The sequence below is a fragment of the Rutilus rutilus genome (assembly GCF_951802725.1).
Source record: "Rutilus rutilus genome assembly, chromosome: 25".
Classification (NCBI taxonomy): domain Eukaryota; kingdom Metazoa; phylum Chordata; class Actinopteri; order Cypriniformes; family Leuciscidae; genus Rutilus; species Rutilus rutilus.
The window spans coordinates 11,378,521-11,522,699 of record NC_140229.1 but is presented as its reverse complement, the minus strand read 5'-3'; the positions used below and the strand labels follow the sequence as shown (position 1 = coordinate 11,522,699).

At 37.7% G+C, this 144,179-nt stretch overlaps 5 protein-coding genes and 1 long non-coding RNA gene across 9 annotated transcripts; 3 read left to right on the top strand and 3 right to left on the bottom strand.

Annotated features, from left to right (window-relative positions):
- Positions 1–26,284: 26,284 nt before the first annotated feature.
- Positions 26,285–34,015, bottom strand: LOC311285031. Of its 2 annotated transcripts, XR_014626295.1 has the most exons (4): positions 33,844–34,015; positions 33,584–33,729; positions 30,570–30,663; positions 26,285–27,137 (listed from the first exon to the last, which is right to left on the bottom strand). It is a non-coding gene; the product is annotated as an uncharacterized lncRNA (long non-coding RNA). The 2 variants fall into 2 exon arrangements; XR_014626296.1 differs by lacking the exons at positions 26,285–27,137; positions 30,570–30,663 and adding an exon at positions 31,443–31,570 and having other exon boundaries at positions 33,844–33,957.
- Positions 34,016–34,265: 250 nt separating this feature from the next.
- Positions 34,266–38,371, top strand: msantd2 (Myb/SANT DNA binding domain containing 2). The gene is made up of 4 exons (XM_084400969.1): positions 34,266–34,745; positions 36,012–36,267; positions 36,876–36,939; positions 37,029–38,371. Exons 1-4 carry the CDS (start codon positions 34,305–34,307, stop codon positions 37,891–37,893), a joined length of 1,626 nt encoding a protein of 541 aa, XP_084257095.1. The 5' UTR covers positions 34,266–34,304; the 3' UTR covers positions 37,894–38,371.
- Positions 38,372–42,296: 3,925 nt separating this feature from the next.
- Positions 42,297–83,842, top strand: esama (endothelial cell adhesion molecule a). 2 transcript variants are annotated; one of them, XM_084400970.1, is made up of 7 exons: positions 42,297–42,510; positions 76,387–76,529; positions 79,209–79,410; positions 79,661–79,816; positions 80,468–80,590; positions 80,975–81,104; positions 82,115–83,842. In XM_084400970.1, exons 1-7 carry the CDS (start codon positions 42,441–42,443, stop codon positions 82,566–82,568), a joined length of 1,278 nt encoding a protein of 425 aa, XP_084257096.1. In that variant the 5' UTR covers positions 42,297–42,440; the 3' UTR covers positions 82,569–83,842. The 2 variants fall into 2 exon arrangements, with proteins under 2 accessions (XP_084257096.1, XP_084257097.1); XM_084400971.1 differs by lacking the exon at positions 42,297–42,510 and adding an exon at positions 76,166–76,251.
- A 2,780-nt stretch (positions 83,843–86,622) lies between these two features.
- fez1 (fasciculation and elongation protein zeta 1 (zygin I)) lies at positions 86,623–97,428 on the bottom strand (the record flags this gene model as incomplete). Of its 2 annotated transcripts, XM_084400193.1 has the most annotated exons (10): positions 96,893–97,428; positions 94,771–95,140; positions 93,197–93,296; positions 91,436–91,522; positions 90,914–91,079; positions 90,146–90,420; positions 89,099–89,179; positions 88,910–88,985; positions 88,658–88,723; positions 86,623–87,492 (listed from the first exon to the last, which is right to left on the bottom strand). In XM_084400193.1, the coding sequence occupies exons 2-10, from the start codon at positions 95,085–95,087 to the stop codon at positions 87,476–87,478; spliced, it is 1,185 nt and encodes a 394-aa protein (XP_084256319.1). In that variant the 5' UTR covers positions 95,088–95,140; positions 96,893–97,428. The 2 variants fall into 2 exon arrangements, with proteins under 2 accessions (XP_084256319.1, XP_084256320.1); XM_084400194.1 differs by lacking the exons at positions 86,623–87,492; positions 88,658–88,723; positions 88,910–88,985; ... (3 more) ...; positions 91,436–91,522; positions 93,197–93,296 and having other exon boundaries at positions 94,767–95,140; positions 96,893–97,140.
- A 5,239-nt stretch (positions 97,429–102,667) lies between these two features.
- On the bottom strand, positions 102,668–109,838 carry vps26bl (vacuolar protein sorting 26 homolog B, like). The gene is made up of 6 exons (XM_084400916.1): positions 109,365–109,838; positions 107,962–108,118; positions 107,609–107,773; positions 107,275–107,450; positions 105,408–105,550; positions 102,668–105,225 (listed from the first exon to the last, which is right to left on the bottom strand). The coding sequence occupies exons 1-6, from the start codon at positions 109,585–109,587 to the stop codon at positions 105,091–105,093; spliced, it is 999 nt and encodes a 332-aa protein (XP_084257042.1). The 5' UTR covers positions 109,588–109,838; the 3' UTR covers positions 102,668–105,090.
- Positions 109,839–111,128: 1,290 nt separating this feature from the next.
- Positions 111,129–139,548, top strand: foxo1b (forkhead box O1 b). Its single transcript, XM_084400804.1, has 3 exons — positions 111,129–111,884; positions 135,250–135,441; positions 135,989–139,548. Exons 1-3 carry the CDS (start codon positions 111,330–111,332, stop codon positions 137,144–137,146), a joined length of 1,905 nt encoding a protein of 634 aa, XP_084256930.1. The 5' UTR covers positions 111,129–111,329; the 3' UTR covers positions 137,147–139,548.
- The last annotated feature ends 4,631 nt before the right edge of the window (positions 139,549–144,179 follow it).

Genomic DNA, 144,179 nt, shown 5'->3' with positions numbered 1-144,179 from the left:
TTGCCACATCTGCCAATGGCCAGTGACTTAAGAAAATTTACCGGCCATAAATATTTTTTACTAGCCATTTTTGGGTACAGAAATTTAATAATCAAATGTAAAATAACACTGCATAGTCTTCACTGTATACATTTAACATGTATTAATCCTTCATTAAAAGTTACAAAAGTTATTCAGTCAAGAGCAGTGAGTGATTTTTCTGTCTTTTTGGGTATATATATCAAGCTGCTGTCACTTTAAGAGATAATGCACGGATCCAATATACTGATACATATGTGTTTTCCTCTCTCAACTGTTTATGTTCACTTAAGACATAACTGACTATGTTTACGAGGATACTTGCCAATACGGGCATTTTTTAACTGCAAGACAACGTGAAAGAGTTCAATTCAGTATTCGCGCGCTGAATGAGACGCAGATTTCGGATGCGCGCTTCGGATGTTTGCGCACAGAATACTTCCCACAGCGCACGAGTAACGGATTCAGTTCCCTTTCGCGTGTTCTTGGGATATATATCTTCTATATCTTTAGAAAAAGTCCCATAAAATTACATGGAAGGTGGGACCAGAGTCATACCTATGCACCATAGAGACTTGAGTGGACTCATTTGACTTGCGCCGTAAGCAACAACAACACCTAGACACCATAGTAATGCACTGAAAACACTCTGAATGTCTTAGCAACCATTGTGTTGGTGACTTTTGCACAGACAAGGACAACTTTTACAGTTAGAAATTTGTACAGTTTGCATTTTCTCTGTTCTTGAGCTTTGAAAGAACAGATGCCTCTCCTTTGTAAACAAGTATCAGATTGAGAATCAAATGGTGTTTCATCCACACATTTAAAAAAGGACACAAAAAAAATCTATTTCCTCCATCTGTTTTCTTGTGCACATCACCATATGCACAGGACTGAACGGTGTCATTCCTGTGAGAAAAGGCTTTTGTGCATGTCCACACAACACTCAGCAGGAGGGCGCTGGGATTGTTGCGTGTGCATGCATGTATGTATGTGAATGCGTGTGTATGAGGCGTTCTCACTGGACTCATGTGCTTTGGATACGGCGCTTGACAGGATCAGTGTGCTGCCCATTAGTGCGGCCCGTCCCCTGTTCGTCGCGAGACAAAGGGACGCATCCGCGGTACAAAGTTAGCGTGACGACCCCCATCGAGCACTTTCGGAGAGGAAGTTTTCAGCCCAGCCCCCGTTTCTGTCAGTGATGTTTTGTATTCATGGGGTAGATGTGCCAAAGGCTTCAACACAGGGTGCCAATCTTCACAGAGTTAGGGGGATTTCATAGACTGCAAGACTTTTCACAGAAGAGATGTGACGGTACTATTGCATAGTGAGGGTATCAGATGGTAATACCATAGTACTTTGATATAGTCCATGGTGCTGAATGATTATCATAATCATATACTATGGTGTTTACACAATACTTCAATGAATGTAATGGTACTATCATGCTAAATGTTCAGAAAATGTTCATTTTGAAAATACGTTTTCACATTTTTATTGATATGGCCTTCAAAATTATTTAGATATATTGTTACATAAAATTGTATTAAATAAAAATAAAATAAAAAATGTTATTGCTCAAAGGTTGCTCTTTCACAGCCCAGAAGTTCTCAAATTCAATAATGGTAATTTAAATATAAACCTTTTCTCATTTCTATTACATTTGACGGACTTATTCAGTGACTTATAATACATTCATTGTTGATCAAATGTTCATATTGAAATCTCTTACATTTAATTTAAAGAGGCCATATTATACATATTTTATAAAGTCTTGATTTAGTTTTTGGGGTCTACTAGAATTGGTTTTCATGATTGAATGTTCAAAAAATACATAATTTTTCACATATTTTACATTGTTGCAGCACCTCTCTTCCCAGTCTGTCAGTAACGCTCTGTTTAGTTCCTTGGTGTGTTTGACTTGAAGTGGTGCTGCCCAGACCGATTGGTGTATGACATCAAAGTAGCGCGAGAGCGATTCGAAAGCATATGGAGCCGTCTAATTGCTCTCATGATACTTTGATGTCATACACAGATCAGTCTGCACAGCGTCAAAGTCCCTTTAAGACCAGTAATTTCACTCGGCAGCCATCTTTGCAAGTGCAGCTTCTATCTCTTTGAATGGGGAACATCAAATTCTCCAAAACCGTTCGCCAAGCTAATGATAAATTTCCCATTCGAAATAATTGGACTTTAGTATATTTTCTAAAAATATATTTTAGAAAAATATACTTGAAGTGAAAATTCAGTGTATTTTTAAAATAACACTCGTAATGAATTTGTAATGTACTGGTAACACAAATAAAGTACACTTTAATATCACTAATCAAGCATGTAATTAGTCCCTACACAGGCATATACTTAAAGTATACTAAGTATACTTGAAGTTGGTCCAATTTAGTACACAAAAGTACACTAAATACACTTAGGACCCTATCTTGCACCCAGCACAATTGACTTTGTACACCGACGCATGTATCATTCCTATTTTGCACCCAACGCACAGCGGACTTTTCCCTCCACAGACGCATGTCGGTAAATTAGGGAATGAACTTGCGCTCCCGGGGGCGGTTCAGCGAAGAGAGGAGGCATGTTCCGGTGCAAACGTTCCCTGGTGCTATTTTGCAGTTTCAGAAAACAATAGCCACAGACCAGGAAAAACCTAGTCTAAAGTCAGTGGCGCGTTATTCAGATGCTATTTTAAGGGCGCATGCTTGGCCATAATGTAGTGTGTGCACAATGCGCTTACACTTTGCTTCTCTCATCTACACACAGACGCAGTAGTTGCCATTTTTGCAAACCATACATAATTACAAGGAAAAATATTACCACACGAGGGAAATCATTGTGGTGTCCATGAAGATGTGAAAAAATAGGCATAAATCTAGCTTACACATTTACCCAAATTATACCTTTACCCAAAGTTAAACACGCCTGTTTAACCAAAGCTAATTTGGGTGGGTTTCTCCCATCCCCATTCAATGTCACTTCTATGTCTTTTACGGCCCTGACGAGAACGTTGGTCTCCTCGGCTATGAACCGCTCCTGGCGTGCACCTGGCAAATCCGCCATTAAAATAGCAATCCGCCATGGAACAAGCGCACCTGCTTTTAAAGGGAATGTGAGATGAAGCTCTGTTTTTTTTTAACGTTATGCCCAAACCACACCTATGAGTAATGTAGCTACTTCAGACCAACCCATTTTAGATTTGCGTCAAGATTCACCCACAAACTTACTTGCGTTTCGCGTTTGAAACTTGCGTTTCAGATCATTAAAATAGGCCCCTTAAAGTTATGCTTTACTACAATTTAATTACAACTAAAATATACTTAGTGCAAAATTAGTTGTTTCAAAATAGCACACTTCAAGTTAACTAATCATTAATACAATTTAAGTATACTGATAATTAGTCAGGCTGCAAGTATACTTAACTTTTCTTTTTTTTCACCAGGGCAGTGCCACTTTAAGTCAAACATATCTCCTGTCTTCAGTGTTTCAAAAAACAGTGTTTCTTGGACATGGCGACAACACACTACTAACACAACTCAACCAGGCCTCGCCAGACATGGCAACATCACACTACAAACACAACTCAACCAGGCCTTGCCTTTTTTTGCGTACATGTATATATAGGCGGGAATTATTTAAATGAGGAATATTGTGACGTCTATGTTACCGGAAGAAAACTCAATCGAGACGTTTCATGGAGTTCAGAAACATTGCTACAGAGAACAACTCCCTTTAGAGTGGTCTTCATGCTTAGTAACTTTGCAGACCTTTTTTATGCTCATACAAGATTATACACTAAAGATAGTTGAAAATGTAAAAAAGCATAAAAGACTTTGGTATCAAATTTGAGCACAGTTTGAGACATATTTGAAAATTCAATGGAGACATGAGACTAATCAAATCTTTTTCTAAGAAAAAAAAATCTGAAGGCAAAAGTCTCTATTTGTTCTCCATTTGATCTCATTACTGTCTGGGAGAAACAAATGAGACCTCAAAGAGTTCTTATTTGTAGTTATTTCGTATAGGACTACATGTAAAGATGCTATGTGAACAAAACATCACACTCATATTAATGAACTTTGATCCTGCAAACAGCAGTTCACTTATGCAGCAGTTTCCTCTGAATGCACCACAAATAGCTCATCAGCTTGTCAATAGATGTGATATGCACTGAATGTGGCTGCTATGGAAACGCGAGACTAGCTATCCATAACCTAAATTCTCTTAGAAAAATGAAACCAATACAGTAGTCATTATTTTGCTCTGTCAAACTTTAAAGCTCTGTGTGAAGTTAAAAGACATGCATAGCATGATCATCACTGAATGTTTCATTCTCCAACATGCTTCTGATCTGCACACAGTCATTCAACAAACAACCAAACCCAACCCATAATATGTAAAATCGTAACCTGTTAAAGATGCAAAGCAGATGCCTTAATCATTTCTACACCAAACAGTGCTGAACAATTTATATGAAGCATAAAACATGAAAAATAAAAAGTCATCAGAAAATGAAGTGCCTTTGGCTAGGGAGAGCATAATGATCTTGTTATGATCATATTCTCTCCTCTGTGGACCCCAACATGGAGTTATTGCTCTCTCATGTGTACTAAGACATATTATAGTGCCACAAATTCACAATTTTTACTGAGGAAGTTCGTTGTTTCATCAATCCAACTGAAAAACCTCAGACAGAAATGACTTTAAATGTTTCTGAACTCTATAAAGACTCAAAATATAAAGCCAAAACTTTGCAGACACCTTGTATACTAAGTATTTCAGCTATGTTTACCACTAACAGGTGCATAAGATCAAGCATATAGCCATATAAATGGTTTTGAACTCAAATATAATTAGATGCATATACTTTTGGCAATTTACTGTATATCAAAAATAAAAATGCAAAGTTCTGACTAGGGAATACATGGTCCAAAGCATCACAATCCAAAAGAAAAAGTGAGGCAACCTGTTCAGGATCTTTCTCGGGATTTGTATTAACGAATATAACATCTACACTAACACAGGATTAGCACACCATGTAGTTTTAACATCAATGCAGACTACTCTACAACAGAACAACTTTATTTAATGCCATTTTACCAGGCTGTTAGCAGCAGCACCTTGCTGTTTTAAAGATTCAGTTTTCTGCTCTCTCTCTCTCTGGAATTCTATACAATCCTTTAAAAATGGCCCCTAACAGTCACATCACGACTAGAGAGCTCTGTGAGAGAAATCGATACTGCGCTCAAGACAGCAACCATGCCGTTTTCCCTTTACCTGCTCGACACCGGCACAATCGAAGACTCATTAACACAGATTCTTCCACTCTCTCTGTGGACTCCAGAGGAATCAGTCTGACTCAATTAAAAGACACATGAACCGGCACATCATTGATAAAACTTTACACCGCCGGAAGAGCAGTGAGGAAACGCAGGCTTTGTTTTCTTGAAAGACTATTAGACTTGTTCTTTGTAATGCCAGCTGCCATAGATTTTAATTTGTGTTTTTGTGTCACCGATTGATTCCAATGAACTATAAGTCTGCAGCTGTTCGTTGTTATAGTCTCAAATATCGAAGAACTTGGGCTGTCAATTCAATTATGAGATTAAACAGTCAAATTAATCTAACCACAATTTAACAATACAGAGGAATAAACTGTTTTGAACAATTCAGATTTTTTAAGAATTATATTAGTAGCCTTGTTATGAAGACTTTCAAAGAAATGAATAAAATGAGATTACATCAAATCAGTCACAAGTGAATTATAAGAACACATAGAACACAATTTAAGTAGACAGAAATCAGAAAAACTTGTTAGTAGATTGACATTTTTAAGTAATTGCAATTTAACAACATTAAGTTAGTCCAACTTAAACTAAAAAGTTTTCACAACATTTTCTTTTGTTTCAATGACTTTTACTTGTCAGAGTAACTTGGAATTGTCAAGTTCACATAACTTATTTTTTTCAATTACGCATGGTTTATTTACTTCGTTTTTTAAGTCAACTGATCACTTTTTACAGCGTGTGTATATATATATATATATATACAGTGAGGAAAATAAGTATTTGAACACCCTGCTATTTTGCAAGTTCTCCCACTTAGAAATCATGGAGGGGTCTGAAATTGTCATCGTAGGTGCATGTCCACTGTGAGAGACATAATCAAAAAAAAAAAAAATCCAGAAATCACAATGTATGATTTTTTAACTATTTATTTGTATGATACAGCTGCAAATAAGTATTTGAACACCTGAGAAAATCAATGTTAATATTTGGTACAGTAGCCTTTGTTTGCAATTACAGAGGTCAAACGTTTCCTGTAGTTTTTCACCAGGTTTGCACTCACTGCAGGAGGGATTTTGGCCCACTCCTCCACACAGATCTTCTCTAGATCAGTCAGGTTTCTGGGCTGTCGCTGAGAAACACGGAGTTTGAGCTCCCTCCAAAGATTCTCTATTGGGTTTAGGTCTGGAGACTGGCTAGGCCACGCCAGAACCTTGATATGCTTCTTACAGAGCCACTCCTTGGTTATCCTGGCTGTGTGCTTCGGGTCATTGTCATGTTGGAAGACCCAGCCTCGACCCATCTTCAATGCTCTAACTGAGGGAAGGAGGTTGTTCCCCAAAATCTCGCAATACATGGCCCCGGTCATCCTCTCCTTAATACAGTGCAGTCGCCCTGTCCCATGTGCAGAAAAACACCCCCAAAGCATGATGCTACCACCCCCATGCTTCACAGTAGGGATGGTGTTCTTGGGATGGTACTCATCATTCTTCTTCCTCCAAACACGTTTGGTGGAATTATGACCAAAAAGTTCTATTTTGGTCTCATCTGACCACATTACTTTCTCCCATGACTCCTCTGGATCATCCAAATGGTCATTGGCAAACTAAAGACGGGCCTTGACATGTGCTGGTTTAAGCAGGGGAACCTTCCGTGCCATGCATGATTTCAAACCATGACGTCTTAGTGTATTACCAACAGTAACCTTGGAAACGGTGGTCCCAGCTCTTTTCAGGTCATTGACCAGCTCCTCCCGTGTAGTTCTGGGCTGATTTCTCACCTTTCTTAGGATCATTGAGACCCCACGAGGTGAGATCTTGCATGGAGCCCCAGTCCGAGGGAGATTGACAGTCATGTTTAGCTTCTTCCATTTTCTAATGATTGCTCCAACAGTGGACCTTTTTTCACCAAGCTGCTTGGCAATTTCCCCGTAGCCCTTTCCAGCCTTGTGGAGGTGTACAATTTTGTCTCTAGTGTCTCTGGACAGCTCTTTGGTCTTGGCCATGTTAGTAGTTGGATTCTTACTGATTGTATGGGGTGGACAGGTGTCTTTATGCAACTAACGACCTCAAACAGGTGCATCTAATTTAGGATAATAAATGGAGTGGAGGTGGACATTTTAAAGGCAGACTAACAGGTCTTTGAGGGTCAGAATTCTAGCTGATAGACAGGTGTTCAAATACTTATTTGCAGCTGTATCATACAAATAAATAGTTAAAAAATCATATATTGTGATTTCTGGATTTTTTTTTTTAGATTATGTCTCTCACAGTGGACATGCACCTACGATGACAATTTCAGACCCCTCCATGATTTCCAAGTGGGAGAACTTGAAAAATAGCAGGGTGTTCAAATACTTATTTTCCTCACTGTATATATATATATATATATATATATATATATATATATACACACACACTCACCTAAAGGATTATTAGGAACACCATACTAATACTGTGTTTGACCCCCTTTCGCCTTCAGAACTGCCTTAATTCTACGTGGCATTGATTCAACAAGGTGCTGAAAGCATTCTTTAGAAATGTTGGCCCATATTGATAGGATAGCATCTTGCAGTTGATGTAGATTTGTGGGATGCACATCCAGGGCACGAAGCTCCCGTTCCACCACATCCCAAAGATGCTCTATTGGGGTGAGATCTGGTGACTGTGGGGGCCATTTTAGTACAGTGAACTCATTGTCATGTTCAAGAAACCAATGTGAAATGATTCGAGCTTTGTGACACTTTGGTGCATTATCCTGCTGGAAGTAGCCATCAGAGGATGGGTACATGGTGGTCATAAAGGGATGGACACGGTCAGAAACAATGCTCAGGTAGGCCGTGGCATTTAAACGTTGCCCAATTGGCACTAAGGGGCCTAAAGTGTGCCAGGAAAACATCCCCCACACAATTACACCACCACCACCGGCCTGCACAGTGGTAACAAGGCATGATGGATCCATGTTCTCATTCTGTTTACGCCAAATTCTGACTCTACCATCTGAATGTCTCAACAGAAATCGAGACTCATCAGACCAGGCAACATTTTTCCAGTCTTCAACTGTCCAATTTTGGTGAGCTCGTGCAAATTGTAGCCTCTTTTTCCTACTTGTAGTGGAGATGAGTGGTACCCGGTGGGGTCTTCAGCTGTTGTAGGCCATCCGCCTCAAGGTTGTGCGTGTTGTGGCTTCACAAATGCTTTGCTGCATACCTCGGTTGTAACGAGTGGTTATTTCAGTCAAAGTTGCTCTTCTATCAGCTTGAATCAGTCGGCCCATTCTCCTCTGACCTCTGGCATCAACAAGGCATTTTCGCCCACAGGACTGCCGCATACTGGATGTTTTTCCCTTTTCACACCATTCTTTGTAAACCCTAGAAATGGTTGTGCGTGAAAATCCCAGTAACTGAGCAGATTGTGAAATACTCAGACCGGCCCGTCTGGCACCAACAACCATGCCACGCTCAAAATTGCTTAAATCACCTTTCTTTCCCATTCTGACATTCAGTTTGGAGTTCAGGAGATTGTCTTGACCAGGACCACACCCCTAAATACATTGAAGCAACTGCCATGTGATTGGTTGATTAGATAATTGCATTAATGAGAAATTGAACAGGTGTTCCTAATAATCCTTTAGGTGAGTGTATATATATATATATATATATATATATATATACACACAGATGTATGTATGCATGTAAGTATATATGTATGCATGTGTGTGTTTTATATATATATATATATATATATATATATAATAAAACCCATAAATAATACAACCAGCTAATTATATATGCATATTTGGATTTAAAAATGTTTTTAAAAAAATGTATTTGTATGTATTTACTTGCTAATAATAAAATATTTATATACATTTGATTTGATATTTCAGATTTATTATATTATACATTTTTAACTTGTAATGTATTCATTTATTTATTTATTTATAAATAATTAATTTCAATACAAATAAAAATATACAAAATATGCATATATTGTTTGCTGGAAGTATTATTTATGGGTCAGTATTTAACTGCTCTAAATTTGCACGTTAATTTGACAGCCATAATAAGAACATATACAGCCATTTGGAGTGCAAAAACATCAGTTATAGTCGGTTCAACTACCTCACCCAGACAGTGAATATCTGCATTACATTCAGCATATTTTATATCCCTCTTCTAAACGGGAAGATGCTAAATAATTCATGTAGCAAAACAGAAGGTTATACACATGATTTAAGAGCAGAATAATCAGTGGGCATGTTGACATGTGAGCTCGCACACACACACACCAAGCTGACACGTGCCATCCTGCTCATGGTGAAAGATATAGAGATGTGTCTGGTCTGTCTAGGGTATGGACGTGAGGGACAGATTCTCTCAAAAGACCTCCAGCTAAGATAATAAAGATCACCGCCAACATGCCAAGCTGTGCCAGGGCTGTCTGAAGCAGCTGTGCCCGGGTCTCTGCTGGGATACTAATGTTACGGACCTGTCATGAGGTTTGGATGACGCGCTGGACCTGGGTTTGTGTGAAGTGGGACCATCTGACAGATTGGAGATCTTGGGGAGCCCAGAATCCAGGTGCAGCCACCAGGTCCCACAGCTGGATGTAAAAGCTCCAGCAGGGTAAAAACCCTTTTTGTAATTGGGCGTCTTTTGGCTCTGGCACAAACAGGTTCTGACCTTTGATGGCTAAGCATTTGGTCTTCCTCATCATTAGGCTGCTTTGCCCATATGCCAAGAGATATAATTGGTCCTTTCCTTCTCAATTCAGCCTGAGCAGAATGTTCATTTTCTCTTGAGAGGAAATGCCACGCCATGAAAAGGTTCTTCACCAGTTCCTCTGCTTCTACAGACAAAAAAAAATGTTGACAAGTACATATGTGACCTGCTCCATCAGTTTTGTTTTTGTTTTTTTTTGCACTGAATACATTTTTTTTAATGTAATTATTATGCTTCTAATCCAAACCATGGTCGAAATAAAAATAATTTAAATGGTGGCTGTCACAAAAACCTGTTTTTGAGAAAATGTCCTCTAAAGATTTCCAATAATTTCAGACATTTGACAAAATTAGGATATTTATTTTAAAAATACATAAATGATTAAGACATCAATAACAGGTTAAGTAAAAATATAATGCATTAATATTATAGTGTGTAAAGGTGCGGTCAACATCGGTGCAATTTTAGTCCATTGTCAACAGTATATCACTGTATAAAGCACAGCTCATGCAGAACTTTTGGTCAACACGTCAAATTTGCGTGAACCTGTTGCGAAATCTCCATGTGGAACTTTGTCCCTCACACAAAATTCCAGACTACGTGTCTTCCTATTGAAATTACTGGATTTCGCCCTTGAAAATTCGCCAAACAACAGTAAATGTGACCGTACCTTAACAATACATTATGATTTTAGCGATTTGCTCATAGCTAAAGTTACAAGCTATGGGTTTTGAACTTTCTGTTTTACTGACTTCTTTCTACAGTTGAAACACTGCGATTACAAGACAGATTATATGTTTCAGTAAGCTGTACTGTATCTGTTCATTCACGTTTTTTCCATGCTATAACTAGTAGTAAAGAGAAAGAGGTGATCGTTTGATGATCTGTCACAACACATTAAAGAGCACCAAAACAACAATTATTGGACATAACATGAAATTAGAGACCTTGTTTATCAAAAATAACATGAGTCAAAATCTTATTTCTCCACAAATGGCTCATTGCGTCTACAACTCACAGTAGAGCACGTCACATAACCTGATTCCCTCTTTTGTGGACATTAAGTCAGGGAGGCAGGTCAGGGTGACAGAAGCAATATGTTGGGGTGCCAAGGGACTATTGGATGCTAGGTGGCCTGGGGAACACTGGGGGCAAAGGTGTAAAGAACTCAAACAAACCCTGTTCCTCAGTCAACAGAGTTAACTCTCCATAAACGCTAAGCAAACTCAGCATAATCGCACAACAATGGCACAATTAGCCGTAACCCCATGGATATTAGCTTGGAAAGCACGCCCCCTCGATTCATGCCTTTCAGACATTTGCATTATCATCCTTTTTTTTTTTTTGCCTCAATCCCTCATTTTATTTTAATTCCCCCTTTTTTTCTAAAAAGCTCATTTGTGAAAATGCTAAACACTCATTTAAATATGCATAGAGCAGCACCCCTGTCTAAAATGAGGTGCAAAAAAAAAAAAAAAACCTACAGACCATGTCTGGCTCATGTCTGTGTCTGAAGCTTAGAGCTTAAATCAGCAAATAACTAGCTCTGAATTGAGCACAGCATTCTGCTTTAGCATTCACAATTTCGAAAGACCTCACCGGTACTTAGCAAAGCCCCTCGCTCTCCTACAATCAGTGTATCCCATTTTGAACACAGGAGAGTTCATCTCAATCAAGGCTGACGAAACAGAAGAGGGCTCTGTATTGACTGTTGAGGAAAGATGAACTACTTGTTTTTGCTCCAAAGTGAAAGGGAATTGGAGTCCAGTGATTGGCTTGGCTTCTGGAAAAATGCCTTTCGACTGCATGTTGAGAAGGACAGACCTCTGCAGGTGAATTAACCTTGTGGAAAATCAATGCTAGTCTGATCAAGTCCCTCGGAGAAGAATTTCGACTTATTCGCAAGGCAATTTGCCGATGGAACGGCTGTTGTTATTGAGCAAATCCTTACAAAGCACTTCCACACATGTGAGAGATTCCATCTTGTTTGTAAATCTGCGGTGGTGATCAATTGCATTCAGAGTACTGAAAAGTCAGCATAAAAATGAGACTGGTTTTAAAAGAGAGTGAAATGCATGTCCATCAATCTCATTTGAAATACAAGAGTGTTTAACTGTGTGCACTTTTTACACTTTCACTGGTTTCATTTGTCTACTAACAATGTCCTACAGTGAATATACCTCACAGGAGAATTTTGTCATTTTATTCTGAAAGTCTTGAATATTTCCAACACATCACAAATTGATAGAAATTACATTTGAATACATTTGTCTTCCGTTTGTCTTTCATAGCTAATTTCAAAGCTAGCATTTTATGTATCCTAACTACACACAATTAACTCTTATTTTCACACTTTTTGTGTATTTTAACACAAATACAGCTTGACTGGAAATTATACACAATATATATATATTCAAAATTCCACTGCTTATACAAAGACCAATTCCACATACCAAGAATATATGAAACTATGACACCTTTAGATCCATTGCTCCAACATTGTTAATGAAGTCGCCTGTCTATTGTTCACCCTACACACAGACAGAAAACCGCCCATCGGGTCTGTTAGAAAAACAGTGTATGCACAATGTAATATGAACACCATGCATCACCAGTCAGCTCTGGCCAGGGGCCCGTCCCCAACAGCTGAGTCCCCTCCGCAGGGCTGGCGGGAGGGGTAGAGTAACAGGTAGCATCCCCAGGTGCTGGAGCTTCAGCGGGGTCGCTAACCCATCGCGCGCAGCGATAGCAAAGCTGCGCTTAATTAGCCGAGAGGGAGCCCCCATTGGCCTGTAATGGGCCAGTTTGTGAAGCTAGAATGGGGTACACTGAGGGAAAGATGAAGTGATGAGGGGAAAGGAGGGGAGGGGGGGGGGTCTCCTAAACCCTTCTCTGCATTATGGATTTGCCCATCTGGCCAAGTGAAGAAAGTCCCATCGCTGGACGAGTTAAACAAAGACTGAGGTAGAGGGGGGCGTTTCCGAGATCACACGCTAAATTACGGTAGCCGTCACTCAACTATTGTGTATCTGATGAGCTGGCTATTCACAGCTGGGCTGGCCAAATTGTTCTTTTATACTCTTTTATAACCCTTTATTGAAGCCAGAGGGGTGAGTGAATGATTAACGGACGGGACAATGAGGTTTGCTCGTCTTCAGCCTATTTTCTCTTTTTTTTTTCATTCCCTCCTTCCAAGATGCAAATGCAAAAGGGCTCGCTTGGTTAACTGTGTCCACGGTGATCACAAGCTGGAAAATTAAAAGTTGCTCTGCAGACAATGAAAAGCCTTCCAGTTATTTCAGTAAACTGTTTGTGCTCCTCAGGTTTTTGTCCATTTTTCTTTGCTCTTCTTAGTTTAATTTAGTTTCACACATCAAAGAAATAACTAAATAAATATCACTGCCTGATGTACCCAATTTATATTAGCTCAAACAACAAATCTTATTAAATGAAATAACGATTCATTTGAATTACGAAGTATAAAATAGTTATATATATAGAAAATATGGCAGATATAGTCAGGACAACAAAAATATATAAATCTAACATATCTATAAAAGAATATAAAAGAATAAAAAATAAATAAAAAAACTTCTAAAAGCTTTGCCTGGAGTCGTTATAGTGCACAAAATTTTAAATTAAAAATACCTTTGAATGACAAACAAAAGCACATTTTGTACATGTTGTCTAGCCAGGCCTCCCTGTTTTTGTTTCATCCCGCTCTCTGATGTCCATTTTGCTGCCCCTCTTAGTCTCCTGAGGGTAAAGCTGCTTAACAAACCTCTCGAATGAGGCTTATCCTCCTCAAACGCACCTACCCCTCTGGACCCCAGCCTGCTGAAGTTTGGAGGCAATTATAGGGGAAGCAAGAGGCTTTTTATTAGTTAAACAAATAAAAGGACCGACTGGTAGGGCTCCATCACCCGCTGACATCCTCCAGGTAAAGACTGAGACCTGCCATGGCTCTTCCCTCAGATCTCTCACACTGAAGCTATTAGGACCCCGCGCTGAGGCCAAGAGCTAACGACTTTCAGAGGAAATGACAGGCTTATAATGATATTTCTTGCAGATCTGAGGAACTGCTTTATTGAAGACTGCTTTACTGCAAGAGGAAAAGAAAAATCCGGGGTAAAATTTGGTTCGGTGGTCAAAAATCTCTGAATGACTAGACGTGGCAAGCGCCAAAGGCAGGTGAAAATGATTTCAGAACCAATTTACAGGTCAATGACATATAACAGCATCCATGATAAAGAAAAGAAAAAAAATCTTAAAAAAAATCCAACTACACTTTATATTCATAGGTCCATATGGGTTTTAAAAAAACATTTATGAAAAATTTCAGTTAAATGACAAAATCAACAAAATTATCATTTAGAATATTTGTTACATTTTCAATAATGTTTTTGCGTGTATTTTTAAGGGAAAAAGTATTTTTTATTTATAAATATGATTTACAATATTTGAATATTGAAGTTGCACCATTTGAGATTTTACAACATGAACTAACCTTTCCTTGTCATAAAACCTAAAATTACATATCTATTATAACCTTGGCACACAGTCATACAACATTCTGTCATGAAACTCTAGATGGGCGCAGGCTGATAGATACTTAACTCAATCTGCTTGCAATCACATCATTCTCTATAGGGCACAGCTGATTGGTTCTTGCTGTATCAGTAGCCAATGAGCTTGCTGCTCAACCTTGTAGCAGTTACAACTTGCAGCGCGCTTTCAGAAACCCTTCCCCTTCCCCAGCTCCACCTGTATAGATCTGCTCCGGGTAATTCATGTATGTTATATTGTACAGCAGCAGTGTGTCATGTAGCCTATGTATCGGCAGTAGCAAGGTCTGTACTTGCTCTGCAGCAGCAACAGTAACCAACAGCAGCGTAGCAGATCTATTCTGCCAAGACCAAACATTTCAACATTGTCATACCCATTACCATGCCAAACACTCAAACACAAAAGTTGTCATGACAGAAATTAGGTTATGCAAGGATCCTCTATATTACATCATTTCCTGTTTCCTGGACAGTTGTATCACCCTGACTTGGTCTGCATCATTGAAGAAGTGCCTTTTTTTAATGAATTTTTATATACATTACCACATAGGAAAAAATGCTCAAGCTCTTTAAAGTTGGATAGCTTATGATTGGCTGGCAATGTTTTTATCTTTCATCGGCTGGGAAAAAAAACATTCTGAAATTGATTTCAAAAACACTGTTTATTATCGTTATAGCTTAAAAAAAAAAAAAAAAAAAAAGTAATAGCTTTCACACCAAAGACATTAATTATAATGGTAACTATATAAGAGTCCACTTCAATGGATGATAACATTATGTTTGTTATGTAAGCATTCCAGTTATATCATTAGCCACTTTAAACATTTAAGGTCTTTAAAGTCGGTGGATTCTGATGCTGGCAATGTGTTTAATCGTTCATCAGCTGCGGAAAAAATTACCCTGAAAGTTATTCCAACAATGTTGTTATCATTAGGACTTTAGACTGATTATAAAAATTTTACAGTTATCATCCTTGGTGTGAATTTTTTGTTAAATCTTTTGTGAACTTCTCTTTTGTTAGTTTTAATTTAATAAATAGCATCTCATGCCATAAACATTCTGCTTAATGCCATCTATTTACAACAAACAAACGCGCACACACAAAGGCTGACAAACTGATTACAGAATAAGAACACAACCAGGGTGAGTGCTGCATCCCCGAGGACCCCTGTCACCCTCCTAGCACAAAGCTTATTCCCAAACCCACTCTCACACAACGAAGAGAGCCTTGTAATTAGCTTCCCATCTTTTCATTCACATAATCATCCCACTCTTGTCACAATTTGACGCACAATCAACTTTCTGAAGAGGCCTGAAGTGCACAGAGCCGACCTATGTGATCCTGCATACACAAACAAGCTTATTTGCCAAACACAATTAAAAGTTTCCTTGAAACACATATTCTGTTTGCTCCCTCCTCCGGAGTTATCTCACAGTTTTTCGGGGGAACAGTAAAGCCGTACTCGCTGGCCCTTTTCAAACACTTGGAAAAAAGCTACATTGCATTTCAGTCACGACGCTCTGTGTATTTCCTTTGTCCTCTAGTTGTATTAATTTGCTCCTGTCTTACAAACAAAAGCAGTGCTGGAATACCAAATGTAGAGAGGGCTCTACCTTATCCAACTCATTACTGTGATTCTTTTTTCTAATAAGAGACTTTATTGAGGCCTTGCCCTTCATTTGCACTCCTTCCAATTCATATAAAAATATATCTCTCCATTCTTCAGTCAGATCTCCAAAAGGACAAAAAAAAATTGGATTGTCCTTGAAGTGTCAGGTAAATTAGGGCTTCAAAACAGCCAACTGTCCTTCCCTCGCCAGAAAAGAAAATGATGTTTAGTTGGTTAAACTTACAACAGTAGCACGCAATTTGTATGTATGAGCATGTCCACTCTGGAGATGAATGATAGGTGTTCATATATGGCACAAGGCCTTTAATTACCCAGACATTCTCGTGGGACGCATTATTGAGGGGAATCCATGTGGTCTTTATTAGTGCATTTTAATATTTGGGGGGTTGATATGGCACTGCTTCCCTTACCAGAGGCACATTTGTCCTGCTTTAGGGGGCTTGTGGGGTATCGGTTGAATATGCATGGGCTGGTATGGACTGGTCCCCAAGAGCATCAACCAATGACAGTGTGATGGACGAGAATGCCTGGCATCATCCAGTGGGGGGATCAGAGAACAAAGAGCAGCCCAGACCCCCAGACTTTAACAAGGCTAATGAAGGGGGCATGCTAATGAGGGACATGCCAACACTGGGGAAAAGAGTTCCAGAAGCAAGAGATGGAATTCTCGGACCCTTTCTTGAAGACGACACAAGAGAATTCCTGAAGATGAGATGAATACGGAACTAAGTTTGTTAAGTATTTGGAAGACGTGAAGGGTGAAGGGTTATGACAAGACGGTAAAAAGTTTCTTTCAGGAAAGTTGACCATACTATAGAGGTCAGGAGTCAATATTTAAAGTTACACAGTATCTATAGATGTTTCAGAAAGTGCTGTAAGTGGTGCCTTGTAATAAGTCTCTTGGATATTAATCAGCTGATTATGAATTCAATATGAAATAGCCTTGATGCTATAAGACACCTAGGGCCCTAATTTAACGATCTAAGCACATGGTCTAAAGCACACGGCGCAAGTGTCCAAATCCACTTTTGCTAGTTTAACGTCTAGGTCTAAAAGGGTTGTCCCTATTCTCATAATGAGTAATGGCTGTGTTTTGGGATTTACGTGCGTTAAACCAATCAGAGTCTCATCTCCCATTCCCTTTAAATGCCAGTTGCGCTCGCGCCATGGCAGATTCGCTATTTACATGACGGAATTTGATAGTGGAAAAACCGAAGCCATCTCCAGAGCGCAAACGGAACTGCTCGTGCGCGAGGTTAAAGCCCATCTAAAGCCCAGATAAAGCCTATCTACGGGACAAGCCGGATTCCACCATATCTTTATGTACACAATAATAATCTTTTACATTGTAATCCTTTTATTTTAAATATTTGGCATGTTTGTAGGCTGCTGTGCATCCCTGTGTGTTTAATAAGCAGAGTGTACGCGCGTTGTGGACTCGCCACATGAAAAAAAATATTGCGCCATTGACTTTAGACCACCAGGTTTCAGTTGGTCAATAGCGCAGTCTATTTCTGTTGCCTCAAAATAGCAACGCGCCAACAATGCGCCAGAACACACCTCGGTTTCAGACCAGCACTCCCATGGGCGCACAAATGGGCGCAAATGCATTTGCTATACAAACAACGTGGCGCAGGAGGAAGTGAAAATCATAACTGCATCGGACTGAAACTAGCTAAAAACACTTGGCGCTGCATTGCGCCGGGTGTAAGATAGGGCCCCTAGACTCTTTGTGCACTACAGGAGTCAGTAAGAATTTTTTTCTACTTAGATTAGGCTACTACTTAGATTACATAGTATTATAAATTAATACTTTCATTTGGATAAGGATGCATTAAACTGATCAGAAGTGACAGTAAAGACATTTACAATGTTACAAAACATATATAGTTCAAATAAATGCTCTTTCTTCTGAACTTTCTATTCACCAGAATCTAAAAAATTTATCATATTTTCCACAAAAATATTAACCAGCACAACTGTTTTCAACATTGATAATAAGAAATGTTTCTTGAGGCACCAAATCATCATATTAGAATGATTTCTGAAGGATCATGTGATTCTGAATACTGAGTAACAGCTTCTGAATCATCAGCTTTGCCATCATAGGAATAAATTACATTTTAAAATGTATTAAAATAGAAAATGTAATTTAAATAACATTTCACAATATTACTGTTTTTACTGTATGTACTTTTACTGTATGATCAAATAATTGCAGCCTTGGTGAGGATAAGAGACTTCTTTCAAAAACTTTAATAACTGTAAAAAAAAAAATACAAAGTTTTTATATATATATATATATATATATATATATATATATATATATATATATATATATATATATATATATATCTCTTACTTACCAACCCCAAACTTCTGAATGGTAGTATATTAATTAAATTTGTTTAACATATTTTTTTACATTAACCAAATTTGAAATATTAGTGTTCTGCTTTCTAAATATCATTACTTGAGACAGCAAGGAAAAATTAGCCTTAGTATAATGATAAAATGATATAAATAAATATCAAAATAACATTAAATATTGTATTAATGGGTTTATTAATAGATAAATGAATAACCCAGCGCTTCTGGGTTGTACATCAGAACGTAGGCTCAAAGAGTATTCTCGTCGCTTGATAAACTTAAGGTTGAGCCACTGTAGTCACTTGGACTATTTTAACAATGTCTTCTTTACTAACTTTTCTGGGATGGCAGATATCGATTACCTAGCAGCCTATGAAGGAGTGAGACAGCTCTCAGATTTCATCAAAAATATCAGAATTTGTGTTCCGAAGATTGACGAAAATCTTACGGGGTTGGAACAACATGAGGGTGAGTAATTGCTGCCAGAATTTTCATTTTTGGGTGAACTAACCCTTTAAAGTCTCAGATTCTCAGTTCAAATCACACAATAACTAACTAAACAAAAGGCTACCGCTTCATCAACACTTAATAATGAAGTCCCTTAATATTATGTCTAGATATGACTGCTTTGCTTGCTAAATTATTCCAAACCAAACAAACATTGACTTTTCTAATCAACAAAAGCACCATTATATCTGATGAATGCAATTAGATCCTTTTGAAATAGGGCTGGATTAGATTGTAAATGAGGCCACAATGCCACACAAGTTCTCCCTGATCTTTCCTTGCAAATGCAAGCAAGCCCTCTAAAGCAGGTCGGCCGGCATGCCACTTCACACAACAGCAGCCAGATAGTGTGTAGTGTGACTACAGATACAATCGTTGTGACAATAACAACAGGAAATTATCTTTAGAAATAAAGGTTCCACAGAGAAAACAATCTATGTACTGGTTCTTTAAAGAACCCAGAAACCTTAAGAACCTAAAAATTTCATTTCAACTTATTTATCTCCAAAAGAACCATAAAACCAAAATTGGCTAGTCAATGTGAGTGAAATTGCCAACTACCAAGTCAAATATTGCCAAGTGCCTAGTCCATGCGAGTGATGCTTGTCTATGTCTACAACATTCCACCACGATGCTTTGGTGCTCTAGGTGGTTGCTAGGGCATTGATGAGTGGTCACCAGAGTGTTTTGAGTGGTTGTTAGGGTGTTGCTAAGTGGTTACTACTAGAGTGTTCTGGGTGGTTGCTAAGACGTTGCTAGGTGGTTACTAGGATGTTCTGAGTGGCTGCTAGGTAGGGCTGGGCGATATATCGCATGACATTGTTATGTGCATCTCGTCAGCAAAGCCGGTTCCTTGATTAGTAGTAAATCGCCATCACCTGCTTTCAGATGGAGCGGCATTTACAACACAGAGCCGTAGTTAACTGACAAGCTGAGCCATATCGCATTAATTATCGCAGGTGATACGTCCGCGATAATTAATGCGATATTAATGCAGATTTTTCACTAGGGTGTTCTTGGTGGTTGCTAGGGTGTAACTAAGTGGTTACTATGGAGTTCTAGGTGGTTCCTGTGGTGTTGCCAATGGATTACTAGAGTGTTATTGGTGGTTGCTAGGTTATTGCTAAAAGCTTACTAGTGTTTTGAGTGGTTGTTAGGGTGTTGCTAAGTGGTTACTAGAGTGTTACGGGTGGTTTCTAAAACGTTGCTAGGTGGTCACTAGGATGTTCTGAGTGGTTGCTAGGGTTTTTTTACTGCCTAGTCGGAGCCCACCAATAAATCTCTATGTTATCCTGGTCTTATTTCAATGCAAGTCTATTGGATTTTTTACTAGGGTGTTCTTGGTGGTTGCTTGGGCGTTGCTAAGTGGTTACTATGGAGTTCTGGGTGGTTCCTAGGGTGTTGCCAATGGATTACTAGAGTGTTCTTTGTGGTTGCTGTGGCATTGCTAAAATCTTACTAGTGTTTTGAGTGGTTGTTAGGGTGTTGCCAAGTGGATACTAGAATGTTCTGTGTGGTTGCTAGGACGTTCCTAAGTGGTTACTATGATGTTCTGGGTGGTTGCAAGGTGGTTTCTTACTGTCAAAAGTCAAAAGAGCCCACCTACAAGTCTCTATGTTATTCTGGTCCTATTTCAATATAAGCCTATGAGATTTTTTTGAGATTTTCTCACCAAAATTATAAGCCCACCTTTCCTTTAAAAGCTGCAATTCCTGTTCAAAAGAAATAGTGATGCATGACTTATAAAATACAACAAACCACCGCATAACAAAGAAATATTAGGTTGCTATGTAATGTTTACAGTAAATGTTTATAGTCTGAAGGGTCATTAGTGCGTGCCGTTAATCAAAGGCAGAAGGAAAAGAAGAGCCCCGGTGGGCCCCGCTGCAGCCCCTCTGTTTCCAGCCCCTTTTAATTAGACTCACAGCAGGGACACCTTACCCACACACGTGCCTCTCTGTCTCGCTCTCTCCATCACTCTATCATCCGCTCATCCCCTTCACCCAGTATATGAGTTACTGCCTGTGAGCCCCAGTGGGGCCAGGACATAATCATAGTCCTGTGCTCAAAAGACCATTTCCCTGCCCAGTCTGTCAGTAACCAATATTAAATAAGAAAAAGTGTGACGAACAGTCTGAATGCCATCCAATAATAAAATGAACAGGATTATATGAGGATTTAAATAGTTTGTACAGGAACTCAAATGGTCTCCTCTACGTGTTGAAAAACACTACTAGCGAAACTTAAAGAATACCTGTCCGTTTCAGGATAAAGGGATGCTTATTACCAAAGGGAAGGATTGGAAGTGTTGCTGGCCATCTGCCCAGTCCCCTGCGCGCTGACATTTGGCTGTAGACCTTTAACCCTGCTGGAAAATGTCATGCCACAGAGTTTTCACCCCGGGACAAAGACCTCTCAACCCCCGAAGCAGAATGACACCCGCAATACAATAAGATTCATTAATTATGATTTTCAAGAAGATAATGGGACACTTTAGGTATCTTAAGACTTAAGTATCTCAGCTTAACTCCAGAAAACCCCAAATGAGCTAATTTTCTCCTAGACAAAAACACGGCTAAATAGCAACTTTTGCAAATGTCTATGGCTTTTTATCCTGAGGAAAAAAAAACATTACTCTCATAAAAGTAAAAAAAAAAAAAAAAAAGAAGATCTCAAACTGTGCTCACATTTGCCAACAAACTAAAGACTGCGATCAAAAGTCAAACAATTATAACATGAGCTCAAACATTTCTCATCAAATTTGTCCTAGATGTAATTATCAGCACTATGCTGCCCACTAATAAATGATAAAGGGCCAATATTAGATTCATATCCTACCCTATTTTGTATTATACCCTAATGCACAGTTTGAAGAAAATTAATTTCATTTAAAATTGTGCTAAAGATTTTCATTTACCAGTGTTATTATTAAATTATTAGTGCTTTTAAAAATTTACTTTAAGTGGCCATTAAACGGCTGTGAATGACAAGTGAATGTAAAAATGTCCTCCCCACTATCCACATACATTTATACAGCTTACAGAGTGGCAAAAATTTTATAATTTCTATTCATTGTATTTCTCCCAAGGACACATTTGAGACAAAGTTGTTACGAGACACATAACTCAACTAAGTCTGAGTGTTAAAAGAGGAACCCCAATGAACAATAAAATGATCCTCTTTTGGTTAACTTTGGTTCTGGATCACAGGCTTTATTAAGGCTCACCTGAATATCTCAATGTTAAACTTCAGCCACAGTATCCGCCCATGTATCAGGCCTAGTAATAAAGAAATCCTAACTGCCTTAACTGCAGACAGAAACTGAACAACCTCAGCAGAGAGAGATAAGACACATTCACCACGTATCCTCTTGAGCTTCGATTGTGGTTATCAATCAAGAGCGCACAAAGTCAGGGGACAGCAATTGAGCCAATTTCCACATGCAGAGCGTTCTCATTATGAGGCAGCTGAAAGGTGTCGACTGAATGAATCACCGTGCAGAGATTTAGAGGGCCGATGTCTAACACGGCATGCTGTGATGGATTTCATATGCCTCAATCACACGCAACGGCCTCAGTGGAAAATTCAGAGGTTGGAAATCTTATTGAAAACGACAACCTGTGCTTGTGTATTTGGATTTCATGCAAACTTGACTTACTGTTTGTCAAACACATGTGGAAGTGAACTGGATAAGTCCTGTAAAGAGGTAGACTAAGCCAGGGCCATAACCACCATAGACACTGAGGGGGACAAGTCCTCACAATATTGTCCCCCTCAATATTTTATATTCTTGATGTTGCTCTGCTGCACTCCATTACACACCACTTTGATTATTTAGGATGACAAAAAGTTAAAAATTTTAGGCTGGTCTGCCTCAGTGTCTGAAAGCGCTTATCAATGTCAAAATGATTGAAATGGCCAATCAAATCAAAGAAGGCAGGCCTTACTGTTCATAGAAGATGAGTGCAAATTCCAACGCAACGCTTTAGTTTTAATGTTGAAAAAGTGCAAACTGTTTTAGGATAGAAATGTTCAACTAGAGAAAGAAATATAATGCAAACTACTTAACTCTTTTATAATATTTCGCCAAATTTGAATTGAAAATAATTTACATGATTCATGTAATTCATAACTGAATGTGAAGAGACATTGTTTTGCACTTTTGCCATATCAGACATACGAATAAGAGTGAATGTGCATATTTTAAACTAAAATATCATTTGCAAAAAGTTTTACTTCATAACTACAATTAGACCTTGGAAATATTTTACCATTCTCGTTTTAAAAAGACCAATACCAACACCAATACCCCCTCCCCCCATAACAATTATGTGGATCATTATTTATACAATTATTTTATACAATATTTCAATGTGTATGGTTATTGTCCAATATTGATTATGAAATTGCAAAAATTACCTCAAAACTGCCAAATTTCAATGATTAATTAGCCTGACGTATTACAAATAAATGAAGTTATGGCCAAATAAGCTGCAATCTGCTTGCATGCCTTGTCAAAGCTGCCATGTGTTCTGCAGACCCCCTGTTATAATGAGCGGTGACCGAGACATGTGAGTTATCAGCGGTCAGTGCAGCTGCTGGGGGTAATGGTATATTGAACGACGGACAGTGCTGAGGTCAGGGGCCGGACCCCGCAGATGCAGCTGCCCCACACCTGGGCCACAGAGGACCAGAGAACTGGTCATCCTCGGCCGTCCTCCCGCCCACGGCACCATCAGGCCAGTTCATCTCTCACCATCCACATCAATACAAACCAGAGTAGACTACTCAATCAACTCATTTATCAAACTCATCGCTATCTTGATGCCTTTATTGACTCCCTTCACAGTTACTCATTCTGACAGAGTTATCAGCGCTGATTGTGCATCAAAGAGAGGAAAATAAATATTCAGAAAAATGGATATGCTTCACTAAGTGCTCAGTTGGGCTTCAAAACCTTTTAAACAAATTTAAAAATGTTTTTGTTTGCTTTAGAGTCCTTAATTTGCTTTTATGAGACTACTTGTGCATGTGCATGAAAAGCTGCCTTGTAAATTCAAGCTTTTGAAGTGCTGGTCATACAAAAATCAATGGAAATGAATGATGTTTTTGCCCAATCTTATTATATTTGCAAATGAAGAGGTGAGGGGATAAAGGGATAATGAGGGCAGTAGTGACCATCCCTGACCCCTCACACAACACTTGACCACACAAAGCCATTTCGAAAGAAAAACACAATTGTATCTGTTTAAAGTGCAGCTGAGAGTTGATAATAGTCCACTTCTATGTTCTGCTTCTGATTGCAGCACAAACATATAAGATCTGCTTTTACTTACATAAAAGGGGTCCTTTTATGCTTTTTTTACATTTTCAGCTTCAATGTGTAATGTTGCTGTTTGAGCATGAAGAAGGTCTGCAAAGTTAGTCCAATCTAAAGGGAATTATTCTCTATATCAGAAAACACAGTTTCTGAACTCCCTGAAACGTTTTCTTCCGGTATGTATATTCCACAATATTCCTCATTTAAAATAAATACCGCCAAAGGCGTACACAAAATAAAAGGGACAAGTCCTGGTTGAGTTGCCTTAGTAGTGTCTTGTAACTCGCGGTTATGGTAAGGGGCGTGACATTTCCGAAACACGCTCAAAGCGGTTGACCAATCACAAAACACTGCTCCAACTAACTAATCAAAGCACATTGTGCTTTTCAGAAGGAGGGGCTTCATAGAGACAGGAACCAAAGCCCGTCTACGCAAAGCCTGTTCACTCCAACGCCCTATTAAGTCCTATTGGTTGTAGTTCCAATCAGAGTTCCACTGGGGGCGCTCGCCATGAGTGCAAAATGAATGGGAGTCAATGGGGCTAGACGGCTAAATTTGTCTCCCTCACCCGATTGCCGTTGAGAAATCTCAGATTTGATTGTAGGTTTTGCAAGTTCAACATGGGTTATAGATCGAAAGTTGAATGAACGAGTACTTATTTCTTTTCGATTTCTTACAGGTTGAGTTGTTGTTGCCCATAACACGCTAGCATTCTGACGTCATTGACATTTTGAAAGACTTTTTAAAGCAAATAAGTGACTCTACAAAATCTAACACCAAGCAATGTGTAATTTCTTTGCATCCCCTTTCAAAAACAACATTATATCCTAAGAAAAGTGGATTTTAAGCGGTATAGCTCCATAGACCTCCATTCATTCTGCACTCGTCATGTGAGCGCCCTCATATGGAACAAGAGTGGAACTGCAACCGGAAGTTTATTGAGTGGCACTTCTCCCCTCATTAGACGTTCTCTGCAGGAACTAAACAGAGCATTACTGACAGACTGGGAAGAGAGGTGCTGCAACTATGTAAAATGTGTCAAAAATAAGTTTTTTGAATATTCAAGCATTAAAACCTATTCTAGTAGACCCTTAAAAACAAAATCAACAAAACAAAAAAAAGGGCATAACAGGTCCCCTTTAAAATGGCACTATAGCAGTAATCTTCAACCCTTGTCTTGTCGAACACAATATTCAAAACCCCCACCCCCCTTCCTATATGCTAGGCTAATATTTTTACAGTATATCTTCTGTAATTCTGTTTTCTATTCATATATTGAATTAATTAATTAACCACAATTTATTCTATATTCCAGAAGTGTATGCTCTTCAATAAAAAGTACAGTTATTGAGAAAAAAAATACAAAGAAACATTATTTCAGCTTACATCTCGAATGTATGTATTAATTCTAAGCATTTTATTTTAGATTAAAGTTAAATTATTTTAATCTATTAATAATATTTTGTTAATTTAAACTGACTTAGAATGAGACCCAATCCCTAGAGACTTGCTTACACACTTATTGAACAGAACGGAATCAACATTGAATTGACTTCAGCTTTCTTTTTAGAGCTTCTTTACAGCAGAATTGATTTCTGTTTGCATCATGGAATCATTATTTTTCTGTTTATCACTGTAAAGTTGTTCTGAAAAAATCTGTACTGCATTTCCCAAAAACATTGTAAGCCTAAGTAGATCGTAGAACCATTGCCACCAATGGTCTCTATGATAAACTTAGCTCACTGTGCTTTTGAGAAACACAGCCCTGTATTGTAAAAATGCTTTTTTGACCACTCAGAACACCATAGCTGGATTCATTCAGAATCCGGATTGACAAAAATAAGTAAACATACCTTGTGTGAGGTGTGCTCTATTCATTGCTACACTATTGACAGTGAACCTATTTTGCCAGTGAAATTTCGCTAATGTGAAAGCACCTTAAGACCAGACATATTCGCTTTGTTTAGCAAAACGAAGAAGTGCACTGGGTCTCATCTCAACTTTAACAATAGATTAAATGATACAACAAAATGTGACTTTTTACATTACATGTAACATGCGCTTTGATAATTACATTACATGCGCACATAAATTCAATCATCTGGAAAAAAACCTCCACTAACCACTGAAAAACAGCAAGATGAATCTCAGAGGATCTGACCAAATGTGTTTACCAAATGTGTTTAACTCTCTCTATCTGGCACAGTTCAGTACAAGACTCCTTCTTAAACAGCAACTCCCTCGACACGCACATAGAGACGGCCAACATCAATACAATCTTGCTGAGCCTTGAACTTGGATGCCATCTAAGCCAACGTCACAGCACCCTTCCCATTCACCATCATCCAGGCGTGACATGGCTTTGGCCCTGACCGTGATCTGTTATTGCACTTGAATATCAGAGCATGCCGTCATCACAGCCTCTCTCATTAGCCTTGGCCGTGTCCGCTGCGCTCTAATGAGACAAGTCTTTAATGTAAAGTTGCTCTCCAGTGAGGGCCTGCTGATGAGGGTGCACGTGTGTTTTGGAGCCGCCGATGAATTACCTTGGTGTCTGACTGAGGGGAAACACCTGGTCCTCGCCGCCAGAGGGGGGGTTAGCCACGGATCCGGCGCTCCCACGGGACCAGGTCCCATCTGCGAGAGGTGCTGAGGTAAATTCTCATCGGGGCGGTGGGTGGCCACGTAAGAGGCCTCGTCTTTATCTGTCTGATGAGCAAGAGAGGCTTTTGTTTGAAGACATGCAGGAGAATTTGGGATGACGGAATAACATAATGAACTAAAGGATGCTGCCCATATGAATCTCTCTGGCATGTGGTGTCATTTTAATTTGTCTGTTTAGGTATTCATTTGGCACGGTGAGGATGTCAGAGTGGTTTTCCACTCAAAGTAGCAAATGATCACCTATTTACATAAATCATAAGGTTTGTAAACTGCATATTAAGTGAAAAAATTACATTATAACATATAACAATTTTTTTTAAATACTTCTTTCTCAGCTTAATGTGGAAATACAACTATAAGTAAAAAAAAAAAACATGTAAAGAAAGTGGCTTTTTGAATGTAGCAATGTCTGATTTGTCAAGGTTTAACAATATATTGTGTCACAATACATCACCATACAAAAAGAACAATGTCCATATTTGTATTGTGATATATTGTGACATATATGTATATTGTGAGCAACAATATGTACCGTGTGTATAGTTCACCCTCCAAAAAAAGTTTAGACACATTTAATTACTAATAGTACTAATTATTTAATGAATTAATACTTTTTGTTAACAATTTACCATTTTAACTCTATTTTGGCTTTGTTCAAAGTATCGTAAGAGTACTGTATCTTCTTGACAGCAGTATCATGATTCGAACTGAATTGTAACATAAATGAATTGGAACACCCCTACTGATTTGTGAATAAATCATTCTTTTGAGTCAAATATTTTCAATGAATCATTTGAAATGATCCACAAAACTGGTCTGGGGTGCATTTTCCAAAACCATCATTAGCTAAATATGGTTACGAGTAGGGATGTCCCGATCCGATCCACGGCATCGGTATCGTGCCGATACTGGCCCAAAATGCTAGATCGGATATCGGAAGGGAGAAAAAAAATTATCCGATACCTATGATCCGATACCCATTAGGGGTGGAACGGTACGTATTCCTACTGAACGTACGTTCGGTGCATGGATTTTAAAATAAATAAATCTCGCGTGCACATTAATTAATGTAATACGGAACTAACGTTACTGTTAGATACGCGCATATGCGGGTTCTTTAGGGACACCTAATCTGTAGCCCCGCCTTAGCTCTGAACGCGCGTCTATATCGATATCGCTTCAAACGCTCACTTTATCACTATACGCGCGCGGCGCGTCCTATTCGGTTTGGACGCGCGAATGGATTCAAACTGTTCAAGCATCGATAGACGCGATATACGCAAATTTGACGCTCTATTCGCGTTTGATGTGAATGCAGCAAAATGAACAGGCTGCGATGTCAAGATTGCAATGCTGGAGTGTGTGTGTGTGTGTGTGTGTATCAGAGAGAGAGAGGCACGGGCGCGATCGAACAGTGGAAACGAAACAAAAACATACTCCGTCATTTTCATATAGGACATCATTAAAACTGCAAAAAGTGTTTAGCCTACTTATATTTGTGTAAAACACAACATTGTGCTTTTGTCAAACTGTAAACTCTTGTCAAACTGTAACTGTCACCCAACCAAAATCACACACACACACACACACACACACACACACGCGCTGTTTAAAAGCAAAAATGATCTCATCTTTTGGACATTCATCATTGCATTGGTTTTCATTTCTTGTCCTAAAACACAGCACTAATCTGTTTATTTTTAAGTTACACATTCTACATTGAATAAAAAAGAAAATCAAATGTGTTTTTTAAAAAGTAGTATTATTTTATACAGAAATAAATTATTTATAATTCAGATGAGAATAAAGTTAAAGTTACTTAAAATTTTAAGGAAACAAATATATTGATCTGAAATATAGCAAATTAATTTTAAATTCATTCAGGTTACCAAACATATCTCAAGGTCTTGAATAAAGGCTGGCAGTCTTTCATTATCAGCTGTTGTTGTGGACTATATACTGGAGAAGTATTTGTTCTCCATTTGAGTGAGATGTTTTTATGTGGCTAATTGAGCAAAGTGCTTCCATTATATTTTATTATTATTAGTATTAGTTCAAGAATAAAATAAAAATATCGGATTGATATCGGTATCGGCAAATAGCCAAAGCTGCGGCATCGGTATCGGTATCGGAAGTGAAAAAGTGGTATCTATCGGGACATCCCTAGTTACGAGTTCCATCGTTAGCAACTAAACCATAGTTTTCCCTAAAACCATAGCAGCAGGACGAGGCCGAGGGCAGTGAGAGAATGCAACAACAGTGAAGGACGAGAGAGGACCAGGCCTGGACTGAAGGCTGGCGCTTTTACTTTCGTTTTGTGTTTGTTTTATTATACAAGTGTTTAAATGTTCACCGGTTCCCGCCTCCTTCTTCCCATAACAACATACCTTGCTACACGACAAACTTTCGCAAACAACATCGCAAAGTTGTGTGGTCAAAGCTTCAGCTCTCGACATATGGTTAGAAGAATAGTTTCTTGTTAGTATTTGGACTTAAATAGATCATGCTCTTGAGAAAAATAAGCAAGCTAGCATGCATTTCAATCTATATATTTCATTACATATTTTTAAAGAAAATCAATAGAATGAAAGTGTAGTTTTTGAAAAGCTCTAGTTTTTTTTAAAGTCCCCCTGTGGTAAAAATCAAGGTTTTAATATTGTTTATTTGTCTATGTGGTGTTTTTAATAGGCTTTAAGACAAACCATGTGTAAATTCATAAGTCAACACCATTGCTGAGTATTTTCTCCTTAAAAATGCAAACAAAAGACAGTCTCAAAAACGCGGTTTGAAATTGCTGGTGTTTCTAAAGTCACAAACTACCTTGTAACCAATCACGTCAATGTGTGATCATCAACGAGTGGATCTCAAACCTGGTGCGAGTGAGTGGAGGCAGAGCTAATTTGCATATTCATAGAACCGTTTATACTAAATGAGGCAAGGGTGTAGAGTTACATTCAAGCTATTTTAAGGCATTTTTTTCAAGGAGAAAATGCTTAAATATGTCTTTTTGGTGCTCAAAGATGAGTTTTAAAGGATAAAACTTTCCTTTTTTTTTTTTACATTATGCATTCAAATGTAAAACAGAGAAAAAGAGAGGAAGCTACAAAAATTATGAATATTAGTACAACAGAGTATTCAAAAAATATAAAATAAATACTTTGTAAAGCTCACAAACTTTTAAAGTCAGCAAAACCATTAAGTAGGTTTTGCGAATGTGCTCTAGTTCAGATTGAACAACGGATGTGTGACAAAGTTAATAAGGTGGATACAGTTTTTACTAGTTCCAACAATGCATAATACTATGGTGGTTAAGCAGTGAGTAAAATAGTTGTACGGGAAACACAACCCTGAGCGATTTGTTCACGATTGAGAATGAATCCCTCAAACCGATTTCAAGCTAGTCAATGCACTGTGATTGAACGAAGAATGTCTCTTTCAGACATGTCTGACTCGCAGTGATTCAAGTTAACAACTCACCAACACGTTGAACCTGAGAATCGCCTCTCTTTCAGAATTGCCTCCAAAAAAACTTGAAAGCGATTCCACTGCCTGACTGAACTGGTGTCTCAGCCTGTATGAAAAAAAAAAAAAAAAAACAATGAATGTCCTTCATTTTAAAACACATCAGTTTAATCAATTCAGTTAAACATTTCTCTTTCTTTATGATTACAATTACCAAATGTTTGACAAGCTAACCGATTCTATACACATTATTTTTAATTAAACATTAAAGCTTTAACTAAAAACTCAGGGGGGAAACATCAAGCATAGAATCAAGAATCAAATATGGTTTGAAGAATCAAAAATAGGTTCATCTATAATTCCTCAAGGCACAAAAACTATTCAGCTCTCTTTAATGTCACGTATAACACAAAATGTAGGAATGAAAAAATGCACATATTTGAGTATTTCAGTGTGATTTCATGATGCTTTAGGTGAGAAAAGAGAGAAGGCTGCCTCATAATGAAAGCCTCCAAACCAAAAATGTGCTTTTTCTCTGAGCTGGAGTCTGCAGGTGCTGCAATCAGCCGCGCCACTGAGTGAATCTAATGATCGTTCACACCACCGTGATAATGGTCTGATCTAAAGCCAGTCGAGGGAGATGAGATGAAACAGAATTTGAAGATGGGTGTAAAAAGCTCCAATCATTGACGACTCACTCATACAAAAAAGAGTGCAAGAATCCATCAGTATCGCTGGCAGAATTTCTGGATTCTAGAACGAAATGGAGATCCGAATCAACTCTCTTTATGTCAAGTAAAAGCTCTTGGGGTTTTAGGCTTGATATGTCTTATAGGTGAAAGCATGGAATGGCATTGCAGGAGGAATCTTGGCAGAACTCACTTTGTCGGACAAGTAGCACATCTGTGACCCTGTAGGGGGTCAGTCAGCGCGGACACCCTGAAGATCCAAAATTGCTTCCTGGCAACCATCATGCCATGCAGAGGTTGTGTATGAAAACATCCTCACCTCCAAAACTAGAAAAAAAAAATTTAAATCACAATTTGCTCTAATTGACTGTGAATGCATGTGCGAATTTGTGTTCGTAGGGGATAAACGGAAATATCTCTGCCCATTAGACATTATGCAAATAGGCACTTTGGGCTTTATAAAATGCTAAGGAATTTTGCCTGCCAATCCTAAAAGCAATCTCTCCGACACAAATTCACTTAAATGCTTCCAGCATCTTTACTAAAATGCTAAATTATGAAATAATAATCGTAATTATCTTCGCTTTCTCAACGCCCCTTAATGTGTCAGAGGGTCATTACAATTTCTCTCACATTCAGCCATTTAAAGGGCTTTCGTGACTTCACTGATGATAAAAAAAAAGTGCTTGATTTCACGAAGCCGGTGAGTTACTATGTGATCTGACTAAGAAGTGCTCCTCTTAATGTCGGCAAGACGTTTAGAAATGCCTCTAGAGCAAGTCTAATCAGAAGGCCATGCTTCTGATCATGAGCAAACATATCCATTCCCTCATTAAGCTGAAGGTATGGCAATGCATGGGCTGTGAGGTATAATATGCATACGCTAACAGATTCCCATTTTAGATTTGCATTCACAAATATACTGTCCAGTGTTGTAGTACAAAGCCAATTTTTACAATACGAGGTTGCGGCTCTTTATTATTCATATTCATCATGGTTGAGGGATTCTTTATAATGCATCTTGATGAGAAACGAACACCTTAGGCTAAATCCATACACAATTGAATCAGCCGCATAGGTTTGCTCTTAATTTGTAAAATAATAGCAAATATAAGTTTAGGATTCTTTTATAGTTTTGTAATAAAAAGTTGTATGGAAAACAAAATAATAGCTTTATTAGGATGTACTGTATGCAGCTACAGCTTAGTATTCAGGTTCCATCGCCATGTGCTCATGAAAATCTTTGCATTAACATACTGGTACTTTTAGAAACTCAAGAGAAGACACAATCTTGTCATATTTGGGTTTTTTAAAGGTTATACTGTCTCCTGACTCTACATCTAACCTTTAGCAGACATCAAACACAATGAAGTTGTCAGAAAACACTCAAATACAGACAGAAAATGGCGTCAGGACAGTTCACTGTTCTTAAAACGGTTATAACCTTTGACCTTAAATAGACTCTGTTAAATCACGTGATTTATAGCTCAGTTAAAATATAATCCCTATAGGATTATTGTTCAATAATACCCCTTTTTTTTTTCAGCACAAATAAATAACTTGACAGCATCATCATTTGCATTACTTAAGAAGTGATTCATGCAGGCTTCTGTGGGTATAACAAATTTCATCTCCAATGCACATGTGTGGCTGCCAGAATCAAAACTTGTCTATGACAAACTACATTATACTGAATTAAAAAGGACATAAAAAAAAGATACCGGCAAAATAGGGAATCTAAAGCTGTTATTTTATGCGTAGCATTTTATTATAAAAGAAAAAGGCATGATTACATTCATTATTTTAATAAAAACACAAGCAAAATGCATATTTGACATACGTTTACTCATTTAATTATTCAAGTAAAATTTGCAAAGCCTGGTGTTGCCACTTTGACAAACTCTATCAGACGCAGTCTTACAGTCTATGGACGCAAGGCAGAGTGAAACGATGAGCAGCCCCACCTATTGGTCAGCAGTGGTATTGTCGCTTGTAATACACAGGTAGTGGAAATATAATAGACATATTGCAGCAAAGGAAAATGCGCATCCCTAAAATGGGTAATTAATTTGAATATTTAAATAATAATAATAGTAGTTCATGTTTTACATATATAAATTGCAATTTGTATTAAATACAAAAGAGATTTTGCTGCTGCACCAGTTGCACTGATGACATGGTAAATATGAACTGTCATATTTATTTATTTATTTGCGTAATATATAATTATTATATGACATCCGTGCTGTTGTTAAGAAAACAGTTTTCTTGTTCTTATGATAGCACTTATTTAACAGTGTTAAAACCAAGCTATTTATAACATTATATTGGTTAACTTACTTTTTAAGGCCACCGACAGCAAGGCACCGATTGAAAGCCCTGTCTTTCTGGAGTCTGGAACTTTAGAACAGACCGACAGAGTTTACTTTCCTTCTCAGAGCATTATGTAACCCAGTCCAGCTTCAGTCCAGGTTTTCAATTCCCCGCTAATGAAACAAGAGAAACACGACACGAGGCGAATGATTTTGGAAGCAAAACACTTGACTTAAACTTCAAGCCTACATTCTATGCTGCAATTAAAATTCTCACAGCATCGCTACCGTTTGCAAAAGGAAACACCGACGCCTCGACTTTCTTAAAATCTGCTATTTGCAACAGCCAAATCTGCTTTCACTCCGCACCGTTCACAAGGAAGAACGCCGCGAACTTGGTCAAGCGGAGTGATACAAACGGCGATGCGTCCCAATCACAGTCTATGGTCCCAATGCGGGTATATTTTGTATCAGCACTATTTAATATATATCATATTATTATTAATATTATACTTAAAAACAGTGACATTAATTCAAATTATACATATAAACTGTCTATATATAACTATCACTTTTCATAATAATTACTTATAGTAATTTGCATTTAATATTATTAGCTATAATGAAAACATAAAGTATCATGCAAACATGATAACGCTGAACTGTCATTATGAAGCTGTCAATCTCGCTTGGAGTAAGCGCGCGTGCGCGCTTCCTCTCTGCCCCCTCCCCTTAGCAACAGAGGCAAGATGGCGGCCCCCAGTAACGCCGAGCGTTCTCCTGATATATCGGTGCCTCTGAAGATTCCCAAAACCGAGGTTCCTTCCCCAGAATCCGAGGATCTAAGTGACAGCAACCAATACCATTCCAACCCCTCCACCCCTAACAGATTCTCTCCTCTGAACGTCGGGGCTGCGCTGTCCGGGGGCGCAGGCCGGAGTGGATCGGCCTCTGCATCCAACAGCTTCACTGCTTGTCGAGGCATGTCGTGGACACCGTCCGAAACCAACGCGCTGATCGCCGTGTGGGGCAACGAGAGGCTGGCGGAGGCGCGGATGCAGCAGCTGGAGGTGGCCGGGACGGTGTTTTCTGGCAAGGCGCCGGGACCAGCGATGTACGAGCGGGTGTCCAGAGCGCTGTCAGAGCTCGGTTATGAAAGGACCCCATCCCAGTGTCGAGAGAGGATGAAGGTAAATAACACATCGAAACACATGGCTGTCACTCGGATATGCTCAGAGACTTGTTGTCATGTTTGTTTGGCAGTTTGTTTTTGTTACATAGGGCTTTAGTGAAGCTGTCAAAAGCAAAACACTATCTGTCTCACCTCAGGGCAGGCTTATTAGACCGATGGCTGTCAGTTGTGAACATGGAGTTGTTGTCATGTTTATGGAAGATTGTCTCTGCTCCACAGAGCTTTGGTGAAGATGACAAAATGGCTGTGATTAGGGCATTGCACTTTAGATATCACATATTCACATAGAAACACAAAAGCTTCATTGTCCGTCCTGCCTGCTTCAGCATATACCTGTGAAATCACATATATGCTACCCACCACAACATCAAAGTGATTTACGTTTCATCATATAGCCTATATAATTTGACATTTAAATTAATCTAGGTTTGTTTTCTATTTTCTATTTGTATAGAAAATGTATATATATATATATATATATATATATATATATCAGGGGCGTAGAATTTAGTAGGGACGCGTCCCTACCAATATCCAGTGACACTGATATGTCCCTAGCAATAATTTCGATCAAAACTTAAAATATATTTATATATAACCACTGTTTTCCGGTTGTGTCTTGTGGTTTTTATGTATTAGGCTTATTTTATTTAATCAGAAAACATCTTATTTAGATTAAAATCTCTTACAAAAGCGTTCCGAGAAAAATGTACCAATTCATGGTACACAAACGGTTAATATATCTGAGTATATATATATATATATATATATATATATATATATATATATAGGCTATATATATATATATATACACACACACACACACACACACACATAAAGGTTGGTTTGAAATCAGTATGATCAGATTTATTTCTACAGGATTATTGCTACACCACACCAACTGAAAATGTCTGAATATGCATATGTCTCTGCTATATAGTATGCAAAAAGCAGTATGTCAAATTTGTATGATGTCCGAGACTCTGAGTAAGTATCTAGTGTGCACATTTGTATTTCATAAGGCCATGCAAGCTGAGGTGCTATCAGATTAGAGAAGTTAATCAAGGAAATTGAGCGTGTCTTTTTAAGTGTGAGTCAGTGCTTTTTAAGGGCATAAGTACTTAGAAAGTAGTTGTTCACGGTTTATAAGGAGCAAGTGCTTATTTGTGATCTATTCCTCAGAATTGGTTCAAATGCAGTGTTCCATCTTCACGTGTATTACTGCTTTTATAAACATGACTTTGATCCCTGTGGTCCTCTGCAGACACTTAGAAGGTGTTATAGCCGAGTGAAGGAGCACGGCATTGGGAAGAGGAAGAGCAGTTACTCCATCGAGCAGCTGGAGAAGGTGTTTGGGCAGGGCGGCTGGGATTCCCAAAGCTGTCAGCCTGTGCTGATCAACAGCAGCGGCCTCTACCAGGAGATGGAGTCAGACGGCAGTACTATGGAGGACTACTCTCAGGAGGACTGGTGCAATCAGGACCTTTCTGCGGCCTTCAATGAGGGAGACATAGAGACAGGTGAAAGTGTTAATACGTTTAAAGCCACAAATGTAATATCCTCTGTCTTTAAAAAGGAGATGGTTAAAAATCAAGGCAGGCATCCAAAAGAGTCCTACTTGATTTCTGCTTCCACAGAATTCCTCATGAAGCTCTACTGATTTCCAGAAAATGTAATTACATCATTTTACATACAGTGTTGAAAAAGTATTATTTCTTTTAAATAATCAATACTTTTATTCAGCAAGTACACATTAAACTGATCAAAAGTGAATATTAAAATAATATTGAAGACTTTTACATCATTACAAAAAAATCTAATTAATGCCAATCTTTTTGAACTCTCTATTCATCAAAGAATCCTAAAAAATGCATCATGATTTCCACAAAAACATTGATAATAAGAAATGTGTCTTGAGCACCAAATCGACATATTAAAATGCTTTCTGAAGGATCACGTGACACCAAAGACTGGAGTAATGACTGATGAAAATTCAACTCAGCCATCTAAATGTTATAAAAGTGTGCCAGTTGGGCCTAGTTATCAACCTCAATCTGTGAAAAAAAATCTGATGCCACAAAAATGTGTATTTCTAATACGCCATATAATTCAATCTTGTCCTTCACAGAGGAGAACCAGCTTCCAAAAACCAGAGTTCTTCAGATAAGACTGGAGCCATCTGAGCACACCCAGTAAGTTCGAACCAGTGCTCCATTTCCCAATATGTTTAAATATTCCGAGTATTTCTCCTCACGTCCTCCTCTCCTTATGCTTTCTACAGGCGCCAGGAAGTGATGCAGAACGTGATGCGTATCCTCGAGTCAGTAGAGGTCAAATGGGAGCACTTTCAGACATGGACTGACTTCTCCCGCCTCCACCTGTCCAATAAGCTGGCCATCTTCGGAGTGGGCTACAACACGCGGTGGCGAGAGGAGATCCGCTACCACTACGCGGAGATCAGCTCGCAGGTCCCTCTGGGAAAAAGACTACGGGAATACTTCAACCCTGAGAAGGTCGAGGGCAGGGTGATCATGACCAAGGTGCAGAAGATGAACTGGAAAAACGTGTATTATAAATTCCTCGACATCACTATAAGCGAAGCTCGCTGTTTGGAGCTGCACATGGAGGTGGACTGGATCCCGATCGCACAGACGAGAGCGGCGGGGTGCAGCAGCAGCTCCCAGTACCTCCTGCCAGGGGGCATCCCAAAAACATACGGCCTGTACGCCATAGGCTACGAGGAGACCAGCGGGTCCAATTCGTCTAGCACAGAGGACAAGTCCTCATCCTCGCAGGAAGAGGAGGAGACGGACCATTGCGAGAGCGTAGAGAAGGACAAGAGGACATCAGCCAAAGTCACTTACTGTTACCTCGGCATTTCAGAGGAGAGGACGCTACAGCAATGTCTGTTCCAGCACTTTCAGACTTCAGGCAAACACTATGGACGAGGGGAGCCTTCAGCCATAACCAGATTCCTGCAGGACAACTGCACCGGCCAGGCCAGGGAAAGCACCCTCTCTGGATTACACATCTACATTAAGTTTATCGAGGTGGAGCTGGACTTTCTCTCCGCCGGATCTTTATTGGAATGTTTAGAGACTGCGATCGGTTATTCGTTAAAGTTCAACAAGAAGAATGTGCTGTAACATTTGCCAATTAATTGCCAGGAAATTGAAATCTAGACTTGAACTCAAAGTATTTATGTGGTATGTCAGGCACAGTCTGCTCCGAAAGGGGCGGTAGTCTCCTTTGCAGTAATTGTCTTTATCAGGGAGCGTAAACGGGAGCAAACTGCCTTTATTTTAATCTCTCGAGCCAGTGCAACAGAGATCCAAATGCAGGAACTGTCCGGAAAAAAGAATCCTCAACGAGAACTCTTAATTAATCTAAGTATAAAGTCTATCTACATAGAAGTATAAATATATATATTTAAGAGTATATATTGATATTGTCAAGCATTCCAGCATTTTCAACTATAACATTCGAAGAATGTTTTTCATAAACCGTTTATCAATATTTGTTTTTTATTTGTGAGCTCACACGGTGTCTTTATGTATGATTGTTTCCAGGTCACAGTCTTGTTTACATGTTTGGAAGGACAAAAAAATAAATTGATGAAATGAAGTGCTGTTCATTTTTTTTTTTTTTATGTATTTGTATTTATTCAAACCTTTCAAAATAACACAATAATGTTAATTAAATCTTAAATTAGTTTTCTGCACCACATTTCGAGCACTTGAGATGGTCCTTTTTTGTGACCAGCAGGTGGCAGTAAAGATCTGTGAGTGGCTGAAAGAATAAGTGTCCATTAATGTCATTCTAGAATAGTGAATTATGTATTATAAATACTACTTATAGGCCCTAAGTAGTGCATGTCAAAGTACCTGTCAAACATTTGAAGTAAAGTGCTTTTTGTAATTCTTAAAACATGCAATACTTTAGTTCAATTTGACCCTGATGCAGTGAATTATACCCCAAATCAGAAGACAGTATCGTGTTTTATTTAACATAATGTGTACTTGTTCTTTGTAAGTAAAGCTCTTTTATGGTGTTGCAAAGGTAGTTGGAGTGCTGGCTGGTCGAGCATGTGCTAAGAGAATCAATAATTCAAACGCAAAGTCTAATTTCCCTGCTTAGCCTGTCATATGAGATGAGTTTCTCCCTCGGCCAGGAAACAAAAACACTCCCAATGGAGGTTGCTACACTTTATCTAACCCCAAACATTTATTATTTGCTTTACTGATCGATTTCTCTGGTTTAAAAATATTGGATGATGACTAAAATATATTGATTTCAGCTTGTTCACAACACCTTTATGTCATGGGTATTCAATTAATCCTTGTGGTTTTTCCTTCAAATCTTTATAAAATCATTATTTAGCTTTTCATTACAGAACAGCTGATAACAGTTATTACTTGTGTTCTTAAAAATACCAAAGGTACAAAAGTCGTACATGAGAATTACATCTATGAGAACCTACTTAAAAAAATAGTACTGTTAAACTAATTCAATGTAAATCAGACAGAAACTGATTTACAGTTAAGAAAATTGTGTGTGTATGATGTAAATATGTTGTATATATTTTTTCTTAATGGTTATATATAGTATTATATACACTCACCTAAAGGATTATTAGGAACACCTGTTCAATTTCTCATTAATGCAATTATCTAATCAACCAATCACATGGCAGTTGCTTCAATGCATTTAGGGGTGTGGTCCTGGTCAAGACAATCTCCTGAACTCCAAACTGAATGTCAGAATGGGAAAGAAAGGTGATTTAAGCAATTTTGTGCGTGGCATGGTTGTTGGTGCCAGACGGGCCGGTCTGAGTATTTCACAATCTGCTCAGTTACTGGGATTTTCACGCACAACCATTTCTAGGGTTTACAAAGAATGGTGTGAAAAGGGAAAAACATCCAGTATGCGGCAGTCCTGTGGGCGAAAATGCCTTGTTGATGCTAGAGGTCAGAGGAGAATGGGCCGACTGATTCAAGCTGATAGAAGAGCAACTTTGACTGAAATAACCACTCGTTACAACCGAGGTATGCAGCAAAGCATTTGTGAAGCCACAACACGCACAACCTTGAGGCGGATGGGCTACAACAGTAGAAGACCCCACCGGGTACCACTCATCTCCACTACAAATAAGAGGCTACAATTTGCACAAGCTCACCAAAATTGGACAGTTGAAGACTGGAAAAATGTTGCCTGGTCTGATGAGTCTCGATTTCTGTTGAGACATTCACATGGTAGAGTCAGAATTTGGCGTAAACAGAATGAGAACATGGATCCATCATGCCTTGTTACCACTGTGCAGGCTGGTGGTGGTGGTGTAATGGTGTGGGGGATGTTTTCTTGGCACACTTTAGGCCCCTTAGTGCCAATTGGGCATCGTTTAAATGCCACGGCCTACCTGAGCATTGTTTCTGACCATGTCCATCCCTTTATGACCACCATGTACCCATCCTCTGATGGCTACTTCCAGCAGGATAATGCACCATGTCACAAAGCTCGAATCATTTCAAATTGGTTTCTTGAACATGACAATGAGTTCACTGTACTAAAATGGCCCCCACAGTCACCAGATCTCAACCCAATAGAGCATCTTTGGGATGTGGTGGAACGGGAGCTTCGTGCCCTGGATGTGCATCCCACAAATCTCCATCAACTGCAAGATGCTATCCTATCAATATGGGCCAACATTTCTAAAGAATTCTTTCAGCACCTTGTTGAATCAATGCCACGTAGAATTAAGGCAGTTCTGAAGGCGAAAGGGGGTCAAACACAGTATTAGTATGGTGTTCCTAATAATCCTTTAGGTGAGTGTATATTTATATATAAACAAAACCTTTTATGTTAGATGCGATTAATCATGATTAATCGATTTGACAGCAATGATATATGTGTGTCTGTGTGTATACTGTATATGGATAGAGAAAGAGAGAGACATCATAATTTTTCTTAAATGTCCATCAGTTTCATCAGATTTAAACCTTTATTAGATTTTGATGTAGGTTCTATTATATTATATTATAGAATAATAATCAAAATAATAATTATTCACAAATAAAATAAAGTTAAATAAACAAGTCACTATACAAATGATTCATGTTCCCTATATAATTTTAAACAATGACGATAAAAAAAGGAAGCCAATTGCCAATTAAAATCCATAATCCTCATGATTTTTCATGCTTATCTCCTGGTTGTTTATGGGTGAGCTATGTGTGGTCATAAATGATGATGATACACCTTAATCACACTGCAGCTCATGTTCACGTCATTATCTGTTCTGTTTGCTTGTCTGGGAGCTGTGAGATGATTGTGGCTCTTAATGTGTTCTTGTGTGTAAACCGTGTGACTAACAGCACTGACCTTTGGTCTGACTGAGCTTTTACAGCTCTGAATTGGTCAGTTTTGCCTTGGGAATGGCCAATAGGACATGCTTTTGATGTGTTTGAGTCTTTTTTAATAGTCGTTTATAGAATAAAAACGACCCTCTGTGTCAGGGCGTGTTATATTGTAGTTTAAACATCTGTTTATTCTATCCCATACACCCCAGCTCACCCAGTTCTTTGAATTTTGTCTGGATGCAGTTTGCCTGAGGTGCTCGAGCGCGTTTAAGATATTAGCTTTGACTGCAAAACCACATGATCGTGTCCGAGTGGCCCAGGGTGTAATCACAGAACTGAGCTCATCCGCCCCTAATAATCCAGCAGTCCGACTGCATCCTCCTCAGCCCTGTTTCCATGGCAACATGCCATCCTAAAGAAACAGGAGTGAGGAGGTATTCACCTCCGAGGGCTGAGGTCGCTGTACCGCCGTGACAAGCCCCACTCCCTGTCCTGTTGCATTATCATTTCAAGAGATATAAAGGAAATGCACAACATTAGTGCTGCTGTCCCGTCTTACAGAACAACACTAGAGCAGCCTGAGTGTGTTTTTATTGGTCTTCGGTCTTTTAAAGAGTTAAATGAAACTTGGAAAGTCAACCTGGGTAACAGATACCATGTGGCATGAACTGTGACTTCAGTCATAGTCATATATTAACCATAATGAATTACTGATCTGTGAACATTATATAATGTTTTGATAATGACTTGGTAGTGAAAGGGAAACAAAGTGAAAGTAATAAAGTGTTACCCATATTAGTATTTAAAAACACAATAAACATACTTATAATCATACATTAAATGGTCTCATAATTAAATCTATCTATCTATCTATCTATCTATCTGAAAAATTATTTTTGCAGAATTCACCTGTAACAGAAGCGATGACGTGTCTGTGCACGCAGGGGGCGTTGCGCGCGAGTGCAGGTGCATTCATCTCGGACTGAACTATACTCCTAGTGTTCACCGCACTCTCGTTGGCTGTGTAGTGCGTAGAGAAACTCCCGCACTCTCTGAGAGAATTTACTGGGATATTCGCCGCGAAACAAACGGACACTTGTTCGGTCTCATACCATTGAATTCTAAGGAGTCAAATATGATTTCTAGCTAGGATGATGTAGTAGCGTCGGTCTTCTCACGGTGAACATCGCTGGTTCTGAGGAGAACACACAGTTTTAGGACACTTGAAAGAGCCCTAGTTCTTTGATTAGTTTGTAGATAACTGTTATCTACTTCACGCGCAGCAGTGTTAATACGGACGAGCGCGCGCAGAGCGGACACTCTTCACATGCTGAGCCATGGAGACGCTAACTGCAGCGAAACTTCACACCTGCCTGTCAATATTCACATTTCTCTGCTGTATTTCAGGTAGGCTGCTTCTAAACCACTATATTAACCATTTCTGTGTGCGTTGGTTATGTAACGTTAAATACTTAATGTTTTCACGAACTGGGTAACGTTAGTTTGGTTTCATTCAAGCTGTTACCAGAGTCTAACGATTAAAAAACAAAACAACTAACGTTATAAGTCAACACTACAAGTCAACAGTATGACTAATATATTCTGTATATATTTATATTGTTATAAAAAATTCATGTAGCCTATAAAAGCCGATTTCTTGCTTTTGTTGGCTGTCTCCAGTCCATATGTAGGCTAATTTAAGCCATAAACTCGGTTTCACACAGAATCAGAAAATTGATCGGCAATGTATTTTGTTATTTAAGGCACCTGCTAGTTAAACTACATATTTAAACAATGTTTATGTATTATTTCATTTATAATTGTGTGTGTGTGTGTGTGTGTGTGTGTGTGTGTGTGTGTGTGTGTGTGTGTGTGTGTATGTGTGCGTGCCTACTTATTTTGGTGACAAATTTGTACCCAGAAGTCACCAAAATCTCCCAAAACCTCCCTTTAGCGACACCCTCATTTGTAAATCTGCTATAAAAATTAAGTAATTAAAGTTTTTTTAAAAAATGTAAATATGCTGAAAGTTTTGTGTGATGGGTAGGTATAGGGGTATAGGGTTAGTGTAAGGGGATAGAATATAGGCTACATTTAAGTACAGTATAAAAACCATTACGTTTATGGAATGTCCTTATTTAACTTAGATATCTAAGTAAATGTGTGTCTGTGTATTGTAATATTAATATAACATGTAATTAATATAGGCCTAATTTAAAATTTTCTTATTATTTTTCTTATTTTGTTATCCTTGTTTAGTCTTTTTCCTCCTACTTGGTAAACTAGGTTAGTAAATGAACGTAACACATATTACCGGGTGTCGCGCATTAGTAAAGATAAACCCTTGAGTCGCATGCCCTTATAAAACACTGTTATCTAAACATTTCCATGAGTAGGCTAGTTTCATCCTGGGTGTGGTCATCTGCTGCTTACGGAATCATTTGACAAGCTGCTTTTCTGGGCAATAGTGTCATTTTCCTTGAATTATTCTATGTGTGAAGTATAAACAATTGACATTGTTTGGCTCTGAGTGCTGTAGTAATACTGTAGCAGTTTTAAGGAACAGGATCTGACTTATGGGAGTACTGAGATAACTTATTGTTTTCTCATGCAAACATGCACATGAGCAACACATTTTGCAGGTGCGTCCTTTTCTCTCCAGTGCCTGGAAATGAGGGAAGTGGGTGAAAATGAAATGGGTTACCAGCTCTGTATTTCCTTGACTTGATTAGGTACAAAAAAAAATGGACAGACCTTGCAGTGATGATGGTGGCAAGGCGAGTGAGAAATAGTGAAATGACTTGTATACTAATTGTCTGTAATACTGTAACCGCAGGAAAAGTTTGAACCGAATGTGAAATCTAGAGCTGCGGGTCTCACGTTTGTAGTGCAAACCAAGGATTTACTAAACCCGCTGGAATGAAATAGCTCAGAAAAATTCCATCGCCGGTTTCTGTGTTAAGCCCAGGTGGCAGGGATAAAATTAGTTCAGAAGAACATCATAAGTTACTGTAATCCTGCATTGCTTTGGTAGCGTGTACAAGTCAAAGCTTGGCTTTTGGTTAAAGCTCTTGTTGGCCTTTTGGCAACACTGGTAAGAACAAAGTAATTTCAGGGGTAATTCAAAAGGTTTTGTTTGTCCTGTCTTTATATTTAGATATAGAAGAACAAAGCAACAACTCCAAGTTCCAACAGAAACGACTGCTGCTCTAGAACCTAACTGAAAACTTTGATGATTTAAAGTGTCCGAAAAAGTATTTGGCCACACTTAAAATGTCTGAATGTCTTTGCATCAGATTGCAAAATATCATATTAAGTGGTAGGCTATTTCTTTGAAAAAGGAATGCACAAGCAACAACAACAACCAAAAAACTATCTGTTAAATAAATAAAAAAGATTTTCATGTTCAAAATGTTACAAGAATAGATTTATTGTTTAAAATTAAGACAAAACGTATTTGGACACTTTAATGTCCATAATTAATGCGATCATCTACACCTGTATGAAATGTAGAGGGACTGACTTCATAAATCCACTAAAACTCACTTTAAGAAATAATTTTTTATATTTGAAAGTATCAGAAAAGTTGTTTCTGAGAAATGCTTTTGCATCATTTGTTTGCAAATGCCATTTGGTTTGATATTTTTTTCTAATGCAATTTCATTCATACATTAAAGTGTGACTTAAGTGTCCAAACACATTTTTCATTTTTACCATGTTTGTTAGGGTTTGTGTTGTGCATCAGGATGTCCCATATACGGAAGCGAGAGGAGTCCCTCTCTCAGTGCTGTGTCCCCAGAGGAACGTGCTCAGTGCGGTCTGGGGTCATGAGAAAACTAGTGGGCGACTTTCCCAACTCTCTTCTTGGCCTATTGACATTCTTGGAAATACACTTACACACATGCGTAATGGCATCATAAACCCATTTTTAAAAAGACATGCCACATCCTATTGGAGAAGTGGTTTCACTTTATTTTGATGGTCCCTTTAACACATTCTGTTGACTATAAGCAATGTTGCACCTACATGTCTTCTAACTCTCATTAGAGTGTTAGTATTAGTAGACTGGTAGGGTTAGGGTTAGAATAAGCTGACATGTAGTTGCAAAGTTACTTATAGTCAACAGAATGTTCAAAAGGGACCATCAAAATAAAATGTTTTTACATCACATAGCTTGTACAGTGATGATGTTGTAGAACAGTTGTACTTATTTAAAGGTATAGCGGAGGATTTTTTACTTCCGGGTGGATCACCTATACTATTGGTCCTCCTAATTGTCAATCATTCTGGTGAATCAATCAAACTTATTCAAAAAGTGGAGAGGGCGGGTCTTATCTAAAATTCGGAAAGATCCTCCACTATACCTTTAAAGTAACTGCACCCACATAACACAATTTGTCCTTTGATGTGCCATTGTGTTCACAAAGCACGATAAAGTAAGAATAAACATTCCACTATTACACACATAAATCTAGTTCACTATGTTCAGTATAGAACCACTAGCCTAAATCATTATTAAGAAAAATAATTAAATCAATATATTTGAGTGAATTATTATAATTATTGTTATTTATTAAATTTGGATAAGATCATATAGTCCTAGTGCAGCTCAGAACACCAACGTGTGTCTGTCCATTTATCATTCAATTTAGCTTGATGGGGTGTTGTGGCAGGCTGTCGGGCCGATGTATCAGTTTAGCACTGAACTCATGCAGGGTGACGGTGTGTTGATGCTTTTACTCTGCTCTCTGTCTGGTCTAACAGGAATCTGTGTAACAATTCATGACTTGAGACACTGAGGTCATACGCAGAGACTCCTTCCTGTCATCTCTCAGACACAGATTCTCACTCATATAAAAATAATATCTTAGTGAGAGAAACAGAGTGTGATGCATTTTAGAGCCAACACCTAGGCCTATGTCTTATTCACTAGCAACCAGTCCAGTTTAACCAAGCCATGCATATTTAAATTAAGGCAAATTGCAATTTTTTGGAGTATCTTTGCACCATTTCCTAATTTGCATAATTCCTTTAGAGAACGTTGAAACAACACAGACAAGCGCGTGCAAATGAATGTCAGCTAGTGCAATTCATTCTTGAAGTTCCATTGTGTCTTGTAAAGAAGACTTGCAAATCTTTATATGAAACCAATTAATTTAAATATTATTCATATTGGAAATTGCTTTCCTATTACCATCACAATATTGATTGTCCTTACCTTGCATTTAGCATCTTCACCCTTGCTTTTGAAATTTTGAATTTCTTTTGATAACTTAGCATCAAAACTATTGACATGAAACTAAATGAATCCTGAAAATCCAGTTAATGCAACTCAGGCGAAGAGTAATCTTAGTGAGCTAACTGAGCGCCTGTAGAGGAAGTGACAGAGTAATTACCACTGCTGAAATCCAGTGTAATCTCATATGGCCGGTCAGGAATCATCCAGTCCTGAAATGCAGTGACAGCAACTCTTTTTTTGTGTCTGCCAGATCATTCCTTTGTACCTGGAGTTCTCTGTTTGCACTGTCAGTTTTAACTTAAAACATTGACCTAATAGGGTAGCATCTAAAATCGTATTCTAGTGAAAAATATTATTTATATTGTATTATCATACAATATACCTAGGTCAGTGGCTCCCAAACCTGTCCTGGAGTACCCCCAACACTGCACGTTTTCTTTGTCTCCCTACTTAAACACACCTGATTCAGCTCATCAGCTCATTAACCTATGTGATAATGAGCTGATGAGTTGAATCAGGTGTGTTTGATTAGGGAGACAAAGAAAACTTCCCTCCGTCTCGTTCACTCGGATGTACGTCATTGCGAGTGCCCACTACTAGCGTAAACTGCAATGGGCTGAACTGGAACGTCCTAAGCCCTTGATCACTTGGAATCAGCTGTGGAGTTGATTTATTATTTACTTTTTTTTTTTCCTTTAAGAATTTGTTTAATGCAGCATCCAAATGTTTATGTGTGTTTGGGTTGTTTTAAACAAAAAATATATAATATATAATTCATATATCATAGAGTTGTCTGTTGTGGTGGTGATTAGATGAGATATGTGGTGACGTCACAATCGTACTGCATTGTGGGACATATAGGTGCCTAAAGTGTACATTTGAAGCAGACTCGCTCCCTCGGTCAAAATCGAGGGAACGAGGGTCTGTCCATATAAACTTCCCTCGTCCACTTCACGAAGTGGAACGCACTTCAAAATGGCGGCAGGGATTACCCCAAGGGGAAGTGCTTAGGGAAGTTTGCAAGTGCGTGTCTAAAAGTGGACTGGAACGCAGCACAGGACAGGTTTGGGAGCCACTGACCTAGGATACAGTTAATTTTTTTTTTTTTTTTTTTTTTTTTTTATGTTGTGAGAATTGTTCTTTTGGCTGCACAAGCAGAAGCCTTGCCAAAACCTTGTGTGCAGCATCCTAACCGTCACTTGGAACGCTCTACAGCAGCTCCATGCAGTACACAAATAGTGCATACTGAATAGCGCATGAGAGTAGTGCTTTCGGTATTGAGATTTAAAAAAATGCATTTTGAGCGCTGTTGAACGGATTCTTAAACACCTCTGTTTGGTCATTGTGTTCACGCTCTCACCATATATGTCTGTGATATGTCGGCGGCAGCAAGCTTTATGTGAACGCTTAAGTGCATTATTATGGTTTAGGCCTAGTATTTTTCTGTAATGTAAAACAATGTTAGCAATGTTACATTCTTTCTCAGCCCTGAAACTCAAACCAATTTCTGATGCCTAATTAAATGAATATCATTAATGTTTGACTAGTTGACTAATGGCTTAAAGGGATAGTTCGGCCAAAAATGATATTTAACCCATGATTTACTCACCCTCAAGCCGTTCGAGATGTATATGTCAATCTTTTTTCAGACGAACACATTTTCAGTTATTTTAGAAAATGTCTTAGATCTTTCAGTGGTTATAATGTGAAGCTATGGGGTCCACCTCCTTCAAGTCCCAAAATGTGCATGCATCCTTCACAAAAGTAATCCATCCGGCTCCAGGGGGATAAACGAAGGCCTTCTGAGGGTAATCCGTGCGGTTTTGTCGTAAAAATATACATATTTAAAACTTTATAAACTAAAATAACTGGCTTCCGGTAGCGGTCGACGCGCGTTCACGGAGATGGATGCTGGCGTATGGCGTAGGATGTAGCGTAGGAAGCGTCGTGACGTAGAGCGAATGTAGAGTTTTGTTTTGCTCTGCTCTCTGGCTGCGCTGTCACGTTCGTTCTACGTCACGACGCTTCCTACGCTACGTCCTATACGTCATACGCCAGCATCCATCTCCGTGAACGCGCGTCGACCATAGCTTCACATTATAACCACTGAAAGATCTAAGACATTTTCTAAAATAACTGAAGATGTGTTCGTCTGAAAAAAGATTGACATATAGGCTACATCTCGAACGGCTTGAGGGTGAGTAAATCATGGGTTAAATATCATTTTTGGCCGAATTATCCCAAGTTTAAGTGATCGACAACTAGTCGACTAAAAATCTTTAGTTGTGGGAAGCCATAGAGACTGCAGATTGAGTGATCAAATGATTTCAAAAGAGTTTGCTGTTTGCATGTTGTTAGAGTATCACACTTAGGGATACACGATATATCAGCCACCATATCGGTATTGGCCAATATATGTTAATTTTTTAATGTTATCGTTATCGACCCGATAAGAAAATTTGGCCGATGTATTAAAGCCGATAAATAATGTATTATTTCCTTTAGCTGAGCCTCTTCAGATGCACTTTTTTTCACCATGATGTTTCTGAATTGCTTAAAATATGATGAATCACTTCAAAAAGCAAAGCACTGTTAAGTGCAACATGCAAATCTGTCATATAGGCTACATAAAATTATAATGAGAACATAATTATAATTGTGTGCTTGGGACATGGCTTTTAATGTTGAGACTTTTGTTTTTGTTCTCAGGTTCTGTCGGCTTTCAAATATAAAGTATTATCGGTTATCGGTATCGGCCCAAAATGTTCATATCGGTGCATCCCTAATCACACTGTTAGCTTAACAAGTAAAATATTGGGTAAAACAGTCCATATAAAATACACTGAACTGATTTAATTTATACTTCTCGGTAATGAAAAGATAATTATAATTTTTCTTGTTTCATTTACCATCTTGGATTTATTCTTCACAGAGCGTATTGCAATGCACTCTGGGATTGGCTTTACTCTAAATATCTGTCTGTCTAGCCAAGACCATGAGAAAAAAAAAAGATGTTGTTTATTATGGAGAGAGAGAGACAGAGGAAGAAGTTAGAGAAGAAATCAGAAGTAAGCTGTCACTGAGGTTATGCCCACCTGTCATCCCATCAGCCATTAGAGGACAGAAAGCGATACTTTACCGCTCATCAGCACAATTTCAGCTCCTGCGGCAGGGCAAAGCCTCAACCTCATTGCTGTAAGAGAAAAAAAACACCCTGCACACAGTCATTTATAACCCTTGAGAACAGTCATCTTCACATATAATTACACACTCGCTCTTCAGACATGAACTGAAGGGTCCTGAACTGGTGTTTACATTCTGGTGACTATAACAATAATTTTGGCGCAGCTCTCATTATAAGCCGTAATTATAGACTCTCAGAGGGAGTGTTAGAATCACTGGCACACACCAGTGTTTTGGAGTGCTAAGACTTCATTATGTTAATGACAGCTCAGAGGTAAAGACCCTCTGTCTCGCTGGTTTTATCCTCCCATCGGGCTTTCACAGACAAGACGCGTACACTGTCAGAGCTGTTTCACAATCCTAACTAAGATGAACAATGATTTAATTAGCATTTTAATTCTCCATTCCACTTCATGTGGTTTCCATCTCCATTCCATGATTTACAGGAAAGATGTTGCTCTAATTTAATCAAGGGTGCCAGGAGAATGGGTTGTTCCTGAATAACACATTTAGTTTAGTCCAATGTGAGGTCCAAGAATCCAAAGCAAACAAAAAAATTTTTTTTTTGGCCTCTAAAGTTGCAGTGACCGAATGGCCATTGCCCCACACATGTAGTAATAGCTTAAATAGGGGGGATTGATCAAGGGGCCAAGCCTCAGGCACTGACCTCTTGTTTCATGCACTTTCATTAGGGGTGTTAAGGGTTAAATGCTCCAAAATGAGCGTACTATGTTTAGATCTAAACCTTATTGTTTAGCAGCCACACATCTTGTGCCAAGTCTGAGCAAACACAAAGGGAAATGAAGAAAATTTGCTTGGTTGTCGGGCAGCCATCATGAATTTCATCAAAACACTCACTTAATGCATATGCTAACCTGCAGTTTTATGGTGGGAAAATGTCTTCAATAAAGAGACCAACTGTAACATTTCAATTTGTTTATTGGTATTGTGATTAAATTTCAGGCCGTTGCTGCTCGACTCTCTGTGACCCTCATTGACATTTTGCGAGTGTGTTTCTTTCCTCATTAGTGACTGATCATTACTGTCATTGATTTTCTCCCTTAAATCCTTTAGTCATTAAGGTGGATCCTCTTTGACTCATTATGGAGTTATTTTTGGCTGTCATTTGCAGAAGTTGTATTGTTTCGGTTTGAAAATGTTGTTCGTATTCGTTCTATGTGCCTGTTAGGGCTGTAGGGCTGTTTCGAAACTATAGTAATTAATCATTTTTAATAAAAAATAATAATAATAATAAAAAAAAAATATATATATATATATATATATATTTATATTTATAAATAATTAATTAATTAAATAATTAATATGATAATTTAATAGACATAATAATATAACATTATATCTAACAAATAATATATCTAAAATTATTAAGACAGTAATGTATTTATTGTTGTAATGTAACTGCACTGTAAAAAAGGAATATTTTGTAAGTGTATATTAATCATTTTACTTTACTTTAAAATTACAATATTTATGTTTTTCTTATGGAGTGTGTCAGACTTTAGCCTGTTTTTTAAATTAAATTATAGCCTTGTGTGATTTTAGCACACAGTAAGCCATACCATGATTTGGATTTTAGTTTGGTTGCCAAAGCAACTGCGCAAAACACAATGTTACAGATATTTTGTTATTAGTATAAGTGTATGTAATATGTATAATATACATTATACAAATGTGTGTGTGTGTGTTTGTGTGAATGTATACACGTGTACATACATACACATTTCTTATTTACACTGTCTTTGCCTTGATTATAATAGCAGTTCTAGTGTGGTTGCAGCACTTGCATACTGTTAAGTGTTGCACCATCCAAATTGGAAGCGAGTGACACATCATCTAGTGATTCCACAGGTGATGTTCTTTTAGCACTGATTTTTTTTGAGCTACAGAGAAATGTGAAACACGAAACACTCATTTGTGGATCAGACTTCTTAAAACTCAGTTATTAGAAAAAGATGTTGTTACTGAAATGTCTAAAAAATAATTAAAAATCTCTTATTTGCCATTGCATTTATGTGCATTTCATATCTTAATTGTACAGTCTGCTGCCAATGCAAGACATAATACAGATATTTGAATGTGCCCCTGCTTTTATTTCTTGAAATCTAAGCATATAGACTATTTCTATGATCATTTATGATAATTTTATCCTCCTAAGAAAGCCCTGGGGTGATGCTGCATCTCTGCGGTATATATCGAGCTAATATCTCACACACTGCTGCTCCCATCAGCTACATCAAGCATGTAGATTTGAAGCAGGGTATGCATTAGTACATGCAGGGACACGCATGTCGTGTGTGTGTGTGCATTTGAGATGGCGTAGATAAATCTGCGCCCCAACATCATGTCTACGTTCAAAGTTGGATCTCTATTTCACACCTCATCGCAATGTGGAAACATCTTCTATCCCAGAATGCTTTGCCCAATTTTGAAGTCTTGCAGTCTGTGAATTACAGCATGCCTGAGGCCGTCAGTATTCCATGCAGTCCAAATTCTCAGATCTACTCCTGTCGATCCCCGCATTTTCAGTTAAGCCCAGGTTTTCGATTGTCACCCACCCGGCTTTGTATCAAATTGAATCTTTTTATTTCCCCTGTATGTTGTACCGTGGTTCTCTGAGCTCAGGCACAGATCATTTTCTCTCTGTTCTGCCACTGCAATCTCTGGAGTAATTTTTTTTTACACTTTATCTTTCGCCATCCATTTTGTTCCTAATTTATACAGGCAGCACTCCGTGCATCCCTCCATTCCCAGTTTGCTCTTGACATTTGTGGAAACACGTATGAAAATAATAACCCAGGGTCTCCCAACAGAGCGTCGCTTTCAAAAAACACATTAAAGCGAAATGAGAGAGTTGTCCTGTTCTCACTTTGTGCCCAATCCATTTCTGGCAGTCCCTGTCATTAGCCGTTCATTCCCACTCACCACTCAGAAATAATCAGTACAGGAGGTGCACCAAGGGAGTTCATCTTCTCCCCATCAGTGTAAAAATAGCCGGAGCTGTCGAGAGCAGGCCTGCTTTTCCCCTCCACTATCGATAATTCAGGCTCCTAATTACTGTGATACATAATTGAGCACTTGATGAAAACCTGTGAATGTTCATTTAAACAGTTTCACCTTCAAACCTGCTGCCTCTCACAACGACAGCCTTCGAGAGGTTCCGAATACTAATGAGATTGGGAATGATTGAGAGTGAAGCATTTGTCTTTGAAGGTAAAAATACCAATCTACACACATTGTTCAGGAATGGTTTGAGGAACATGATGAAGAGTTCAAGGTGTTGCCCCGTTCTCCAAATTCCCCAGATCTCAATCCAATTGAGCATCTACATGTGGGATGTGCTGGACCAACAAGTTTGGTTCCACCTTGTAAACCTACAGAAGGACTTGAAGGACCTGCTGCTAATGTCTTGGTCCCAGTTGCCACAGGACACATTCAGGGGTCTTTTAGAGTCCATACCTCGGTGGGTCAGAGCTGTTTGGAAGCATGCGGAGGACCAACAGCATATTAGGCAGGTGGTCATAATGTTTTGGATCATCAGTGAAAATGATGTATCAGCTTATCTGGACTGCAGCTATCCATTTTAAGTTACACAATAGCCAGATGCTGATAACTGCAAAATTAATTATGAATTTTGATTATGTTCATTACAGTCAAGAGGTCTAGTATAAAATTAAAACTGAATGCTGGCAGTCTTTTGGGGACAAATATTCTCAGGGGTCAGTGGGCAATTGAAAGAAGACTCTTTCTAGGATAAATGGACGTGTTGTAATACATCGAGCAGAGGATGTGAGGAAACACCAGCAGGCAATGACTGGATCAGAGAGTATTGAAGTGAGGTGCCTATTAAAAACAGAAAGACTCTGAGCGCCAGATTTGACTGTTTAATCGAGCCTGCGAGGATTAGGGTTGGATTATTCAGGCATTGCGAAGAATCAGCAAATTAGCTAGTGGGTTTAATCCGAGAGTAGGACACGCACAGAATAAGCAAAGATACTGTTTGTGTGTGTGTGTGTGTGTGTGTGTGTGTGGAGGGAATATTCAATGAAACGCGTTTGACTAGCTGATATGAGATATTTGAAAAACAGTACTATTTTGTGACTTGTTTTTATATAATGTGAAGCAGCTGTTGTGTCCTTTATTTCACTTGTCATTGATAAGAATATCTTATCTTTTGGTTTGCCTGCATCTCAAGTTACTAATGTAAAGAGAAAATCCGAATGAGAAATTCCTTTATTGGTTAAGTATTAAAGGTCTTTACATTTCAGAAAACGGAGCTTTCTTTAACTTGAGATTAGCGTAAATGCAGGCTCAAGGTATTTACCATCAAAGCCAAGGTATCCTTTGCTTTTCCAAATCACCTTACTCAATATTACATCTTGTGCAGGTTGATAACTTGGAGGTGACATTGAAATCATTCTTCAAAGCTTTATAAAGACATGGTAGATTTGAAATGCACAGTTGCAGAGGATTACTACGCCGCCTGAGGATTGTGTGCACGGTAGTACTTTGCGTCTCACACATTTTAGCTTTACTGGAAATTGATATCATTTTTGGAAACACTGTGCATGGTTTTCCGGGATACACCTTCAGATTCACATTGTTCAGCATTCAGCTATCGCAAATTAACTTGGAGATAAATTTTCACATTTTTCTTTTGAAGCTTGAATGTTTTGGCTGTGAATGATAGTTGCAGCTCTGTGAGTGATACAGCTGTCAAACCTGCACGCAGGCGATAAGTTGCGCGCCCATGAAGGAAGGTTGTCCCTCGAGTGAGGTTTCTATTTCTGGTGACAGAATTAAGGTAAATCTCATGACATTTAATTCTCATGACTGACTGAGCAGAGAACATCTGCAAGAAGTCTTAAAATGGAACATCTTAAGAATTATTTATTAATACAGCAAAGCTGAGTTTGGAACTTTCTTACTGAAGTTATTGGGGCACGGCACGTACGCAAGTTTGTCCTGGGTTGTCTGATCAAATTGTCAGAATCACAGATGAGAGAGAGTGAGCGAAAAGACTGTGGCGATCACCTTACGTTTAGTCACTGTGGTTCAGATAGCAGCACTCTCAGCTCTTTCACACGAGGCAAACCTCCTTAAAATCATAGCTTTAAAATCATAAAATTAACATTTGAAAACAAAAAGGATAGGAAAAGTATTACTATTAAGTCTGGCTGCAGTCTTGTTGCATGAATAGTTGTTTTTGTTTTTTTTGCCTTTTTTGCAATTAAAAAAATTATGCAATTCAACTATTGTTCATTGGCCAGTAATCCTAAAATACCCCAATATTAGTGGATTAATCGACAGGTTGATGTATGTATTTATCAACTGATATTTCATGGTATTTTGTGTTTTGGTATTCCATCTCTGTGTGTGCTGTATAACTCATTTTGTCACAATAGTGTTTAGCTGCTTGGCGTGCTGTTGAAAATTAATTTTAAAGTCTTTTAAAAGACAAGATGAAGGGCTGTTGTTCTCCTGGAACATCTCCCCAGAGAGAGACACACACACACACACACACACACACACACACACTGCACCACAGTACTGTCATAATTACTCTGCTACTGATTAAAGGCATGCACTATATGATTGGTCAAAGTGTTCGCCATGTGGACCCTTTAGCCTGGAAATAATAGTGCTTTTTTCAGCTTAGACTGATAATCCTAATAGGAAGAGGGTTTATGTGAGTGCTGATTGATTGACTAATCATAGTAAGTTCTAAACTCCTCTTTTTTTTTTCTTCTTTTTTTTAAAGTGTACTGCTAGTAATACAAAACAATTGTCTCTTAAGTAGCATTTCTACATTTTAATGTTTTAAATTTGAATGCTATTTGTCACAATAGTGTCGCTTTTTTTTTTCTCAGATGCCCTGATTTATGATTTGTTTCTGCGCTCGCCTCCATAAAAAGTAATTACATGAAGTACTAATTAGCATTTGCATTCGATGTGCATCATTGCAGTCCCATTAGTAGCAAGTTTGTTTACCAAAAGATAATCTGTTATATCATAATGCTTAAATCTCTGTGTAAATGTCTCATATGTAATTAAAAAGCCATATAGGTAGCCAATTTAATACTGGGTGGCTTATGTGGTTCTCTATAGTGAAATTGCATTTTTAATTTTAATTTTGTGGTCGAAGGTGTCTCACAAATAATCCAAAAGAACAAAGATATATAATTGATGTTTTTTTTTTTTTTTACATTTATTAAATGCCCTATACAGTTGTCTGGTGACCCATAGATTTTTGTATCCGCATAGTATAGGTATTTTCGAATACTAATGCCTTGTTGAGAGTTTTAGAGTTTAGTCTACCATATAGACCATTTCAAGGACGTAAGCATTAACAAACATGTTGGAATGCATGTCTGGTCCTGAAGCATTTCCGGTGGCGGCATTTTTTTAAATCACGGATGTGTGCAAACAAAGCGCGTACTTCGAGTCTAACACAAATGGAACTGTTAATGTATTTACAAAAACTGAAAATAAACAATGATGTGGAATTACTTTGAAGTGCAAACTTTTCACACAGAACATTAAACGTTCGTTTACCTGAAGTATCGTATCCAGATGACTATCATTACCTGGTTGATACTGCAAGAGATGCGGTAAAAGCATGTCGCAGTCTGGATGATTAACAATAACGTTCTTGGCGGAAAGGTTGGGAACATTTGATCAAAATATGTGGATGATATTTGTCTTGTTTTTGGTGAAGCTGAAGCAAGTCATTATGGTTTGTCGCTAAGGTGCTCGGTAAGGTTATTAGTTTACATTGCATTTGCATGGCTGGGTCAGTCTGTATCCATGCAAATGGTAAATTACATTTCTAACTGTGTGCTAGTAAACTATTTTCTATGTGCCATTATTACTATACGTTTCAAAATGTGTGTGCTTAGGTTTGTTGCTAGGTTTTGTTAGGTTAATAACCCTGTATTAATCCTTTTAGATAAAAGTAGATACTTGCAGATTAGTAAACATACAAACCGACTTTGTTTTTAGATTGATCCAAAACCAGTGGAAGACATTGACTTTTCCAAGCCAGTCAGACAAAGAGCACTTAAGAATAGAACATATAGATTATAGGTCCTTCAAGGTAAGGGAAACATTTGCAGAAACCTGATTAATGACAATATTTGCAAAATATGCGCACACACACACTGGCAAGAAAAAGTATGTGAACCCTTTGGAATGAACAGGTTTTCCTCTCACATTCGCATCAAGCGCCTCCCACCGATGTTTTGAATGGACTCGACAACTAACCGTAAACGTCCAAGGAACAAACAAAGACGTCACTTTCTTAAACCAATGTTGAAATGGTCTGTAGTGGCTAAAATATCTCTTTTAAAGGCTTGTATTACATTGAAGCCCTTTTATTCTGAGGAAAAGGGGTTTATATCTTGTAATTGTGTGGGAAACGGTTATCTTTAACGTTCTTTGCAAAATAACATTATGTGGTCTTAGTGTTTTCTTTTGAAATACAGGAAGGAAAAATGGAAAAGTAGAAGGAGGGTGGGAGAAAGAGGGAGAGGCGGGGAGAGAGAGCAATAAATTAAGGAAGAGACGGCATTTAGGCCTTTCCTTTTTCTGACTCTCCACTTCCTCTTCAACCGCCTGGCACTCCCTGATAAGCTCCAGCTTTTCCTCACCAGGCAATTCCACTGTTCCCAGATCACCTCGATAACGCCACCAAATAAATAAATACATTTCACTGTCCTCTGAGTAATTCAGAAATCACTGCAGTGACTCAACCTGAGATACGCAAACTTCTCCAACAAGAAAACGCTGTCAGTCTGAACGATTGTGGTTTAAAAGTTGACTTTCCCAGCGGTGGTATGTATAAAATGACTTTTATTTTTGGTTTTATATGAAAATAATTTTCAGTAAGTCATTCTGGAATTCAAACGGTTTTCCAAGCCTGTTTTGCAGAGTAAGATTTCCATCGTGATGGAAGAAGTCACAACAGATTATCACGGTCACTGTTTGGAAGGTCTGCAATCTAATCTGCAAAGTTTAAAGGGAAATGTGACTCTGTTACCCAGGCCTCCACCCATCCTTCCTGAAAATAGACCCCTGCTGAAAAAGAGGCTTGTAAAGGAACGCTTTGTTGGTATTCAGTAGCAGACGCTATTGTTTATTGTCCCTCGGGATGCGCTACAACAGAGTGTCGTTTTGCAGATGCATATTGAATGCGCTCTGTAGGTGAAGACCAGACATTAGTATTGCAGGAAAATATTCTTTGATTGCGTCCTGACAGTTCATCCGTTCATAGAAATAACAACAAGTGAAGCTTTTGCTCTTCATTCAACATGGCTTGAAGATCTTACAACTCTGATCTTCTTAACCTAACTAGCCTAGCTTCTTGAGACACTTGTTCATTGCTAATTCTGTCTGCCTTGTTTCAGATTGCTAATTTGCTTGACCATTTGTCTGGTCATTGCCTGTGTGGTGGTAATCTCAGATATTTGTGAAGGTTTTGCCTAAGGTATCTCACTTCCATTGCTTTGAAAGCTTGGATTGAGTGTAGAGCTGCTCACATCTTAAGACCGCTTTGAGCCGTGAGAAGATTAAAGGAGAGAGACGAGGCTTAGACACTGCTAGAGAAGTCCAGCCCAATCTCAGAAAGTGCAAAAGGAGGGTGTTGTGAGGGAGATGGAGGTGGTAGGACGTTCATAGACTTATCTCACCTCCAGTTAATCATCTTAAACAAAACAAACCTATCGAAGGTACTCACGTTTTATGGTTCTGCAAGATCACAAAGACATTAGCTGTGTCTGAAACCGCTCACTCGTTCACTCGTTCACTAATCCCTACATAGTGAATGGCAGTTGAGTGCACTACATCAGCAAAGAGTGAACGAAAATGAGTGAGCGAATTCGGACGCTGACATAATTATCACGCGCCAGAGAGCTCGGACAATTTCGTCATAAACATTACCTACCCATCTTTAATATTTCCTTTTTTGGCTGTATGAATTGTATGTAACAATTGTATGTACCGGTATGTATTTTTCACGTTTATTGCGTTATTTGATTAAAAAAAAAAAAAGATAATAAAAACACTTGCTTGTCAAATTTATTTACTTTTTACATTTATATGTGAAAATAAAAGAGAACAAAACACTACACAACACATTTGTTTATTCAAATATAGATATAACGGTATATAAATAAATAAATAATAATAAAAAACTGTCAAAAAAAAAAAAACATTTTACTTTTGCGGGGTTTCCAGTCAGTGTCCTTCAGCTTACTCCTGAGGTAAACCAGGCATAAAATGTACTCCATCCTGTTCGTTTTCATTCTGACGAAACTTTTTTGTTTCCGAAGAAAACGTTTTTTTTTTTAAAGTTGCCGCCTCCGTTGTTGCCGTCCGCCATATTTATTTTTCATTCGCGCTCTATCGCCTTATCTTGTTGGATTGTGGGAAATAGTGTCTCAGCAAGTGTACATCGGATGTACACTCGAATTCAGAGAGGATTGTGGGTAAAAGTATTGAACGAATGTAGGGAATGATGTCGTTCACTCAGAATTCGGACACCACTACAAAATGGCCGACACCCTAAATAGTGCACTATATAGTGGATAGGGAGCGATTTCAGACACAGCTATTGTGTCATTTCTTCAAGGTCAGTCTCTTAGGGGTGTCCAGATTTCGGACAGGCGGATTTTGAAGACAGATGGTGGGGCTCAGTGACCCCTGTCTGTCAGAGCAGATCAGAAACCAGCTTCACATTCTGTCGAAAGAGTTGATCTTTAAAAAATGTATTGAGCTGTAGAACTCATGGCTTCCATTCGTTCCAACATTCCATTCCTCAATTTCTCTGGTCATTATTTATAATTATGTTAAAAAATAAGAAGTCATATTGTCATGATTCCTGTCCTGTGTTCCCCTTGTCTTGTGTGGACTTGTGTTATTTCCTGTCCTGTGCCATGTTTTGTAGTCCTTTGTAGTTTTTCTTGTTTATTAGTCTCCCCAGGTGTTTCTGATTAACCACACCCCCTTGTTATCTTGTTTAGCTTGTTTGCCTGTGTATATTAACCTCTGTGCTTCAGTTGTTGTTTGTCGGTCGTTGCAGCTGTTTCCTGTCCTGAGTGCTGTGTTCTGTTTGTGCTATTAAAGTATGCTTGCATATGGATTCTCTCTCCGCTTCATTTCTGCCTCATCATAACACATATAATGTGAGCTAACGAAAAGATGTGAACAAAATGTCCTCTTAAAATTTGCTCAAAATTCATTCAAAATGTGTTTTCCATTTGATAAGACTGGCAGTAAATTTCGGAACTAACGCTTCTGTTAATCAGCTAAGTGATCCTATTTTTTTCTAATAGAATAATGTCAAAATGGCCAAATATCATCTGATTAATTCACCTGCTGCCCATCACTATAAATTATACAGTATCAATCGTTTTTGAAAGCCACATCCTTTTCACTCATACAGGATGGATTTCTAAAATGATTATTAGACTTTTCCATACAAATGTGTGAATTTTGATTTGGAAGGGTATTTTAAAAAGGCACTTACGTTTTTTTTTTTTATTATTATTATTATTATTTGAGAGGCCTTTGTTGATCTGTCTGGGTTTGATATTGGGCTACAGTCGTAATGTGGGCAGCAGAAGAATGTTTGCGTTCCCACTCATTTGTTATTCTGGTAGATAAATAGCAAACTGGTGTGGTGACATAAATGTCACTGATGGCTGTAGAATGTGGCTGGTGTGTGATATAGCATAGCATAGTATATTTTATTAATACAAAATACAGTTTTGACGGTAAAGATTATCTCTATATTTCTATTCACTCTCAATAAGGTGTGTGGTTCATTTTGGACCCTGCTTATCTTTTAGTGCATGTGTTTGGGGTGTGTGAGAGGGATTTCTGGAACGGACTGCCAGTTGGGATTTCTAGATCAGACAGATCATTAACCCTGAACAGTCAGCTGTCAGATCTTTGGCTTATCTTGCCATCTTCTTAATTCACAGATTAATTAGTTTATTTGTCACACCTTCATCTGAAAAGCTTTAGATTCTCTCATCTGTGTCATTATGAGAAACAGCCGTAGTTGATGGCCGATAAGCATTTTATATGCCTATAAACACTGTTAATTTTTTTTATCTTTTCCTCTTATGTTTCATTTTTCCATTTATTAACTATATTGGCATAAACTGAACATGATCCAACCTCACATGTAATTTCTGGGAATGCTTCTCAAATTCTCCCTGCGGCACAAACACCTTATTATATTCAATATTTACACTGGGAATTGAAGGAACAAACACTCATAAATTCAGCAATAATGGTCAAATCCAATAGCCAAGACGAGTCAGAGTTAATCGTCGGTCCAGTGAACAAACACGCAATCTCATGCAGTTACCCCAAATGAGAATTGCAAAGTGACTTGCTGTGTGGAGGCGTGAAGGAGATGACATGCCGAGGTGCAACCGTGAGGCATGTTCTGCTGCGTTTCTGTGCCTGCAGCAGTGTGTACTACACCGGTCCACCCTCTCTTAGCACTCATTCACAGATAAATGCTTAGATGGTCCTGGTGGACCGCTGTGTCTGGCCATTTCTTGTTTTGAACTCATAGCTTCTCAAGGTCAGACTGTGCACTCAAGTGCAAATAGCTTTTCTACTGAATCCATGCACCAGACAGCTCTTGACAAAAATCACACTGAGATGCAACCATCCAGCTTGCTGATGCGTTTGCCTGAAGAGTGGAAGCGGGCTAGTATTTGGAGGGGAGGGGGTTAGCAATGAGGTCTAAAAACTAGGGCTGTGCGATTAATCGTAATTGATTTTTCAATTTCAATTTTGGCTTCCAAAGATTATGAAAACAAGATAATCGACGATTATTGTGCAGCATCCACATTCTGTCCCGTGCACCTTCCTTTCCTTCACAGTGGTGTGCTTTTGTTCCTCCCCAAAAGCCCAAACTTGACAACCAAATCAGCTAAATAAGTGAGGGTTGTAAAATGCAGTCTAATGTTGCCTGCTTGTGGGACTGCGGGACGTGCTTGATATTAAACAGTGTTATTAAAAGCGTATTAAGCCGCGAAAGATATACAATTCCCTAGACGGCCTCCTGTGCGCGCGCTCCGAGACGGGGCGGAACGCACATAAGCGATGTATACTGTGGGCTTCAGATTCTCGCCTAAATGGTCAAAACGCCTACTCACACATCTGTCAAAATGCCGTTTTGGTAAGTATCCTTTATGTAACAGTCGTAATGTCTTAAGTGAATGTAAACACTGAGAAAGAGCGCTATGTAACAGTGATATTGGGTCTGCATTAGCTCTTAAAGTGACAGCAGCCTAATAAATCTGCTGCAGTCATTATTGTTAATCAAACAACAAAAGACAAAGATAAAATCACTCACTGCTCTTGAATGAATAAACTGTAGTTTTAATATAGTGTTATTTTACATTTGATTACTTTATTCAATTTCTGTTGTAGGCTAAATGATCTGAATACTACTTGAAGTAGGCCTACATCTTCCTGAAAAACCTAAAGCACTGTTTATTTAATTTGTAATTTTATTCTGTTGTATTTTTTGTTGGTTTTGTTTATAATTTAGTTTTTTTTTGTTTTAATTGTATTGCTGACTGTTTACTTGTCTTCTGTAACTGTTTTGAGGACTTTTTCCTTAGATTAATTTATCTAGTGTTAGTTTTTACTGAAGTATTGATAATTGTGAAATTTGACTGACATTTAAAATGACTCGTATCATGAAATAATATCTCCCATCATATAAACTCTTTGATCATATCTCCCACCAATAATCATGTTAAATAATCGTGATTATGATTGTTGCCATAATCGAGCAGCTGTACTAAAATCTGTAATTTATCTAATTTTTATTTGTTTTTTAATTTGTTAAAATGTTGTATTATGTATTCATCTTTTTAATTTACATTTATCTTTTTCATATCTTCTTAGATTTTATTATTATTATTATATATAAATAGACCTGTCTGTGAGTCCTTGAAGTCAGTTATTTGAAAATCTGGATTTGTTACGTCTCTGCTGGGGAACACAGATTTCAGTCAATGTCAGGAATTATTTCGAAAAACACTTTGAAGTCAGGGCTGGATTTGGTTTTTGCTTTGAATTTGCTTTTATGAGATCAGCGCTGACTGAGTGTCATATTCAAAACCTGCTGGGTAACTCTTGATGGGCAAAGTCCCCTGATCTAGCGGTGTATTTATCACAATAACAGCTCCCCTCGAGCCCATGGCCTGGATCAAATTTCTCTGGCAACACAACTAAAAGGATTATGACACCAGTAAGATCCCGGTGTCATAATGCAATCACCTGAACTGGTATAAACATCATAAATATGATCCTAGATCAGCAGGCCTCTAATGAGATTTGTTACGCATTATGAACAAGCCCATAGCTGTGGTTAAGCTTTATCTGGGTCGTGGGTGTCTAGATCATGATTAACCCATGAGCAGCTTGATGGAAAATATTACATTTAGTGTCAGACCACCTGTCAGTGGCATTAAAAATTAAGATGACATCACTGCTGTTACACCTCTATGGAACCAGCTGTGAACTAAAGCTTGCTTTTTACGGCATCAGTTACATTAGTGAGGCAATAACTGATATAAAAGATGTGAAATAAGTCTTCCTGCTGTTTCAACTTGAGTCGCTCCTTTCAGTTTGGACATTAAAAGGAATATTGCGGGTTATTTTTAGCCGAATCCCTATATAGCCTACACCACATTTTAATATAATGTGCATTAAAGGGATAGTTTACCCACAAATTTAATTTACCTCATGATTTACTCACCCTCAAGCCGCCCAGGTGTATATGACATTCTTCTTTCAGACGAATACAATCAGAGTTACATAAAACAATGTCCTGGCTCTTCCAAGCTTTATAATGGCAGTGAATGGTCGTTTTCGTTTTGAAGTCCATCAAAGTGCATCCATCCATGATAAAAGATAAAAGTAATCCACATGGCTCTGGGGGGTTAATCAATTAGGTTATCGACTAAAATAACTAGCTTCCGGCAGACGACCGTACGCATACTACACAAGTCGACTTGCGCCACAAGAGTAAGAGTGATGTAGGAGTATCGTAAGTTTAGACGCCTCTCCCGGTTCAAACAAACAGGGCTGGGGAACAAACTCAAGCTCCGACATTTCTCTTTAAAAATGGTCATTTTAGACTTCTAATTCATGACTGTTGTTTTGTTTTGCTCTATCCTCTGCGCTTCCGCGTTCGTCATTATGTTGTGCGTCAAGTGTTTCTCTTCCGCCATAAATCGATGCGTACGGCCGACATTTTTTTTTAAATAACTCCGATTGTATTAGTCTGAAAAAAGAATGTCATAAACACCTGGGTGGCTTGAGGGTGAGTAAATCATGGGGTAATTTTCTTTTTTGGGTGAACTAACCCTTTAATAAACATAAAAAAAGTGTATACGCTAGGGCTGGGGTAAACGATTATTAATTAAACGATTAGTCGGGCGATTATTTTATCGATTAGTCGACTAATCTAACGACTAATTGGAATTATTTATCCTGTCTGTTATTCGCATATCTCTGTCGAGCCGTTAACGTTACTCCGATGGATTTCAAACTCGACAGCTGTCTGGGCACGAGTAAGTGCAGTGCCAAGTTTGACGTTGTTTGGATGAGAAATGCAAAAGATATGTTAAATATATTGGTAAAAGAAGCACTTAGAAGGTTGTGGTTTAAAAATAAACATTCTGACATAAACACACTGTCAGCTACAATGTTTACTTCTGAATAATATAGTATAAATGTGATAAATCCTTTTTTTTTCATGCAATTAATCCATTGAATCAATATAAAAGTTATTTTTCACATTGAAACTGTTGAAAATACACAACAAAGTAAGTTGATCCACATATGACAGCCTCTGAACTCGGTCAATACTAATCTGGACTAAACATAGGCTACATTCAATCAGCCATCGCTAGAAATAGCCTACCTTCTGAACGACGGCGACCTTCTTTTTTGACGGCGATCAGCTGTAAAATGGCTTAGGTCCTGCTCGGTTTTCGTTGACTTTGAGTACAAGAATTGAAAGTTTTTTAAAAGATCCCCTGGGGTTAACGTGTCAGCATTCGACAGAAGTTTGACGCTGTCGTGTGAGAACAAGCATCAGTCGGCATTTCTCTTCCTCCCGCGTGCCTCATCTTCTTAATCTCCTCACGTAAATGATTAGATTTCGATGGCTTACGTTTCTTCCCTACGGCAGAATCCACCACAGGTTCATCAATGTATTATTTTTTTTGTTTGTTTGTTGATCAAAAAGTGCAAAGTAGATAAGGAAAACTAGGATGCCGGGTGTCAGAGCGCCACCGTTACTGTTTACAATGCGTGGAATGGTGCGCTGTGATTGGTTGAGCGGATTTGTGGCATTCTGCAGAGAAAGGAGACTGGCGTTTGTCGCGGTTTGGAAAGAAAGGGAGAAAACATGGCAGAATAACACGGCGGGCGGTGTGTGTGTGGCGAGCTGTACCTCCGGGAATGGTGCAAAAAAATAAATAGATAATAAATAAAGAAGCGTCGACGCAAAAAATATGACGTCGACGTCGACGCCATCGACGCACCGCTACAGCTCTAGTATACGCGTATATACACAAGTGTGTTTGTGATTCACATTTATGCTATTTAACCATAAGTTTATTTGCTGGTTCATGGACATTATCTATTGTGACTGTTTGCTGGGAATTTGGGAGTTTTATCTGTGGCTGAAATTGTCCCTGCATGAGTTTTGTCATGGGTGGTGACACTCTGTAAATTGTTATTTTTTCCATAAACCGCTCGTCACTGTTCTCCCAGGGACTGTGTTTTCATAACTCGTTGTTTTCAAATGAAATAGGTTTGCTCTATTCTCATTGGCTATATTTCTCTCTATTCAAGCGGGAACCACACACACCAGCATTCACGCTGTGGATGTGCTGTTATATACACAGCTTGAGAATTTGATCACAGACCCGACCTCAGCAGAAGGAAACGTGACCGGACCCAGGATGTGCATTCGTGCGTGCGTGCGTGTGTGTGCCGAGACGTGCCACAGGATCCACATCCTTTCCGCTTCTGTTTGTTTCTTTTGATCCTCAGGTTAATCAGAACTCCTCTAATGCAGAAACACTAAACAGATTAATTACGGCCAAACACAACATTGTGACCTGCTGTTCCTGCTCAGTGCTCATGCAAATTTTTTGGGCCTTTTAGCCTCCCATATCATGTGCTTTACCCATCAGTAATGGCCTTGTGTGTTTTTAAGACAGGTTTAACTCTGGGGTTGCAGTGGCGGATCAAGGCTGTATGTATTTTTGCGACAGAATCGCTAAACTGATGTGACACCGTGGGAACGTTAAGTCTTCTGAGACTGAGAGTGTAATGTAATCCATCCCCCATAAATGCTCGGCCGGTCTGGTGGTGCTGCTAAGTTTAGTGCAAATATTTTTTGGCTCAAAACTGACATTTTCAGCTATATATAAAGATAATTTTGAAGTAGCACTGTGGCTACTTTGTTTTGGTGCAATGAAGAAAATGGACAGAAAAGGGGGCATAAAGAAAGCTGTATGTTTTCCTTTCTGATTGTATTTAGACCGAGTGATTCTTTATTCAGCTCAACAAACATTGGTTTTATCGGTTCTCATGTCAAATTAAGATTAATGTCTCACTCAGCCTAACAGAGAACCTTTATCTACTGCTGTGGTCAAGCGTCTGACATTTGAAGAGCCGCCTTGAAATGCAAGTCTTAATCGAAGGGTCCGTAATGCTCCTCAAAATCAGTCCAATAAACTTCATCCGTTCAAGATTGAGCCGTATCTCTTTACTGATAGAAAGAATCACACTAGCTCTGAAGAGCGTAGAGATAAGGCCTTGGTCTCAATGATTTATCTGCACTATTTTCCATATGATTTAGAGGACTGGAACTCTATGGTAATTACGTTGTCTTCACAGTTGGGTAATTAGTTTTTGAACATTCATCCCCAGCATGTGGCTTAATTATCAAATTAGTCATTTTTCCTAGTTTTACTCATGCAAGATGAACATTTTGGCATACTTTGCTTCCAGCTGTATTTCAGGAGACGTACGCACACCCAGGCGTTGCATCGTCACTGATTTATTCATCACTTTGATTTATTAGATTTTTTTATGTATTCCCATTTCCCTGTTTTTACTTTTAGATTACCTTTGCCATCATCTAATGCTATTTATCAGTTGTCAGACGTAACATGAAATGTATATACATTAAATTAAATCTTTTTTTTTTTTTTATAAGTCTCTTATGCTCACATTGGATGCATTTATTTGATCAAAAATATATTGTGAAATATTACAATTCAAAATGGCGGTTTTAAAATGCAGTTTATTTCTTTGATGGCAAAGCTGAATTTCAGTCTTCAGTGTCACATGATCCTTCAGAACTCATTCTAATATGCTGATTTGGTGCTCAAGAAACATTTCTTATTATCAGTGTTGAAAACATTAATATTTTTGTGAAAACTATTATCAATGTTGAAAACAGTTAGGCCTAATATTTTTGTGAAAACTACGGTACATAGATTAATAAAAGATTAAAAAGAACAGCATATATTTTAAATGTACTGTTGATTTTAATCTATTTAAAGTGTCCTGTGGTCATTTCGATCAATGTATCACCTCTGTGCCCCTTTAGGTGTCAATTAATACTGTAAGCTAAATGGGCTTTCTCATTTCACTTGTCATTAATGGGTTCGTGTCACTCATTATGACAGGAGTGGTGTTAGGTTAGATTAATTCAGCATTAAACAGAGCTGATAGATGGCGTCTCTGAATCGGATTAAAGGCATGAGGTTTGTGTGTCACAGATGATCACATTTTGCGATTCCTGTAAAACACAGGGTAATCCCAGCACAATTCATCATGTTAATCCACTGTCTCCTGGACAGATTCCATCACCTGCCATCTCTCGGTATTGTACAGATTTGACTCCCAGCTGTCAGTCAGTATGTTGAACTGATCAGATCTGGGCCAGAGGAGCATCCTGAGCCATTAAAGCAGGAGGGGTCACAAGGGCTCATGTTGAAGTTATTTCAGGATCTTCGATGGAGACGCAGGTGTGTGCACACTTGTATGTGTGTGTGTTGACCTTACATACTTTGTGCTGTTGGAGTGTGTCCCAGTCTTTGTCTTATCTGGCTCAGCTCTCTTTCCTGTATCCCTGTTTTAACACAATGCACAGGAAACAGGAAAGAAGGAAACAGGAATACACTGGATTTAAAACTTATCTTCCAGTGTTGCCCTTATATGTCAGCGTCAGCCCAGTATTTCTCACCCAAGATGCAACAGCCATAGTTTAAAAAACAAGCAAAACTAGTTTCAGATCAGCATATGTACGAATTCTTGGGTGAATCCCATGAAAACATGTCCTGGTCACATTTCACCATGCAGGGGAAATATATATTTCATGAAGACTCTATTTTATTTTTATTTTTTATTTTTTTTTGCACTGTATCATTGTTGTTTTTAAATAACAATGATTACAATGCAATAATTGTTTAAACGTATGATTAAACTACACTTTGTTTTGATTTAAAGCAGCATAAAGGGCGGCAGTACCAAACATTACAATGATGTTTCATACTTAAACAATATGTATTAAACTACATAAATGTATAAATGCATATAAAATATTATAATGATATATTATATAAGTAAATATTATTTAAATATATTTTATTTATTATATTTCCAAATTTATTTGTAAGCACATCCAACCCCAAAAAACAATTAGCCTATATTCTGTATCAGGGATGGAAATTAACTTTTTTGTCCACCGGCCACTGTGGCTGGTGGATTTCAAAATCTACCAGCCACTCAATGTTTTTACCAGCCACTTTCTTGTTTTTAACCGACAATGTGTAACTGCATGTGAAAATTTATACTACAAGATCTACAATACTTAAGCAGTTTATTTAATCTCAAGTCTCAATGAAATACTGACATTTTCTCTCTCTCTTATATATATATTTCTCTTTTTTACCTGGATGTGGCATTTGAATGATTCGTGGTCTTTTATGGCTTCCAGTTTTAGGTTTTTAGTCCCAACAATGAAACTAGGGCTGGGCGATATGGACCAAAAGTCATATCCCGATTATTTAGGCTGAATATCGATATACGATATATATTCGATATTTTTTTCCGCAAAGTGAGAGCAAATGTTCAGTCAAAGTCAAAGCCAAATATGACATGTCACAAGTAGTTTTATTGAAACCAGCTATTTCCACACACACAAGTACTGTCCTCCTTTACTTAACATAAATTGTAAGAATATGACTAGTACTAATAAATAAACATTAGGTCTATGCTAAAGCTATTAAATAGCAGTCCCAAACTAGTTTTTGTTAATACAAAGTTGGTATGAGCCACTAGAGTCATTTAAAAATATAAAAAATAACACAAAGAAAAATAAAGTGGCATTTTGGGGTTAACATGGAAACGACAGTTACCATGGTGAATACACAATATTAACAATAACTGTTAATAAACCATGGAAACTACTCCTGGTGAATAGTATGAAAGTCATCCCTGCATTACTTTTATTTTGTGTAATTTACAACGTAACGGCGTTGCATGCTCGTAGTTTCTTTTGCACTTTATATACAGTGAGGCGATACACAGCGCGCGCCGCCGCATGCGCGTGCAATTGAAGAGTGTTCGCTACGAGAACAGGATAACGGCTGACGTGACAGGACAAGAAAGTCAGTTTTTCTGAGGTGAAAGACTTTATTTCAGCGTACACTTATGTCCTCTAAAAGTGTCCGCCGTCTGTGTGAAACAGTATATTTTTATTTACCCGCCACGGTGGCCGGTAGGTGAAGCGAGTTTACCCGCCACAACACAAAATCACCCGCATTTGGCTGGTGGTGGGTGCTAATTTCCATCCCTGTTCTGTATGTACGTACGTACATATATACATAAATATTATTTAGGGGGAATGTGCTTGTTGCCAAATAAAAATCTGGACTAATTTGGAATTTCTTTTTCTTTTTTTCTTTTTTTGGGCTGAAATATGACCAAGACATGATTCTGGCAGGTTCTTTGCCGCTCCATTTCTCGCCTATTCTGACTTGTAGAAGGCATTTTTTCCAGTTATCTTTATGAAGTCAGACTTATTGTCTCTGCCTGTCCATTTTTCACTATCCGCATGAATCTGATTTCTCTCTGCACCCTCATTACCGCTTCAATTAACCTTGAGCCGCTCAGCTGCACTAAAGTCAATCGCAATCCTTTTCATCGGCACATCCACCCTCACGGCTCTCTCTTACATGCACACACACACACACAGATATTGTGGATAACACGCAATCTTACTTCTGCAATTAAACTAATGGCTTACAAATATTTCTCAAATGAACCAAACAGTGTCACAGTTAGAACTGATAGAACGGATGCTCTCCACTCTCGAGCATCATCTGTAATTACTGAGAGATAGAGAGAGTAGAAGAGATTGGAAAGAGAAATAGCAATAGAGAAAGAGGAAGAGAGTTGAAATGAGCCAAGGGAATACGACTTTTCTTGTAAGATAAGGAGTGTGTCAGAAGACAACCTTGCCTGGTGTCTCTATGAGTCAATGACAAATGAGGATGTTCAAGCTTTTAAAAGAAGAAGTTCTACATGTGTCAGTATCTTAATTGAACTTTTATACAAAAATTTGTGCAACCAAGTAAAAGGTTTAATGGAACGTGACAGCAAAAGGGCTTCATGTCATTGCTTCGTTTCAAGGGCTTTACAGCATTGCTCTGCTTTTTTTAAATGAAACGATAATCAAATATTAGTTTTAAAATGACTTGCAAAACCCCTAGAGAGTTAAACCGCCTACAGCAGATGTTTTCCACTCTGCTGACCATTGATAGCAATAATTATTATATCTTCTGATAGGACAATTTTTCGATATTACTGAAATCATCAAATAGTTTAAACACTTGTCTATGTTCATTCTGACGTTTCAAACTGCTAATAGAGTGTATCCTTTTGTCAGCATTTTAAAATTCTGTCCCTCAGATGGAGATTTTGCCCTGAAGGCTCACAAATAAAATCCTCCCTGCCACATTACGAAACCACTTCATAAAAGTTTTATCAGTAGCATGAAGAAAGCCATCACTCAATCTCTCAGATCTACAGTGTACTTGTATACGTCTCCACCCCAGATATCAGTTCTCTGGTTGATCGTATCAAGGCTTTATAGTTGAGATTAGATTTGTCATTTTCAGTTGACTCATTTTGTCAGAGCAAATCATTTTGGGTGTTAACTTGTCTTGCATGCAAAGGCCTTCGGTCTCAGATCTGACTGAAGACCCAGGGCAGGAATGCTTTAACGTTAACTTTGCAGCGTAGATAGACTTAAGACAGGAAGTTTTGGTCTCCGCCCTATGCTCTGCTTCCACACAAACTGTCAGATGCATCAAAGGCCTTTCCCGGACTCTTTATCAGAGCCTTGTGCCATCCTTTGAAAAATAAATAGGAAAATTTGCGTTCTTCCTGCAATTAAAAGCATCAACCTCTCAGTCATGCACAGAAGCGTACGCATGGGAACAAACTCGTATTCTGTTGTGCTCGAACCGCCGCGTTCATGTCTTTGTGAATCACTTCATCCATGATTCCAAGTCAACATGACTTTTAATAATGTTCATAATGTGACCTTTCAGAGTAAAACATGATGTTCATTCACTCTCAGAAAAAAAGGTACAAAAGCTGTCACTGTGGCGGTATCTTTTCAAAAAGTACACCTTTGTACCTAAAGAGTGCATATTAGTCCCTCAAAGGTACATATTGGTACCAAAAGTGTACATATTAGTTCCAAAAGTGTACATATTAGTACCTAAATGGTACATATTAGAACCCTTTTGAAGGGTACTGTTCCAGTGACAGCTTTTGTACCTTTTTTTCTGAGAGTGTTGATACAATAATGTAGGGAGGACTCACAAAAAAGTGTCCCTACATGACAGATTGTTGGAGAGGAGGGGTTTAAGATTAAGATGGCTTGTTCATGTCAACCAAGAGTTAAAGTCGGTTTGGATTAGTTATGCTTTGACGACGAAGGATATTAAACCCATTGTTTGACTTTGGTTTTGCAAAACACATTACAATTAGTCTTGATTTGTGCCAGCGCAGCACTTTAGAATAATGGGGTTATCTCAGAAATTACGTTTTTATATATTATATATATATTTCAGAATCTCAGAATCAGCTAAATGTTCCACATTGAAACTTTAGGCTCAGCTGATGTTAAACAGGTGCAGTGCATAGAGATAATTATTAATAACCCAGCACTTGCGTTTCACAGAAATATTACAAGCAGTCACATTTGTTTGAGAGTCTCAGGGTACAAGTATGATTGTATTAATATTTCTCTATATAATTTCAATATAACCAAAGTGAGTCGGTAGATTAAATACATATTTTATTTTTATTTATTTGTTCATTTATGCATACTGCTGTACAAAAGTTTGGGACAATTTTTTTTAATGTTTTAAAGAGGTATTTTATGCACACCGAGGCTGCATTTATTTGATCAAAAACTGTACAAACAGTAATATTATTATAATTCAAAATAACTGTTTTCTATAAAAAAAATGAAATGCATATGATTCCTGTGACAAGTCTTTAGTGTCACATGACCCTTCAGAAATCTGCTGATCTATTTCCTACATCCGTAACCCATGTTATTTGGTATTGTCAATGTTGAAAACAGCTGTTCTGCTTAATATTTTCTTTGGAAACTGGGATACTTTTTTTCAGGATTCTTTGATGAATCGGAAGTTCAAAAGAACGCCATTAATTAAAAATGTTTTTGTTTTTGTTTTTTTTTTACCGTGAAGAAGTCTTTACTGTCACTTTTGATCAATTATACGTACGTACTACGTACTTATAAAATTAATTATTTCTTTAAAAAAAATCTTTCTGACCTCAAACTTTTGAATGGGATATAGTGTATGCTCTGCCACTTTAGTTGTATAGTTATTTAATGTCTTAATGTCATTTTGTATGAACATAATCGGTTTTGCTTAAAGGTATAGCGGAGGATTTTTTACTTCTGGGTGGATCACCTATACTATTGGTCCTCCTAATTGTCAATCATTCTGGTGAATCAATCAAACTTATTCAAAAAGTGGAGAGGGCGGGTCTTATCTAAAATTCGGAAAGATCTTCCGCTATACCTTTAATTAAAAAATGCAGGACAAGTGAATATTTATAAAACAGCACTGTTTTATCAGCTACAACGAAGATGCACAATTTTACGTTAATGCTTCGTTTTAATGTACGACTTTGTGTGTTAACACTCTTCCAATGTTTAGTGGGCATTACTGGTGTCTCAGACTTACTGGTTGAGTTTTTTGGTCGCCGACACCTCATTACCTCCCAGCTGTGTGGCAAGAGTGAGATTAATTCAAGGCACATCTAGATCTTTCCATCTCCATTCTGACTTCATGCTATACTCGATAACATATATTATTCAGATCAGACCCGTTGGAATGATTTTAACAGATTTGTAACACTCTTCTTCCCTCCATTATAAAGAGAATTTGCAAAAATGAAAAGTCCACATTCAATATTTGGACTCTCTCTTTCTGCACGTTCTTCTCATTGCACCGTGGATCTTTCCTTCAAACTTTCTGGGGTTCACAATCACAACAGAGCAAACAAAAGCACATTTGCATCAGTAAAACATTTGTATAAACAGATATTGAGGACTAATGCCAGAAATCATTTGCAGGCTCATTAGGCTGATGGGATTGGGACCGTGCTGGAATGTCTTGTCATTAGGAGCTAAATCAGAAGATGCCGAAATGCTCGAAGAGTCAGGAAATAGGCTCTTTGCTTTTGTCCCTCTGTCATTCTCACAAATCCCTCAAAACGTCTCCCAGAGGAGTCATTCATCATTGTTAAATGACTATAAACCACTAGTAGTGGACATTCACTTTGAATTGGTCGTTGGTTTGCGCACACTAAACTCTCCCATGTGACATCACATGCACAGTGCTAATGCTTTCCTTCTGTGGTAAAGGTCTTCATGTTTGTTTGAGGTTGTTCTTCCACTGAGTTTAGCGGGGAAAATTAAACACTGCTAAGATCCTTATGTGGATCTGAGAGACTCTGTGTTCACAAAAGAGAGAAACACTCCCAAAAGTGCTCTGATTAATGAGAGATGTTGATGCGGACACAGGTTCCCTACTGAGCTACTAGTTTAATCTCTTATTGAGGCTTTAGTAGAGAGATCTAGAGATGAAGAGAAGACTTGTGAATGCTGGTTCATGCATCTAATGATTCAGAAGCTCTGCTTTGGTACACACTGAACACATAGATTGACTGTACGAGTCGTTGTATCCGTCATATAATTCTAGAATTAAGGAATTTCAGTAGTGAAGTGCAAGAAACACCATATTATGTTGGTCTTTTATTCTTAGAAAAGAATATAACATATAAACTATTAATATTTAGTAATTATTTATTTATTCTTTGCAAAACAATACAAGTAGTGTTGAATTAAAAGTAGAGTGAATTTATTGAATGGTATTTGCTGCCCTCTATTGGTATCTAGACAGTAATACAGTTTCAGGTCAAATTCTTTCATGGAAAAAAAATAATAGAAAGAAATGATCTCTGTCTTTAAGCATTTCTTCTAAGCTGCTTAGGGCTTAAAATGCTTTGTATGTGTATCCTAGCATTCAGATTATGGAAATTGTACTAGAAATTTGTGCTGTTGTGAATGAACATTGTAAATTGTCAATTCAAAAGTGCTAGTGTTCATGGTGACTTCACTCTAATTGACTTAATTAAATGTGTGTGTTTGAAAGACATGAATACTCATTAAAAAATATTTATTATAGCCTACATTACTGTTGAAATGTCGGGTCGGTGAGATTATTTTTTTAATTAATTTTTTTTGAAAGAAGACTCAAAAAAGTAGGCCCAGCTTTAGAAAGAATTTATTACACATAAACTTTTAGGCTACAACGACCATTATTTTTGCATCTGAATTGGTATTTAGATATATTTATAGACCAAAACAGCATCATATTTAAAATATTTTCTTTTATGTTCCCAAAAGAAAGTCATATTACATATTACACATGAAACGACATGGGGGAGTATATGTAAATAAAAAGATTTTACATTTTTCAGGACAAAAACATCACTCGTGTGATATTGCTTAAGTATATCATATGATATAAATAAGAGATGAAAACTCATACAGGGGAATTTTGCCCTGATATCTTGAATTTTAGGGTCATTCTTGCATTCTAGGCTCACGTATTGCGTCATGTTTGACGTTCGTCTCCAATCAACTGTGTGAAATGCAAGATGAGCAATGCAGGTCTGGGGTGGGGCTGGTGCGTTAAATGCTTGAAATTATTTGAATGCGTTATTTTTCCATAACTAGGCTTATTCATTTAAATTAGCGTGTTAAATCAACAGCCCTAAAATGTAATTTATTCCTTTGTGGGCAAAGCTGAATTTTCAGCATCATTACTTGTCAGAAATCATTCTAATATGTTGATTTGATGCTCAAGAAACATTTCTTATTACTGTCAATGTTGAAAACAGTTGTGCTGTATAATATTTGTATGGAAGCTGTTAAATGTTTTTCAAGATTCTTTGAATATCGAGATCAAAAGAAAAGTGTTTATTTGGAATAGACATCTTTTGAAATATTATAAATGTCTTTTACTGTCACTTTCAATCAGTTTAATTTGTCCTCGCTGAATAAAGTTTTATTTTTATTTTTTTAAAGAATCTTACTGACCCCAAACTTTTGAATGGTTGTGTACATTTTTAATTTGGCAGGAAGGGTAAGAAAATGAGTAATAATAGTCTGTCCATGATGCATTATCCTGTAGCCGATGGATGGATTGATGACACCATGTGTGGTACATTGTCTTGATAATCAGCACACATCTTGTTGTCTGTCCTCTCTGTATGTTTGCTTATAAATATTTTAATTTGAGAAGTGATTCACAGTATAGTTGTAACCAGTTGCATACGGCTACATATCACTGCCCTAAAATGACAGAGAGAGGTGACCTGGCATGGCCAGAAATCTGTTTTCCCCTTTTGACCTATAAAATGAAATGTTGATAAAGATTTTCCATGAAAGCAGATTAATTCCTTTATACATTCATAATGCGATTCAATTTTTTATCCTGTCCCATAGGCTGAATTTCTGAATTGAACGCTAAGCGACGGCTTTATTCGGAGAGGGTCAATGTAAGAAATTACACTATCTATTGTTGCTAGTTTGTAATCGGGCTAAAGACCAGCCCGCAAACATAAAGCAGAAGAAAATGTTAGAGAGACGAGCACAAACAGGATTCTCATTGAGGATTAGTGGTTTTACACTTAAGGGAGGGGAATTCGAGACAGCCTACACATGGCATTGAGGCTCTCCCTCCCTCGTACCTTGCGCTAAGCCTAAAATAAGATGCTCTGCAGTTGCGTCACCCGTTTTTTTTGTGTGGGGTGTGGAGGGAGGGGTTGTTTTCTGTGGACTTTCATCTAAAGTCCTAAATGACAAAGAGGATTTTTAGAAGCAGATTCTCTGTTATGAGTGTCTGTGTGTGGCGAGTATCTGTTTCTGCGGGAGCTGAGCTGAAGAGTCCTGGCCAAGCTGGCGGAACAGACGGACGACCAGGACAGCTGGATTCAGCTGGTTTACCTCCACTTGGGGGAGTGTAAGTCACTCCTGGATGTTTCCGAGCTTCTAAGGAGTGCATCTGACATGTGGTCTGTCAACTAGGTTGAGTGTCAGTGTTTTGTGTTTCGCAGGTTGTTAATCGATTTTTGCTTTCTGGTTTTTTTCTTTCCAGGTGACCTGGCCCAACTTGTGCTGCCTAATAAAAACGTAGAAGTGATCCAAGGGAAGATGGTAGTGCTGCAGGCTTCTTTCACTGGTGCTGAGATCCAGAAAAACATGGTCGTCTGGAACTACGTGTCCAGCAACACAGAAATGGTGACTGTCTTTTGCTATATGTTGCTTTTCTTTGTTCGAGTTGGCAGTGACAGCGGAGTCCTGCAGTGTGATATGCAAAACTTCATCTAAAAATATACTTTTTATGATGATTTAATTTAATGTTCTCATACTTTATGTTAGTTATTAATTGAGAGGCTGAATGTACTATTAGTACGTAATACATATTAATTTGTCACACTGCAGAACCACTGAAGTGAAAAACTAAAACAAGAATAGAAAATTTTAAAAATGATATATACCTAAAAACCCTAAAATCTTCATGTTAAAATTCATGGAAATGTTATTTGTCACTTTTCCTTAAATAAAGGATCATTTCTAGATCACATACACAGTTATAAACAGAATATATCTTGCAGTGAAATGTAAACCTGATCAGCTACTGAGACTGCATTCAATTTCAATAAATGGTAGGTAAAAATGGTCAAATAAGATGAACATAGAAAATAATAATGAAACAATAAGTAATAATAATAAACAAAATAATTAGGCAAGTAGGATTAAAAAACACCTGAGGTAGTGCAAGGACTGAATACAGTAGAATAAGACAACAAGTAGTGAGTTGTACAAAGAAAAGTAGTAGTAATAACATGAATTAAAGCACGAGTTAAAGCTTGTCAAAGTAAAAATGACTATTTTTACCCATATAATGTGCTTTATAGTTACTACAATTAATACTTATTAGGGTAATAATTGTATTTATTACGCTCTTTTTATTAGAATAAATCAGAGACAATGTATTATTATAAAATACTATAATATTCAATGAACTATGAAATATATCAATACTATATCATATATCAGTACTTGCTGGGAAGTCTTTATGATTTTATTATGAAACTGTAGGGAACAAAAGTGATGTTCAGCCTAGGAAAATTGACATCTTCACCCTTTACTCAAATATGATCACAGATTTGTTAGATTTTGTAAGCATATTGTGTAGTTGTGCTAGGAGTCAATTGTTTTGATTTGTGATAACGCAATGAAACGAAATATATGCTAACGTCATTTTTGGGCAGACTGTCACAGAGAAATTATGAACACATGCAAAAACAAGAGATAACTGATTATGTTAGTCAATATATGCTTTTTCCTGTGAGCTTTTTGTTTTTCTATGCATTTTTTTACGATAGTAAAATAAAACTTTTTTTTTTTTTTGCCAAATAATTTTGTCAGATAAATACCTCAACCAAGTTAGTTAGTGTTTAAAAACAAATGTCCCCTCTGGACATCATTTTTGCCCACTACTAGTTGATGAAGTAGGTTGTTTGTGATTGCTGAGCAATGTAATGAGTGCAGTATTTTAGGTCATGTGCACATATCGGCTGTTTTTAATCAGATAATCAGAAAAAAAATTCATAATGGGTTATAGATAGATTATTTTGGAGTAGTTAAGAACGTAACATGACATGCAGCTGGTGCAATATACTGTAATGTCTGTGCCTGGTCACTCAGACTCATGAGTTCTAGAGGTCAAGAGTGCACACAGAATAAATCCTGCTCCTCATTATCAAACACACTCAAGTACTCGTGTGTGCATGTTTCCGGTGCAGTACGGCGAGAGGATTCAGTAAAGATTTATAATGAAATCTGATAATGTTATGTCCGTCCAAATTAGATTTCGAAATGGTATGGTATTATGAGTGGGATCATTCCTTAGTTTTTGTGCAGATGCCAGAAAGTTTAGCACCATCTGTGCATGTTGTGATTTGGATTATGAATGGCAGAGACTTAATGTAAAATTATTGTGGACCGATAAAAAAAAAAAAAAAAAAGTCAGAAGCTCTTAAAAATTATACACTTTTTTTATGTATATAAATATACATATATATATATATATTAATGTAATATTAACAGAATCACTTTGTCCTTTGTGTTAACCATTCTGAAACTACAAGAAGTCATGTGGGTCATCACAGCAGACTACAACTCATACTGCCTTTAGTTCAGACCATCTTACTTTAAGAGCTAGTATAATACTGAGATTGAAATGTCCACTCTTGGCAGCAATTCTCTTTTATTTTGGATTACATGGCATCTCATTACAGAGTAAGAAACCGTATTATCTGCAGATTGTAAAATCCTCTATCCTGCATTTTCTTCAGTTGAGATTAACTCTGCTCACTGAAGGGTTATTCTGATATGAATCTTTTAGAGCTGTCCACTGAGAAATTCTGTCTCTGCCTCTAAAAGATTGATGATCTTATGTCACTCAAATTTTTAATTATACTTTTGCGCAGTGATTTTGAAATTCTACTGCCTTTTGCCCAAGTAGTTTTTGTTTTTGCAACATTTTTAGTTTTTTTGACAGAATTGTCTTTTGTGTGTGTATAATTTATATTATTGTATTGTATTATTTATTTATTTATTTATTTATTAATACCTCCCATATATTTGTTTTATTATACAAAGATAGAAAAGTTATTTTAAATTCTAAAAATATTTCACAATATTGCCGTTACTGTATTTTTTATCAAATAAATGCCTTTGTGTTTCAAAAACATTAAAAAAAAACCCATTAGATTAAATGCATTTCATGTAATTTATATATTAATACATACATATTGTGAAATATTCTCAGAATTGGCAGAATTGTTATCAACTATTCATTCCTCATTTGTAATTATGATCCCTCCCAACCACCTCTTTGTCTTTCTTTAGATCATCTCATACGTCAGTGGAGAGTCAAGTCCTGCCACTGGCCAGTTTGCAGGTCGAGTTGGTTTTGTCCATCAAATGCCCAACACCAACCTATCCATGTTCATTAACAACACCAAAGCATCGGACTCAGGGAAGTACATGTGCCAGGTCGTGATCCCCGGGGCCCCAGGACACACCGGAGAGCTAATCCTTAATGTTAAAGGTGAGTACTTGCTGTCACACTGTGGCGCACACATCATGCAAAGTCATAAAACACACAAGCCTATGCACATGTCAGATGCACAAACATGTGCATCATCCCCTAATCCTCTTTCAAATGTGTTCTGTGACACAGGCCACATATTCTTTTTTTCAAACACTTGATTCTGTAAGTGCAGCTTTTCACAGAATTTGGTGATTTAAAAAAAAAAAGATTTTACTCTACATTTAACATCACATTATGTCTCTTTCAGTTCCTCCCTCAGTGCCGGTGTGTCAAGTTAAAGAAAAGCCTGTTCTTAAAGGAAACATAACTCTGGCCTGTAACTCTAATGATGGTAAACCGGCCCCCAAATACAAGTGGACCAAGACGAGCCCTACCTCAGAAGTCTTTTTCTCTCCCGCACTAAGTGAGTCCATCTATGTAAGACACAAGAATATGTTTACATAATGTGTTCATTTCAGTCTTCTTTCTAATAGCATATTGTGTCTCTCTACTTGGCAGTTTCACATTTCAACATGTTTCCCCAAAAAGGAAAAATCCCTAATGTCTTTCAATCACGTTTGACTGTATGTATTTTGTGGAAAAGAGGTGAATTTTTTAAGAATGTCCCAGTCACTTACAAAGAAAGCACCTTAGATATATACTAAAAGTCATTTACATGACTCGGGATCCATTCGCAACGGTTAACAGCTCACTTGGAGATAAGGTTATTCATGAATATTCACTTTATTTTGGTTGGTTTGTCACATGACTATCGCATGACTTTGTGATACAGCACACGGGTCATTGACTACTTTTATGATACTATGAAGGTGCTTTTGCAGTTTGGGCTGAGATTAAACCTTAAACATGACCATAATTATATAATTCTCGAGGCACTGGGATAAAATCCTTGGATATCTTGGATAAACATTCCTGCCATTCAGCTGGCAGGACTTTATCGGTTACTGTTACGCGATCTCTGTTTCAAATAGGAGATTTTTTTGGGACCTCTGGCTAAGTTATTTTTGTAAACGTGCATGTCTGACTTTAACCTCACACTGTTGTGTTGTTGTAGATGAAACGGCAGGAACTTTAAAACTGAACAATCTGAGCGGTAATATGTCAGGAAAATACGTGTGCACTTCATCCAACTCTGCAGGAGAGGAGACTTGTTACATCAACCTGGAGGTCATCACATGTATGTACTGCTGTTTGGTCATTACATAAACTCTTGAGGATCTTTTATTCAGCATTAAATTGATCAATCAAAAGTGACAGTAAACAATAATTAGAAATGTTTCACCATATCAGCATATTAGAATAATTTCTGAAGGATCATGTGACACAAAGACTGAAAATTCATCTCAGGAATAAATTACATTTTATGTAAAACAGTAAAAATACAATAGAAAACAGTTATTTTAAATTGTAGTAATATTTCATAGTATTACTGTATTTTTGAATAACAATTATTTATTTATTTATTTCAAAAACATAAAAATCTTATTGACCCCAAACTTTTGAATGGTAATGTATTTGTTTATTCTGTCTTTCATTAACTTTACCTGTTCTTTTTGTGCAGCAACTAATGCTGGGATGATCGCTGGTGTTACGGTTGGTTGTATTGTGGCTCTCATTCTGATCATTCTCTTCCTCTTCTTCATGTGGACAAGACGGAAAGACACAGAGGAGGATTTGGCCAATGAAATCAAGTAAGAGAATACAAGTCTTCTGCACCCACAAACACTCACAACAATCAATTGAATGCAGCAAAAAGTAGGAGTTTATTTTAGACAAAAAAAGGAGACAATAACTAAAAAACTACAGGCTAAAATAACAAACAGGAAACCTGTAACTTGGGTTATGGATCTTTCCTAAATCAAAGCAAAAAGCTAAATAAAAAAACTTGTTTTTACCTACCTATTAGCTATTGGTAAACAGGAGAAAATGCATTGTAAAATAGTGGCAGCCCACTCCCTACGAAGTTAGCCCCCTTAAAAGTAGTACTTTTACTTGATTCAATACAATTACCAGTTTACGCTGTTTTAACAATTGAACTCCCCACAAGGAGCGTAGTTACATTTTGTCATTTACTCAGCCTCAAGTTGTTCCAAACCTGTATGAATTTCTTTCTTCTGCTGAACACAAAGGAAGATATTTTGACAAATGTCTGTCACCAAACAGTTGTGGGTCACCGTTGATTTCCATAATATGAAATAAAAAAATAAAAGAAATACTATGGAAGTCAATGGTGCCCCACAACTGTTGGGTTACTGAGATTCTTCAAAATATATTCTATTATCTTCCACATAACAAAGAAATTCATACAGGTTTGGAACAACTTGAGGGTGAGTAAATTATGACAATGTTAATTTTAGGGTGAACTATCCCTTTAAGTAATCTTAGCGCATTGCACAAAGGCTAAAGGCACACAGTTAAATAGGCTTAGCAGGTTTCACAAATGCTAAGAGGACACACACGTAAACATGTCTGAAGCAAGAGATGGGAACTCAAAGAACGGATATCCTCACTCTGCTTATATCCGCCAAGCCACTCCAACCCCCTCGTATAATCAACCAGACCTGTCACACTCTGAGTGTGGAGAACGTGAAGAACACAAACACACGTGTCCACACAACTGGGACATACGAGTAAAAACACCAGTACGTCCAAGAACATGACAGTAACTTATGTAGACACTAAGTGTTTTTGTTTGTTACAGGGAAGATGCTCAGGCTCCCAAACGCGTCTCATGGGCCAAGAGCGGCACTGGATCTGACATCATCTCTAAAAACGGCACCCTGTCCTCCATTCAAACCAGCTCTTACCCGCGAGACCCGCACAATCACCACCATTACCCTCACTCCGACACCGCATCCATCACCACGGCCACGGGCAGCATAGCCGCCTACCGCGCACAGCCTCCGGCAGACGCCAGCCTGGAGCGCTCGTTGCCGGGCTACAACACCAACCCCACCCTGCCCCGTGGGCCACCGGGACCCCCCAGCACCAACGGAGGCTCCCATCACATCTCAGTGCCCCGGACAGCCTCTGCCCAGCCTCAGATTCCACGTCCGCCAGTGCTGCCCACCACTGTAACTGCGGCAAATATATCCCGCATGGGAGGGGTACCCATTATGGTGCCAGCGCAAAACCAGGCCGGCTCTCTGGTGTGAGACCAATCACTTCTGCTGACCTCACGTCTGCAGTCCTACAAACTGAAGCACATTGGAAAAGGATGGACTGGAACCGATAAGCTTTTTGCCTGTGTATTGAAACAGCATGGTGTAATTTTCTTTATTTACATTTTTTATTTTATTTTTTATAAGTAACACAAACAAATACAAAGATGCTCATTGTACTGTTTTATAAATTCTTAGTTTTTTTACTGTCCTAAGTATTATTGAAAAGCCTATCCTTTCTGTAAAGAACTTGGTAAACAAAAAGACACTGAGATGTTTGCATTATTCGCATTTCTTTTCATGAAAAACATTTTATTTTTGTGTTCCTGTTGCTGTTACTGCTTTGCTGATTGTTCTTTTGCAAACTAAAGATGCTAACTTGCCTTGATGAAAACAAATGAAAGGTCTATTCGACATTATTTACAGACACTCCTCGTTAATAATTACGTTTACATACGATCAATAGCATATGTTTCATATCCGTATTGGTTAAAGGAAATGTCGAGGACATCACTTAAAGTGGCGTCATATTGAGTTGCTATATTTGCCTTTAAATGTTTTTTGGCCAAATATATTTCAAAACAGTCCCGTGTTGTTATCTCTTAGAGATATATGGTAGCATTTTTCAATTTAGAAGTGTAAAATTTGGCGGTATCTTAATCAATATTGGTTTTGTACCCCATGATTCTATTTTACAACTTCGATAATGTATTGTATTGATTTATGTAAACAGTAATTAAGAACATTCATTCCTTTACCTTACTGTAAATAAGGTATTTATTTCTCATTCTAGGTCTGTGGTTATTTAATGGCAGCAAATAAGTTCATGATTTATCTGGTGGATTCAAAACCAAAGATTTCCTGTTCAGTGGTTGTAGATGTGTAAGTAAAAGGGATTGTGAACTTTATAGCAGACAACGAATCATAATAGCGTATCTGTAAATATGCCAAAATTCATGTTATATTATTTTTTTATTTACCACATAATTCATAAATGCTATTTAAACACTGCTGTGTTTTTCTTCTTTCTTTTTTTCAAACAAAAACTTGTATGTACTCAACTGTGCAACTGACTGTTTTTCCAAGCACAAATATTTTTTATTTAATTAGAAATGTTTTATTGCCTGTACCCATGTCCATATTTTTGTCATCTGCAGACTGGATAACCTCAAATTGTTCTGTAATATAGGACATATACCGTCTATCTATGGACATGAAAACACTTTGTATTAATATTTTGAATAAAAGAAACTGGCTGTAAAAATTCAGTCTAGCTGTTTATTTACAAGGAAATATACAGCGTAGTAAAGTTACGGTCATATATTTTGTATCTTACAGTTCATTCATATATTTAATTGTTAATTAATTACCTTTTTTAGAACATATCTGTTAATGCTAACTAAGAGGCTGAAAAAAAGATAAAAATCCACGACAAAAACAGTCATGCGCAATAATTTTTCGCGCACTTTTCAACGAAAGCTTTTAAGTGAGTTAAGAAGATTCAGTAGACTCTTCTAAAAAGAAGCCAGCGGAAGGTAAGATACTAGTGTTTTATCATTTCTAGTAATACGTTATTAATAATATGTGGAAAATATCAAACATACGTTATGTATTAATAAATAAGCTGCATTTTAGCTGTGTCAGTATTGCTAAGCTAACGTGACTGGCTAGGCCTAGATCTCCACAAATGAATAGTCAAGATATTTACACGAGCAAAAATTAATTAGTGTTTTTATCTAACATTTGATATATTTCAAATATTGTTTTTAAACATGTTATGATAATTTAAATTAGGCTAAATGGTTCAATTAACGTTAGATAGTTATTCAACAGACAAAAGTACAAATTAACATCACGGTTTGTAATATATTAGAAAAAAAAATCCCTTCATAAAGGTAAAGTGCCCCTGAATATCAGTCCCAAGGGACTAAACACCGCTTAATATATAATGATAATGTATAATGTAATATAAAGCAGATCTAGAAAAGTCACTCGACACACCATGACTCTGGAAACTTTTTTTTTTTTTCAAATAATGAGTTGGCTAATGGTATTATCAACAGTTTTGATGTCACCTGTTTATTAGGGTTAACAAACCAACACTTAGGCTACGTTCACACTGCAGGCTGAAACGACCCAATTCCGATTTTTTTGCCCCTATGCGACCTGTATCTGATCTTTTCATGACAGTCTGAACGACACAGATCCGATCTTTTCAAATGCGACTTCAGTCTGAACGGCCAGGTCGCATGTATCCGACCCGCACGTCATTGATACGCGAAAAACGGCATAATTCTGCATTGAAGTAGTCGTCGGTTTGAAAACGGACTGCATATTCGTCGAGCTGAGGTAAATCTGCCGAACGGGTCGACCTCGACGAGCCCGTTAGCCCTCTATTGCATAGCGTTGCCATATGGCAACAATTACTTTATCTTAATTTTTTTTAAAAGCTGTGATATAAAATCTATGTTTTTACAGTTAGTTGTGAAAAGGGGGCTTTAACTTTTAAGAAAATACAATTTATGAGGTCACATGACCAGGATATCCTGTTTGCCAGTCCTTTTTGCTCATGGACATTGACATGCAAACATCACTGTCTGGGGCTCCTGAAGATAGCCTTTTATTCAGAATTTTGGAAAATTTTCATCAAATAAAAAAATTTAATCAGTATCTGGGGTAAGTAAACTTTAATTTTTTAACATTAAATTCAGTTTTGATTTTATAAGTTTTTTGTAATATGCTAAAATACATTTGTTGCCATATGGCAACTATATGCAAATATGGAAACGTCCTGGTGCATTCAACCTAATGGAGTCCCATTGACTTACATAGCATGAAACTACTCTGAGACTATGTTTACAACTTTTGCTTATATTTTAAAGGTAAAAACATTAGACCTTCACAAGCTGTTGTGGTGGGGAAAAATAAAAGAGGGCCCCAAAGCTTTGTCCCGCCAGATCCTGTCCGCAGAGACCGCACAGACCACTGGCCCTTGCATGCATCTGAGAAGGGCAGATGCAAAATGCCAGGATGCAAGGGCATTGTAAGAAGCAAGTGCTCCAAGTGTTTAGGTTTCCTCTGCTTCACTGACTTTCACAAGTCATGAAGAGAATTAAATGAAATGAAACAGCAAAAAAAATTACTAAATGAAATGAAACGAATGAATAGTGTATTTCAGTGAGACAGGTTCCAGGTTCCTGGTTATTATTACCAGACATTTCAGATAACTGTTGAAATTATATAATGTTTTTACTGTATAAATGTTTGTTTAAACATTTCACTAAGTATGAGATGGATTTGTTGAGTCTTGTTTTAAATAAAATTATTTTTTTGTTGTTTTTTTTTATTTTATGGTACTTTCCACGATTGCATATTGTTGCCATATGGCAACAATTTACCAACGACCCCCCTTTAAACTTTTTTTTAGATTTTTTTTATATATATCTGTTATTTAGCTCATGTTAAGTAATAAAAACATGCAAAACATTTTTTACAATGTCTAATTAATAATGCGTGCAATAGAGGGTTAATTAAAAAAAAAAAAAAAAAAAAAAAAGCCCACGGCCAATATACGTTATGTTAACTTTATTTGTGCTGAATCTGATATTAGATAGGTCAGCGGCTGCTGTCTGACTCTTGTGTAACGGTCGCTGCGTGCGCTTGTGTGTGTGTGTGTGTGAGAGTGAGAGAATCACAGTTAGGTTTAGCTACTTCCGCAAACAACAAGTGACGTCGTTGACCGTTGAGTACTCTTCTGCGCATGCGGGTCACTTCTGGGTCATTTCACGTTCACACAGGAGATCACAAAAGGTCGCATTTAATTGGAAATGTGAACGGCCTTGCAAAAAAATCGATTTTTTTCAAAAAATCGGAATTGAGCATTAAGCCCTGCAGTGTGAACGTAGCCTTACAAGCATAATATCTCACTAAAGGCCACATCAGAAATCCTCCTGTAATGTCAATACGCTTGTGCTTATGATTATCTGCGTATGACTGACCTCTAGTGGAATGTTGCGGTATTACAATGAATCAGTCATTCAGGTTTTTTACAGGGTTTGACATTTATTGGAACTGTAACTCAGCAATACTTCACATTCCTCCATGTCCCTTTAGTAAATAAGAAATATATACATTAAAGAAGCACAAATCATGAAAGAAAGTTAAAGTTAATAATAAAAAAAAAGTTTTATTAGATAAATGGATCATCAAAGAAACCACATTATGTAGAACTATATTTAATTCATACATAGGATGAAAAAAAAAAAATCTTAGGTTACCCAAAATAAGAAAAGTCACAAGGTTTCTCCCTATAACTTGGCATTAATGTAGAACACTAAAACATGCTGTATCTTCAACCAACCTCTGCTGAAATGAAGCCACAATACTAAAACGGCAAAAAGCAGAATGTCTGGATGGATTATTTTCAAATGTGCTCTCGAAATCAATGCATCTGCGCCTTCAGAAGATTGTGAATAATGCCCTTCTCGTCATCACCAGTGTTCAGAACGGATGTGAATTATCAAGTAAAATGCCTAATGTTATGCATATCTTTCAAAATAAAAATAGTACCTGATCGTAGAGTTAAACCGATTATAGGTCACCTGTTTTACGCTTACACGTTCCATATGGCTTTTGGCCTGAAGTAACGTACATAGTAGAAAACATGTAAAGCACCAGGCGCTGTGGTATGAACGTCGTGGATATGTGAATACAGGAAGGGCAGTGAGATGAGCAAGGTCAAAGGTCATTAGATAAGCAAGAGAAGGATGGTTAGATGTTCAGGGTCCCTCGCTGATACTGGGTAAGGGAGCTCATGCAGCTGGGCTGGAGAACTGAGAGAGGAGAAACGAAGACACCTGGCCTCTCCACAGTCTCACCAACAGCAGATCACGCTCAGGACTTTAGGTAGGACACAGAACTGCAGGATGGAGAGATGATAAAGTATTAATGGGCTCAATGCTACTAAAAGTCTAGAATAAAATGTTCTTCATACATATATTTATTTATGAGAATATTTAGAGCTGGAGAACAGTATTACCCTGGGAATCCAGTTTTTGAATTAAATGCATAATCATCTCAAAAGTACAATTTCGATTTCTTTTATCTACACTGCCCGGCCCCCCCAAAAAGTCGCTGTTTGGATTTAAAGGAGCCGTACGTAAGATTGTGGCCAAAACTGGTACTGCAATCACTTTCAAATTACTGTAGAGCGGTGTATCCCCTCCCCCTCCCCCATGACTCGAGGTTGCCAGATAGGCTGCAGGATCCAGCAGGAACGTAGGCTGCTACGTAGCTGTGGTAACTAGAGCAGAGCTGGCAACCCGGATGCCGAAACACTACTGACTTCGTGATTGGTAGATAGGTGGAGGGTGGCGCTTCAGGCCATAACACAAGATGACAACATCAACATCAGTTGAGGGCTGCAACTTCACTTTTTAAATGACAATTTCCTGGCCGGACTACTGTTGTCAGTGATATAAGTATTTGAAATGAACATGATTTCTTAATGTCTAGTGACATATCAGGGCCATTTTATGATTAATTGAAATACATTTCTTACATACAGCTCCTTTAAATAGGCAAATGATTAAAAGTCTATGATTGGATCATTACTGCAGTGATTATTAACATGTTATATGTTTGGCAACAGTTCTTCAAACCATAACTGATGGAGTGTGTAGCTTTTCATTTCTTAAACAATCATGTAGGAAGACACATCGTGGTCATATTCCAAGATTTTTAAGGCTCAAATTGTGAATCATTTTCACATTAATTGGCGTGAATTGCACTTTAAATTCATTGAAAGTCTTTGGGATGTGCTGGAGGAGACTTTACAGAGTGCTGGACTCTTGCATTGAAGATCTTGACCAAAAATCGATGCACCTCTTGATGGAAATAAATGTGATCCATTTTTTGGGGCCGGGCCGTGTATATTTATCTTTTGACCTATTTAAGAGCCACAGTTAGTTTCTCTAAATTCTCTTTAATAGATAATAATACTATATAAATCAATCACAATAAAAATCTCAAATACACCTTACAAAAATCTTACTTCTGGACCAGTGAAAATATTTTAGATTTACCTTTTAATATATAGTCAGTCAGGAGGGTTGGGACCTTCTCACTGTCTTCTTTCATGGCGTACAGAACTGCAAAACAATATTACATTTTATTTATGCAATTGGCAGATACTTTTATTCAATGTGTACACATTTACATTTTTATCAGTTCAAGCTCAAACCCACGAGCTTGGCGTTGTAAGCATCATACTGTTTGAGCTACAGAAGAGCCCTATATTATATCGTTGGATTATTAATGCAGTTCAGTACACTTACTTTTTGTGAGCATTTGCAAGTCATCGACAGATGGAGGAGTCACTTTTTTCTCATATGGGATGACTGTGTTTAGGTACTTTTGACCACACACAAGAAAAACACAGATCAGATTTCATACCTGCATCCAGTATATATGTTTAATCCAGCATAAATTGAATCCAGCACTTTAACTGAAATGCTCCTCCTCACCTGTTTTTCTGTCCCTGAGGTCCCAAAGGTCTGTCTGATCCCTGTCTGCAGGATGTTGGACAGACCCTCCATGCTGAAGCGCTGGAAAACATTCAAATATCAAATATTTAGTACCAGAGGTTTCTGTTCTCATACAGTACAGTGCAAGCTAGAGAAAAGACCTGGTAAGCATTTAAAACTATTCATTTTATTTCTATTGTTTTATTTTAATTATATATATATATATATGAAGAGTTCAGATGCAAAAGCCTCTAAGTGCCATCTGAAATTTTCTTCTAGAATGATCATTTTGATCAAGCTCGTATATTTAAGTTCAGTAATTTCATTTAAATGGCAATGAAAATTACCTATTAATTGTCATTTAAGTGAAATTACTGAACTTAAATATATGAGCTTTATAAAAATGATCATTCTAGAAGAAAATTTCAGATGGCACTTTTGCATCTGAACTCTTCATATATATATATATATATATATATATATAATTCAAAATAAAATATAAATAATTTAATATAAATATTAAAAATATATATTAAAAATTAATAATATCAGACATTTATCACTTATCAGTCATAAAATGAAAATATTTATCAGTTTATAATAATGGCCCAAAAAAAATATTTCTTTACACACTACTTTCTTGTTCTATACCCAGTTTCGCCAAAAACAACAACAACCTTTCACTTTTATTGGATAAAATCCCAGGCTTCCGAGTTTAGGAAAATGGTGCATAGTATATTCAATTTGAGATTCACAATTTGCCACATTTACCACCTCTAGTCTCTGTACAAAATGACTAAAATGATCATCCCATCCCTGTGAGTTACTTCCATGATGTAATGGAATCACAGCGGCATTACAGTAAGAGGAAGCTCGTATTGCCTTCACAGCTCATACTGCAGGGGAATGCTTCCTCTGCTCGTCCAGTAAGTGCTAAGTGCAGCTAAAGAGTGATTGGCTGGGATCCATTAACCGTAGAGAGAGAGATGTCTGCGTCTGGAGACTGAATGGAGGTAAACATCATGCATCTACTTTCAACACACTTACTTTCGCAGGCATGCTCCCAATCTTCTCGGAGCGAGTAGATCCTTGTAGACTCATGGCCTTGTCCTTACGCCTGCGCTTGCTCAGCTCCCTTTGCTCCTTCTGTCTGTTCTGGACCTCCATTAGAGCTGTGATGAAGGTGTTCTTCACCTCTTTCTCGAACTCCAGCTCGTCCCTCCGGGCCAGCTGAGTTACCAGTTCCTCCGAATACTCTCGTATCGCCGCCTCCACCCGACACAAGATGTCAAGCAGCGCCGAGCTCGGCATCAGCCTCAGACCTGCATGACAAACAGCACAACAACATCCAGTTTCAAAAGCGAGCAACACTTGACTTTCACACTGTGAGTGTGACTAATGTTGGGATTTAACGTAATATTTCTTTAGTGTTGCTTTCAGTCGACATGGGCTATTTTTCATTCACTTTTGTTCCACTGCATCTTTTGTTTCAAAAACATGATCTGTTTCATATGTCCGTGGGACGTGGTTTAAAATAGAAACTATTTTCTCAATAGACATCTCTGTTTCTATTCCTGGGGTGATGTAAAGCATATTTACATTGACCTTGATCTAAAGGTACTTCTCATAATAATGACTTTCGCTGATGAACCTCATGCTGTTGCCTGTATTTTAACCATAAAGATAAACATAATCTGTTACCTGTCCATGTAGATACCAACTAAATTTGAAGCAGTATTAGTACTTTTTTTCCCCATCTTAACGTATAGTTTCATCTGAAGAATGTATTTATTAATTGCAGGTTTATCTGTGCACCTTCATAAGAGCAGTTGTTGTTGGAGGCCTGAGACAGCATGCGGATCTCCTCCAGTAGGGAGGGGTTGCTTTGAGAGGAAGAGACCCCGATATCATCGTCCTCCTCTTCCTCTGTCTCTCCAGGATCTGGTGAGTTTTCCATCATCTCCACAATCTCCTCAATCACCTGGTGAGGGAATAAATAACAGATTTCAGTGGATGTTTAAACAATTTTAAGGACACAAGTAGAAGTTTTGAATTTAAGCTTTGTACACAGTGAATAAATGCAATCCCATAAATAGCACACTTGATTTTAAATCTAGCAAAGCTTTAAAACTAGGCAACTGTTCAAGTGTAAACCTGCCCGTAGTTTTTTAATTTATCAACCATAAAATGTTGGCACACTAATTTATTAACCTTTTGAAGCATTAATTATTAAATCACAAAAGTAATTTACTGTAAACAAGCATTCTGGGTTTTTTTTGGGGGGGGGGGGGGGGGGGGGGGTTACCAGTGCAACACATCTGTTTAGGTTAGGCTCACCTGATCAGCTGTGATTAGAGGTTCTTCACGCAGACAATTGGCATTTTCATTCTTCTCGTTCATCTCATCCTCATCTTTTTCATGTATCTTTAAAGCCAAGACAATGAAATATTTCAGAACGTGTTTAGGAGCATCAGCAGTATCAATAGGACAAGATGGTAGAGAGTAATGGCTCCATATAGTTCCATTACACTCATTGGTAATGTGCTGAGGAGAGTGCTTTTAAAGGTAGCTTATAGAATGCTTGAGAGCTCTTCTGGTCCACATTGATGTACAATAAAACCCTGACTACTCATCTACAGTACTTCACTGCTAAAACTAATCAAAAGCTAAAATTATTAGATTACCCAGAGTCATCTGTGTCATCATGATGACTGAATATAAAAGAAAATACGGAAATGTCTGCCAGTGTCAGGCATGGAGACTTCTGTAAGATTTTTTCGTGATATAGAAACTGTTTATTGCAGAGCTTGTGACAGGCTGAATGTCAGAGAAAGTAGATCAAGTTAGGTTTTTGGCAGCCAGTGACTGTATTTGCTGTCCATTTGGCATAAACATACCACACCCTGAATCGAGAGGGCAAAGCTGTACTCTCACATAGTGCTGCAGTCATTTGCTCTGAGGAAATGAATGCTTTTTCAATTAAGGAGAATTATATTATTTCAAGAAGGGTTTTTCATTGTCCAGTGCTTCAATGGTAATTGCTTTGCAACTTAATTCAGTTCCATTAATATAATATAATTAATATTAATATTAAAGTACCCTAACAACAATTAATTTGTACTGATATTATTAACGTAATAATAATAATAATAATAATATCAAAATATAGATAAGTATTAAAGGGGCTATATGTAGAAATTAGAAACCCTTGTTTTTAGCAACACCAGTGGTCGTTAAGTGAACTGCAGCCAGCAACTTATTGCTGGTGCTCGTAACATAAAAGAGACTGAACGTGATTCAATGCCTTGATATACTTACGGCAAAGTTCTTTTTCGTTCTTTACTTAGAAGTAAAAAGATGTTGCTTCGATATACTGTTAACGAACATCCAGACGTCATCCATGCTGCTGAGAGCGACGTTTAGATGAAAATGTACTGTAAATATGTGGTGCGCACTTTCCTCTCAATAACAAAATAAACACACAACAAAAATGACAGACGTGAGAAAGCAGCAGTTAAGAAAGAATTGAATCATATTGATGTGGATATGTTTGCACCAGTTCTGCAATTCATCAGCATCATGTCGACAGATGAGGTAACATAACACTGGTATGATAGTTTGATTAAAAAGTATATATGTAGCTCTTTCGACATTATCCTGAACATTGTATAAGCATTTGTCTCATGTGTCATAGAACGGAAGAGAGGCTCTCGGGACGGGAGCGAGTGTAAAGTTCACATCCTTTTGATTTTCCTGGCAAAAACGTCATGAGTCCTTCACAAAAAAATCAGTCTACAGGCTTTCATAAACAACCTAGGTCAGGGAAGGTCTTGTTTTTTAAGTTTTGTTACTAGCTGTTTACACATTGCCAATAAAAGCTAATTATTAATACATAAAAATACTTACATATAGCCCATTTAAAAGAAAAGGTTGTGCATGCATTAGTAAATAATTTGTTGTCCATAACATTTTATTGTACTATAGATGTAAAGTATAGTCATGTCCTATAGCACTAATCTATACAGTAACCCTGCAGGAAATACAAATCTATTATCATATCAACAGCATGAAAGTTATCAGAGCAGAGCAGATGTTTACCTCCTGATCTGAGAGGTTGCCATTCAGTGTTTCTGAGGCGGGGTCATCCCAGCTGGACACAGAGGAGGGGATGTAGTTGTCAGTCAGAGCATCCCACACACTACAAAGACACATGCATGGACATTTATATACACAATGTTCCAACCGACACACAGTGAATATGAAACAAATGAGACATTCATTCTCAGAATTATTAACAATACATTCTTTAACAATGACTTTAATAGGAAATTCCACTTATATGTATTAATTATGATTTGTTAGCACTGGGAATGTAGAGACAGATCCAATGTACAGCATTCATTTTATATGCATTTGTGCACAGCAGTGATGCTACAACATGTTTAAGTTGCTCTTTAAGTAGATGCTTTCCATGTTTATATAACCAGGCTAGTGACAATGCTTTCTTTCTCCTTTCTTTCTCTTCTCTTTTCTGTCTATTCATCTACATGCCGAAATTACTCTCCACACTTTCTTTGTGCCTCTGTCTAGTCATCCAGGGAACAAGTGGCCATTCAAAGTGTGCTGATCTCTGAGGGCATACAGACACAAGCCTACCAGCCTCCATGCCAGCCCTGCAACAACACCAAACTGGTACAGACTCATCGTCTACCCATATGTCATTGTCTGAAGGAGTTTCTGTTTACTGTCTGAAGATCTCTAAAAGCAACATCTTATCTAGAATATTTTCCAAACGTGGGTTAAAAAAAAGGAACTGCTGCAGGCTTATTTCTGTAATTTGTCAGATGCACAGCCACAGGCTGAATTCTAGCGCAAGGACAGATTTGTGTCTGAATTCAAGCCAAGAACAAAAGCCACGGGCAATGAGAACACATCACAGCGGGAAACGCAGAAAATAACATGCTAACAAATCATAAATCAACAACATATTTACAGCACAAACTAAGAGATGCTCAAATACTGGAAATCCCAAAGACATACTCGGTTTTTATCTCTTAAAATGCTACAGATTGGAAAAAAGCATCCAAAAAAATTACATTTGAAGCAAATGCACAACCATAAAGCTACATTTCTGATGTTGTAATGCCAATATTTGTGTATATTTTTGCCATTAGAGTCCCAATCAGTGATGATGTTTTGGCTGTTTTTTAAATGCATGTGCGCTATATTTAGACCAAAAGATTTTTTTGTCCTGTTTTGCGAGAGGCAGATTTGACGGCAAAGAGAGGATGGTGACAGGCTGCCAGCACAGGCAAGTCAGGACAAACAAAAGCACTGAGGCGTATAAAAATTTGCTGAATAATTCACGGCCAAACCATGGACACATGCACACAGACAGGCGCTGGTGATGGACAAAGGGTGTTTTTTATAAAGTTTGATTGACATGGCAGTTGGCAAAGAGACATGTCCTCACTTTGATTGGCAGAGAGAGCCAACTGGATGGGCATATTTATCAGCACAGTGATAACAATGTCCATACATGTATTTGGTGATACTTAATGGTGCAAAAACGTGAAGCCAATTGCATCAAACTGCACAATTAATTAATAAATCTACCTACATGTATTTACATTATATATTCTGGAAGTGGAACAGAAAAGATCTTGGCTTACTCTTCATCTTGAAGCCTCTCCTCGTCCTCCTCGGCGTGAGATTGGTTGCGAATGGGTGCCAGGCCTTCTGTCTTGGTGTTGTAATTATGGAAGCACACATTCAGCTTCTCGTCAAATTCATTGACCAGGTCCTCCATGGACTTGAAGCTCATCATCTCGGAGAAGTTCTCTAGCTCGGAGAAGTCTTCACGGCACAGCGGGGCCAGAGGAATTGTTTTGTGAGGCCGACATGGAGGATGCTCTGATTCGAGCTCCTCCCTCTTGCAGGGCCGCAGATCCTCGAATTCCTCATCCAGGCACACCAGAGGGGCCTCCATCCTGATGCCCTCTTGATCGCACAGTCACGTGGAGGTCGGCACTGCAACAATCCCTGATTAAAAAAATATAATAAACGTCAAAATGTCATTCAACATCAATCACGTCTAAAACATAAAACGCTGAAAGTGAAATATTTCAAATCGTTTTTCACTTATCTTAAACAGCTAAAACTGTATTTGAATATGAAGTTATATAACAGTAATGGCTTCCTCAGAGTCAAGAACATTTTGTACGGCTTATTTAATTATTGTACTATGAACATTTAGACTTATGCAATTTTTCTCAGATGACATCTCGTTAAATTAATTTCTTTCTCTTCCACTAAGCAAGCATGGGGCACGAATGACTGCATTTCGCTCAAGCAGAGTGAAAGTAATTGTGTTTAATTTGCATGGCGGTAGAACCTCTGGGATTTTTCCCAATGAATTCCTGGTCTGTGAGGCAGCCGAAGTCAAACAGCAATTATAGCTACTGCTCAATCAAATTCACTTTCTCGAACAAATAATAAATGCTAAAGTATGTACAGTAGCTTTTTTTCTGCAGTCATTAGTGCCTTATAATACACTATATCGATTTAAAATATTAACATTTATTTTTAGCAAATTAAATATTACAATATGAGCTCCAAAAGCTAATTTTGCCCAAAACAGATGCTATTGCATTCTCTTCAAGTCAAGATGACTTGAATGAAGATTCACTCTTCATTGGAATGAACAAGTTCAGTCTGAGAGTAATTATAACATTAGTTCATGCGTTCTTTTTCGCCCTGTGATCTGACAGTTCCCATGAATGAGCTTGAAAAGCTTTATCTGGCTTAACGTCAAAGCTAAAAGACTGCAGGATAAAAATCCATTTAAAACAGGGTTGCATAAGCTTTTACCCCAACATCACATTAGTCAGCAATGTGATATTACTTTACCCTAGTGTGTATGTATCTGTCTGTCAGAATTAAGGTCGTGACCTTTTCCACTTCCTAGTTTTTGGCTACCCATTGATTTGTTTTTCCACCACCCATAATTCTGTGCCTATCGGCAAAACCAGTTAAAAAAACAACCTTAACATCCAAATCCAATGACCAAAGCACAGTAAAGCAGGTAATTCAGTGTTACAGTGATAAACTGCTGGCCCTTATTCACAATTCCTGGGGAAGGGGGTGGAATTGAGCAGGAGTGTAAATAGCATATTGACCTCAAATCAATCGATGGAACACAAACTATGGCAATGGAATAAAACACTTTTGCTGTACGACCTCCATTGAGGATGACGTGATCTAAATGTGCATTACATTCATATTTATCATCGTGCTGATAAATGCAAGAGATATTTCTCAAATACACTACTTAGAGGATAAATTTGGATTACAGAATGAATTTGCGAGTGTTAACATTGCTTGCGGCAGGTGTGACCTATGTTGTGAAAAATGGAATATACCATGTCACAAGATAAGATTAATTGACGAGCCATGATGAGAAGAAATATGGCGGACCACATCATAAAGCATGGCAGAGAAAAAAAAATAGAAACATCCCACTGTAACAGTTGTAGATGAAGAATTTCTTTAGGTCACATGGATTTGACAATATTTTTGATTATCCAAATGGAGGAAGAATGTTCAAATTGTGCAATTTTAAAATTTAAATGTAAATTTTCTACAAATATGTACAGAATGAAAATGGAAAAAAAGAAAGGGATGGATGCATAACGGATGGAGATCAAGGTTACCAGATTTCCCAGAGGGAATAACGGGAAAACAATGGCGGGATGAGACGGAGTGATGGAGGAGAGAGAGGGAGGAACAAATTACCTGCAGAAGAATCTCTTCTTGTATATCTGGGTAGAAAGAGCCCCAGCTATTCCAATATAGTCAGAGCGAAAACACCATCAGCAAATCCTGGTTGGGATGAAACAACACCGGACACATTCATTCCCATCACACACACGCAAGCTCTGTGTCGTGATGGCCGCTCAGCACACTGTTCTAGTCCACGGCGTCTTGTCTAAGCCAGCCGAGGCGCCGAGTGTTGTTTTCTGATCATTAAGCAGAAGCCGTCCTCTCCTGTTCCACGGAGCCTGCGCATTGCTACGGCAACTGACGGAATCATCCTCCTCGCCACCCCTCCCCCTTCTGCTCCTCTCCTCATGCACCTCACTCTCTCCGCCCCCTACCCCTCCCGCTCCCTTTCTCTCGATCTGCCATAAGCCAAATCCTTCCATATTCATGAGGAAGGAAAAAAACAGAGGTAATGGAGAGAAGCTGTAGTGGGGCTTTATTCACACCTTGAACTCGCTTGTCATCGGACACATCAGGGGTCTCTTGGCAGGATCCCCCTCTCATTACCCCCCAAAGCACGCTCAAGGGATTTTCAATGAGAAAGCCGTGCTAACAAGATGCACGCCGGCTCCTTGCTGTCAGTCATTCCTATTGAGATTAAAGATAGAAATGTGGCAAGATTACAGTATATTAATAATGTTGCAGGGTCATATAGTGTAGTAGGATAGCATAGTGGGGTCCAAAAGACTGAGAGCACTGCTGAAAATGCTTCTATATTGTATTTTCTTTTTAATCATTTAATAATTGTTATACAAATTATATTATTAGTATAACTTTTAGTGAAAATTTTAAATTAACACACCAGCAAATTTCACAAATTTGATTATTTAATTTCTGTCATGACCATGTTTGGCATGGTAATGGATATGGCACTAGCTGCGTTTCCATTACCCTTCAAATTGCGCAAATTGAAACTGCGAATTGAAAATACGCCCAATGGAAACACGTCAATTTCGCAAAAACTCCCATTTATCGCACAAAAGTTTTTACGCTCGCATGAGGTGGTTTTTCAGGCCATTCGAAAAAGAAATATTTCGCAAAACTGCAATGGAAACATTTGCAGGTCACCTGACGTAGATGACGCGGTATGTTTGGACATAATACGAGACAGAGCTCGTTATTAAATTCATATAAGACAAAAGAATTAAAGGAATAATGGATTCTAAACCTCAAATTAATGCCACAATCAAGACCTCGAAGCAGATATGAGGGAGAAACACCCAGAAACACCTCATATGTGCCGCTCACAAGTATAATAAGGGTCGTTCCTTACCATTAATGCTTGGAAAACACATCTCCTTCGATTAATAATAATGGCTAGTGCAGTGGCTACGATATAGTACATAAACCTACCAACGTCGTTACCATGGTTTTTGGAATGATTTTACTTATCGCGAGAGGGAAAATGAAGTTTTAGTCGCATAACATCAGTTAATGGAAACGCCGTCATTTCGCAATAGGTTTTTGTCGACTTTAGAAAAAATCGTTTCGCGCAAATCTGTAATGGAAACGCGCCTAATGTTGATATGTTTGGTCTTGGCAAAATAGATCTACACTCAGAGCCCGTCTACGGAGAGCCTGTCCACTCCCTATTAAGCCCTATTGTACCGAATTTTGGTTGTAGTACCACCAGAGTTCCACTGGGGGCGATCGCCCATGAGTGCAGAATGAATGGGAGTCTATGGGGCTAGACGGCTAAATTTGTCTCTTTCACCCGATTGCCGTTGAGAAATCTCAGATGTGATTGTAGATTTTGCAAGTTCAACATGGGTTTTAGGTCGAAAGTTGAATGAACGAGTACTTATGTCGTTTTGATTTCTTACAGGTTGAGTTGTTGTTGCCCATAACACGCTAGCATTCTGCTAATGACGTCAGCATTCTGACGTCATTGACATTTTGAAAGACTTTTTTAAAGCAAATAAGTGACTCTAAAAAATCTAACACCCAGCAATGTGTAATTTCTTTGCATCTCCTTTCGAATACAACATTCAAATTACTAGACAAAAAATTATATCCTGAGAAAAGTGGATTTTGAGGGGTATACCGCCATTGACCTCCATTCATTCTGCACTCGTTCTGTGAGCGCCCTCATATGGAATCAGAGTGGAACTGCAACCAGTTCAGAAGCCGGAAGTGTAGTGAGAGTGAAACTTCTCGCCATATTAGACATTCTCTGTCTACACTGCTGCTGCTGCAGAGCAAGTACAGGGTTTGCCACTGCCGATACATAGTAGACACACTGCTGTGAGCAAGTAAGTCACGCTGCTGCTGCTGCTGTACAATATAGGATGAATTACCCATAGCAGATCTATACAGGTGGAGCTGGGGAAGGTGGAGGGTTTCTGAAAGTACGCTGCTACAGCAAATGCTGAACAAGTATTTGAAGGTTGAGAGCAGAGAGGTTGAGCAGAGTTTCATGACAGAACTTTTTATTACTGACAGAATTGTAAAGGTTTTTATTCATTTTAAGGCAACATTTATTTGTTTAAATAAGGATGCGCATTATATCAGTAAAATATTGGTTATTGCCGTTTTGTGCCTTTAATTGTGCACAATTAAAATAATATATTTGAGTTTTTAGCGTTTTATTTGTAATTTATTTAGACAAAATAGAATTATAATAATCTGCAATTTATCAGTTATCAAACATAACATGAAAATAATTATTGACATCTGTATTGGCCAATTTTTGTGTGTGTGCATTTAACGTGCTCATTTCCCTTAATTTTAGATTTAGATTAACTCTTTCATCATCTACACATCTTAATCTTTAAAAACACTAATTGCTTAATAGTACTTTTAAATGTAATATTTTGTAATCTCAAAATGAGTATCCATTTCTTAAATGTACGTTATAAGTTATGATACCCAACTTTGCTTGTAGCAATTAAAATTAAAAAATTATATTTTTAGGTTTTTTATATGTAATTTATATTTTGTAAAATAGTGTAGAATTTTGATAATCTATCAAACATACCATGAAAATAATTGGCATCTGTATTGTCCTCTATTGTATTTTAATTGCATCCTATTTCAACTTTTGAAAATCTTATATTAGATATTCAATCACAGATTGCCAATGTGGTCCCAGACTTTTGGACCCCAAGATTTGTCTGACTCTGTTGGCCATCCAGTGAGTCAGAGAGACAGAAATGCAGCAAAGACAAAGACTGTGATTTAAAGGACCTGATGGGGCATAAAGAGTCAGTTTAGTTTAGTCATCGTATTGCCCATCCGCCCTCTACGTCACACACACACCTCCTATGTGTTATCCCACTCTCCCTGCTGCCCTTAATCCTTCACGGCTCTTAATCGGCATCTCAGCCTTTAAAAAGACCCATACAGTTAGAGACGCTATCCTGCATGCGTGTGTCTGCATGCATACAAGCTGCTCAAAATTGGCTTGCCATATTCCAGGGATTAGCATCTGATTTTGTGGATTACAGACAATGCTTTCACAGTTTTGAGCAGATGACTGTGGGAAACAACAAGAGTGGTGGCACACGCTGCCTTAATAGAGCTTAGACATCACAGGATGTCCAGTCCTTATATAGTAAAGCTTCCTTTCCATGTGGCCAGATTTACTCAGAAATGTGTTTCTGTGCTTGAAGCTGCGTGACTAAAATACAAATGCAAGTGTACTTGCATTATTACTACTGGCTGCTTGAAAATGGTGATACAGTTTGGTTCATTTGTTGGCTGTATGCATGTGGCACTGCTTTGTCTAATAGACTTCAAACCATGTGAGTCCATTAATGGTTAATATGAAGGAGGAGAGAGCAGAAAGTCACAGTAGTGGGTCTTTATGAAGGGGGAGGAATATTCTGCAAAGCTCAAAGACAAATATGACATCATCTCATATGGGAGTGTCAATCATTGTCTAATGTATTCAATAACTACAAAACGCTTAGATCATAAAACAATCTCTTTTTTTTTTTTATCATCAAAGCTGCATGGTTTCGATGCAAAAACCATCATTAAGCCCCTTCCACTTGCCAAACCAAAAACAGGGATGTCTTTCTTTAAAAAAAAACAACTCATAATCATACTTTATTTAAAAAATGAGGTCACAGATGATCCTATTCCTCATGTTAAAAGTTCACTCTCCATCCTTATTACATTAGCTGCAATTAAAAAAGAAAAAGAAACACACACAATGACCTGATTTCCCGTGCAAGACTCCCCCTGCTCACACAGATGCAACTCTCCTCCACAATACAGTCAAAAGATTCGGGATGACGGAGGCCCCATCGCCATGGTAACCGGGTTTGTGCAGCTGAGCATTGCGCTTGAAGCGGTTGCTGTGGTTATTGGTGAAGGATTGGAACTGGCCCGTTAGCTCCACGCCTCCAAACACTGAAGGCCTAAGAGGTCTGAATAATTTGGCCACTTCATTTAACGAGCTAAGATGTTGTTTCAGCTGGCATTTACTATTTATGCTGTGATAGCAACCGTATGCTGCCCAAATTAACCTCCAGTTCTTTAGTAGGGCAAGACTGTACTGTCACTTTTGACAAAAAATCAGAAAACTAAATGAAATTGACATATTTATTCATAAAAATTCAATAATTTATTAAAAGTTTGATGTTAATAATAATTTATCGTTATTATTAGCAATAGCAACAGTAATAGCAATACTAATTATTTATTGATATTATTTAGTGCTGTCAAATCGATTAATCACAATTAATCGCATCTAACATAAAAGTTTGTAAATATATATATATACATTTATTTTTACAAACATTTATGTTTGATGCAATTAATTGCGATTAATCAACTGCACTAGTATTATTTCAACCTAAACCTTTTTATTTATTGTTTAGAAATTAGATTGAATTTTCCTAAACGAAAAGTGATTTTATTGCTCACAAGGAACAAAACAGCCTCCCTGAGGAATACGTCTCCTGCACGGCTACTCTATATATTGTGTGACAGATTCAGTTCAGGATTTGAACACAAAGGCTTGTTATTTCTCCTCAGGCCTCATTAGAGTGTATGGGCTTGAATTCTGCAGATGTAGAGAAAGAGGACTTCAGCTATGATCAATACTCATCCAGGTTTCTCTTCTCTGCTTCAGAATTCACTTGGAAAACACAGCTGTCAGCACCACGGCCAGACGATCAATAACATAATCTCCTCAAAGCCAGAGCACTGTTGAAAACTCGTCGGCTAGAGGATCTTCCTTTATACTTGTCAAGTTACTATAAATTGTAACTTGTTATTACAATTTAAAACAACTGTTTTTGATTTGAATTTATTTTAAAATGTAATATATTCCTGTCCTATGATGGCAAAGCTGAATTTTCAGCATCATCACTCCAGTCTTCAGTGTCACATGATCCTTCAGAGATCATTCTAATATGTTGATTTGGTACTGCAAGAAACATTTCTTATTATTAATAATTTTGAAAACAGTTGTGCTGCTTAACTGTTTTTTTTTTTACAGAAACCATGATACATTGATTAATTAAAAAATGTGGCCAGTCAAATATATACGTTTTAATGCTTTTCTCATCAAAATGGCTATAAAGTGCTGACTAGTCAAATGAGGTGTGAGTCTGCCCTCTAGGGGTTATCAAGTGCCACTGCTGACTGATATTAACCATTTAGATACCCAATTACCCTCAAAACATGTTATTTTCCCCATTTATTTGGGGAATTAGACAGTTTCATTTTACACACCTTATTTTCCCTAACTAAATGCCATTGCTGGTGAAATGAGGACACGTGACACACTGGAAGTTTCTATGAGGGAAAAGTTTTTTCAGAGGAATCAGAGTAAAAACAAATTTCATATACAGCACAAGTACTGAAAGAGCATTTAGATCACATGTGTGCTCTGCACTCCTGTATGACATTAGCACAGATCTAGAATCTTCTAGAATCCCTTTTGTAAACTCTGCTAGTACCTTAGAGTGATTTCTAAATCATATACTTACAATTCTGTAAATATATACTGTACATACATAATATTAATATAGAAATATGGTTATCTAATGCCGTTTTAAGCAGCACTTTTTTTTGCACAATGATAAATGTAAAGAAAGTTAAGAAACAATTAATTCTTGGTTCCTTAGTTTTGAAAGGATACACAGTGCTAATTTTTAAATCATATACATGAAGTCAGTAAACACAGTCTGGCACATAGAGCCATGAGTATTCAGCAAAGAGATGCTTTAGATTTGTGAAACAGACAGCAGAGGTATCACTTACTGTACACATCAAAACGTGAGCTTTAGTCCTCAGTGACAGGCCTTGTCATGTTTTCGTTTGACACCAAAAGCAAGGGTTCTTTTACATGCCATATAAAAAAAAAAGGCATTTTAGCAAACAATATTCAGAGCCTAGTGTGTTCGATCAGTATGTCACAATCATTTTTCAGATCTAGATCTCAGTTTATATTCATTCCCTGACACAAGGATCTTTTATTTTCTTACTTTAGTGAATGGAAGTACTAACAAAAGACCAATATTGTGAAATTGCAGTCTCAAAGAAGGAGATGAGATGATTCATCCTGGTTTTTCGGACGGATAAACGCCCCCAACGGTCCTAACATGACAAGAAATAATCACAACTGTGAGAGCCATCAACAAAGCACTGCTCTGAAAGGCAGCCGTAATAAACCATGGTAAAGTTAGAAGCCATATTAAATTGAACGCAGGTGAAGGCTGTGAGGGATAGATTTACAGTCTTTACAATTGCATGCACTGTCTAAAGGTATTAGATCAAGACATTTTGTCAGCCGAACAATCGTATTGATATTAAACAACAGTACAATTCATTGAACGCACTGTAATTCTATCCCTCACACCCTATTTTCATTGCTGTCAAGAATTTAATATAGCACTACCCTGACTGAGGTCTATGAGCCTGCAATTTCAAAATGGGTGTGCAATCACTTCCAGGACATGCATCCCTTATACTGCGCCTTATACTTCTGCTTCATCCTGATCACTTTATCAGCATTTGCTAAGTTGCACTGGTATGGTCAAAGATTGCAGGTCATATATTGGTTAGTAAAAGGTTAGAGCAATGACATGTAATATGAGAGCTGATCTTCAGTGTTGGAAAAAAATAGAACAAAAATTAATGCCATTAATGGAGACATTAATGCCTCTTGAGTTCTAGAAATTATTCACTGACAGGAATTAAAGAACATTAAACCTCAAAACAGCCTGTGACAACGCAGTGACACTTTAAAATAAGGTTGTTCAATAGTTAACCTTATTGTAAAGTGTTACCCAAGAAATTTCAACCGACAACGTCAAACATTTTGGTTTCCCATAACCAAACCATAACAGCAATAATACTGAATTAAATTCTTCTTTTTTTTTTTTTATCTACATTTTAAAACATGGCAAGGAGCTTGTTAAAGTATTATTATGTCAATACAAACCAACAGACTTTAAAATTAAAATAAAATGCAGGTGCATTTCAGTTCAGCTACATACTTGTAGGGAAATTAATTTGGTTTGTTAGCTGAATCTAAACAGAAATGTGTGATTAATTTGAGGCTGATATGGAGTTTAGGGTTCCTCCTGAGACACTAAAATCACATTGGCAAAAACCCTGAAGTGCTTATAATTTATCTTCGGGAATGGCAACAAAACGTAAAAAGGCATGTATTGGTAAGCATACTGTATATATAAAAAGAAAAATCACTAAAAATATGAATTAGTTAAATACCATTTCATTAGAAAACAGAAACTGAACACTGTATGCAATGTATATGTTATGAAAGAAGAAATCTACAATAACAAAACATTCAATACAGAATTTTAAAAAGGCTGGTAAAGGAAGATAGAGATGGAATGTGTTTGTGTTGTCTAGATGGACAGCTGAAATGCTTCAATTAAATATACGGTCAATAAATCAATTAATTCCAGGGTGGCGGACAAAAAAAGTAAACAATCTCAGAGGAACCGCCAGGAAGAATTTGTAAATATCAAATCGTGTTTTTTGGAGTCAGTGTTTTTGCTTTTCACATTCATCCCTTTTTTAAAAGCTACTTAAGAACTTGTTGATCATAAACTGTAATGTTTAGGAATGCGAAATATCATGTTTACGTTGCTCAATCTATTTTGGGAGCACATGCCTTCTTTAAATCCATACACACACTCTCTCTCTAACACATACACACATGAGATGATTAGCTGACATGGTTAGGTTCAGTTGCTGTCCTCTTTAGCTTGAGAGAGTGCTTTCTCTGAGCTTGCCGAGCCTTCGAAGCGCTGGGAGGCGATGGCAGCCTGATGGGACATGCTCTTCCTCACAATGTCTCCCTTCCTCCATAGTGTAATCTCCTATGAATCCACAAAGGATGATAAATAAATAACAACACACAAAATAGATCATGTTCTGAACAATTAATGATTATTTCACCATTGCTAGGGAAACAAGTATGAATCCTTAAACACAAAATGCATAACTTGTGGACTAATTGTTTCATATTTACTTTCCTATTTTTCATTTATTTAACACCAACCTGTTGTTTGAAGTAACGTCGCTCTTCTTCATCAATTAGTACCAGATTCAGGTAATAACGAACAGAGAATTTCTTATTAATGTCCCTCATGGTGGGCGTCATCTCGTACCCAGCCAGAAAAAGACGGATGGGGATGGATTCACCTAAAGCCATTAAAGATAAAAATTCTAATTCAGTATACTTCATTTCAAGTCAGTTGTAAACATGCTTCACATTAAAGGTGCAGTAAGCGGTTTCTGAGAAACACTTGATATTTGAAATCAAACACACCCCTCCCTTCATTGCGCCGCCCTCAAAATGCAAATACACCCAATGCAAGAGTGGATGTCCTTCATCATAGCTGAAGCGAAGCAAAATAGGAACGAAAAGAACAAACAAATGAACAGGAACAAATTACCTCTATACAAGCAAGAGTTGGTTGCTAGTCGCAGACAAACAATGAAACTCAAAACTGTCCTGTTTCTATAGCTAACATTACAAACAGCATATCTTGGCAAAACCAATGTTACTCACGTATGAAGCAGAAACAACGCAGCCTCTGCATCCGTTTTCAGGTCTTCCCGCTTCCGTCTCTCCAGCGCTGGAAAGCTTTTCTAATTTTAATGTGGGTCCTAAAGCTCTTGCCTAATCATAGCCCCTTCTTTTTCCCATAATATTCCTCTGAACTTTTTTTTTTTGTAATGTCTCTCAGCCATCTCTCTTTCTACAGTCTTTCTTCCAATCTCCCTCTCTCCTCCCCCCCATCATGAGTGTAAATGCCCCCTACTGCTGATTGGCTACAAGTGTGTTGTGGTGCTCGGTCCAATCCACTTTCAACATCGTTTCTCAGAAATTGCTTACTGCACGTTTGATCCAGCAGAAACTTCATCTTTATAAATATAAGTGACCATCAGGAGGTGTCAAAGGAAAGGTTCACCCAAAAATGAAAATTATCCCATAATTTACTCACCCTCAAGCCATCCTAGGTGTATATGACTTCCTTCTTTCAGCCGAACACAGAGTCAAATCGGAGTTATATTAAATAGTATCCTGACTCTTCCCAGTATTGTAATGGCATTGAATAGTGCCCGAGTTTTTGAAGCTTCAAAAAGCGCATCCATCCATCATAAAAGTAATCCATACACTACTCCAGTGGGTTAAAGGGATAGTTCACCCAAAAATGAAAATTCTGTCATCATTTACTCACCCTCAAGTTGTTCCAAACCTGTATATATTTCTTTGTTCTGCTGAACCCAATCTTATTGATATTTTGAAGAATATGGGTAACCAAATTTTGGGTTTATTCTGATTTTTTATATATACCACGGAAGTCAATGGTGCCGCACAATTGTCTGGTTACCCATATTTTTCAAAATACATTCCTTTGTGTTCAGCAGAACAAAAAAATGTCTACAGATTTGGAACAACTTGAGGGTGAGTAAATAATTACAGAATTTTCATTTTTGGGAGAACTATCCCTTTAAAAAATGCCTTCTGAAGCCAAGAGATGGGTTTTTGTAAGAAAAAAAACTCTCTTGTGAACGCGCATACGGCCATTGCTGAAAGCCAGTGATTATAGTTTATAAAGTTTTAAATATGGAGATTTTTCTTACAAAAACCAATCGCTTCGCTTCAGAAGGCATTTATTAACCCCTTGGATTTGTATGGATTACTTTTTTGATGGATGAATGCTCTTTTTGGAGCTTTAAAAGCTCGGGCACTATTCAATGCCATTACAAAACTGTGAAGAGCCAGGATATTATTTATAACTCCAATTGTGTTCGGCTGAAAGAAGAAAGTCATATACACCTAGGATAGCTTGACGATGAGTAAATTATGGGATAAAAAAATGTTTGTGTGATCTATTACTTTAAGAATTGTTTCATACCTCGAACAGGTGCTCCATCCATAATCTCGTATTTTGCAATGGTGTCATTTTCATGGTACACATTTGGCCCTGTCCCTGTTGTCTCCCGTTTAATAATATCAATTTCCATGTGTTTGATCTTAATTCGCACCAATAGGAAATAGATCTTCCCCACAATCACATCTTTCAGATGATACCTGACATTTTCAAGATTTTTAGGAGGGAAAGAAACAGGGGAAAATGCAAAAAAATATATCAATACGTGACAAATTTTAATTTTATTGAACTATTTTAACATTTACAAATCATCTAAGCCATAAAAACCTCCCATCCTCTGGCTGTTTTTCAGACTTACTTCGACTTGTTGTACTCAAACTCAATGTGCAGACAGTCCTCAATTCCCACTTCCATCTTTATGGAGGAGTTGAGTTCTGGATATGTACTGAGTGTGTGCACTACGATGTCCATCTCTTTGCAGATGTCATTCAGTCTCCTGCTGATGGTTGCCCGCAGGAAATAGCTGAGGGAAAAAATTAGAGTTTATAATAAAATAATATAATAATATATTATATATATAATGAGTTTGAGTGTATATGTATATATATATATATATATATATATATAAAGTCTATCAAATAAATGTACAACATATTGTGTAAGCTCAAATACACAATCTTTAATGAACTTCACAATGACAGGAACACATACCGTAGTTTTACATTCTGGCCTGTGTAGGACTCGTACGGTTTCTCCACATGTGTGAACTCAAAATCAAAGGTCTGAGATTGAGCCATTTCTCCAGGTCGAGCTAAATCCTTTACCAGAGAGACAAACTCATGATGGTTTCCTCTGTCATAGTACAATTCTACAAGGAAAGTGAAGATGACACAGGAGAGAAAATGTGATTTCTTAATAAGTTTGCATATTTTGTTCAAATTAGAACAATTCTTTAATGGTTTGAGTTTGTTAGGTTTGGAACAACATGAGGGTGAGCAAATGTTTGGGTGAATTAACCCTTTAAAATACAATAAATATCAGGATGTATAAATATCACATCAGGGAAAACATTTGACATTTTCTATACATCCAAGTTACTTGACATTTCTTTGTGATGCTTCAAGGGTATATACTGTATGGCTTTAAATAGAGCGCTAACTTAGAACAAAGAGTAACAATCATGGTTTAGGGGAACTGTTCATTTCTGAAAATAAAACAGGATCCATTGCTTGTGGCAAGCATCCAGAGGTGTGGTTCTATACCGCCTTATTTTTACTAGAGATAGGAAGTCGACTCACTTCGGAGAATCGGTTCTTTTGAACTATCAGATTCAAAGAACAGGTTGAAAAGCAATTCAACGATTATTTTATAAGTAGCACATATTGCTGCTCATAATGGGGTTTAATTATAAGGGTGTTTCTTTATTTTGTATGTAACGAAAATGTAACGATTTTTTTTGTATTCATGATTCAGCTAATATTGTGCTATTTATTTAGAACTTAAATATAATTTGCAAATACATTAAATAAAACAAAATTTCATTTACTTTTCTTAGCTGAAAACTGTTAATACTATTTCTTTAACTATTTATTTGTAACATTGCTGTTTTTTTGGCTATAAAAAATCTATTCGCCTCAACGGTTCTCGATTAATTATGGAAAATGCCTAAACAGGACGGTGCTCAGATCAACAGGTTGGTGAGCAAAGAGTTGTTGGATGAATGCAGAATAGCATACTAGTAGTGTTTAATCTTTTCCTTTAGAATAAAGATTTCGAAGAGCGATTTCAGAACGATTCGGTCCAAAATCGTGAAGGAATCATTAAGACCTGTTTTGTGAACCGGTTCGTTTGAATCACTGAAAATATTCAACTCGAAAGAACGATTCGATCACGAATCAACCATCGTTAATGTGTCATATGTCACGAGACAAGGTTTTTGTAATTTGACACTTCAGCATTTTTAATGCTTCAGTCTGAGTCCCCTTTATTAAACTTACATGGAAGAAAAAAAACAAGCAAACAAAAGCAACATGTAAATGTTGTATTGAGCGGTAACATTACAGCACATTCGTTACGTCATCAGGCATCGCTCGTTCATATTACGTTGCACTTACCGATTTGCCCGATAAATTCTATTTTGATCCCTTGATGCTCGAGCCTCTTCCCTGGGTTTTTCAGGGTTACATTGACTTTCCCAGAGACTGTCTCCCCGTCGTAAAACAGAAAGTATTTGTCCTTTTTCCCGTCCTCTGTTTTGTGCTCGGCCTTTTTTCTCGTCTCGGCATCATTTAAAACTACGTCAATTTCAGCACTTTGTCCGAAACTGAAGAAGCTCATCCCGACACCTTGTGCTGGACTGGAATCCTTTTGTATTCTAACACCTGGTCCAATTCCACATCAATACAATTGCGTCCTCTTTACAAGCTAGCTGCTTTATATTCTGCAATGCATGTACGTTTATAATAGACTGTTCAAGATTAAATTGTGCTAACTCTTCATATGGCTCCTGTATTACTACCTGCGGAGGATTTTCAGCAATGTACAAACAGACACAAGCTTCAGAAATGATTTTACTTCCGGGATAGTCCACGTAAATATTTTTTTCAAAATAAAAGTCTTATAGAGACTATTGAAATCAAATGTAACATAATGGAATTTAATTTATTAAAGGGCAATTGTACGAATGATTAATTGTATTGAGGATTTAAATGCTTTTAGTTTTTTAATAATTTGGTGCACACAAAATGTTATTTAATAACTTGTGTAATATTTAAAACTTGGTGTCACTGCCATGTAGGCTAGTTAATGTCTCCCTCTAGTGAGTAACTTTGATAGGCTCTGCATGAGCACCGGTTACACACACACACACACACTCACATTTGACTTTGCCACATGTATGCTTCGTTGAAAACAAAGCATCTTAGTACAAATATAGGAAGTCCAACAAGATACAGTAAATAGACTGTTTGACAGGCGAATAAGTGCCAAATGGTTTATAAATCTCACTCCACTCTGCTTTTTAAATCTTGATGAAAGGACTGCTTTCAAAGCCTATTAACAAAATATATTAAACTGGTGATTATTTGATATTATACAACTAAAATGTGAATGGAAAGTTAAACTGTGGTCAAATTATTTCATGGCAGTCATAATCCTCTGTAAACCCTGTTTAACTGAAATTTAGGAAAAGCCATTTTAACATTTATTTAAAACTAATATCTATTTTTGTTACTAGTAGGTAATAATACTAGTATTTTAATAACAAGTAAATAATCCAATTCTAACTTGTATCTTTTTCAATTTCACTAACAACTATATTATTCCCAGATCTATTTGGTTAGTCACTAGTACTTATTTATTTGATTGGCTACTAGTACTTATTCCTTTGCCGATAATGACAAGTATCTATCCCACTGTTACTGGTAACATATTGCTAATTTTTTGCCACTGAATCAAATGGGGATATGTTGCTCAGATATCAACTATTCACTTCTTAACTAGTGAACTAGTGAGATAAGAAATGTTTCTATTAACAACTGGGAGATACTACTATATCTATCTGGAATGGATACATAATGACTAACTAATCACTAGAAATAAGTGCATCTAATGAACATATGCTATAGTTATAGCCTAGTGAAATTGAAAATAGATACTGTCACTATTGAATTATTCTTAATTACAGTAACATAAAATAGATAGTACTTTGTAGAAACAGCCTGCCATAGGGATAAACAGGAGTAGCGTGGGTTATGCAAACGTAATCTCTGTTTACCTTTTGAATACGTGCTTGTGATTGGCTGACACGGCTCTCACTCCCGCTGTGGGCGTGGCCAGGTCACTCTACTCTAAAACGCGCTGCTCCCTGAAAGCGCTTCATAACAGTCATTTCATTTAAAACCGCGCTAGGCATGGTACGATTCACACATCGCTGAGTTATACAGTGCTATCAGACATAGGGCTTAATTGTCAGTCAGATATGATCATGTGCGATTGTTAGTGTTAGCAAACTAGACAAAATCTTCACTGCACTTATCATCTGTTTAAGGACAGTCAGCTGACTTGGGTTTGATTTTGGGATGGCAGAAGCGCAGCAACAGCTGGTTGACATCGACCCGGATTTCGAGCCTCTCTCCCGTCCGCGCTCATGCACCTGGCCGCTGCACCGACCGGAATTCAGCGAGCCGGGGAGCTCGAACACGTCCTCCCCGGCACCGTCCGTCAAGCAGGAGCAAGGTATCGTGGACTTTATTAACAGCCTAAGTTTACTAGAAGAGACCGAGGACTACCAGGAGGAGAAACCCGTCCTTTTGAACGACTTCCACTGCCAGGACACCTGCGTTCATCCCCAGCAACAGCATCCCCAGCAGCCGAATCCCCAGCTGACGCACCCGCAACAGGTGCCGCCGCTCCCCGCCCCTGCCAGCAGCTCCAGCCCTGCAGCGGCCCAGAGGAAGAGCAGCTCGTCTCGTAGGAACGCGTGGGGGAATATGTCATACGCTGATCTCATCACCAAGGCGATCGAGAGCTCCCCCGAGAAGCGGCTCACCCTGTCTCAGATCTACGAGTGGATGGTGAAGAGCGTGCCTTACTTCAAAGATAAGGGCGACAGCAACAGCTCAGCCGGCTGGAAGGTAATGGCTCACCGAGGCCAAGCAGAAACGTGATTAAAAGTAGCATTGGAACCTCAGATGTGCATAAGTCCAGAATACTTCATGAGATTTAAACACACACTCGCATCTATAAAAGTATTTTGTACACTGAAAGCATCCATTTGATGTTAAGTGTCCATTAAATTATTAAATTTTTTAATGATAAGATCGTCAACTCAAAGCATGAATCATTTAAAGCACTTTTGGTGTGTTGCAAAGTAATTGAAGGGATTACATTATAGCCTATGTATTGTTTATCATTTCATGTAAAAATCTAACAATATTTTTTTAAGAATTCTTTATTTTTTTTTGGAAGTGTATTTCAGCCGACTTATGCAATTGTTATTACCTGTCCTGGATGGCCCTGGCCAAAATAACCCATGCAACCACCCACAACTGTCTGGCCCACCTTATATTTTAGAGGCTTTGTTTGGTGAATTTAAATCAGTTAAATCTTTTTGACTTGACTGATGTTTTTTGACTAGCTAATTTAGGTGCTAGCCTACCACATGAAACCCATGTTTAGGTAACTTTTTCTCCAATGTAGGCCCCTAAAAAATGTTTAGTGTAGTATACGACAGTAACAATTAGCCCTCAAATGCATGGTTGTGGATTCCCTCTCAGAGCAAATAAATGACATGCGGTTTGTTATGGAATTTGAGGCTCGAAAGAGCTCACAGTGTTCAGAAGAATGCATAACATCCCAGTATCAGCTGCACATGATGCCAGTTCAGTTTAATCGTTGTTTAATTTCCTGGACCGAAAAGCTTGTGGTGTGTCTTTCTGCCGTCAACCTGACGTACAGAGAGGGTTAAATGATGGATCTTACAAATTTGCACACGCTCATGTAAAAAAAAAAAGAAAGAAAAAAAAATCACCCCCATGTCGTTCAAAACCCCATATGACCTTTTTTGTTGTTTCTGTGAAACACAAATATAGAAAATTAGTTTTTCATGCTGGTACTGAAGCTTACAAGCTTAAAAAAAGATGCAAAACCACCATTAAAAAGCATCATAAACATGAAAAGAGTGACCATTAAAGTATTTAAAGTGTATACTTTTTGTGAGTGTATATAATGACATATTTTGTGCGAACTGTCCCTTTAATTTAGTAATTTATCTAGTAATGTGAGGGACTGTGGTCATTTTCATTGGTTGTAGTCATGTGACCTATTGTACTAGCACTCATTCAGAGGTACGTAGTAAGTTTGGTGATGTGACGACACATTTTTAAAGCTTCTTAGGTGCTTTAAGGTGGCTGATGACTATTTTGAGTCCCAAGAGGGCTGCCATGAGTGAGGTGGAGCAAACAGAGAGTGGTTTCAGTGTTGAAAGAGTCTTTGTCAACCTGTCATTTATCTCTAGAGCACTTGTTCCTGTCTCTGATTCACCCCTCCATACAAGCCACTTTTGTTTCTTTGCTTGTTCTGTGCGTAAATGGAAATACAAATCCTTACCGTCACACGGGCCTCCTCCCATCACTGAGCTAAAAATACCGGCAGGATTACCTGTCATTACAGGGAGACACAATTACCTGAAAGGTGTGGTCCGCCCCCTCCTCACCACCATTGGCTCTGCACGCCACGGCAAAACATTGTCTGGACTCATCATAGTTTCAGCATTCCAGTCACTCATTGGATGTTTGTACTATTTTGACTGATCTTTATCATCATAGTGTGTACATACCTGAGACTGGAAAAGTATTCTGCTTCCTCTCCCAGTAGATTCCCATCTGCGACGGTCCCATTAACGTAGTAAAACCTGAACACCAAAATAAGGGGTTTGCTGTGGTGCTATTTATTTATTTTTGCTGGCCCAGTCAGGACATTAGTTTAGATACGTATGGAAGCTTGTTTCTACCACAGAATAAAATATTTTAAAAGAAAATTGCGACCTTTTTATCTCACAATTGCGAGAAATAAACTTTCAATTTATATCAATTGCGTGATATAAAGTCGCAATTGCGAGATTCTAAACGCGAGAAATAAACGTTCAATTCTGACTTTTCTCAGAATTGCATGTTTATATCTCACAATTCTGACTTTATAACACGCATTATAAAGCTAAGCTAGCTAAGACATTTGGAATTGGGATAAAACCTCATGTGTTTGTCAGTTGGATACATTTACCATGGTGACATATTTAAATCAGAATCATTTGCAACAAGACAAAGTTAAGTTTGAAAGACGTCAAAACTGCATCTGACAATGTAAATGTATATTGACAAATATAAGCTAGAACTGTGTGCAAACTGATCTCTTTTGTTCAGTATTTTTTAGTTCAAGCCATGCATTTGAATGTAAAAGCTAGGTCAAGGAGATTGAAGTGAAAATGCTCCCCTGCAGTGCAAATGTCTCCGGGTTCAAAGGTTAAAGGTTAAAGGTCATGCCACCAAATTTGTGGAGCATGTCATGGGAGTCCATGTTCATACCCTCAAAGTGAAATAATGAGAATAGTGTTTAGACTCATTTTATGAGGTTCTGGCACACAGTACAGTACGCTGTTTCTTAACTCTCTTGTGTCTTTAAATATGCACACCATTGTTTTAAACGCCTTAAGTAATCAAATGCACACGCACATACAGGTAGAATTCAATGTGGGTCAGTTTTGTAACTCCCAAGTGCCCTCATAACCACCATTACTTCAAAAATGGCATGTACTTTTATTTCGCAGCCCTAGCAGTCTGCACCCAGAGCTAGAGATGTATTTATGTGTCTGTGGCTTAGTGATACTATCTTGTGTGCAGACCTACTGTAGCTTGTCTTTTTGTAATTGAAAACATGCTTTACCATTCATGTCATTTTTCTTTCACTTGTCATTTTTACCATTTAATTCCATTCATAATGTCATTACCAGCTCTAAGAGTTACTCGTACGAATTAATAAATTAACTCATGTGGTTTTCATTAAGTTATTATAGAAAAAACATGCTTTCTCACTTCCCCCTCTTTCTCAGGCTTTTAAAAATGTTTAACTCTGAGCCCTATTTACAGCACATGGTGAACCCAGTTACCTCTAACATCCATTGAAGTCTACCATAGGTCTTTCACCTCTCCCACTAACACACACACACACACACACACACACACACACACACACACACACACACGCACGCATGCACAAACATGCAAGCTATACATTTGTACGATAGTGTTTTCAGGCCATTTCAAGGCATACACAATATTTGTTCAAGCTTATCTTGAGCAGATACTAATTTCTATTCCCGTTTGTCGGTCAGTAAGTTTCGACTGTAGGCTTACTAGCCACTGATTCTCCAAAACTAGTCAGTTTTGACCTGTTTGTGGATTCGAAGTGTGCATTAGCTAGTTTTAAAATTAAAATTCAAGAATTTTGCATTTCAGCTCTACAGTTTGTGAAACTCTGGGACAGATTCTTAGAATTGATCTGATAGATAAATGTCAGTACTTACAGGTGAATTGTGCAGAGGTTGAAGTTTGTGGTTTGTAGCTGATACCTGCTCTACATAATACGGGTAGTGCATAATTAGCATTGTGCAAGGTGCAGCAAAATTGAGGGGCATTCTGCTCTTTTTTTTTTTTACACACACTCAAATTGAAAGAGAGAAAGGAAAGGGTGGAAAGGGTTCAAAATGAAATGAAAGCACATGCAGCGCTACTTGTACCACAGACGCATGAAAGACTTCATCGCTGTGGCTTGGTGCAGACTTTGGCTCTGTGGGTATGTGGCTTTTAATCTAGAGCTACACCGGTGTGCATGCATGGGACAGTAGCGTGACAGAAAAGTTACATGTGTAAACCCTCTGAACTCATCAGATATCAGGAAAAAAGTCCCCAAACTGAAATGTCAAATGACGACAACCGGATGTCTGCGCCAAAGGTGTGATGCAGAACGAGTGTGCTATGCAGTCACCTTGAACAATTCATGTGAAAAGTTATTTAATTCTGTACTTTCATTGTTTGCACCAAAAATAATAATGAATAATGGGGGATTTAATTCATTGACAGAATTGTTGCATTGGAGTAGTATTGGACACATTTATTGGTAATGATTTGGATTAAATTAAAGTGACTTTTGAAGCTGATTTATTTGAATGGGTTTCTGTAGGTGAGATCACATTTGTAGTGGAAATCTGAATTTGAATTGAAATGATTTTCATTGAATTGCACTGAGGTGTAGCATTCCTGCAGGTAAGAAAGAAGCATGGAAGCTTAGAGCGTCCTTTGTGATGAAGACACAGAAATAGGTATGAGATAGACAGGAATTTACCCTTTAGCTTGCCAGAGACATTCCTAAAAAAAAAACTTGTTTGCGCTTGCTACGGAAAGACATATGCATTTTAGCTGGAAGCATTCCCTGGACTTATCTGAGCTGAAGTCATGCCAACTTTCGATAATTATTCTAGAAAGCAAGACAATAAGGCATTTGTGTAATGTCAGAGCCATACCACAAGAAATCACACCCAAGACCTCTCACTGTGCTTTTTCTGACCACAAAAGACCAAACATGTCTCTCAACCTCTTTTTTGGTCCATTTAATGAGTTAAAAATATTACATGGATATATATAGATATAGATATAAATAGAGCCTAGGATGAATTATTATATATTTATATATATATATATATATATATATATATATATATATATATATATATATATATATATAATTTTTTTTGGAAAGCAATTCATTCATTCGGAGAATGAGTTCAGAGATAATTTCCATTTTGTCTTGACATATTGCACTTTTCTATTTTATTCTTGTTTTATTTGTTTAACAAAAGTTTAAAATAACAATTTATATTTTTGTGTTTTTGAAAGAAGTCTCTTAAGCTGACCAAGGTTGCATTTATTTGATCAAACATGCAGTAAAATCAGTAATATTGTGAAATATCATTACAATTTAACAGACCTGTTTTCTACTTTAATATATTTAAAAATGTAATTTATTCCTGTTATGACAAAGCTGAATTTTCAGCATCATCCAGTCTTCAGAGTCACATAAATAGATATATTTTGTAACATTATAAATGTCTTTACTGTCACGTTTGATCAGTTTAATTGCTAAATAAAAGTATTATATATATATTTTTTTATCTTACTTGCCCCAAACTTTTGAATTTTAGTGCATCACAGTTTCCATAAAAATATTAAGCAGTAAAAACTGTTTTCAACATTGATAAAAAATAAGGACCATTATTAATAATTGAGGACCAATAATTGAAAATAATTGAGCAGCAAATCAGCATATTAGAATGATTTCTGAAGGATTGTGTGACATTGAAGACTGTAGTAATGATGCTGAAAATTCAGCATTGCCATCACAGGAATACATTACATTTTAATATATATTAAAATTAAAAACTGTTATATTCTTAATATATATACTGTGCATATATGTGTGTGTGTAATGTTATTTTTTAAATATTTTTTTTTATGTATTATAGACAAATATATAAAAACACTGTGCGAAGATAGTGTACCGTGTTTAGATTGTTCAGTACAGCTGTGTAGTCATTCAAAGTGTGTGTCTTCAAAAGGTCAGCAACATCCAGACGGTGGTAATCTCCACATCTTGTTGTCAGCTCCTGTCAGTCATATTGAAGAACGCAACTTATTGGCGCCATGTCTATAGTGTTGGAGGTACCATGGGAGGTCTGAATTGTTGTTAAAGGGATGGTTCGGAGTAATTTCAACCTAGGGTCCTTTGCACCATGACCTTGAGTGCAAAGGTGTGGGGGGGGGGGGGGGGGGGGTGTTTGGCTAGGTTGATTTTACTTCAAACCATCCCTTTAAAGCACAGCTACACCCTCCAGAGCATATATATTCTCTTTGTTCACATTTCTGTCTAAAAATTCTCACACATAGGACTCTCCCTAAATCCAAGAGAGTTCAGAGGCATGTAGGGTCACTAAAGGGCAGCTGAGGGTATTTTGTAGGACCCACTGTACTCCAGCCTTACTGCACAATCACAGGAGGTGACAACAACTCTCCAGCATTGTGGAGAGAGAGAGGAGAGAAGGAGGAGGAATAGAAGGGGAAGTGGGTTACTAGGGAAAAGCGTCAAACATCCTCCATTCCTGAGCACTGCGCTCATTTCCATCTTCGCGTGTTCCTTAAAGCATTTCCTCTGCGTTCCATGTGTTTACAGAGGGACATCAGCGAAGTTGGCTTGAACCTCTTCATTTTCTTGTTTGTTTTTGTAACATCAACATTGTGCCATGTTTCTGATACCAAACATCCATGATGTCATGCTTAACAGTCATTTTTGGAACTTTTCCCCCTCTGTCCCTATGTTTTTCACTTTTAAAAGCACTAAGACAACATCAGAAAGAATGTGAGATCGTTGATTCAACATTGATTGCTGACACTGAAACTAATTCAATGTTAAATCAGTGATTTAGCAGGACTTGATTTTATCCTAAACGATTGGATCATGGGTGTGATTATTCAGAATGTTTCCTATTGTGTTTCATAAAAGAAAATCAAATGGGTTTGAAATTACTTAAAGGGATGGTTCGGAGTAATTTCAACCTAGGGTTGCACCATGACCTCGAGCCAAAGCTTTTTTTCACTTGGTCGAACATTATTAAAGTTAGAGCTTATTTAGAGATATTAGTTAGTGGTTAGTGGTGGTAGCATGAGCCATCAGGCAAGTGTTATTTAAATAAACTCCTGACGTACTCACAAACTTTCCAATGCCTCGTTTTATGAGTACAGAACCTATTTGTACTACTGTAGAAGTTTGGTGCCATTCCGGGCATTATTAGTGGGGTAATTTATCAGATACAACCTTGGATCCATTAGCGCCTGCATCTCTAAATAAGCTCTAACTTTAATAATGTTCGACCAAGGGGGAAAAAAAGCTTCTGGGGGGGTGTTTGGCTCGAGGTCATGGTGCAAAGGACCCTAGGTTGAAATTACTCCGGACCGTCCCTTTAAGGTTGAGTAAATGATGATAATTTTTCAATTTTCTAACCTAAAAATATTTTAAAAGCATTATTTTCTATGACTCGAAACTTTCCTGTCCCTCTGACATCCCGCTCCTCTTAATAAGGGTCACTGACCTAAGAATTTCTCCAGGAGTTGTCCAGTGCTGCTATATCCGTGTCTCTCTGTTACATAGATGCAGAATCTTGAAAAGCCGCTCTCTCTGAGAAAACACTGATGAATGACTTCCCCTGTTTTATTTTCTACCACTAATCATTCTCAGCATTGATTAGACTTCTGAGTCCATGTCCTTCCTGTGTATGTAATTCATGATCAGAGAATGCCTGCACACGCTCTTCTCCTTTTCCTCTTGTTTCCATTTTCAGAAATAGAGAATTATTAGTAGAAATATGTGTTGTGACTTGAGCATCTTGTGGCATTTTTTTTCATCAGAAGTTTGTACCTAAAGTTTGTATTTCTTTTCCTTGTGGAGACATACAGGTATGTTAATATACATTATGCATTTATTATTTGAAATTATTTATATTATATTTTTTAAATAATATTATATTTAAAAAAAATAATGCAAAGTACAATTGTATGGGCAGTAAGAATTGCTAGGGGTGTGTGTATATATATATATATATATGTTTTGGATCCCGCCTACTTTCATATCATATCTGCCCCAAAGGCATCTCATTAAAACCATGGCTAAATCAAACATGACCCTTTTCTCTTCCCTCTGTGAGAGCAGTGAAATCCTTTCCTTTAATGAAAAACTTTTGCCACTACTGAAGCTTTGTCATGTTGAGGCCAGTGGCTCTGTTGGAACCTTTGGCTTGAGGTTATTTTTGCACTTTCCTGTAAAAACAGTGCACACGTCTACCACAATGAGTGATGATGCGTTTCCTGCTGAGTGGCTGGAAAATAGCGACATTCCCTCCCCTGAAAAAGACACACACACACACACACACACACACATACATACAGACACACTCACCCTGGCCAGGGAGACGGGGGGCACCAGAGTTTGACATCAGAACTCGTCGTCAGCCTGTCTGGTTTATTCCAGAATACAGACTTGACTCTGCTGTACAGTATGAAGCAGTTTTACCATCCTCTAAAAGCACATGGAAATGAATGATAATGCTAACTTCCTCTGAATCAAATTTTCTAAAACTCTAAACTCTAAAAAATTAGGTTGAACGTCATGTTTTTAATGGTCAATGCGTAGGCCTGCACAGATTTTTGTGTGCTTTGATTGAGCTGAGAGTCATACACACTTATTGGTTGCTGAACGCATTATCAGATTAACTACAATATTTACTAAATGAAGAGAAGAGATAGAAGATGAGTAGATTTTTTTTTGTGTGTGTGTGAATGATGTGCATGTGATGTTCTGTGGAGATTTTTCTGAGAAACAATATTCTTCTTGAGGTAATGTAGGACCAGACTTGATTTATCCATGGTATTTGATTAAATCATGAATGTTAGGCAGCGATATGATTGGTTATATTTACTTTTCCCCACCCACTCGGCCTTGGTCACATCAGCAGAAAAGGGAAGTTGTTTTAAGTGCCTGGGAAACTAAATAATTGAAAAATTCAGTTATCGAATATGTGAAATCTGGGATATCGCGAAAAATGGGGAATGGATAAACAAAGATTGGTAATCATATCTGTAAAAGTCCTGATCATTCGTAGAAGTTCTTTAAAAACTGGTCACGTTATATTTCAAGTTTTCTTTACATAAAATGTGTTTGGTATTGGGGAGGAGAACGAGAGACAGAGGGACAGGAGGAGTGTTATTCTTTACACCGTCTCACAATAACACACACGCCCCTGCAGGCCTCTGGGGGCCATTTGATGGGGGGGGCTCCGGCTCCGCATCCTGTAACACACACATGTACACGTGCAAACGCGCACTCATAACATAAACACAAACGTGCACACACCCACAAAGGCACTTTTGCTCTCATATACATGCACACATAGGCCAGGTGCTTGTCTTCAGAGGGTGTTCCCTCAGAAGGGGGTCCCTGTGCTCTGTTTCTCTCTTTCTTTCTCTCTCAGGGGAATGGATACCAGTGGGCAGAAAGACCCATAATGCTTGGCGCCTTACTGGAAGTATGTGTTTTTCTCAGTGGCTTGTGACATGAAGCGTTACCACACGTGCACTATACCAACTGGCACCGACAAGGCTTAACGTACGTCTCTCTTTTCTCAAGATTGACATACCATTGAGTGGCAGAAAAAGCCTACATCTGAATTTCTCAAAAGCATTTTTTTCATTCACCGTGAGGGTTAGAGGAAGCAAGTGGACATTTGTTGATGTGGGAAAGCCGTGATAAAGAGATGAATGTGTGTGAGAGAGTGTGTTTGAGCACTCTTTTTCTGTTTGCGGGAAAAAAGCCAGAGATGAAAAGAGTGTAGATAAGGCATGCTCACATGACCTTGGCCTGGCTGTGTATGTCCATTCCTCTTCCTCTACAAAGATGTGATGTCACTTCCTGTAAGTATCCTTGGCTTAAAGATTGTTTTATTGAACTGTTGCCTACACACACACATATTCTACATTTCAAAAGTTTGGAGTTGGTAAGATTCTTTGAAAGACCTTTAGGGACTTCCTCATTTGTAAATCTGGTCTAAAAATAAAGTAATTAAAGGTTGTTTTTTTTCATGTAAATATGCTGAAAGTTTTCTGTGATGGGTAGGTTTAGGGGTATAGGGTTAGTGTAAGGGGATAAAATATAGTTTGTACAGTTTAAAAACCATTACGTATATGGAATGTCTCCATTTAGATAGCTAAGTAAACGCGTGCGTGCATGTGTGTGTGTGTGTGTATGTGTGTGTGTGTGTGTACAGGTTTATGTAACACAAGGAAAACCTGAGATAACCTACATTGTGGGGACCAGCCATCCAGCGGTCCCGAATATATGTGTGTGTGTGTGTGTGTGTGTGTGTGTGTGTGTGTGTGTTCTGACTTGGTGTGGTACAGTGCAGGGGGTCTCTGTGTGTGTGACACTGGTATGTGAAGCATGCTGGCTCATTGTATTACGTTAAGTATGGTTTACTGTAATTACTCCTCCATGGGCCCCAATGTATGCATGCAAACCTGGAAGCTATTTTAAAGTTAGCGAATAAGACATTTAAATGGATTGTTTACCCAAAAATGAAAATTCATATTCTTACCCTTGTTATTTTGAATCTGCATGACTTTCTTTCTTCAGTGGAGCACATAAGGAGTTGTTTTCCAGAATGCCCATGTGCTCTTTTTCCATACAATGAAAGTAAATGGATATTAGGACTGTTGAGCTACAAAAAATGTCAGCAAAGATCCATTAAAGTAGCACAGTTGCTCACTTATCTTAACTGTGCATTCAAGCATATATTCTATAGATTGTATAATTTCAAGATTTAAAGAAAAAACAGAATGGTGTGACTGTAAAATTATGCTACATTAGACACACTAGCAGAAAGCGAAACCAGCAGAAGGACTGAATGAAAATGCAAATGTACTATCTAGCAGTAGGTGGTGCTTACTGAACAACAGCGATTTTGTTTCCTTGTTTATCGCTGTACACAAAGCAGCACTGCGCTTATGAACACTACTCTATTAGACATTATAATGGGTAAGAGGAAAAGAAAATGACATTAAAACTTTTCTGAAGACAGTCAGTTCCCCTCAGAGATACAGTAATATAAACCCTAAATTCAATATGTATATATGTCTTCGAGCATCATAAACAATGAGTTTGTTCAGTATCTGCTAGCGCATCTGCTCTCCTCTTTGCGTCTGTCTTCAGTGTGTTCTGTCTCTAATCTATGTTAATGTCCTGTTTATAGACTTTGTAATATTTCCACACAAATGGCATTTTGGGAAATGATTGCAGTGCAGTTTGTGCGGAGTCCAGAATAGAGATCGGCCAAAATAAAACAAGCAAAACCTGGTCGATATTTATGGCCGGTCGACTGATGCATTTCTGCATGAACATTCTCCAAAATTTCTAAAAAACTAAGAAAGTCACACAGGTTTGGAACAACATGAGGGTTAGTAAAACGATGACAGAATTTTCATTTTAGGATGAACAAGTACTGTAGATCTCAGACCTTTTGTACCTTGACTAGTACAAACCATCTTTGTTTCTGTGCATGTTTTAAGGACAAAATGCCAAACCTCTTTGTAGACTCAGTCTTTCCATTTAACCCAGAGCCGAAGGTGAGAGAAAGTAGAAGAAATTGAAAAGACTTGAAAGGGGCGAAATGAACAGTCAAGCTCATTTAGAGAGTGACAAGAGTTCATGTCAGGTCAGCCTGTTATTAGAGCAGAATGAAAAAAGAAGCCGCAGCAGGTTGCTCTGGTTTCACGGCCCCCAAAACACACACACATTCTTTCAAAGGCACATATAATTCATTTGAAATGTCACAGTGTGATCTATAATAGAAAATGAAAAGGTGGCATTTGTAAACCAATCAGCCAATCATTTCACTCGAGAAGAGCTGAATCACCTAAACGGGCGTGTGTGTGTGTGTGTGTGTGTGAGAGAGAGAGTGTGTTTCATTTCGATCTTTTCTCTTACATGCTTTTCTCTTCTCTGCCTTTCCTGCCCCTCCCTGAAACGACCACATGAAATGATAGAATGACAGATCTGTTCAACCCAGGTGTTTGCGCTTGTGTGTGAGATTTAGTTTGTAAAGGTGGGACTGGATTAGTTGGGTGGGGTGTGGAAAGCAGTTAGAAAAGCATGATAAACCTCAGCGGGTGTCGAGATGACTGTGACCTCCTACCCTCTTTGTCCCTGTATACATGTGTGCAAACATGTTGGTGGGAAATGCATGTGTGTAACCACTCAAAACACCTCACAGGGCAGGAAAAATCACACATGAGATATTTCACTTGTTTCTCCTCTCCTCAGTTGATTCTCCTGGAGAGCGAAGGGAGACTTTTGACAAAAATCTCACGTGCTGCTTCTCAGATTTACCAACATTTGCAATCAAAAGTCAGAGATTCAAACATTGCTAATCAAGTATGCCAAGATTAGCTGGTAAATCTGGTGGTTGACCTATGAAGTATTGCTAGTTACGCTAGATAAGAAGCCTGGTTGGATAACCAGCATCCAAAACAGACTGTCCAAATGAGTTACTATACACTACCATTCAACGGTTTGCTGTCGTTTTATTTTTTTTGTAAGAAATGTATACTTTCAGCAAAGATGCATTAAATTGACAGTAAAGGAATTTATAATGTTACAAAAGATTTCCATTTAAAATAAAAACTTTTCTGTCATGGCAACTCTCGGGAGATTGGTATGGTAATAGAGATTGGCATTGGAATGGATATGGCAATGTTAATGTATTTGGTTTTGGGGAGACAAGAGACTTGCTACTGCAAATACATTCATATTAGACACTGCTATGAGCATGTAAGACATGATGCTGCTGCTGCACATGTAATGTACATGAATTACCTGTAGCAGATCTACACAGGTGGAGCTGGGGAAGGGGGAGGGTTCTGAAAGCATGCTACAGACTGATAACAGCAAACACTTGATTGTTTGAGCAGCAAGCTCATTGGCCGCTGATGCAGCAGCAACCAATCAGCTGTGATATGTAGATCATGACATGATTGCTACCAAATAAGTTAAAAGTCCTACAGTATCAGCCTGCACCATCTAGAGTTTCATGCCAGAACTAGGCTATACTTTTGAACTTTTTGTTCATCAAATGATCCTAAAAAAACCAAAATATTAAGCAGAACAACTGTTTTCAACATTGATAATACAAAATGTTTTTTTAAGCAGCAAATCATCATTAATAAAAGATCATGTGGCACTGAAGACTGGAGTAATTATGTTGAAAATTCAACTTTCCCATCACGTAAATAAATTACATTTTAAAATATATCCAAATAAATCAACAGTTATTTTAAATTGCAATAATATTTCACAATATTACTGTTTTTACCTTATTTTTTTATCAAATAAATACAGCCTTGGTGAGCTTCAGAGACTTCAAAGGCATTCATTAAACACAAAAATTTTAGGAGAAATATCCGAGACAAAGCTGATACTGTCATAAAAGATAACTCCAACAAGTATGTAAAAGAACAACCTTTTAGTAATAAAAAGGTTTCTTTGGGCAAGATTAAAGGGTTCAAAGTGCTAAACGTCTTAGTTTTATTTGAAACTACAGTTAATCAGTCATTTTTCACAATCACTTAGACGACGTAGAATTGTTGCTTAGAGCTGCAAAAACATAATTTACTCATTACACTGACTGATTAATAAAAACTGCAATCAGGGACTCTCTTTACACGTCAGATAACACAAAGAAGCGGTTCCTCTTATCAAAGATAACTTCCTGTTTGGCGCTGAGTCTCATTGGTCCATCGTAGGTCTTTGTATCATTTATAAGGGCATTTTACTCCCCAAAGGTCCCGTTGGCGGCCCCTGTTTGGGTCTGGTCTGTGCCCGTGCGGAGCCCTGTGGTCTGGCAGAGCGAGAGGGCAGACGGGGCTCCTATCAGCTTCACGCAGCTTTTCCTGAACGGATGGGCCAAGGAGGGTGACGGGCCCTCTCTCTAACTGCACATGTGGGACTTCAAGTTTTTCTCTTTGTCCCCTTCTCCCTCTCCGTTTCACTAACTCAAAATAACTCAGTTGCAAGTATGCATACTAATACAAACATTTACACTCACCTTTGCATATGTTTTTTTACCACTAACCAAAAAAGAAAGAAAGAAAAGAAAACAGACTTTGAACAAGCAAGATTAGGGCTCTTTGCTGTTTATGTGTTTATCCCTAACGTTAAGCATGAGCAGTATTGTGCTATTCTTTATAGTATCAGGCAGATTACAGTTCTCTGCACGCAAAGGAACCACGTGTATGTGTGTGTTCACATGTATCTCATTGAGTTCATCATCTCATCTTTTCCTGTCCCTTCTCTCTGCAACCACATGAAATGAAGGTAAAGTGCAGCCCTGCGTGTTTAATGTAGCTGAAGGTTTCTTTAGAAGTGCAGGTGCTTTTGTTATACTCTAGATTACAGTGCTACTGTTTTTCTGTAGTATTGAGAACATACCTAAACATCACTCTCTGAAAGGTCTGAAATCTGTTTGCGGTCTGATATTGGATTCAGTTTATGTGTATAGTTTAATTAATTAATTATAATTAGCATTTTATATTCTTAATTATAATCAATCTGTTGTAGTTTTTCATTCGATATAAATCATTTTAAATATATAAATAGTTACATATTAAATATATAGATATACTATATAGTTTTATATTTATACTTTTATAGTATTTAAATATTTTATTTATAATGAAATTGTATTTTTTTGTGTGTATACTTTAAACTTAACTAAAACTAAAACACAATGTACCTAGATTTTTGCTTGTTTTTGAAGAAAATTTGAGTGGTATTCACCCGTGCAAAACACCACCTAAGGTATGGTGGGTTGTTGCCTAAGGTATGCGGTTGCTTCAGTTGGTTTTTAGTAGTACTGTACGGTTTCTAGGGTGTTCTGGGTGGTTGCTAGGTCCAAATCAAAGAGGTCACCTCCAAGGTCCCTCCTTCAATGTAAGTCACCTCCCCTCAAAAAGCTGCACGATTTGAGGCATCAATTATGTCTGTAGCATAAACCGTACAAGGCATGTTTCACGTCATAGTTTAATACCGAACAGATTTATGAAAAAGCAAATGAAAAGTTCACCGAGACAATTTTATTCCAATTCTACAAACTCTGAGAGCAATGCTGCATGCATGTACAGTAAACTTTTATCTGTGTGTATTTGCGCAAATAGGAGAGTAAAAGAACCAACCTTGAGTTTTTCATTCATAACAGGTTCACTGACACGCAAATGTATTTATTCTCTTCTTTTTCACCTCAGTGCTAAATATTTACAATGAAGGAGAGAGAGAGATAAAGCGGATGTGCGCAGGAGGAAGTGGTTAGCCCATTGAAGTCTCTTGTCAGGGCTTATCTCTGAGGACCTCTCGCCATTCTCTGTTGAACTTGTGCATTCCACTTGTGTTTATTTCCTCCCACTGAAATCTCGCCCACTGACACTCTTGTCCAGATCAGAATTTGGGAAAAGCACTTTAGTCATTTCAGGGGTAAAAAATCTAGATAAACTAGTTGGCCGAATTAGACTATTTTATCTAGATTTGTTTTTGACTAATGCCTAGATACCAGACATAATGAGCCTTGGTGCACACATGGAACCTGCAGGTTTGAGTCCAGGCTTCATCTTGTGCTGATCCCACCTCATCTATTCCCTCAAATAATTTCCTTTCTCAATTGAAAAAGGAAAATGACATTCCTTTCAAACTGTTCGTTTACTGCTTTGTGTGCATATGGCAAGGAGGGAGGTGTAGTATTATGTTTGTTTGTGAACACCAGGCCCTCGTCTGTCAGATCGCACCTGGTCTTTGGAAGCGCTGCTTGTTTACTTGGACTGGCGTTCGTTGTCAAGATGTCATGCCTGACTGGCTGCAGTCAAACAGCTGTGCAGGAGTTGTCCAATCCACTGGCGCCACTGTTTGAATGTGTTCTCAGTAGAGCATTTTACACCACGTCTACACTTCAAGTGCATTGCCCGAGTTAGAGCTTTCCCGTTATTAACATAACAAAGCAAGTGCATAACGTATTGTGAGCGAGTATTGTGTCTCTTCAGACCCAAATACTGATGAAAAACTGTCCATATCTATATCTCAAAATCAATAAATTCTTTAGATCTCACACTGGCAACTGTATCTCTTACAATGGGGGCATTATATTTCTTAATTATGACTTTATATATTATTTTAAGTCTCACAGTGTTATTTAATATCTCACTGTTGCAACTTTATAGCTCACAGTGACTTAATAGCTGCAATTCAGAGGCTGCATGTACAGTGTGTATATATAAAAAGTGGTTAAAAGGTTGAATTACATATTAATAAGATAGTAAATAGTTTGTACTCTTTATTATGCACAGAAATGGACCAAGGTGAACATATTTAGACATGTTGTGAACCCTGTTTTTGTTTTCAGACAGTTGAATATAACTTTCAGGAAAGTCCAGTACAAGCGTTACTGCCGCTCAGTCCGAACTTCACGGCCTTCGAGGGCGTAGCCTCTGAATTGGGACACAGCTAATGTCTCGCACGATGTGACTTAAAATATCACAGTTGTGACTTTGGGCCTGATTTACTAAACGTGGCGCAATGAGAGCGCAATTCCAAAAAAGTGCAGATGGGAGTGGAAAGTTCTTGGGTGCGTTTCCCAAAGCCAACCATGGCCGCAAGTTCCGTCGTTACCAATAGAGTTCAATGGAAATTGTGATCATAGTTGGCCAACGATGCTTTTGGGAAACGCACCCCTGCGTGTGATCTACTGACTGTGTTCTTTAGTACTGCAACTTAAAGAACACAGATGCAGCCGGATCATTTCCATAATGACCAACGCAATCTACCAAAAGCGGCGCAAATAAGCATCTGTTTTAAGACATGCTTATTTTGAGCGGTAAATAATGGAGCAAATACCTCTAAATTGACTAGCACAAACCTTAGTAAATCACTTTGCGTGATTCATTTAAATAATCTCCTCCCTTAAATTTTGTGTCTTAAAGGGAAACTCCAACAAATGCAGAAGGTCATCTGCAAAATTAACTGTGCCCACGCCTTTTCAGTGCAAATTTTTCACTGCGTGTCTTTAGTAAATCCTGACAGTAGTTTTTTAACACCAAAAGAGGGTTTGTGCTGGCGCATTTATCTCATAAAGCTGTGAAAATGAAAGTTGCGACTGTCAAAATTATGACTTAATATCTTACAATATGACTTTGCATCTCACAGTTGCGACTTTACATCTCATAATTGTGAGCAGGTTGACTTTATATTCCTCAATTTGATTTTCTTATTATAAACTTTATTTTACAATTACCCGTTTCATTTTTTTTTCTCCAAGGCAGAAATGAATTAGTTTTACTTAATTAATTACTTCTAATGAAGTGATCAGTTTGAAATCTTTGTTCTCTTTGAACACATGTGAGAGCGAGTTGGTTTGGTTATGTTGTGAAGGTGATGGCTGATTAATAATGCCTGCTTGTTATTGAGTGGCAGTCGGTGTGTGTGCTGTCTGGGGTGTCAGACAGGATGCAGATGGGGTATCTCGGACTTGTTTATAAATCCCTCAGGAGATCTGACGCACACACGTGCACACACACACTTAAACACAGTGACCACTTAAGCACGGCTTATTGACACCTATCACTTCAGAAATAGCTCTGAGGTATAGAATACAAATGTGTTTTTCACACATGCACACGCGCACACACACACACACATTACAGTATGACACACACTTATTTGCTACTGCACCTGCTACTACAAGCTAATTTGCTTCTGTTTACCAATTTGTCATATACTGACCTGCAAAAAATTCCCTCTCTTTGAAATTACATTTACTGAATGTGCCAGAAAACCGTTTAATATTTATTTATTTATTTATTTATTTTTATGTGATGACGGCTAGAAAAAAACTGGATTGAATTCAGATTTATTTTTTATTTTATTTTTTTATAAATAAATAAATTAGAATTCATTTATTAAATATTAATAATTATTATTAATATTTTGTTGCATATGTCATTTTATAGTTTAAATTACTTTAAATAGCTGTAACAATGTAATTTGACGGATGCATTTTCCCCCCTGATGACGGTTTGATTAACATTTAAACTCAATTCATATTTTTATAAATAAATAAATAATAATTATCGGTTTAATTATAATTATTTTTCATCTTAATTATATTTCATTAATGTGTTGCAATTTTTTATTTAATTAATTTGATTTAAAAACATAAATATTTATAGATTAAAATATATTAAAAGTTCAGTGTGTGTATATATATATATATATATATATATATATATATATATATATATTAAAAAAAAATTTTTTAAATAAGAAATAACTTTAACACAATATAATTGGAGTGGCATTTGCCAATGCAAATTTTTCCTGCTGATGGCTGCATTTCATGGCGACGCTTCGATTATTGATTTCATTTATTCATTGTGGAATTCATTCTGCCTGACAAACCTGCAACGGCCTGAAATAAAATGAGTTTCAGTTTGCACAAACCTGAGCACACTTCCCACCCATCTGTGTAGAAATTGGTGCATTGGTCCACGTTTTTTCATCTCGCACGTCAATTGACTCAAATCTTAACTAAAGGGGATTTTAATGCACACTTTTCTTTACGGTCTCAGATTAGTTGGGGCTATCCCAGATCTGAGTCCAAAGGTCATTGTGTAGCCTTCAGATAGCTTGCGTACCTGTGATAAGAGGGGTAGAGAGAGGTGAAGGCCCCACACCACATAAAGAAGTCACATGTGACCAGAGGTAGGCACCACAGAAACTGCTATTTTTTTCACACGGACTGTGGAGGGGAAATTTGATAATATAGAAAAAGGTTTAGTTCACCCTAAAATACAATTCTTTCATTATTCCAACAGTAATCCATATGACTTGTTCGCTATTTTTGTAATATTTGAAGCTATACAGTATCTCTGTGGGGAACAAAATTAAATGAAATACATTTTTGATAATTCTCCTTAGCTCTCAAATGTCATTTTTGTGTGCATTTAAACAACATCTAGGATTCACATCCTTGACACAGCTGAATTGACGCATTAATGTGTCTGTTTTTGAATGTTTGTAGAAATCTTTTTCTGATTTCTGGGGGAGCAGATATCATGCAGATCTGGCTATTACTAGTTTCCTGTACAGTCCGTTATAAAGCTGACCTCAGATCAGTAGTCAAAGACTAACTGCAGGCTTGAGTCTATTGTAAGGGTATTGAGCAAATGAACAATCATAGCTGAACCCATTACTGTTCGGGCATCAGCGTCATTTTGTTCTTTTTGAACAAGTGATCTCTATAGTTTGATTAGAAAACTGTGACACCTTCCTCGTCGCATTCCTGTAGTGACTCACATCCTGCCACCGGGCCTGGTGTGCATGTGCTAAGTGTGTGCACATGTGCTCTGAATGTGATCTGCTAAAATGACTTGATGAATTTATGCATGAGTACACTGGGACACGCACAAAATTCTTTCTTTCTTTCTTTCTTTCTTTCTTTCTTTCTTTCTTTCTTTCTTTCTTTCTTTCTTTCTTTCTTTCTTTCTTTCTTTCTTTCTTTCTTTCTTTCTTTCTTTCTTTCTTTCTTTCTTTCTTTCTTTTGTGTATGGAGTATAGAGTTCAAGAGTTTACATTATTTGAGTACATCAAACTTGGTAATCTGGAAAATGTGTTTAGAGAAAATGTTTTTATGGTTAAGAACAGCTCGTTTTAAATTTGTAAAACATGCATATTTCTCTATCGCCTTATAACCTTTTTTTTTAATTGTTGAATTTTATTCAAATTAGGGGGGGAGGGATCGGGAAAGGTCCGCGAGCCGGGACACAAACTAGGGTCGCCCGAAGCATGATGGCTCTATATGTCTGCGCGCTGTCCACGAGGCTATCGGCGCCAATTTAAAGTTCTTAAAAGCACCTTAAAATCACTAATAATTCAATAACACGGTTTAATGTAATCTTAACAAATCTCAAAAGGAATATTCCTATTTTATACTGTACATTATAGTGTTTGAATGTTTAAATAGCATTTAACATTTATTTTAATTTGTAGTGTTTTATTTTTTTTATTTTTTAAAGTAAAAAGTAATTTAATTTATTCATTTTAATAGACAATATGGTATAGAATTTTAATACTGGCCCTTTTTTAATGATTATCAGCCTGAACATAATTATCAGCTAACAGTATCAAACTAAATTTTAATATCCATACGTCCCTATTTTTCTTGTGTGTTTGTCTGTCTTTCTCTCCCTCACTCTCTCTCAGTCTCCGGGTGGAGCGAGGCTGTGCGGTGGGGGTTCTGTTACAGTGAAGACAGACGCCAGACAGCCCCATACGTTATTACTCTCACTGTGTCTGTATGCAAGGGTCTGTCTGCACTACTGGAGAGCCTGTCCTCCTCTACACACAGGCACAGACACACACAGCGAACTCATCGACCCCATCCCTCTCAGCAGGAAAACATTCCCGCTGACCCGCCTCTACCTCAACAAACTCCTCCTGACTCAGTCCCTGCCTCTGTCTCAACTCCTTTACTTTCCATACTGGTACCTCTCTTTCTCATTTTATCTCCATTCCTCCAGCTCTTCCTTTTCCTCTCACTCAGCATCCTTTCTGCAACTCTTTTTTTTTTCTCCCCCTCTTCCTAGCGGGGCCAGTTGAACGGGTCAGTTGACCTCTAGTAATTACTTGAGTGTTCAAGACCCAGACAGAAGATCCAGACTGTGTGTTTTGCATTCACTCTGTTCAAATCCGTGCAGTCCACTCTCTTCTCAGATTCTGTGATGTGGAAGCTGTGTTTCCCTTAACTTGACCTCTAAGGTCATGACCTTCAGGATCAAAGGTTGGACCTCCTGCTGACCTCCCTCTGTGGCTTGAGCCTCTGCTTTCCCTCTTCCTACCAATCTACTTCCTGCTACACAGGAAACGGGACTGTTGATCCCGCCAGTAAAGTGCCACTTGATTTGGTCACTTCCTGTAGGACATTCTTCAATAAAATATTTTACTTAAAATGTACTAATACATCAGGTATAATAACAATCTTCTTCGCATGGACCAGTACAGTCAAACTGCTTCAGCTGTTAAGTATTGATCTTTCCACAAAGACTTAGTCCATTTTGAATGTTTTAGAGACACATCAATAAGAATATAGCCAGAAACTCTTTCCCTTTGAAAGATCCTAAGTGTTTTTACACGTAGAGCAGTGTAGTCTGTATTTAAGATAGAGGTAGCAGTTACAATTACCTGCTTAGGTGTTCTTATTTCCCTTCTGTTTTGTTTTCCCTTGTGGACATTACTTTAATTATACTTAGGCAGGCCTTGTATTTATTTTCAATTTTTTTCAAATAATGTTGGATTATGATGGATGATAGCACATATTTACTTTTAGATCCGATACCAAGTACCAAGATGCAGATACCTCTATTAAGTGTACTTGTTTTGTTTTTTTCTATTTCGGAGGATAAATTGAGTAATTATAGCCATTTATCATTATATAAATTTTTTATATTTATTCAGCTCATGATTATTGGAAAAATGTGCCTGTGGCGACATTTCTGCTAAATGAGATTATGTTGCACGGTATGGGTATTCACAGACTTCACACTTGGCATGTTTGCTTCGATTAAAACGAACCCTGGTGTGATCGCTCTGTTAGTGCGGTTCATTTGAATAAGTGCGAACGCTGCCACCCGAAACCTGGTGCGCACCAAACAAGCGAACCAAGACCCCTGAAAAGATGGGTTTCGTTCCGCTTCCAAACGAACTCTGGTGCGGTTCAACTGAAATATGAACGTAACATGGACCAAAAACATGTTAAGTAAACAAGAACAGGGAGATGAGACCCTAAAAAGGACAGAATGCTTATGCATACCTGTTTTTTCTCGTCATAGTCGTGATGTTGCCCAGCGGTACAGGCTTCAGAACCACGTCTTCTCGCAGCAGATCTTCATTTGTGTGTGTGATGGAGTGATTCCTGATGCTGTTTTGACTCCTTTACACATTTTATATGCTCTTCACGAGTTCTCAGCTGGTCAAAATACTATCACATGTAGCGCACATACAACGAGCGCATTTTTCCCAGCACACAGCATTGTTTTGGATGTTTGGTAAGTTCCATCGCAATGCGTCATAAAAGCTGACCAATCAGGTTGTGAACATATTCCTTTAGTTTCGGTGATAAAAATGCCAATCTGAACGCTAAGCGGACCAGAACTAAATGTTTTTTGTTCTTTTGGTCCGGACCAAGCGAACCGGACTACAAGTGTGAACACACCCTATGACGGCAGTTCAGAAATGAATTGTCAGATCAGTGCTGCTAATAGGGTTAATGCTCTATTGTGGTAAAAAATAACATACCACCAACTCTAAACCCTACCCTAAACCAAACCAATAGCCTTAACAAAAGCAAATGTGAGATAAAAACACATTTGCTGAATCAACCATACCATTTTAGCTCCGCATCGCAAGTGCAGTGCTGTACCAGGTGAGCTACCAAGCAAGTTTACAACATCAGAATGTATTAGTTTATGAATCTTACACTATGGTCAAAGTATTTTGAGTTTACAAAGTTTTGTGCAAGGAACCGTATGAAAATAATTTTTTTATTGATCGATAATCTTCCTCTGTAATCATAATTTGAAAAGTAATGTTTGAAAAGTTGTTAGTATTTTACTGCCTCTAGCGTTCACATCAGCTGGAAACTGCAGAGAATTGTACGCATAGGTATATTTTTGGAGTTTTGCAAAAATGTAGGTAGAGTAGAGGCAAGTTTTTTTCGAGAAGCCTAGATTGTCTTTATTAGGCCTGAACTGCAAATTATCAGAGTTATTTTTTTTTCCATCATTTATTAATTACAAAACATGATCAATTTGAATCAAACTTTTCATTTTAAAACTTTAATTATTATGATGGCATGGGGTTATCAAAGTACCACACAAAACATGTTATCAATTGCAGTTACAAAATTGAGTTTGTCATACTCAAAACCTGAAGATCTGTCTTGCTAACTCTTTTCTTGTTCATCTCTACTCATCGAGCAGTTCAGGCCCGAAAGATTGCCCTTCCTTTCAAAGGTATCAATGATAAGAGTTAAGCTATCAAAATTATTTGAAGCTTTTAAATAGTACTACGGTAGTCTCTCCTCCCGTCTCTTCCAGTAGGTGTAGGTCTAGTCAGGGTGTGAATGGAAAAACCGAAGACAAAATATCATTAGCGCAGGGTATGTGTGTAAACATAGAGTTCAGTGTTTGTTTCCAAAAAGGACATGACTAATACAAAATGTCCTCTGCCAGCTAAATGGCAATTCCTCTACTTTATCGCAAGGCTCTGAAAAAAATGTTTGTACCTACAGTACAGTTGTGGTAAAAATCATTGGCACCCCTTGTAAATATGATCACAGATGGCTGTAAAAATAAATCTGCTTGGTTTATCCTTTTGGTCTTTCATTTAAAATTATATCTGTGATTGGGTTTGTGTGAATTGTAACCGATAACAAGGTTGATATCTGTCATTCTTCAAGTTGTATCAATGCATTAAACCTTTAAACTCTTAACCTTTGACAAAAACACATACAAACACTCTCACAGCAACTTGTCTGTCAAAATATTGGCTTTTGTCAATCAAAAGTCACTTCTTTTATCTGGAAAATTTGACTGGTTTAATGCGTTTCATTGTGTCTTACAACACAAAGCAAGATTTAATGTCATTGGTTGATTGCAGGTCATTTCCACTTATTTTGATTGGTTTTCAGTCAGACATCTACACTCAAGATTTTCATGTTCTCATCTTGTTCTCTCTCTCTCTCTCTCTCCCCGACAGAACTCAATCAGACACAATCTTTCCTTGCACAGTCGTTTTGTGCGCGTCCAGAATGAAGGAACAGGGAAGAGCTCATGGTGGATGCTGAACCCTGAGGGGGGAAAGAGTGGCAAGTCTCCACGCCGGAGGGCCACTTCCATGGACAACAACAGCAAGTTCACCAAGAGCCGTGGACGAGCTGCCAAGAAAAAGGTCAGTTGAGGAGAAAACAATCTCTGCTTACTGCAGATTCTCTGCGTGCTGAAAAATGAATGTGCTGGTTTAAACTATTGCATGCATAACTAAACATGACATTTCTGTAATCATTTATTCAGTTATTCAGATGTTTGTCCAGTTTATATTCTCAAATAAAAAAGTCTTGTCTTTGATTTTAACTCTTTTAAACTCTTGATTTTGTCTTCACTGGATGTGAGGGTCACTTTGCAATGCCTTAAAACTGAATTGTTCACATTTTAATCAATGAAACGTTCAACTCTGGAAATGTCCATTGTGGTACATGCCTTTATTAGATACTTTACTATATTACTATTCCCAAACTCAATTGTATCTAATCAAGTTCAGTTTAAAATGATGTGTGGCCTCAAACTCAAATCTTGTGTTGGTGAACACTTTGAGATGATAAATAGTTGTGCCACTTCCAGTGTAGACACGGCGAAAGAGTGACTTTTTAGTAATATATATCTGTGCAGTAAATTGTGATACAATACAATTTTCATGGTTTCTTGTTTTGCGTCTGTAGATGTCATTGCAGGGTGGTCTGGATGGTGGCTCTAACAGTCCTGGTTCTCAGTACCCAAAATGGCTCGGCAGCCCCAACTCCCACAGCAATGACGACTTTGAACCCTGGACCACCTTTCGTACTCGCGCGAGCTCTGACGCCAGCACGCTCAGCGGCCGTCGCTCGCCTACCTTCCTACCTGAGGAGGACGAACCCGGCGAGGTCCACATCGGGTACCCAGGGACCAAACTGGGTGGCCCTCTCCCCAGCCTGTCCGAAGTAGCGGGTCACCACGGTTCTGACAACGTGATGATGAACGATCTCTTAGACAACCTCAACCTCATCTCACCCAAAAACAACACCCAGGGCAGCCAAGATCCCCAGACTGCGCTGTCCTCGCCCATGATGCAGGGAAGCCCTGGGTACCCGTCCTACAACTCCCCCAATATGGGTCCTCAGCCCCAGATCCAGCAGGACTACCGGAAGTGCCTGTACGGACAGGTTGGGGTTGGCGGACTGAGTCCCATCGCCATACCGACTTTATCAGACAGTAAACCAGGAGGCTACGGACCCTTTGTTAGTCAGTACACCTGTGCTGCAGGGATGCTGAAAGAGCTGCTGACAGTAGAAGCCGATCCGAGAGAGAACCTGATGCAGTCTTTAGAGTCAGTGGTTTCTAGTGAAGGACGACGGGTGCTACCCAGCTATGCTAGTCAGGGACAAATGGGACAGGGGGGCAAAATGATTGCACATCCTCACCTGCACGCACACCCACGATCGCTTCATCAGTTGCCCTCGCCAACAATGGGCATGAACGGCTGTGCCCTGTTGCCCCACGGTCATCCTCTTCGCCTCGGTAACATGAAGCCTCAACCACACCTGCCTCGTCATCACGTTCAGCTGGGAAGAGGCGGAGGTGAGGCCGGGATGCCGAGTTACACCAACGGCAACGGTTTTCACAGGCACGGACCGGTTCATCACCACCATCACAGCCACCCAGAGCGGCTACCCAGTGACTTGGACGACATGTCGATCGAACAGCTGGAGTGTGACGTAGAAACCGTCCTTCATGACACGCTCATGGACGGCGACGCTCTGGACTTCAACTTCGACCCCATGTGTCAACAGAATTTCCCGCACGGGGTCAAGACCAACACGCATAGCTGGGTATCTGGATAAACATGTACACATTAGCTGTTTTTGAGTTTTATAATATGAATTAATCATAGCAAATGTGTGTGAATATATGTGTAAATATGTCATAGACATAGCAGGTCAATTGACTGTTGACTAAAGCAGACTGAATGCTGTTGGTCATACCAAAAGGCTACACGTACAAGAGAGATTTAGAACTTTTTTTCCTTTCCATCTGCAATGACTCAATAATTGAAAGTGTAAAATAAAATAATTACAGGTAAAAATAATATGAAAGTAGCAATTATTGCCACTTTTTTAAGCATAAACCTATGGGATCCCATCTTAGCACAATTTTATTAACGGTAATTGCGACCTAATTTCTCTTAGTTGTGATTGTATATGTCACAATTCTGATTTTATTTGTCCAAAATCTGCATTTATTTCTCAGAATTGCAACTTTATATATCTCATAAAAGAGAAAAAAATTACTGACGTGTCATTTTAGTCACTATAACCATATTCTCTCTCTGAAGTGTGTGCATACACCTCATGAACCGTTTACCTCAGCCAGAACTTCTGCAGCCTATCAGCAGAGGCCAGTGAATGGTCACTATTTACTGATTTACAGTACATCGTTTCAGTAGACTCCATGATTGTCGAGAATCATCATAACCTGCTTTTTTGCTTTTGGTTAGTCAGAGTGTAAATACTGAAGTTGGCTAATCATAAATGGTCACATCAAACACTTTTTTTTTGTATATTTTTGTCTCAGTTTGGCAATGCAGGTCACTAAAATGAATTCAGGACAGAAGTTTGTCATGTCAACTGGAGTGCTGTGTAATGTCTGGCATAGTGCACATTACAGTTATCATTGTCATTTCAGGGTGCTGAATAAATGCATTTTGTACAGAGATGTATATTTTTGTTGTACCATTGGGATGGTAAATGAAATGTTTATATTTGTACACTTTTAAGCTTCTTACTGGTCAATTTGAATGCTCTTCGAAGACCCCTCCCAGTCTTTAAATGTCAAAAAAACGATTCTTTATTGTGGCCTTGGTTGCTGTTTATATAATATAGTTTTTCTCAAACTGCTGGATGAATTTTTTCATTGAATAAAATAATTTGTACTTTGTGCCTTCCCCTCTTACAAACTGGCTTTTAGGACATGTATGTGATAATTTTTCATCAATTTCTGAATTTAAAATCATATACACATTTAAAAAAAAAAATGGTATAATCATCCTGAGATGATCGCAAAGAGTCTTAAAAGGCCATTGATTTTTTTTTAATGACATGGAAACTAAAGTATAACCCCAAGAAAACTTCATGATATTCATGATTCAAAAATTTGTATGTAAATGAATAATTTTTAACATATTTTTTAAAACATTTTTCTTACAATAATTAAGTTTCTTCTTTTTTGGATATATTTACAGTAAACGAATCCTTGAACTTTGGAATGGAACATTGAAATTGACATTTCTTGGCACAAGATTATTATTATTTTTTATCATCTTGGATATTTATTTGTATATTTATCAGTGACTTGTTCATCATAATGGCAAAATTGAACAAATCTAAAATGAGCTATGCTAAGATTCTAGAATCCTCAGTGAAGGTTACCGGAGGTCACGTTTAATTTAGACTAATTTTGTGTCTGTCTGGGGTGTCAGGCTAAAGGCCTCCTTAAAATGTTTCTCAATTTATGTATTTGACAGAAATTCTATGATAATTTAATGTAATTTAATACTTTTCTCTGTGTTCTTGTGTCGTACATACACACACATTCGATGTAACTGTACATCTACAAAATATTTAATGCTTTGAGATTTTCAACATGTGAGAGATTTTCTATACAAACGGTGAGGTGTACCATGAAGGTTTGTAAATTATAAAGAATATTTTAAACATATATATTTTTAACAGATATAAAACAACTATCTGCATTTTATAGCAATTTTAATTTACTTTAAGTATTAAAAGTATGCTTTTGTTTGTTTGTGTCTTTGTTATCTGATCATACCTGTATCACTGACAGTGAGTTTTTTTTTATCTTTTGACATGTAAATAGCTTTGACTTTGTCTTATTTAATAATCACACATGTCATTTGTTTTGACTCTAATTTCTTATTATGAATTTGTCTCAAATGTGTTAGTGAAGTTTTTTTGTATTTGCTGATTCTAATGTTGTTGTTTGACGTGACCTAATTGAGATGGGGAGATGTGTTCCCACTGTAGCCGGTTGTACATTAGAAATATACAGTACACTCATCGTACAGTCCTTGTCAGAACCACATGCTTTTTTTAGACTAGTTCTACATGGAGGAAGTGCCTGATCATATTGTAATGTAATTAAACAGCGATGAAGAATTGATTTTCAGTTAACAAAAGGAAAATTGCAGCTGTTATATGAAGCCATAATTGTATATAAAGGTATGAATATATGAAAAAATTAATTAAGAATCTGTTTTTTGTTGTTTGTGTATTGTGTATTACTATGTTTAGTATGAGTTTGAGTGTGTATAAGTGTGTCTGACATTAATTCACGTAACTGTCCTCACAGGAAATGGGCTAATGGCTAATCTGCGTCTGTAAATCTAGATGAATGTTAACAGTATCAGTGCTTTCAAGGCATAGTAAAGTTTTGGGTACACTTTAACCAACAATTTAGGTACACTTGCTGGCAATTTTTGTCAAGTTTTTACAATTGTACTGTATAAAGGTTTGGTTTTACTGTCAGTTTACTGTATTGTAAAGCAAAAATTAATGTTAACAAATAACATCATACTGTATTTCTACAGTGCATATGTATTATGAAGGTATCTATCCAGCATGCAATGCACCATGAATAGATTATGCTATAGAGTTTTTTTGATACTTGTTGGTTTTATCTGTGCTGCTGAAATTATTTTGAGCTCACTTTTAGCAGTTTGTGTTGTTGGTATATTTTGTTCAATATGTAAGTTGATATGTTTCGATATTTATAGCGCAGTAGTTGCTATTGTGAAAGATCCATCTACAAATAGTTATGTATTGGAAATAAGTTATTGGCAAGTCTTCATGCTTAAATAATGCTAATGTAAAAATATTCATATCCATGCTAAGAATAGTTTGACTAACTTAGCCAATTAGCTTCTTTTATATTCTAGCTTGTCATCTTTTTAACAAATGTTTGCATTTGTCACCTTCTGACTTTGCTAGATTAGAAATATATAAAAGTTCCAAGACTCCGAGCAAATGGAACAGCAATCACCATTACAACAATTACAGTGGTAAACAATTACATTTCTCACAGTGGACTGGTTAAAGACAACTTTATCATTTGAATTCACAGTAAAACAAGAGTAGCCTAGTAAATGACTCTGATGTTAGCATCATTCTGCTGTTGATTCACAATAATTTGTAAGAAAATGACCCAGCATCCATTAATGTCATAGTTCATTTATTACTACAGGAATGTATTGTAAAATAATAGCCTACTCTTTAATTCTGTAAATTCCTGGCATTTTTTTTTTTTGCGTACTATAGAAGACAGGTTGTTATGTTAATATTACATAGACTAGGATGATATTCGTGACAATCGTTATTTTGAGTCGGAACTTCGGTGAGTCGGTTGACAGTTGACAAACTGAACGACTTGTTCACAAATCATTTGATCCGGTTCTCGAGTCAGTCAAACAAGCGGAAGATAATCAGTGACAAAGACATGCCAATAACAGAATTGTCGTCACAAAAAAAAAATGGCTTCAGAAAACTTAAAATAGGCTTAAAAGAAGTAGGCTACTACGTCATTTGAACCCAATTTTTGATGCGCGAAATATCCAGTAGGCCTACCCATTCATTGTTATTGTCACGTGTCAACCTCCGTTTGAGTCGTACAAGCTGAAGGGTGAGTAAACAATGGCAGAATTTTCATATTTGGGTGAACTAACTCTTCAAAAATATATCTTAAAAAAACTCTTTATAAATATATAGATTTTCATATGAATTATTCTGGTTGAAATAATGTTGGAGAGGGTAAAATAGGAGACAGAGGGGGTCTTTTCTGTGTCCATTTGAGACATTAGCTGATAAACTCTGGTTAAGTGAAAGGGGAGCACGTTGTCCCCTCTTGTTGGGACAGGTCAGTTGTAGCCTAAGTCTGTGGTGGGTCAGGTCTGCTGAAGAATGTGACTAGACACATATGCTCCCCATATGTTTCTCCTGATGGAGCTGCAGACAGGGATTTGGAAGAAAGAAGAAAAGAGGCCACATTAGGACACTAGAACACTCTAGGACATGAGTTCATTTTGTGGGACACACCAAGCAATGAACTCAAAGACCTCACTTTCCCGCTGTCAGATAGGAATCTCTGTAACTTCTTCTAAGCTGTAGGGGTTTGTTGTAGCACGGAACACATTTTAGTATCTTCTTGTCAATGTGTGTGTTCTTCTGCTTTAGAGGGAGTTTCTATTTAAAAGCACCACTGTATTTGAAGTTTTTTTTGTGCCAACAATCAGGTTTCTTCATTTGTTTTTTTGGACAGAGAAACCAAACTGAGCTCTTTCAGTCCTTTGAAGATGCATCGAAGTGGTCACATGGACATTTTATGAGAATTCCACTGGAATTTGTTTATTCAATATATTCTTTAATTTGCAGTAAAAAAATGCAAAAGGACACACAGTTTTCCACTTTCAGTGTCGGTTTGTAAAACATCTAAAAACATAAAATAACGAAATAAAATATTTTAAATATAAATAGTTTTGTTAACACTTTAGTTCAGGGTCCAATTCTCACTAGTTGCTTATTAGCATGCATATTACTAGGACATTGGCTGTTTATTAGTACTTATAAAGCACATATTCTGCCTGACCATATTCTACATCCTTTAATCCTACCCAATACCCAAACTTAACAACTACCTTACTAACTATTAATAAGCAGTAATTGAGGCAAGTTTATTGAGGCAAAAGTCTTAGTTAAAAGTTAGTTAAAGGTATAGTGGAGGATATTTCCGAATTTTAGATAAGACCCGCCCTCTCCACTTTTTGAATAAGTTTAATTGATTCACCAGAATGATTGACAATTAGGAGGACCAATAGTATAGGTGATCCACCCGGAAGTAAAAAATCCTCCATTATACCTTTAATAGTGAGAATTGGACCCTGAACTAAAGTGTGACCATAATTTTTAATGGCATGTAGTATGAAAAAAGTGAGTATAAAAACAATTTAATTCAGTTGCAACCTATTTCTGTCACAAGTCAAGTTAACTTCTATGTGTAGCATAGGCTATTTATTTTGAAAGTGTCCACCGCATACGCACACCTGCATTTCTACATAAGCGCATGGATAATTTCTTCAAGACACAAAGACTTGGTTTGTGCAAACATTTCTTGTTTCCCCTTCTTCCCCATTTTAAAGTGTCCAGGTGAGGCTCAGGCCACGGTTTGTTCAAGAGGGAAGTGAGACTGTGTGCCTCTCCTCGGCCAGAAACCGCCAGGCAAACTCTCAGCTGCCAAAATAGAACCCCATCGAGACTTCAGCTGAAGTTCATCAAGTTCAGCACAAGTGTGTCAGCATGCAGCACACGCTCATGCTGGGTCAGGGAGAGACCCTACAGTATGGAAAGATTTAGAATTCATTCAAAAAAGATGAATGAATGACAGAGTGTTAAAACCCTGATTTTAAACGTTTTTTTGGTGCTTGCAAAAAACATATTATTTTGGAAGGTTTTTGTTTTAATGGTGAGGCTCTTCTCGTGTCACAGTTAAAAAAAAAAAATCTCTCACCTCCATGAAAGTGCTTGTGTTCCATAGATAGACAGATAGATAGATAGATAGATAGATAGATAGATAGATAGATAGATAGATAGATAGATAGATAGATAGATAGATCAGCGGGTGAAATGAGGATAAGTAAATGATGAAGAAATCCCACAATTCTTACTTGAATTTAGAAAACGTTGTGCCTGTATAAAGTATATCTTCCATCATTTGTTTATTGCAACCATGTGGCACATAAACTTTAAATCAGGAGTTTCATTGTTATTCTGGGCTGAAATTTAAACAAACCAAAAACTGAAATGTTCTACAGAAACGTTAAATGCAAGAAAAGCACATTAAAGCTCTGAGCTCTGGCTTTCATCAGCGCTGCCTCTCATCGTCTTTCACTTTTTCTTTTTTACACACTCATTCTCACTCTCTCTTTCTCAGTGTGGATTTTACTTGCGCTGATGAGCGATGCAATCTGTTTTTTGCGTCTGGTTCTCCTCAGAGCAACTGTTTGTGGCCCTCTGGCACTGCATGGAAGTCTTGTTAAGCTGTGAAAGTGGAAGAAAACTCGCAGCAAGTGCTGACAGCTTTGATACATGGAAAATATAAAGAGAGCTGAGAGCAGTTTAGTTGTGAGAGGCGCAAATATGATTATTAGCCTGTATCTTAGATCCATCTCTGCTGTGAGTTCATTAGGGTTGCTTGGCTGTGCAGTGGATATGATAGTGATATTGCGGTTGCCCTTGTTGCCCTTTTGGTTAATTCGTTATGAGATGCTGGTGGTCGGTCCATTCGTGTAACTGGCAGCTGTAGTAGCTTGTATCCATAATATGTTTGAAGCATATACACTAAAACGCCATGAGTCCCTCATCTTCGTTTGGCTGTGGATTCATTGCATCCAGTTATTTTGAGTTTAAAGATGTTTACTTTTTCTGTGAACCACAGCACCGCTTGCTAACTTGGTTTGTTTAGCAGACATTTGGACTTTGCTGATGATGTCATGGAAAGTACATGTACAATGACTAAAGGCTAAAGTCTGCTTTTAAATGTGAGGAGTAACCATGGTGATCGGAGAAAATGTGAAGGGACCTGACATCCCGTCGTTTATGAATCGGTCAGAATAATACAGAAATAATTCTGCACTCATTTGAAGAATTTCACCGTAGAATTTTAGCATAATATGTAAATTACAGCTGATTTCAAAGCTAAGGGATTATTATTATTTAGGACAATACTAGTCATTCAGAGGGTTATGTTAAGCCTGTGTATTGATTTTTCAATTCAAATTAATTTGGATATAAATCAGATATAGCCTATTGT

What these genes read in the sequence shown, in the direction of transcription:
- msantd2 (XM_084400969.1), top strand. Translation starts at nt 34,305, where the DNA reads ATGGCGGCCCCCAGTAACGCCGAGCGTTCTCCTGATATATCGGTGCCT. An exon ending in TGAGGGAGACATAGAGACAG is followed by an intron (nt 36,268 to 36,875) that starts GTGAAAGTGTTA and finishes TGTCCTTCACAG; the next exon opens with AGGAGAACCAGCTTCCAAAA. An exon ending in GAGCCATCTGAGCACACCCA is followed by an intron (nt 36,940 to 37,028) that starts GTAAGTTCGAAC and finishes TGCTTTCTACAG; the next exon opens with GCGCCAGGAAGTGATGCAGA.
- esama (XM_084400970.1), top strand. Translation starts at nt 42,441, where the DNA reads ATGGAGACGCTAACTGCAGCGAAACTTCACACCTGCCTGTCAATATTC. An exon ending in ATTTCTCTGCTGTATTTCAG is followed by an intron (nt 42,511 to 76,386) that starts GTAGGCTGCTTC and finishes TTTTCTTTCCAG; the next exon opens with GTGACCTGGCCCAACTTGTG. An exon ending in CTTTTTCTCTCCCGCACTAA is followed by an intron (nt 79,817 to 80,467) that starts GTGAGTCCATCT and finishes GTGTTGTTGTAG; the next exon opens with ATGAAACGGCAGGAACTTTA.
- vps26bl (XM_084400916.1), bottom strand. Translation starts at nt 109,587, where the DNA reads ATGAGCTTCTTCAGTTTCGGACAAAGTGCTGAAATTGACGTAGTTTTA. An exon ending in AGAATTTATCGGGCAAATCG is followed by an intron (nt 108,119 to 109,364) that starts GTAAGTGCAACG and finishes CTTTCCTTGTAG; the next exon opens with AATTGTACTATGACAGAGGA. An exon ending in TTTGAGTACAACAAGTCGAA is followed by an intron (nt 107,451 to 107,608) that starts GTAAGTCTGAAA and finishes TGAAAATGTCAG; the next exon opens with GTATCATCTGAAAGATGTGA.
- foxo1b (XM_084400804.1), top strand. Translation starts at nt 111,330, where the DNA reads ATGGCAGAAGCGCAGCAACAGCTGGTTGACATCGACCCGGATTTCGAG. An exon ending in ACAGCTCAGCCGGCTGGAAG is followed by an intron (nt 111,885 to 135,249) that starts GTAATGGCTCAC and finishes TCTCCCCGACAG; the next exon opens with AACTCAATCAGACACAATCT. An exon ending in GACGAGCTGCCAAGAAAAAG is followed by an intron (nt 135,442 to 135,988) that starts GTCAGTTGAGGA and finishes TTGCGTCTGTAG; the next exon opens with ATGTCATTGCAGGGTGGTCT.